General features: G+C 44.2%; 1 long non-coding RNA gene across 1 annotated transcript; it reads left to right on the top strand.

The window, feature by feature from the left end:
* Positions 1-15,274: 15,274 nt before the first annotated feature.
* Positions 15,275-90,428, top strand: LOC135298236 (uncharacterized). The gene is made up of 6 exons (XR_010360253.1): positions 15,275-15,433; positions 84,645-84,765; positions 84,881-84,983; positions 87,007-87,131; positions 87,447-87,557; positions 88,606-90,428. It is a non-coding gene; the product is annotated as an uncharacterized LOC135298236 (long non-coding RNA).
* The last annotated feature ends 20,034 nt before the right edge of the window (positions 90,429-110,462 follow it).

Genomic DNA, 110,462 nt, shown 5'->3' with positions numbered 1-110,462 from the left:
CTGTGACAGAATGGAGCTCTGCATGGGCTGTGAAATCTGCTGGGTGAGCTGAGCAAACGCTCCTGCGCTCTGCCTGATGCTCTAGGCAAAAACCCAACCAGACTGCTCATGTCCTGACACAGCAAGTTCTGTCACCGTGTGGGCACATCCATGCTTCAGCATCCCAGACTGCAGCCTGGACCGTGCTGGGAGAGGCAGCTCTTTGCTCCACTTATCTCTACTTACCTGTCACTCTTTGCAGCCATGCAAGAGAACACCTAGCACTGCAGCCATGCTTACAACCTCCGAATACTCCTCTCCAAATCATGGAGATTCTCATGCCAGTAGTAGCGAATGGCTCATTCATTCCCTCATTCATTCATGCCCACCCACAGCTCTCTCCGACAGCAGCCTGCATCTCTCTGCAGTTGCTGGAGGAGGTTTCTGGGTATTGTCTGCATTTGCAGAGCACAAAGGCAATTCCTCCTGGCAAAGAATGGGGTTAGTGGGCTGTGGAACCTTGAGCACAGGACAGAATGGTGCAGGCCAGTTCTCTGCACTGTGCCTTGTGAAAAACAGACATCTGAACTGCTGCACAGTTTAGAGGAGGGGGACACAAAGCCTCAGGCACTTTTTTGCTTGAAAAATTTCTGCCTTGTATTCCCTGTAAGAGACAAGAGGTCAGGACAATGCTCAGCCCAGCCAAAGCATGTTCATCTCCGAGGAGCTGTCCTACCACCCTTTCTTGTCCCTCTTTGGAACATCTCCTCCATGGAATGCTTTGCTCTCAGATGGTGCTGGGGGATAACCAGTGAGTCTGCTTTGGCTGGTTATCTCTAGTCACGGTTTTCCTCGAGTCCCTCAGGAGATGCCAGAGAGGTCCTGCAGAAGCAGATGGGTTGTCACCTCTGCTTGCCATCCATCTGTCTTTGCTCCTTGCTGCAGCAGACTTGAGCATGCGCTCCCTGAACATTCTCTGGCTCTCCAATGCATGTTCTTGGCAGAGACCTGGAGATCTCTGGAGAGTGGTGTTTCTAAAAAAGATGCTTAGAAACATCATTTCCAGCAATTTGAGCACTTCCTTTCACTGACACCTTCAAACCAGCCTTTGCTGTTAGGAGGATAAATCAGGCATTTAGAAATGTGGCAGATGGAGTGGGACACAGCAGTGAGTAGGAAGGCCAATTTTGTGTGCTGGACATCAATATATTTCTCTTTGAGCTCTCTAGGCAGTGCCTCTGTAGCTGTTTCCAAGTACCTGGTGCAGTCTCAGTCCCGATGATCCCGTGGAGGTCTGATTGCATCACAGTTGTCCATCAGCCAGCCGGGGGGCTTGGATGTGAAAGGTATCTTCTCCCCTGGAAAACTGAGAGTACAGAGTGCACCCTGGGGAGGAGGCAGTGTTTGATGGAATGTTTTGGCACACCTGTGAAAAATGGGTAGTGTGTGATTTGCTGTCACTCCCCTGCTTTGAGAGCCTGCAGAGGTAAATGGAGAAACCAAGCTTGTGCCACTTTAGAGCTTCCCCCTGGATATTTGCTCTGTGCTGTGTTTTATGCATGTTTAAACAATAAATCCAGAACACTAATTTGTGAGCATAGCATTTAACAGCTTGGGAGAGAGCTTTCCTGGAAGAAGTATTGACTGGCCAAATTTTGCAGAGCACTGGTTATGTGTAGCAAACACAAAACTATATTTGCACTGGAAACCACCTGCTACATGGGGACTGAAAGTAGTTAGAGGGGCTCGACTTGAATTTAGGAAGCTTGGAAATTGGGAGAGTTGCACATATTTTGCAAACATCTAAGCTGAAAAACAAGTGGCATGTTCTTCTCTTCAAATTCTGCTTCATAGTTGTACTTTTCTTTGTGGAAAATACTCGTTTTCTGGTCACCAGGAATGTACAGGAAAACTTCAATATGTGCACAGAATGACTTCAGCAGCTGGGCTTATTGTGAGAGATGTACAAGGTGCAAACTGTCTCCTCATTCTTCTCAAAGAGGTGCAAACAAAGAAGCCTTCTGGCAGCTGTCAGTTGTCTCACCAGCAGTGCATGCTAATACCAGCATCTCACTTACACTTCTCAGGCAAAAACCAGCTCCTAGCTAGAGTCACTGGAAAATGAAGGACCAGATGTCCCCTGCTGAACTGGCTGTCCCTTAGCATCTTTCCTAGCAAAACCATGACACCAATGAAGCTTTGTTTTGCTGTTACAAGAGTTCACAAGGCAGAGACTCAAAATGCAGATGCAAGGTTGACTGAAATTTGTTTCCCAGTGAAAGCCATGGCCCAGTGACTCTGCTGCTTCCCTGCAAAGGGCCATGGAAGGGCAGTGTGCCAGCCCTGGGGCAGCACTGCCATCAGATAGGCATTAGCACTCTCCAGCTGACACTCCAGCCCCCTTCACCACCATTCCAAGGCCTGGAAAAATTTTGGTTGAAAAGAAAAATAATCCCCCATAAGTACAGAATTATAAAGTGAAAAATAACATGTTCTCTGGATTTGTCTTCTGCTCTTGAGCCCTAGAGTTTGGTGCTTTCCAATTTACTTGGCAACCAGAAGCAAGTTAAAAAACCATAAGAGTGTTGAAAGAGTAATCACATGACTCCAGGAGCTGGGACTTCCAGAAAAACAGAAGTGCAAGTACCATGTGGCACTGTCTGAGAGCCGTGTCCTGCAAACTGGGGATTGTGAGGCTTCCCCAACAGATCTGGCCCTATTCCTCCTTTGATCCATGAGCAGGGTTCCCATAGTTACCAGTGGGAGCACAAGGCAAATCAGATGTAGTGCATGGTTCTGGCTGTGGCCCCTGGTTGTGAAAGTAATTTGGCCTCCTCTGTATCATCTGTTTGCCAGCCTTCAGCAAGGCTGGGTATTCCAGAGAAAATGGCCTTTTTCATTAAAAGTGAGATGTGACTGGCCTCAGCTGCACAAAGCACCATATTTATATTTTATTTATGTCTTCCAGATCAAGAAAGCTGGTGGAACACCTTGCAAAAGCCAGGCCCATTAGGTGAGAGGTTGTGCAATGATTTCTCCTAAAGAAAAATTTTCTTCTCTGTAGGGGGCTCTAAGCTGCTGTCCTTGAGGGTGGTCAGAAATGTTCCCTGACTTCTTGCTGCTTTGACTTTACCAAGCTCTGCTTTGTTTCACCTCCAAGTGGCCTTGCCTGGCGAGGTGTCCCTCCAGCACAGAAGAGCTCTGCCAGAGATGAGTCCTCGAGTCCTGGGGACAGAGGAACATGTTGTCTGCTGTTATCAGTCAATTCTAGGCCACAAGGAGCGATGTGTCTGGAATTTCTACGCTCCTTGGCCTTCCCAAGGCACCTTGCAGAAATCCTGTGTCCTTGCTCCTGGCTGACTTCCCCCCTGGGGCAGCAAAGACAGCAGCAGGGTTCTTTTCCCAGTTTCCTTCCCCACAGTTTGGTCTGCTGTCCAGGGACTCACACTGGTGCACACACAGGTCTTGCTGTTTGGGCACAGACTGCTCCAGTTCTTCTGTTTTTGTCTGAAGATGTATAAACCAAAAATGCTTATCCTCTCTGTGCTGCCTGCTTGAGCAGTACTGAGGCAGAAACCACTGCTGCATGCCCTAAATCTAGGAATTGAAGCCCTGCATGTAAAGAGAATTTACCAAAATAAAAAAAAAAAAAAAAAGGGAAAAGAAACAAGAAACAAGAGAACCAGATGTAACTTCCTGATTGCTTAGTGGTTATGGGGTTGGGGGTTTTGCTGGACACTTTGGAGATATGAAACTCCACCATACGTAAGACTGGATTCTCCCTTCAAATTGCCATGCTCTCACATGCTAATCTGTTTCCATCCTTGAAATTTCAAACATGGCCTGTTTAAAAGCTGTCCTGAGCTGAATGTTTTTATCATGTCTTTCTGGGTTGTGATGATTCTTTAAAATGATTGAAGATGCTTCTTTTCCACCTGCCTCATGGTAAGAAATCCCCAAGTCCCTTAAGGAAATCTGCTCTTATGGGAAGCTGTACCCAGCTTCTCTGAAATCTGTTTTGGTTCTGAGGCTGCCGAAGCAGTTTGCTGGTGTGCAGGCAGCTGTGTGTTTGGTAGGGCAGTATCTTACAGGCCTGATGGGAATACAGGCTTTCCCTTTTCATTCAGCTCCCTTCCACTGCACCTCAGTTGCTCAGAAACTTTCTGTCCCCTGCACCTCAAGATACCAGCGTGGTATTTTGGTAATTGTGCCAGGACTGCTAACAGTACCCGGATTTTATTTGCCATCAGTGGATTCCAGAATTAACAGCCGTATTTGTATGACCAGTGGCATCAGGGAAGCAGGCAACAGCTGAGAAAGAAATAAGAGGGGTGAGAGGTCTCGAAGACATGATTCAAGAGGAAACATTGCAGGAATGCAAACTGACAAGTCAAGAGGAGACGTATATCCTTGCACATCTGAAAGAGTGGATGCTTTCCATTCTTCCTGTTGACATGATAAGAAGTCAGGGGGTTAAACTGTAGGCAGGGACACCGAAGTTTGGCACAAGGAAGAACTTTCTATAGCTTTTTAGGCTTTGGACAAAAATTTGGTGTTGTTGAAGAGTCAGAACTTTGGAAATTAGGCCATGCTGGGAGACCATTGCAAAGTCTAGGTGGTAATACTATCCAATTTCACACAACCTGGGAGCAGACCAACCTTCATTCCAGGCTGGCAGCCAATTGCCTGGGTGGATGAGCCACTTAGCTCATAGGGCACCAGGGAAGAGAGCTGATTGCTGCTCTGAAGCCCATGGTATATCCCACTTGTGTTTTGTCCTGCCAAGGTTTGTTCCAGGCTGTAGTGGTTTAGTAATGGTATTCCCCAATTTAATACTCCCACTAAAGCCACGTGCTGCTCCTACTCCAATTGAAGGCACAAATGGCAAGGATCATGGGCTGAGATGAGAACAATTTACTGGAAACAGCGGAGAGATAACAAAATTAACAGTAACAGCAACAGTATTCACTTTAAAAGTGTACAAAAGAGAGAGAATGATTCACATGCCAATATGTTCATGAGAGAGCCATTTTTTGCACAGGGAGATAGTGATAGAACAATGCTAGTTGTTTTAAACTAAAAGAGAAGATATTTAGATTAGGTGTTAATAAGAAAATCTTTACTGTGAGGGCAATGAGGCACTGGCACAGGTTGCCCACAGAAGCTGTGAATGCCCCATCCTTGGAAGTGTTCCTGGCCATGTTGGATGGGGCTTGGAGCCAGCTGGTCTTGTGGAAGGTGTCCCTACCCATAGCAGGGGGGCTGGAACTGGATGATCTTTAAACTCCCTTCTAACCCAAACCATGCTGTGATTCTATGATTCTATGAAAATAGTATCTTTGGTTAACCCTTACTTTTGGCTGTCTAACAATGTGAAATAAAGGTATGAGAAGCCACCAGAACCTGCAGATTGTAAGAAGAGGGGTGATGTGCATGCAGCTGACCGTGTCTGATCAGTAGCTGCACTGAGTAGACAGCAGCAGGAAAAATGGCAGGAAAGAGAAACATTGCTGATAACAAAGGCAGGGAACCAGCTTAATCACTGGCTTGTCTGGGGGAGAGGGACTGGATAAAGGAGCAGAGCCCAGGAAGAAAAAAAGAGGCAAAACCAAAATATGAGGTAAAGGAAGTGACACAGCCAGGACTGATCTGGGGCCTTTGGTCAGCTGCGTGCTTAATTATGGCAATGTGACAAATGAGAAAATGTGGCGGGTTTAGTGTTTGCCGATCACTACTGCACTTACTAGAATGTACTTACTCACTTCTTATTGTGGGATAGGACTGGGAGAAAGGTAAAAGGTTTAAATTTTTAAAAGGGTATAAAGAAAAAATTATTACTAGTTACTAAGAGAAAGAGTAATAAGAATTAGAACAAAACTTTTAGGACACTTTTCTTCTCCTTACAACTTTTTTTTTTTTTTTTACTAATGACAATGTAAAGAAATGATGCCTAAAATTTCAGTTCGTTTACTACTTTTAGAATAATCTTTCTTCAGTTTGCTTAGGGACAGAAGTCTCTTTTGTTAATGTTATGGAGACTCTTCCACAATAAAACAGGTTTTTTGTGGCTTTTAACTTTCATGAATAGCAGCCACCCAGGAAGATTTGTAATAGTGAAATCCCTCCCATTTTCTATAAGTTTTTCTTACAGCTGTGGGGCTGTGTCAACGTATGGGGTATTGTTTAGTGTTTAAATGTAAAACTTCTCATTATCTATCTCTGAAATAATTTTCATCTTTAGGAACAGAGATTCCTTCTTCTCTTTCTTGGGGTTACAGGACCTTCATTACTCTTCTCTCTTTCTTTGTTCAAACTTCTCATAGGATTACATTTAGTTACATTTAGTTTAATATTTCCTTTCTTTAGCTTGAAGGCATTTGTTTGATATCTATAATTTGAACACTTTTATTTCCTTATAACTTCATGCATTATAGGGAAAAAGAGTCTTCTTCCTATTTTTTACAAGAGGATTTTAACTTAAAACTAAAGGCATTTCTTCATCCTTCTTATCTGGGACTTCTTCTTTACTGACTTCAGTGTTTTTATGTTGTTCTTCTACATGCCTAGATTCTATTATTTTCTCTCACTCAAAACAAGATTGAAGCATGAAAAAATTTAATGTCTTACCCAGGGCTTACAAATAGTCACTTAACCCTAGCCAGGCTCAGTACCTTACAGATCAAAGTTACAACGAAAGAAAAGTAAAAAAGATCTTAGTAACTAAACTAAAACTCAGCAGTAACACACTAAGGAAAGAAACTAATGACTTCTCCTCTCCCTTTACTCAGTGACTAATAAGAAAAATCCAGCAAGTGCCCACAGCAGGGTCTGCCCAGCCTAACCTAACCAAAATGAGGGCTGGGCCAGCCATGTTACTTCTTTACCATCCAGAAAAAAAAAAAAAAGAAAAAAAAAATCACAGGTTTCTTCCATCTTTAGCATGTATTTTTCACAAAAGCATATACAAGTTTTTAGTAGTTCAAACACAAAAACCACAAAAATTTTACATCACTTCCATAAATACCTCCTATACAAAACCAACACAGCAATGTAGGTGTGAGGCTGTACCTGAAGTCAGCCAGGTCACAACCATCTGCCACATCCAGCACACCCCCAGCTCCTCAAAGAGCCTGACTCAGCACAGGGCTTTCCTGCAGATGGCTTTGGGTGGCCAAGACCCTGCTGAAGTGTCTGCACTAGACACTGCCACAAAAGAAGGGACATGCATCGAATGACATCCATGCCAAAGGCAAAAAATGAAGTTACAACTCGGGATGGAGGCAGGGAGCCTGTGCTGGCAAAACTTCAACTTTATTAAGGTTAGAGCCTTCAAACTTGTCTTGCTGTGTGATTTTCTGTAATCTGCGTACATCAAGGCACGTTTCAAGATAACCAGAATGTTTTTCAAAGAGAAGGATGTTAAAATTGCCATGTTCTTATCAACAGGGACAGAAAATGTCTAGAAAACATTGGTAGTGGCACAGCTTGTAATGCCTACAAACTTGTCTTATTTTGTAGCAATCTTCTAGGTCCGTGCCTCAAGGCATGCTCAAAGTAGTCTGCCTGGTTAGTTTTAAGGTAAGAACATTGAAATTAAGGGTAAAAGGCCAAATACTTTTTTAGTTCGTTATTGTAGAGGTACATCTTCAGGCATTTTAACTCCTTAAGGCCGTTTCCAGGTACACTTGAAGATGGTGCACATATAGACAGACTTGTCCTGGCCTCTAAAAATGCAATGACTCTCACCAAATTATGGATCCTCAGGTGGGTCTTTGGTGATTTATTTTGGAGGTTTTAAGAATCTAGAAAGGGTCTGAGTAATTTTTCTAAAATCGTCATTATTTGTCTTGAATCTTAATTAATGACTGATAACTTAACAGACAAACCATTGCCCACTAAGCAGATTTTCAGTGCCAAGCAGCACAAAGATTTCTTTTCTCTTCACGTCCTGCACACACCATTCTCCTTCACATGATCCCCATACACATCTCCATGGTCCTCGTACACACTCACAGCAGAGAACCTTCAATATTAACTATTTTGTCAAGATTAATTTGGACACATGTCACACTTCAGGCGAAGGGTGAGGTTATCAGCAAGGCTCTAAAAACCTCTAAGTGTTGGTTACTCTTGCTCTCAAAACTTCATTTCTGATAACATCAACTCAAGCCAAAGGGCAAGTTATCAAGAAAGATGCTTTGTGGAACATCCTTTTTCTTCAACCAGTGGCTAAGAAAGTAGGATCACAAAATGTTTAAGGTTGAAAAGGCTTCTAGGATCATAACTCCAGTTGTTAACCTAACACACCAAAGTCCACCACTAAGCCATGTCCCTCAGCTGCCACGTCTACAAGTCTTTTCACCTTCTGGAATGGTGATTCCACCATTTCCTAAGTAAATAAACAGGACTCATCCTGATACTGAGGCCTGGGGAACACCCCTAGTGACAAGAGAAACTTTTTAATGTGTTTGCTTTCCAAGCAGTGCTGTGGGCTAAGCCCAGGAGAGAACACGGCAGGAACACAAGGACACTGTGGTGCTGGACCTTGTTGTGTTAAACCTTTGTGTTAAATGCAGCCAGAGAGCAAAGCGAGGACACCTCTCGCAGCTGCATGTCTCTCTTTTTGCAGTATTTTTCTCATGAATTAAGGCTACCAAGGAGATTTGGAAAACATACCAGGATTCCACAAATAATTGGTTCATCAGTAACTTGGAAAAACATGCATAAGAGGTAAATGCTAGAAGTTAAACTTATCTCCTTGGTCAGGATACAGTTTCTGCTCTGTGCATGTGGCTTACATCTGAAAGTTGTCATAGCAGGCATCAGAGCAGCAGTAAACATCACTATTGTGGCCACTCCATAAAAGAGGGGACCTGCTTATCCAGATAAAGACAGGGCAATCCACAACATCTGTCTTGCTGCTGAACTGGGCGTTTTTCCTGGACAGAGAATGCTTTCAGAGCCTTGTTTCAAGTAGCTATGTTCTAGATCTGTGAGTTCATCTTGAAATAATAGTTGGCAGCCCAAAGCGATGTAACGTTTAGCATGCTTTAAAGGACCATATGGAATAAGTTACACTGGAGTAAAACAAACACCAGTCTCTCACATCCAGTATTATTGTTAACAACTTTCTGGGCTGTGTGTATTTTTCAGCAGCAAGGATGACTCACTAAATAACAGGATAATACCATGGATCACTAGCATGTTGTGGTCTGTGGCCACAGGAAGGCTTTACTTTTATTGTGTACATGTTGGCAGTCTCAGCACACCAGCAGCAAATCCAGAAGTTTATTGCTGTGTCTAGGGCAGAAGCATAAGATCTCTGCTTGGAGCCTTTTCCGTAAGCCAAAAAATAACATGGGATCATTCTCCTATCCTGCTTGCCAGGCTGCAGCAAAGCAGCGAGCTGGGAATTAGAGGCTGGGAAAGCAGTTGTCACCTTGGATTTGCTTCCTTGCTCCAGCGTGTGGATGTGGCAAACGCTGGTGCTGGGAGGGGCTCTTTCAAGGAGAGGGGATCCCTGTTCCCACACTAAAGCCTGGATGGGTGGTTGCCTCTTTTGGAAACAGGTGTTAAACCAAGTGGGCTTGGAAAGGCGAAGGGATTGTAGGGCAGGAGATGCCTTCATCCACAAAACCCTAGGCCCCTGCAGAAGCCCTGAGGGTGGTGAGGGATGCCTTAGGTGGACACGCACAACCCATCAGCTGCTTCATGACTCCTCAGGCTTCTCTGCCTGAGGCTGAAACCATGCCCAAGCCACTGTGGGCCTTCATACCTCCACTGAGCTCATGTGCTGGCCCTTGCTTCCTAAGGCTTGTTGAGACAGGAGATCTCCCTGTAGCCTGGGAGACCTCAGTATCTGCAGGGGTTAGTAGCCAGAAGGGGACATGGTTGGGACCCCCTCACATCATTGCCAGGAGCAGGGGGAAGGGAAACTGTCCTGGGCAGAAGGGGTTCCTCCTGATGGAGAAAATGTGGCTGGGGGAGCCATCAGATACTAATGTTATCAAGGGGGTGGTTCTGTGTGAATTTTTTATTTTCTTTATCTCCTCTGACATTCAGTATTATTGCTGTTACTGTTAATTTTCTTATCCCACTGCTGTTTCCAGTAAATTGTTCTTATCTTGACCCGTGATCTTTGCCAACCCGTGCCTCCAGTTGGAGGGGAGAGGGAGCAGCACAGAGTGATTTTAATGGCTGTATTAAACTGGGGAATACCATTCCTAAACCACAACAAGGGAGCATTTCCTGTGCCGTTTCCAAGAGGGACTCAAGGAAACCTTTGCCTGGGGGGACATAGAAAGGCAGCAGTAGTTTTGCAGGCCCCGTTCCTGCACTTTCCATGTTTTGTTATTTTTACAATTTCCTCTGTTTTCCTGCTTTTCTTATATAAGAAGGTAAAAAACTCCAAATTGATGTTCCAGTGAAAGAAGGAACATTTCTCTGGAAGAGCAGGAAATTTTGTGTGGTGGTGTCATGCAGGATTAGTCTGCAACCTCCAGGGCACACTGTGGTCTGTGGGATAACCTGGGAAATACCACAAGGACAAAATTTCTGGTAAAACTCATCTTAAGCAGAGCTTGAGAGCCCTGGGGGACTGATGGCAAGAAAATGATTTTATATACCATTCAGTGCACTTTATTCCCATGGGGAGCAGAGCAACCCAAGTGCTGAATCTCCTGCCTGGCAGAGGAAAATCTATACCTTAACAGCTCCCTGTAGCAGAAGTTGTTCCTGAGCATTCACCCTTTTTGGTTATTTAGAGATAAGCCATTAATCATTGTTAAGCTGAGTGGAATCCAAACTGGTCTTCCCATTGTACCTTTACCTAATACATTTTGCAGAATACCAATTATGTTAGCACTTTCCTTCTCCTATGCCCACCTTTCTCCATAAATAAACTGATGTGGAATTCTCCAGAGTGAAATCTTCTCTTCTCTTCTCTTCTCTTCTCTTCTCTTCTCTTCTCTTCTCTTCTCTTCTCTTCTCTTCTCTTCTCTTCTCTTCTCTTCTCTTCTCTTCTCTTCTCTTCTCTTCTCTTCTCTTCTCTTCTCTTCTCTTCTCTTCTCTTCTCTTCTCTTCTCTTCTCTTCTCTTCTCTCTCTCTCCTTTTCCCTCTCCCTCTCCCTCTCCCTCTCCCTCTCCCTCTCCCTCTCCCTCTCCCTCTCCCTCTCCCTCTCCCTCTCCCTCTCCTCTCGCTCATCTCTGGAAAAGACTCAGCTAGAGACATTACAAATGGAAACCTGCATTTTATGATAGCAAAGTCAGAGTTCAACATTCCAAGGATTTGAGAAAGATCCTAAAAACAAACATCCCAAACTCAGGAGGAAGTTCAGCATTAAATATAAGAGAAATCCAAATATATTGAAGAATGGAAATCAAAATAACTTAAGCTTTGCCCTGCAGTGACCCCATGCAATAAGAATACATTTATGATTAGATAACAGTGATGGCTGAGCCCTAAATAGGAATAAACTGAGTTTTGAAGACCTCCAGGTTTACTGCATTGTTGCTGTTTTTCCCCTATATGCTGCCAGGATAATAGTGAGTTCCCCAAAGGATCAACTCCAGAATGAATGTCCACTCGTAAATTCCCTGCTTTACTTGTAAATTGTCAGAAAACACCACCACTACTTAAAGCTGTCATGTTGTTTCCTCTTCCTGTAAGAATAGGAAGATTATGTTTTTACAAGAAAACCAAAGAAGAGGGCTGGACATTTTCAGATTTTTTTTAAAGAGGCCTCAAATCCTGGGCCAAATCAGATTTCAATTGGCAAATGGATCTGCAGGTTTCTAGGCTGGGAGCAGGCAGAGCCATTGCAAAAAGCCCATTTTGCTAGGACATGGGCAGTAATGTGTATCTGGCCAGAGAAGTGGATCAGTCTGTCAGCGTGTCCTCAGAATGTGCTCCAATCTTCCTAGAGAAAAGACAGAGATGGTGTCCAAACACCATCCTTCCCTAAAAACATTGAGGTGACTGGAGGAGGAGAATGTGCAGTGGGCTTACTTTGAGTCAGAGCCAGTTTGTAAAATCCTTACTGAGTGAATTCAGGGTGTAGCTCTCCTTGCTGATTTCTTTTTGGGGATGCTCTCTTCTTGGGCACACTGTAAACCACAAAGGTGATTTTGCCTTCTCACATGAAAGTCTGAATTCAGGGACTAACTGTGGATGCCTGTTGCAAAGACTTTCTCCAGATGTGTTGTCTGACACCCAGGTGTGTTTGGCTTTTTTTTTTTAAAAGTCACTAAGGTTCGGGAGCACAAGCCACCAGTGCATCTAGAAATCCTGTGTGCTTTGGCTCCTTTCATGAGGCACAGGACATATTTCTGCTCCCTCCAGCTGCCACCGGGGCGAGGACAGCTTTACCCTTGCCAGAGGCCGGCAGGAATAGGCACAGAGCTCAGCTTTGCCCTTCATCCTTCACTCCCGGTGTGTGTGCTGCCCCGAGTGAGCTCGGCAGCCTTGCTGAGGCTGATGGTGAGAAAGAGCAGAGCTCCCCCTTCCCCCTCTCCTGCCTGCACTCTGGCAGAGAATGGAGCGTGGGAGGACCTCGCGGCGGATGCTCGGAGACTGCAGCGCTCATAATGACTAGTCACTTATAAAAGATGTTAGTGATACTATCACTGATGCTTCGTGGGGCTCTTTGTATTCACGGCTGGGGTCTCTCAGCCAGATCCCATCCGCTGCACACGAGGGGCTGAACAAATCCCAGCGGGCCCCCTGGTTAATCAATATTAGTAAATCAGTAAATATTAACAACAGCCAGCACACCGATAGTAGCAATAAATATTAGTGATAATGCTAATGCCTGAAAATGCTCCTGATAGAGGAGTGGGGCACAAAGGGCAGCCTGCCTTGGGGCTAGCAACCAAGAGATGACTCACGCCACCAGGGCTTTGTCTATCAGGCCTCACTGCCCCGGGCCCTGGACCAAATGGAAAGAGCAAATCAAATAAGTCCCAGCTCTTCCAGCTCCATCCTGCCATCCTCTTCCTGGCCTGCCCAGCACAGCTGTGGGTAACGCCCTGCTCAGGGGGCACACACCAATCAGCTGGTCTTTGTGTCTCTTGGGGAAAGGAAAGCTCACAACCTGGGGAAGGGGAGGGTGGGGAGAAAAAGGAAAAATGGAGGAAGAATTGTTATATATCAGCAGGTTCACAACAAGCTATGAACCAGAACCATATTCAGTAGGAAATGGAAGCAATCTGAGTAAGAGCGAAATGCAGAAATGTTATTTCATAACATTAGCAGCTAAAAGGTTTATTGGTTAGTGACGCACTAGCAATTTAAAAGCTATCTATTGACCCCAATTATTTAAAGATTGATTTCTGTGTTAGCATTCCTGTAGGCAGGTGGCATGTGTTTAAAAGGTACCTCTCAAAGGAATCAAAGTTTGCCTAGCACAAAGGAAACCAGACAAAGACAAGATGTGTATTTTCACAGTGAGGGTGAAAGCTGAGAAAAGTGGGAATATCTGTGGAGATGCTGGCCAAATAAGGGAAGATGAGGGCATTGGCCCTTTCAACTGCAAACTCTACTATGGGGTTACAAGCAAACACTTCCATTATGTTCTTCTTATGTAAGGACAAGGGAAGACATTTTCATTCATGAATGGAAATGTTTATGACATTTGTGGTCGAGTGATTTCCCTTTGCGATCATCCTTCATATTTCTGGAAATCTCCTACAATTTCAATCATACTCCTGATATTATTTTCAGTTCTTTCTGTATAATTTCACTTCACCTGCTCTGATGTTTTTTTCCCAGTCTATTAACCACCTGAAAAATGACAATGCTTTAACTAGGACTTTGCAGTGGGACTATGAATACAATATTATAACACCTGGAAACACATGAAACAACCCAAAGCTACTCAGTAGCATTTAAAGAAAAACCTCACATTTAACTGTACCACCATATAGCAACCAGATTTTAAGCCAAGGCTATAAAAAGCTTTTTTGTGTTCTTTTTAACAAAACACTTGGTGAAGAAAGCCTCTCTGCCAAGGCTATACTCTGTTTTTGTGACAGTGCCCAATTCCCAGAGCTGACACATTTCTCTGCTAGTTTGAAGGAGACCTATTACTTCAGTACTTTGGAAATATTCACAACAGCACACAGCTGTTTTCGCTGGAGCTGACTTTCACAACACTGTAATGGCAGTTAAAACTGTACCAAAAATCCTTGCACAGGATGTAATCAACCTCAAATCCACAGAGAAACATTGGGAAACTGCCTTTAAGTGCCAAGAAAAACAACAGTCGTTTACAACAAGCTCTTCCTAATGTCCAGTCAGCTCAACCCAAGTGAAACATGTTTCTCAAAACGAAAGTAGTGCAGGGAAGAAAAAGCCCTTGACATTTGAAATGAATTTTTCTGAATAGAAACACAGAGAGACTCTGACACTGGCAACCACCACTGATCCTTCCTGCCCACTGAAGCTCTCTCATCACCCAGTCTGTGAATCCACTTCTTGAGTGATAAAACTCTTGTTTTCCAACATTTTTTCTCTTTCCTCCTTCAGACACTTGGAAAGTTCCTGTCGCTCCAGCGGCAAAGCTGTTTTATGTCAAGTTTCCTACTCAGAGAGCTTAACCATTATCCAGCTCTTGGAGCCATCCCATTGCCCCTGATTTACGGCTTTTCCCAGGATGTCAGTCCAACCGAATCCCCAGGTGTTCCCAAGAAATGCCTGAGTCGTTCTTCACTTACCCCAGCCAAGGCTCAGCAGTTGTGGGTCATGCAGAATGGAAAAAAGCCCTCATATGATAGTGTCTCTATATTTACCAGAAAGAAAGGAGCCGGGGTGCTTGTCCTTTAAGTGTCTCTAAAGATGGTTTGCATAGCTGGATCTCAGCTTATCTATGCTTTTCTGCTTTCGCTTCCATACATGGATCTGTTCCCAACAGTAACTCCAAGCTGTCGAAAAGAAGCTATCTGGCAGCTTTCAGCTTCATCTGACACGTAAATGAGCGCGAATAAATAATTACATTTTCTGCCGTCTCTCCTTTTTTTTTTTATTTGCACCTCAGGACACCTTTTCTTTTTTTCCTTTTCCCTAGATTAACATTTTGCTATTTTTCCCAAAGTTATTCCTAGGGGAAAGCAAACAGAAATGACCCAGGCAGATTTTTCTCTCCCCTTCCCGCAGGCTCACATAATTTTATTCTCATAAATATCTTTTTTTTTTTTTTTTTTTTCCATTTGCTTTGCTTATAGGTCAGAGTTTTGCATGTTTGCTACTTGGAATCATGTCAAAGCAATATACATCATGTCTGTAGCAAAGGAAGGTTAAAAGTCAAATTTTTGGAGAGAGAGAATACAGCTGAGCCACGTGACTGCTCCCAGATTAGCAGCAGTAGCAGGAGTAAGCATTCCTCTGATATTACAGTAGCCACCGTGGGACATGCCTGAAACTCTGAAGAGAGAAGCTGCAGTTTGGAAGCTTCCTGCAGGTCTATTTATGAATAAATCACTCCTTGCTCTTTTCCCTATCTTTCTAGGTACTTTTCTGCTTCCTCGATTTCAGTTTCAGAAAGGGCTGATAAAGAACAAAAATGGGAGGGAGCCTTGTGGTACAGGTCAGGAAAGAAGTCATATAATTATTACCCTTAACTCTGCCCTTTGTAATCTTTGCTGTGCAAATGAAAACGTTAAGGGCTCCAGTGAAAGGGAAACACTAAATAGATGTCTTTATTATTGTTTGTTATAGTGGCAGCTGGGAGTAGAAGAGATATTAGTGAGCTAATCAATTGCTTCATACTGGGCTCTCTGAATGAAAGAAAACTGGTAAAAGTCATATTCAGACAGACTTAAGATATCTAAGGCTGAATGCAAGTGTGCCTATTCAGGCACTTGCATGGAAAATGGCATCCTCAAATATGGTGGCTTTGATTTGTTGCAGAAGATAGAAATTCCTTCTATATTCCCACACACCAATGACCTTGACTGTCTGAGATTTTTCCTAAACATCTGTTGAACACCAGGCAGAAGAAAAGTTTTCAAAAGAGCTCACCAGCTCCACCTTTACAATTAATGATAAACTACATTTTCTACGTTAACAAATTGCCCAATTAGAAATGCCTCTTCAAGTGGCACATTTGACTCCTGCTGCTTGCTGTCTAAGAGACCGGAGGGAATGTGCACGGGAGTGTGTGCATGAATGGGGATCTGGGGAGATCCCCAGCATCCAGAGCAGGCAGCCTCCCTGGGAGCACATCCCAGAGCAAGCTGAAGGCCTATGGAAGCATGCAAGAGGCAGCAAAAGGATTATTTTGGGAAAGATAAGTAGTTACAAAGGGGACCCTCCAGTTTTCAGTACATTTTCCAAGTGGCTGTATTGTGTACAGTCCCCTGTTGTCTGGGGTTGTGCAGGGATGAGAATGAGAATGGGATGAGAAAAAATCCTTCTGGAAATTTGCCCTAGAGTTTCTCCAGCCTTTCAAGAGTAGGAGCCAAGCTCATCCTAGGAAGGTGCTTGAACAGGAATATCACCATTTCATGTTAGACACACCTGGTGACTCAGGAGGTCTATGCTCTAATGCAAATGAGAACATGATTCAGCAAAGTGTTTAAATTCCTGCTTAATTTTAAATATTGAGTAATGCATCTGATTCCTCTGGGGTTATTCATGTAATTTTCATTCTATGCTTTGCTATGTTGCCCACATATGGACATGAAGCTGCCATGAAGCAGCACAAAAAATAAACAAGATTTGGCACTCACACATGAGTGTATTTGCATCTCACAAATGTCTTGAATTTAGGTATTGCTCTGAGGAGGTCTAAGGGCCAGTAAAAATGGGCTAAGATGAGAAAAACCCCAGTTCATTGCATGTGTCCTCCTTTCCATGAGGGAAATGTTGAAAACCACTGGTGTCTGTGGTTTTCAGTGCCAAAGAAAAACCTAGGTGGCTTTGAGAATAACATGACAAAGCTGCACTCAGAATTTCAGTCGCTACAAGAACAAGGGAGTAGGCTGTTTTCTGGCTTTGATCTGCCTTTTGGCACAGTGGCCATGTCACCCTCTAGATGGGTGACACCACCCCCTTTAAACCCTGCTCCCCACAGAGAGTGGCCAAAGAGCTTCTCAGATTTTCCGTCGAGAGGTTTTTCCATTCTTCCCTGCTGGGAGAGGTGAGGTTTGTATCAGGGCGGTGATAAGGTGAAAGGCATTTTCCTAAAGCAAAAGAAAGAGCAGGCAGCAGTGTTGCCAAGCACCGAGAGGGCCTCAGGGAGATGGAAATAAAGCACCTTTGACCTTTGTGCCCACTGACTTCTCTCTTCCTCCCCGAAACAAGCAGAGCAGGAGGATAAAGTCCACCTTTGGTAGTGAGCATGCAGGGGACATCAGCAGCTCTGCCAGGCTTGGCACCAGCTGGACTTGCAGGAGTGCTGGTGGATGCAGAGCTGGCTCAGGACCTGTGTCTGTGCCAGGGGAGGGTGGTGGGGCTTCATCTGCTGAAGCCTGGCCCCCCTGGAGATCTCCCCAACATCCGAGTCCCATCCCAAAGCCATACACCTTCCTGGGGAAAATCCTCCCCAGGCTCTCCCACGGCATTTAGATGCCAATTCTCCAGGATTGTGCTCCAGGAGGCTGAGCTTTTTTGTGCTATTTGTCCTCTCTGCCTGCTGCTATCAACACTGCAGCCACAAAATGGAACCAGGCCTTGGTCTCCAGAAACACGTGTGCTCTTCCCCATGCTGTGTGCTGCAGTTTCGAGCCACCAAAGAGGTGCTGAAGTGTCTTTTATGAATATCAATGTGGATTTCGTAAGAGTGGTTTAAATATAGCTGCCTGCTTTCCTGGGAGACCCTGTAGCTGTATTCTCACTGCAGCAAAAGCTGCACCATCTGCCCAGCATTCGCAGCCGCTTCCCAAAGACCGCCAGGGACTTGTCACTCTGCATTTGGCTTGCACAGGGTTCCAAAATGAAGGCTTTCTGGGGGAAAAGGATGGATGGGCAGGATTCAGCACATTCAGATGTGTAGCTCAGGTGTGTTTATGTAGAATTATGCGCTGGGAAATCTGGACACAGCTCTGAGCAACCTGATCTAACGTGGAAGCCAGCCCAGCTCTGAGCAGGGGCTGGACCTCCAGAGGTCCCTCACAACCTTAAGTATCCTGGGGTTCAGTGAGAAATTCAGTTTAGGATATAACCATAGGGTAGAGGAATAGCAAGGAAACCTGAACTCCTAAGGCACCTGTGACATTTTCTGTCTTCCTCTTGTTTCTTGTGGCTACCTTCAAGCTCTCTGAGTGTGGTTCAGCTCTTGTTCCACATCCATGGCTTGTCTCCAGTGTTGCTTGAACCTTACTGCTCTGCAAGTGAAAATCCACTACTTCCCTTTTTTTTTTTTTTTTTTTAAGCAAAGTGATTAAAATGCAGTTGGGCCTGTGCCCAGGTAAAGCACAAGAAAGTCAGGCAGTCGTTCTTTCCTTGTGTTAAGTATGTAAAGTTTTGCAAGCCAATAAGACTTTTTCTGTTTAGGGTAAGCAAATATGCCTTGAACCTGGGGAGTGTCCAATTCTTAGTGATTGTTTATTTCACCAAGGCATAAATTACTGTGCCTTCAGGACAAAGCTAATAGAAAAAATGCTAATTAGTGCTGGTCAAAAATTTTCCAGTGGAACATTTTTCTGTCAGAAACTCTCCTGATTAGTCAAAGTTGAAATGTTCCAGAAGAACATGTTGATTTTGCTGAGCCTCAAATGCCACGGGGTGAGCTGAGGTGGGGTGGGAGTAAGGAAAGAGGGAATCCATCAAAAGCCTCTTGCTGATTCCCTGACAATTCATCTGCTTGGCTGCCAGCCTTGTGGCACTGCTAAGGATCAGAGTTTGGGGCAATCTGCCATGCAGAAAATGTGCTGATGAACAAGTTGTGAAAATTCCTGTTTCCTGGATGGGAGTTGTAAATACAGAAGTCAGGGAGTCTGTCTCATCTCCCCAGCTCCCTTCCACTGGACACCAGCCTGGGAACGTGCAAGCAGAATGGCATATCAGCATTCCCAGATGAGATACTTCAGGCAGCTGAGTCAGACCTTCTCCTCAGCTTATAAAAAAGAAAACGTTAATATTGTTCAGGGGTTTCTGCTGGGAGAAAAGGACGAGCTGCTCTGATAGTATCTGTGTTCATTTGAACTCAGGCTTCTGCAGGTGCAGCTTTTCCAACTGTGACATGCCAAATCCGTGTGCAGTGCTTTTTTGTATCTCACACTGCCTTGCCTTCTGACAGAGCTGCCTCTGCAGGGGGAGAGATGAGGATCACAGCGCTGTGATATTCGTGAATTCAGAGACAGCCACGTGGGCTTCAATTGGCATGTAACTTTGGGAGCTCTATGGCCAAACAAGGACTGAAAAGCCCACGAGCATGGCTCTGGTGGTACCAGCTCACTCCAGACCCGCACTGCTGGCCTTGGGGACCAGACATGCCACCAGCAGCATGTTTGGATGGTGCCTGCACCAGTCTATGTTTGCTCCTGGCTCTGCTTGTGCCTGCTCACTCCTTGGCTTCAGTCCTGCTGAAACCAGCCCAGATCTTTGGCCTTCCCCATTTCCCTCTTCCAAAGAACACCCCTGGGGCTGGGCAGCTCCTGAGGGTGGTGGGCATGACCCTTCCATTGGGTAGGACCACCTCTTCACAGCCCAGAGCTGGCAGAGCCTGGCTCGAATGCTGATCAGAATATTGCAGGAACCAGGACTTAGGATACTCTGAATTGCTAAGCATTAATATTTGATGCATTTCAATATTTAAAGAGCTAAGATAATTTAAGAAACACTGTCACTTTTAAAAATTATTTGTAGGCAACTTATAATGGAGCAAATCCACTTGGAATGAGCAATATTTTGGCTAGGGGAGATGTATGGCTCAGACAGCTGCCTACATTTATTTAAAACATCAGAGAAATGACAATTTTGAAATTCTCTGTTAGAAACCTCAGGTCTCAACAGGCCAGAATCCCAGCCAGCAGAAGCAAGCAGAGGATCCAGACAATGTTTTAACACTGAATGTGCTCAACAATTTTGTTGAAAGTTTTGCCTTTGGAAAAAAAAGTAAAGGAGACAGAGGGTTTCCCTGAGAGTTTTATTTCAGCGAAAATATTTGGGTTGTCATCTGAAGCTTGAAAACCGCAGCTGGAAAAAAAATGAACTGCTGGTTACCAAGCAAGGAGAAAAAAATCCTCCTGTCTTTTTCCTTTATTTTTATTGCAATTTTATTTTTAATCTGTTTGCCTAGAACAGCCTGTCATGAGGGGTTGCAACCATTTACACCTGATCAGGTGCTGATAGCCCCGTGCTCTGCCTGATAAAAGCCCTCTGAGGCTGCAGGGAGCTGCCGGTGACAGGCGCATCATCTCTCTTCCATATCACATAGCTGAGCACAGGGCAGGGGACGGTGGCACCATTCATACGCCATTGAACCGAGCTGCTTTATGTAACACAATCTGCTTCAAAAGAGCCCAACGCACCACGGAAACTATGCGAGGCAAGCCAAGAAACCCTGGTACAATAGCACAAACAGAGACAAACAGTCTGTAAAGGGCAGCACACTTGGTTACCAGCGAGGGAACATTCTGCATTAAACAGTCCCTTTGTTTCTCATTTTCTCATCGTGATCATCAAGGGAGATCTGCAAACATGACATCAAAAGATGAGCCTAGGAGCAAAAATTCATACCTGCAGTGGGTCTTGGCAAACAGGAGTTGCTTGTTGTAGGGTGCACAGGAATTTTGTCCAGCTGCCCCTGAGGGACCTGGGGAGAAGCACCACACTTTTATATTCTTCCCTAACCACCACTGTGGTCTAAGTCACTTCTTCACCTTTCTCCTCTCTGATGCTCCTGTGTGCTGCCAAACACCACCCTGTTCTCTTAAATTCATAGAACCATGGAGTCATAGAATATGTGCAGTTGGAAGGGACCCATCAGGGTCACCGAGTCCAGCTCCTGACTCTGTGCAGGACACTCCAGGAGTCACATCCTGTGCCTGAGATTGTTGTCCAAATGCTTCTTGAACTCTGTCAGGCTTGGTGCTGTGAGCATTGCCCTGCGAGAGCCTGTTCCAGTGCCCAACCACCCTCCAGGTGAAAAAACTTTTCCTGACATCCAACACAAACCTCCCGCGACTCAGCTGCATGCCTTTTCCTCAAGTCCTGTCACCAGTCACCAGAGAGAAGAAATTGGTACCCGTCCCTCCACTTGCTCCAGTGAGGATGTTGAAGACCCCACTGAGGTTTCCACTCAGTCTCCTCTCCTTCAGGATGAACAGACCAAGTGACCTCAGCCACTCCTCACACAGCTTCCTTGACCATCCTTGTGGCCTCTTTTGGACACTCTTTAACAGCTTTATATCTTTTTTATATCACGGGACCCAAAGCTGTCCCCAGCACTGGAGGTGAGGCTGCCCCAGTGCAGAGCAGAGCAGGACAATCCCCTCCCTTGCCAGGCTGGGGATGCTGTCCCTGACGCCCCCCAGGACAGGTTGTCCCTCCTGGCTGCCAGGGCACTGCTGGCTCAGGTTCAACTTGCCATGGACCAGGATCCCCAGGTCCCTTTCCATGGCACTGCTCTCCAGCCTCTGGTTCCCCAGTCTGTACATCCAGGGCTGCACCACCCCAGGTGCAAAATCCATCACTTGCCCTTACTCAACTTCACATGGTTGGTAATTGCCCATCTCTCTAATATGTCTAATTTGCATGAGTCTGGGTAATTAATGAAAATCATTCTCAACCTGCAAAAAGTGGAAAGATCAAGGTTCTGCTCTGCATGGCTTTCCTGCTGAATTGTTGGCTTGGCCCAACTCACGGCCTCTGCCTACAAACCCTGTCCAGCTTATAGCCTCAGGCCTTGGCTGATCCTGCAGTCCAGTTGTTTATACAGCCAGCACACGAGGACAGTGCAGGGAAAGACTTTCCTATGGAAATCACCTCATATCTTCACAGCTGCCTGGTGCATTAGCATCTGGAACCTCAGTCTGCAAGCAGAAACTGGATTTGATCTTGTTCTGTTCTTGTTCATTCCTGGTCAAAGCAGAAATGTGAGTTTGTTTTCTGCGGCTGTGTCTCTTTGGATTGATGGGACAATTTCTGTCTGTCAGTGGAGGTATGGAGGCACTTATGATAGAAGTGTCTGATTCTGCTGGGTTCTGGGTACAACTATAACGCAGTGAGGGAAAGCAGTTCTTTTTCTCACTAGTGATGCACATGACAAAACTGCTATGGCAAAAAAGAAACGGCACCTGTCCCAGAAAACAGAAGCAAACATGACAGAAGCGTAGTAACACAACAGTCGAAGGTTTCAAAATGTTCACACTCTTATGATGGATGAAGGCAAGAGAAAGGCAGGCAGAATAAAGATTCACACTTCTAATCACAGCAAACCACCCAGAGGAAGGTCTGGTTCAGCCACAACTGAACGTCACTAGCATAGCTGTGCCAATTGTCCTTGCAGCCAGAGGGGATTTGGGAACCCTGAATGGTTGAATATTGTGGATTTCAGAAATTTCTCATCTTTAAGTTTGCTTATGGCCTGATACTCCTTTGTCCTGAATAGAAAGGAGATCCCATATTCTGATTTCTTCCCCTGCTGTGAAACCATGACCAGATTCACCCAGGCCACTGGAGCTGCCAGGATAAAATCAGTGCTTTATCTGAAGAAAGCTTGGTCACAGAATTTTGCCTGAAGGTATCTGTCATGCAGGGAATCACAGAGATCCTTTTTAGCCCTCTGGGATTAGGAAGGAGTTCCCATCCTGTAGCTCAGGGGTTCCCTTGCATCTGCAGTCATGTTGAGGTGATGGGATTTTGACAACTTTTCTCCAGAGTGTTTTCGTTTCTGAAACCTTGTTGGTGTGATAACATTAATCAGCACTTCTGTGGAAATAGTGCTTTTGGAGATGAACATTGTAATCAGGATGAAGAGCCTCTGATGAGTATTGCTGAAATTAAAGAGTCTAAATTCAGCAAAATTGCTTTCACTGGGAAAATGCATTTTGATCCAAAGCCACCATTATCCACTAGCTCCATGCTAGCTTGAGAAAGCCAGGGATGTTCACAGTCAGAGGGGCTGGCACCTCTGGGGAGCCCCAGCAGAGATGGTCCTCATCCCTCACCTTTTCCATCAGTGGAACTTTCCTCAGTGTGCCAGGGCTGTCTCTCCTATGCTGTCCCCTGGCCAGACTCTCTCACACCTTTGGCTCCTGGAAGGCAGTGCAGAAGCAGAAAACCTGGCCCATGCCTGTGCTGGAGAAACTGCAAGCTGCCCATGTCTTGCTGTAGGACCCTCATTCCAGATCTTGTTGCCCTGCTGAAGAGATTCAGATTTTCTCCCTGGTGCTGTGAGCTTTGTGTGGTCCATAGATGTTCCAGGGCTCTCAGGGACCTGCAGGGTCAGGAGAGGGGTCCAGGGGTGACAATGTTGATGTCCCTTATTGGTCTCCCTGTGGAAGGGATTGTCTCCAGACTCTCCTGGATATGTTGAAGCCTTGTTGAAAGCAGCAGCTTCTCTCATGGGGACTGGGGAAAGGCAGTTCTTTGCACCTCCCTGTTGCAACAGTATAAAATGGAGGAGATAAATATTCGAACCCAGAGAGCAAAGCAAGGGTGTAATGTCAGTGTTGGTATGACTGGAATTAGGTAATTTGTGCATGAACATGATTAAATACGAAAGAAAGATATCAGGTCCATAAACCTGTCAAGGATGAAACATTTCAGAAAGTCTGGCCTATAAAACAGAAATACAAAGACTAAAAGTATCACTTCCCTTCAAAAAGCATGAAATTACTTACACTGCCAGTGCTGGCATCATAAAGCTGCAAGTGCACAGCTCTGGAGCAACCCAAAATTCTCTTTTCCTACCTTCAGCCTCCATGAGTAGCTTCCTTCTTTACCACCTCCCTGGAAAGAGAGAGGAAAGCAGAGGAGAAAGCAAAATTTCTTACTGCTGGCTATTGCTGCTTATACTTCACAAGCTGCTACTTAATGCTGTTAATGCATTTCATACAATGCAGGACAGATTTAATATGCAATTAAAATAATTACTAGGTAATCATTAATAATTTCCTGCATGTTCTCAGGGGTCTGAAAGCGAGCTCCAGGCTGGCAGAGCAGCAATCCTGCACGGCATGTCCCATCATTGATTAAGTGTCCTCATTTTTTATCCCTTCCTCAAGATTATCTGCCTGGAATAATAGAATCACAGAAGCACAGAATGGTTTGGGTTAGAAGGGACCTTAAAGATCATCCAGTTCCAAACCCTCTGCTGTGAGTATGACACCTCCACTAGACCACCTTGCTCAAAGCTCCATCCAGCCTGTCCTTGAACACTTCCAGGGATGGTATATCCACAACTTCCCTCTAAAATGTCTTCCTTATACCTGATCTAAATCCGCCCCCTGTTTGGGGGTAGTTCGAGGGCAGAAAGAAGAAGAAGGGAGCTGATTCTGCCTGGTGCTTCCTTTTGTACTGTGAGAAACATCCCCATTCTTCTTGAGGCATAGAAAAGGGGACATGTCAGCAGCCAGAGGAAGATAGGAAGATTTGCCAGGAAATCTTCTTTCTCTGTGGTGTTCAAACATGGGCATGGAAGCCCAGAGAGGCTGTAGGATGTCCCTGCTTGGAACCCTCAAACCTCAGCCAGACATGGTCCTGAGCAACTTCATCTGAGCCTGGCCACAGTCCCTTCCCACCTTGATTATCCTTTAATTCCCTGTATTTCCAAGATCCAGAAGTTCAACAGAGGAACTTTTCTGGCACTGATCACTGCTGTTTACCCAGAAGGAGGCCCAGAGCAGAGAGCCAGGTGCTTCTTTCATGGGTGTGGGCTGGCTCCAGATTTACCTCCCCATCAGACACCCTAACCTTCACACTGTGTTTAATCTTCTGCTAATTAAATATTCAGAACTGGAAGGCAGTGGAGACAGAGATTGATCACTTGATATTCCAGCTGTGATTACTATGAATTCATTCATTAAAACCAATTTGGAATTTATTTTTCTTCCTTTTGAAGGCTGCCTTTGGATAGTTTAATAACATTACTTCTATTGACTGCAAAAATAAATATCTGACAGCTCTAGTTTAGCCATGTCTCATTTGTATGGATGCTTTCTGATGTATAATAATAAATACATCCTTGTTAGGAATAGATGATCTATAAATCAAAGTTTCCAAGGTCTTTGATTAATCTGTGTGAGTGGTGTGAGGAAGATTGCTTTCAGCCTGTCACAAGCAATCCCTGCTCTGGGCTCTAGTAGCAACCGCTGGCACTGAGGTCACAAGTCAGATTCCATTCAATCCCGTTTGTTTTCTTTCCCCATAACCTTCCGCGACATTCATCTCTGGGGCTAAAATTTTCTGTGCTGTGCCTCTGCCCGAGGAGGGTTTTAGACAGCTGTATTTTGGGAGGAAGGGCAGTAAGAGGCATTATTTTACCCTCCCTCCTATGGCAAGGACAGTGGGATAACCTTTGCAAAGTGGCAGGAAAGTTCTTCTTTTCTCCAAAGAGATGGATTTTCTTCCAGCCGCAGCCAGAAGTGGCACATTTACAAGCACATGAAAAATATTGCATCAAGTATGAACTCCAAGGAGCCACATGGGAAATAGTTTGGTACAGCCCCAGACTATCCCATTCCTGCACATGCAATGCCTGTTCTCAATTTTGGTGTTCTCCATTGCCCAGGCATCACTCTCATGACTGGGAGAGGGCAGGGAACTGGGATATCTCAGTGTAAAATTTTCAGAAAAATGCCTGGGTCTCCCTGATACCAGCAGTGTTTCTGTTTTATTGTAGGCCATGGGTACCGATGCCTTGTTCATAGCACTTGAAAAACCTTTTAACTGAGACTTTCGCATCAGTGAGTTCTTGTGTAAGTGTCCTGGCCTCCCTTTCCCTGGGTATGTTGTTTCCACTAATGAAAGTGATGTTAGTTAACAAAACCTCTTTATAAAAGTTAGCCCTAGGTTTGGAAATGGCCCACCTTTCCTGCCTGTCCACTCCCCACAATCAGCCCTGGTCAACAATCCTGCAGGTTTGTGGCCATGGGATAATCCTCCTGGAGACCTGAGTGACCACATAACATGTTTCTTCCTACAGCAGCAGGTTTGCCTGTCCACAGTAGGAGATGTGGTATCTTGTGACGTGGATTTAGTAATACAATTGTAAAATTCACATAAACCCCAACAGGATATTTTTGCAACAAGATTATGGTTTTACTTAACTCTAGCCTTAACTTAAACTCTAGCTATGTCTTCTAGATTAAACTTGTTCTTTTCAAGCCCATACAGTTATTCTTAATGGTCTAAGCTCTTGAGGTTGCCAGAAGTGCAAGCATTCTGCTTTTAGAATATCCAAGCATTTTTAAGCCTGTGCTTCCAGTGTACCTGAAAGCAGTGAGAGATTCTTAATAATTCCAAGCCCACTGCAGAGTGAAACTGCAGTGTGATCGTGCTAAGGTTCCCTCTCTGCCTGGAACTGAGTCAACAGGAGCTAAGATAAGCCTGGGAGCAGCCGGTGCTCTGTTGGCGTCAGCTGGGGTGTCTCTGCAGAAGGAACATATGTTCTCCAGAGCAGCCCCTTCATTTGCTCTTCCCTCATAAACTTTTATGGTATGATTTCCTTCCCCCCATCTCTGTCTAAATTAAGAATTTCAGCTTTTTTTTTTTTTTTTTTTTTTTTTTGAGGGTTTTTAAAATTTCCCCTTCCCTGTGGGGGGCAAGGAAGGGCAGATGCTGCGTGACAGAAGCTTTCATTGATGAAACTGATGAGATCTTTCATGTCCTACCTAAGAAGAAAACTTCAATAACTGGTAACTTGAGCAGTGCTATGAAAGATCTTAATGATTGTCAGGTTGTTAAATTGGCATCCATGCTGCATGGTAAAGAGGGAGAAAAATTAGATGGAGCTACATTAGGCTGGTGAAGAAATCTCCAAAGGCTGCAGAGTCCTCAGAAATGTTCTGCAAACTTGATGGTGGTGCAGGAGGTTAGATCTGCCAAGCACAGTCATAAGAAATCATGAGAAAGAAAAGAATTAGAGAGGACATAGAAATAAGAAATGGAGCTGTGTAGGAAGGCATATTAACAAAAGGTTCAAAAGGTAAAGGAGGAATTAATGCTTGTTTTCTCCATGGAGAGAACTTGCCTGTGGAATCTCCTACATGAGATTCAGGAGATTATGGCCAAGCTTGCTGCTGATACAGACCTGTTCTGGATTCTCTAAACTAACTTAGGAGCTTCAGAAAAAATGAACTTGCCAATAAAATTCATTTTGTTAAACTGCAAAATTGTATCTGTGCATGCGGGGGAGCTTTCAATATGCATATATGCTGTTTTTCTCTAAATTATCATGTACCAATTACAAAGAGAACCTGATGATTTGTGAGACTCTGTAAATCACTGTGAAAATGTCAATTTGCAGCTCAGCATGGTCAAAATTGAAAATGGGATGTGAGAAACTGTTAGGAAAGATATCCAGGGACAACCAGATGACATGGTTATCCTGCTGCATAAACCCCACATGTGCCTCAGACTTGCACATGGCATGAAGCTTTGTGCACTCAGAGAATTCCTTGGAAGCAGTGGAGAGACAGGAAGAAGCAGTCTCATAACCAAGGTATGGGTGAACGCTCTTTAAGAAGAGTTTAAATATAAGTGGAAAGAAAACAACTGAAAGGGCTGTGATCAGGTCCATGAACAAGGGTGAGAGCAGAGAAACAGCAGCTGCTGCTTTTCATCAATGAAAAACCTTCAAAGATTTTTTAAAGAGATATATAGAGACTGAAGCGAAGACCCTCTTCCATGAATCCTGTGTTGCATAGTGAAGCTTTGGTGCTCCCTGCCAGAGAGTGCTGCACAAGCTAAAGCTATAAATGAGAGAAAGCTTAAGAAAATAATTAGAAAACTCTTCCAGAGATGATCTGTCAAAGGCTGTCTAACAGGATAATAACTCCTATGGCCTGCACTCTGACCAATATGCTGGGCAAATATGGCAAGGAAGAAGTGTTTGTGTGTCTCCCCTAGAATTTGTCCCCAGCATGTGACCACACAAGGTGAGACAGAGATATAATAACTGTGTCTGGTCTATGCATCTGCTGGAATAATAACTTTTTGCCCTGTGTATTTTCCTCCCTGCCACTGAGTTTTCAGGCTGTGCTACTTTATGAATTTACAGCAATAAGTATGGGGAACCCTGTTTGGATTGGATTCCTCCAAAGGATAACAACAGTGTAGAGTACAAGGACAGGTGACAGTCAGATTCTGCAGTATATTTGAGACTATAAATCTATTCTGTTCTACATAATCTCCAGAGCCCAAGTACAAGGTGCCTTGCAGTCAGCATTTTCCACGTGCCCCTGAATAACTTGGAACAAGAATGTGAAACGTGTTTTAACAGTTTCAATGCTTGTTCTCAGAAGTGGTAGCATTTTGGTGGCATGGGATCCCATCCCATATATTTTTTTTCCTCAGTCTTGGTATCTTTTATAGTGAAAGCACTTTGCACATTTTGAGTTACTCTAGCAGTGACTGCTTTCACTGCTAGAGTGAAAGTGTGAAAATTTCTTTTTATTTCTACCACTTGCTAATCCTGTTTTGGCTGGTGCAGCCCCTGCAAAGAGCTCTCTCCATGGGATGTGTTACTCAGAAATGATCCGTACTATTGCTGAGATTTGGGGAGTGCTTTGATCTGTTTTATGATCTGCTTCACTTGCAAAGCAAACTTGTTTGCTGTTTGCCCATTTGGTGGAAAGGGGAAAAAACTTTGCATTCTTTATTTTATCCCTTTGCCTTAACATATTCACCAGATTTTTGAAAGGTGGTGTTTCTGGGTACAAGCCAGCTGAGGGGGCAGGTAGCACATCCTTTCACTGGTCATGAGTGTGGGTATTGGGAGGTGGGGAAAACAAATTCCCTGCAGACCCCCAGGGAAAGGGAGACTGTTTTACCAAAGGTGGATGGTGGAGATGAGAGGATAGGCTGGGAATGGATGGGAAGAGGATTTTGGTGGGAAGCAAAGGAAGGGTCTGGCTTTGAGGTGAAGGTGAGGAGAGAGAGCTGGGAAAAGGGTGTATGGGTAGAGGAGGAGACTGGCATACCCCAGCTAGTTGGGAGGGAGGTTAGCATGGTTTGAGAAAAGAGAATGAATCAAAGTATCACAGACAGAGATCAAATAAGAGGAGACAAGGCATGTGAGCCCATGCCACTTCAAATGTGTTTTTTCTCTGTTAGCCTGAGAGGAAATCCCTAATCCCTGTTTCATTGTCTGGAGCCAAATGCCTATTACAGCTTTCATTTGATAATTTGGGAATAGTATCACCTCAGTGGTGTGGTGAAAACATGTGTATTCATGTGACAAAATAAATATTTCATTAAAAAAAGAAAAGTAATACACAAAGGAGGTGGTGAATTAGTGATAGACAGACTTGCAAATTCATTTCTGGGGCCTTTTTATGTGTACGTTGAACAGGGGGAGACACCAAGGACCTGTTTCCACAAGATGTGTTAGAAATTTATCTTAAAAGATGCTCTAGATGTAAGAAAGGTTAAACACTTTAGAATATCTAAATACCTCTTATCTTCATGGTACAGTAATTTACTAACTGTGCCTGAAGACAGAAGAACAAATTGTGTTGTTTCTGCTTTTCTTTTGATGGACTGATTTCTGCCTGGTAACTCTTCCATATGGCTTCTTACTTTTACTACTTTTTCCATATTAATAACATCCTTGCCTTTCTGACATGTATTTCTTATGAGAGCTATCAATTCCTCTTACCCTCATCAGTGAAGAAGTCTGGCAAACATATTTATGCACTGGATCAGATGCCAGTTCTCCAGAGCAAAATGAAACTAAAGTTACCACAGCTGGTGTCTGAATCTGCTGACGCTGCATTCCCTTGGGAACAAACTGATTTACTCAGTCCCTACTGAGCAAGTGAAGCAGAGAGGTGAGCCCAGGCCAGGAAATGGGCAGGGCAGGACCAAAGCATGATGCTGTGTGGTAAGTAGAAAAAAAGGCTTTAAATAAGAGCACAATCTCACTGGCACGAGGGAAAGGATTCTTCACTTCCCCTTTGGAGGTAGCAGGTGAAATGTGCCCAAGGGCAAAGACAATCACTCCAAGACACATTTGGATTTTAGACCACTCTTACACTTTGTTAATAGTCCAGGCTCTTCCTAGCACTGAATTGTGAAATCTTTGCAGACATAATTCTAATAGACTTCCTTTACAGTACAGCAATTATGGTGATTGATACGGACAAATGTGATCTTGAAACAGCAATAACGAGACAATATAGCTCAATACTGCAGCAAATGCATTTTGAAAATCAATTTTTGAGATCAAAATTGCAAGAAAAATCATGCAAGTGTGTGCTTGACTCTCTCAGACTTGTCTGGCTTTTGTCCTGCAAAACTTTTAGCAGTGACCTCAACCACATTGATGTGGATTATTACTCCCTCAGAAGGCTGTGCTGTGACAAATGAGCTTACCTGCTTATACCAAAAGGCTGGAAGTTAAGGTATATTTTGCTGCATAGTATCTTTTTAGAGGAAGAGAAAATATTCTGGAACACGCTTAGCAGTATTGAAGAGGAAAATGTGAATCCATTACAGCTCACACATAAAAACTCACTAAAAATGTGTCCAAGTGCAAGAGTAGAGAGCAGATACTTGATGGAAAAGTAAAATGGGCAGAATCAGCTTGAACTGCGGGTCTGACCCAGCAAACAAGCTTAGAAATGCACTTCAGCATTCACTTGGCACTGTAACCAAAATATGTGACCGGTGGTTTGAAAATCCTTGTGCTCAGGGAACTGGTCTGTAGCAATATTCTCATTTATCACCAGCTTCCTTCCAAACCTGACTACTTCTGAAAGCAGGCTAACCTCAGCCTGCTCTTCCTGCAGCTCTGAGTTACACAAGAAGGAGGAACACGGTGCTTTTTGCTGCTATTTGCGCAAGATGAAGTCATCGCTCCAGGCTTGGTGGAAATGCCACGCTCTTCCCTTCTCCTGGAGCTCCTGACAGCTCGTGCAGTACAGGCTGCACTCCCCTCTGCTGGAGGGATGCTCGGTGGGCGACATCCCTTAGGCTGCCCGTGGAAGACAGAAGCCATGCTCTTTCTCCAGCCAGGGAGGTTTTCCTTCCACTGACGGGTGGAAGGTTCAGTGGGAGGTGAGAGATGCTGTGGCCTGTCCCTGGCAGCGCAGGGGGATGGTTTAATGGCTGTATTTCCTTTGTCGTGTCACTGTAAGGTTTTTCTCTCTCAAATACCACGTTTAACCTGATGCTTTGTCATGCTGCTGTCTCTGAGCACAAGCATGCATCTTCCGTGAGCTAGCTGGAGTATTTCCCAGATCTATGCCTTTTGGTAAACTTGCTAGATTTCTCTTGCTAGTATGGATGATTATAACAATTTTATCCAAATGACAGAACAAAGATTTTATCTGATTTCCATCTCCTCATGTGTATGGAGCTGCAGTGCTTCAGGATTTGAGCTAGCACGGGTCAGTGATAGAGGAGACAGAGGTGTACTCAGGAAATAGCATTTTTTAAAATTCTAAATTCTCAAGAAACTCCTGTGTACATCAGAAAAAAAGCAATGCAATGTAGGCCACCAAAATCTAGCCTTTTACCAAATACTGGCCTCGCAACAGCTCTGTGTGACTCCAGCAAGACATACCAGGTAGTTTTGAAGATGCCAGGCACTGTAGATTTATCTGTTACTCTGACATTACCATCTGCTGGGGTGGGGAAAAAAGAAAACCCAAACCCCAAAAAGACAGCATCAGCTTCTGTTTCTATTTTCCATTTCACTTCTGTTTCCATTTCCCAGTGGAAGAAAGAGCACATTAATACCCACTGTCTTCTGGTGAGAGTCACACCTCTAACCAGTGGGGGTGGGGACCACTTTCACAGCTTGTCTTCCCTGGGGCATCCAGGTTTCCAGGAGCTGCAAGTGCTGATTCATCACTCACTGTGCCCCCAGTTTCCTTTTCTGTGATTACAGCTGATCAGTGACCACCAGAGCACGGCCAAATTCCCGAGCAGGGGTTAATGCTAAAAGTACCCACTTGTGCTGAAGGCAAAGGACTGTAGGGCAAGGGGGAATGGCTTTAGCTGGAAGGGGACAGGTTCAGATTAAATGATAGGAAGAGAATTCTTCACTGTGAGGGTGGTGAGGCACTGGCACAGCTTGCCCAGAGCAGCTGTGGATGCCCCATCCCTGGAGGTGTTCCTGGAGAGCTTTGAGCAAGCAGGTCTAGACAAGATGCCCCTGCCCACAGCAGAAGGGTTGGAGCCTGATCATCTTTAAGGTAATTTCCAACTCAAAGCATTGTATGGTTTTGTGCTTCTATAAAGCTGCACTTCCTTTTGATTCAGACCACAATAAAAAGGATAAAAAGGGAAAGTCACTGTAGGACCAGTGTATTTGGGATTTGTCACTGGAAACTGAGTCAGGTGAATGTGGCCTTAATGATCAGATTTCTTGCTGTTGTGTGAACAGCTCTAATAATTGATTTGATTTGAATGCTGATGTTTCTCATTAATGTTGTGCCAAGCTCAGCAAAGCAAACTGTGCTGGAATCTGTTGTCCTTGGATCACTCCTCTGAGTTCAGGTGTTAGAAAGGACAGACACAACAAATAGGAAAATGATGTTTTTTCACCAAAGTGTTGAGTTGTAGCCTGGCAGTGAGAATTCCTGGAACTTTCCTTAGTGCACAGTAAAAGCTGTGGCATTGCAATAATTAATGTGGAATTTCTTTAACCCCCTGTTTTTCTTCCAGTGTTGGAAACTCACCTGACACATATAGAATCATCTTGGAATATTGCCATTACTTACTGAAAACTGAATTGGACACTTTTCCCTTAATATCCATTTTGATTATCGTAAATAATCCTAGAAATTGAGAAATGGGAGCATTATATGACTAATTACAAATGAATCAGCACATTTTACAGGGTCAGTGATTTACAGGCTGGGATTGAGCTGCCTGTTCTGCTTAGTTACACCACATTAGTGAGAAATCGCCTGAGAAATTCCTGCATTCAAAGAAAACAAGGGGGAAAAGCAGAAGAGAACAGTAAGCATTGGATCTTTTCAAAATTTAACTGGACAAGGACATGATCCATCAATCTAGTTTGAAGTTCCCCTGCTTTGAGCAGAGAGCTGGACTTGGTACTCTTGAGGTTGAGTTACTCAATGATTCTGCAAATTTTCATAAATTACTTCCCAGGTTGGGTCAAAGCTGTGCAGGATCCATGGTTGGCATGAAGACAGCAGTGCTCCTGCTTCCAAATGATCCACAGACCTTGCAAATAAAGAACAGCCCAACCTGAACAGCAAACCTTATTCACCTGATATCATCAGAACTACATTGATAATGGAGTTGTCAAAGCTAAGCTAAAGTAGGCCTAGCTAAAGCCTAAAGTAGGCTAAGCTAAAGAAAAAAGTAACTTTTGGAATTTCTGGCATTGGAAATGAAATGTACCCATAAACATCCACATGAAGTTTGACTTGGGCATCAAAAGTGCTCCTTTGTGAGCAGCCCACAATACATGTTAATGATTCTTAATATCAGTTGGAGGTTGCACAGGGAATCTGTAAAATGCCTGGGAGCAGATCTCAGGGAATATGGGCCATACAACATGTGCCTTTACAATTCTTTCAGTCTTTTTCTTTCTAAATCCTCCCAAAGCCCACACTGTTTTGAAGACTGTCTACAGGAAGGAAAGTCTGAGCTAAATTGTAATTTTTTGGTGGCACTGAACTCTTCAGGAACTTTGATGGATTTACCCAAGCAGGTATGATAGCTCTTCAGCACACTCAAGCACCTTTGCTTGTCTAATTTACTTCTTAGGATATTTTATAATATTTTTACAGGGAAGATATAAGATTATGATCTCTAAATACAATGCAATTTTCAAAGGGCCACATGGCACCAAAAGACAAAGGATGTGCTCCAAGGATTTGGAGCAGTGATTATTGACTATCCACAGGGCTGTGCAGAAAGTGTAAGAGGCCACTTGCCCCTCAGAAGAGCATTTGGAGGTAGAGGGCAAAGGCATGAACACAGCCTGGCTGAATAAATTTTCAAGCCTAAGAATATATTTATACCAGTTTAATAATCAAGATGTGTAAATTCATTTTAAGGCAAAGCATACCCAGGAACTCCAGCAGTTCTTTCTGAATGTGCTCAGGAAAGGCCTCTGGTGCCTTTGGGGTGGGTCATGTTTTTCAAACAGCTCCAGCCCAGTCAAAGTGTGACGTCTGGGTGACTAATAGAGGTATGGCCTGGTCAGCTGTGCAAGGCTGGAAATGCTCTGTTTGGGATGTGGAAGTGAAAGAAGAACCATGCCAAGGACACCAGGCTATGCAGAGAGTGAGAAAGCAGCAGCCTCCAAACATTAGGGAACAATTCCTCCTGCCACGTCCTCAAAACCTTCACACTTTGTTTCCTCCACTGAATACCAGCCACCCCAATTTTCCTGTGTTGCTTCTCTGCTCATTTCAGGAAGTTGAAGAGAAGTCTCTAAATGAACAAAAGAACAACTTTTTCGAAACAGTTAATCCCAAATGAAGTCAGATTTTAAGACTTTTTCTATGAAATGGAGCACTTCTTCATTCTCTTGAAAATTTGGGCTTGTTCCTCATAAAGAAAAAGACACTTTCAACTTACTGAATAATCTGAATTGGTTTATTTAATTCCTCTTATAATTTCAAAGGCTCAAAGTAGGCTTGGGTTGTGGATTTATTTTTTTTTTCACACTTGAGAAGTATTCGGAAACACTTTACCTACTAAGTGTCAGTCTTGCCTTTTTAATGGCATTTTACACATACCCTTTTCCATCTCTGAAGTACACCTTTTCCCAGAGTAGGAATATGGGATGCTTTCCTGCCCTTCCTATGCTGTCTTCTTCAAGGGGTTCTGCTGGGACTTGAAAACTTAACACAATGGTGTGTCCTGTCCTCAAATTTCTGGTTTCCTGCAGACGATATAATTCCCTTGAATTTTGCCTAGGATCACTCAAGCGGTTCCTAAAATAAAAATCTTGAAGGATGTTTGAAAGCCTTCCCTCCTATGCCAGAGGCTGCCTGCATCAAGTCATCAGGTCTAGAAGAGAGCCTCAGATGTTGTGCCAAGACATGAAAATGTGTCACCATCTGCAATATCTGCACTTCAAACTCAGTATCTGTACCCAGAAAGAACTGGTGCTGGTATGGCAATAAGTTATCTGGTGGTGCCTGCACGGTCCTTTGCTCCTGAGCCTTGCTCTGATGCTGCCTTGCAAAGGGTTACTTTGGAAAAGGTGGCAAATTGAATTAATCCTGTGAGGAAACCACATTTTGAGTGATCATTCACTTATTAAAGCAGAGTCAGTGTTTAATGTTTCTTCAACACAGTATTAGAGGGAAGTGAATGAATTATTGAATGAACTATCTTCAAAAGTTCCCTAAGGCTTATATCATCTTGCACTTACCAAAAGCATGATGCCTGCTGTGCTCAGATAATCCATTTACAAAGCTTTTAAATATATTTAAGGGTGAGCTTTGTAGGTTTCCTATTTCCAATTAAACAAAGCATCGACTTCTTTTAGAGAAGCCTTTAAGAAGCACAAAATCTCATTGTTTAAAATAATTTTGCAAACTCGTTCCCAATTCCCAAGAGGCCTCTCTAATCTTTGAACTAATGTGTTTTTTTTTTTCCTATAGTGTCATTTTGAATTAAGTAGGTTTATCTTGAGTTTGCCATCTCTGATTTCCTCATGGTATTCAGGATGTAGTAGTCTCCTCTGTCTCTTTCCTGATTGCTAAAATGCAGCTTGCAATGTTTTTCTGCTTGGCCACCACGATGGATGGGGTTGTGAGTGTTGCCTTCCCCAGGAAGTTTTATTATTTTTCTGCAGCTGTTTAATTTCACACTTGTTTTGAGAAAGGTCAGTCCCAAAAACTGGCAATAAGGTTTAGCTCAAAGTCCCCAGTTATGTAACCAAACACTCTGTGCAGTTTTAGGGTCTGATGCTCGAGACAAGATGTTGTTCCTTGGTGAAATTTGGAGTGAATTCTGTAGCAGTGAATGAAAAATATTAGTGGTTTCATTCATGTTGGTGCAAAACACACAGGAAACTTACTTCTCAATCCTGGATTTTTGTTTAAATGGATACGTTTCAAAAACAAAACCTTTTTTGATCGATTCAGGCCTCCCCTCCCTTTTTGCCTTGTTCTCACAGAATGAGGTGTAAGCACTTGAAAGTACAAAGTTTGAACTGCTTTGCCAGAAAGGTTGAAAATGTGGTCCTGGAAGCAGCAATCTACAGCAGCTGTGGTGCTGTGCAATGGGAACTTTTGCCTCAATGATAGTTCCAGGAAGAACTTTTTCCCTGTGCAGTGCCCGAGCACTGGGACAGATTGTCCAGAGGTGGTGGAGTCTCCCTCTCTGGGGATATTCAAGAACCATCTGGACACCCTCGTGTGCCATGTGCTCTGGGATGGCCCTGCCTGAGCAGGGAGGTTGCAGCAGATGACCCACGGTGGTCCCTTCCAGCCTGACCCATCCTGGGGTTTTGTTACTCTGTAATGACCCAGGGTTTTTTTCCAGGAGGAGCAGCAGGACAACAAAAATGTCCTCTTATAGCACAGAGATCAGCACTGATATTGGAGCACGTAAAATTGCACTTACAAAGGGTAGTTGTGACTCCTAAGATGCTCAAAATTATCTCAGTTCCTAAGGGCTGTGACTAAATGACTGCATAACTAACAAATAATTTTTCAACCTAAATTAAGTAATAAATCCCACCACATGAAAGCTTATTTTTTGTTCTAGATATATTTTGCAGTCACTCCAGTTCCTGCTATGGTCCATCAAGTCGCAAAGACATCCAATACAAAAAGCTAAGAGTAATTTGCCTTGATTTAGGGTTTTCATCTGCTGCACAAGCTGGGAAATTAATTGGAATGGGTGTTCACACTTCAGGGAAAGCAGATCTGAGCTGACTGAGACACATAATGACAACTTCTAATTTGTACAGGGCAGCCTTCAGATGACTATGGCTTTTGGTTCCTTGAGTGAGCAGCCCAATCTCATTTTCATAGCCTCTGTTTAATATTTTGCTTCTGGGATCAGTGGAGAAATAGGGGGGAAAAAGTTCTTTATACACATTCATTTTCAGTGCTTTTGGGTACTGTTGTAATTTAATTCCTAAAGGAATAGAATTAATGAGTCCTGAAGGTGAACAGGATCAGAAACATCTATGGGAAAGGCTCCAACAGCCAGGATGTTAATTCTAGAAACATCCACGGTAGTGTGATGGATCCTCAGCTCTCCTCAGGTTCTGCTTGTGGACACACAGGTTTGCCAGTCTTGCAGATGATGTCAGTGAGCTCTTCTTGAAACTTTGGGAGTGCTGCCATGACAGTCACCAAAGATCCTGAGGTAAAAGCTCAAGGAGAAGGGATCTCCACAAGGCTGTTGCTAAAGCTGATTTTCTCATGAGGAAAAGATGAGCCTTCATGATGACTGGGTGTCTGTACCTTCAGAGGAAGCAGGTGGAAAGCAGTGCAGGGTAGATCATGTGGATGCCTTTGAATATGTGAAAAACCCCATCAATGCTTTCTCACATAAGGTTCCTGAGTGGGTACAGCTGGAACTGGAAGCCCTGTTCAAGCAGAAAAACCTGCTGAGGGAGGTATAAAACATCCCAATTTGTAATACTCTGAGTGGATAAGCCACTCAAATTGCCTTCCTCTTGGGATTCAGGAGGTCTTGGTTTAAAATGAAGTCATAGTACAATCTGTCCAAAACAAGTCTCAATGTTTTATTACCAACTTTTGGCTCCCATTTAGCTTTCAGAAATTAGACTTTGGCTTTGGTTGAAAACTCAATGCGTTTAGCTGAAAACCAGATTTTTTTTTTAAAAAACACTCCTTAACTGAAACCCCAATTTTTCAGTGCAAATCAATTAATGCTTGACTGTGCCAAGGCAGGCACTTCTGATGTCCCACTCTGCCTCTTTCATTTGTGACCCACGGGGTTCCTCAGAGGGATGAATATTTTCTGAGTCATCCACATCTACTCCCTGAGCTCTGCAAATCCAACCAGAAGCATCCACAGATACTTTGCAAATAAAACACACGGACTCATTCCAAAGACCAAAGGCTTTCTGCAGACTCCCTGCCAGCTTTGGGTAGTGAGGAATGTTAGCTGAAAGCTGAACCACCTCTGTTCCTCAAGACGTGTTCATATCATTTTTGAGGAAGATTTTTGAGCTGTAATTTGGAAGTGTAAGGAAGGCAGTGCTAACGGAGAAGCAGGGAAGGCAAAACTCCCGTGGCAAACAACTCCAAAAGTGCCAATTGATCTGAGCATTGGGGGGGTGAGATAGAAATCTTGAGTGTTTACAAAGCTGGTAACTCAGCAGCTTAATGGCACTGGGGAATGGAGCATCCACACCCCCAGAGGAGCAATGAGAGCAGGGAGGGTGCTTTGATCCACAGGCTTTTCTCAGGCTCATCATCATGTGCATTGTCTGGAAGATGAGGGTGACTTGTGGTTGTAGGTCCTCTGTTAAAGCTGTCCCCCAGGGGTTGTCAGAGGGTGAGGCACAGCAAGGTGAATGTGAAACCAGGCATCAGGCTCCATGAGTTTTTCCAGTCCAGCAGCACTTTCCCCCTCCATCATGTTTTGGATCTGCTCTTGTCCATCTACATGTGCATCTCTGTGGTCTTTCTTGTTACTGCTCTGACTAAGGTCCTGTCTTGCTAGTTTGATCTGTCCTTGATATGCCCAATGATGTGCAAAATCCTGCCTTTCTTGAAGGCAAATTGCTCTTCCCTTGGCCTGAGTGTTGTTAGAGTTTAACCTAAAGGCCTGTGCTTATCTCTGAGGGGAATTTCCCATCCAGTGGTGGGACCCAAGTAATGCTGGTCTCAGGTGGGAGCTGGGCTGCAGACCTGCATCCATCCGTCCGTCCTCACCTTGGGCTGCACCTTGCTGCTGTGATAGCAAAGTCCACCACAGGAGAAGCAAATCTCTCTCTCTCCAGACAGAAACACTCAGGTGATCTGCTCCTAACAGCTACTGCAGCAAGGCTGGAGCCATACATCACAAACGAGATCCTGTGATGACTCTGTTTGCTCTGATGGAGAACTTTGCCAGACCTGTCAATGCTAAAGGAAGCAGGGAAATGAACATATCTCTGCTGACTGAGGCTGTTTTGAATTAACTTTCTGTTTCTTTTTCTTTCCCTGAGGCAAGGTCACATGAAGGTATTGGAAAATTTCAAGGCAAAGAAACTCAACACCTTAAACTTTGTATAAAATAGAGTTTTAGATATATGAAACCCTGGGATATTTGGCAGTCTAAGGTTTTAAGTGTTTTCTCAGAAAATCTAAAGGTTTTAATTCTGGCAAAATTATGTCAACACGCTGTCAGTTGCCTCTTGGTAAGTAATTACAGAGAGCAATAAATGTTTTTGAACTCTGAAACGTGGGCTACATCAAGGGGAGAAGGATGAAGCACTGAAGTTGTTAAAGGCAATCCATCTCCTGGCTTGGAAAGACATGAACCTGGAAGGCATTTCAGCTGCCAGGTCACACATTAGCCTTGGAGCAGCTCTAAGCTTTGTGCAAATGGCTTGTCCCCGTATTGTGAAGCTCAGGTGGTTTGGCCAAAGTCTTGGAAGGGACACAACATTTGTGACACCGAGATCTGTCCTCTTGAAGCTCCTCTGCACCTCTCCTGGCAGGGCGAGTGGGTTGCAAACTTACAGATGAGAGAAGACAGAGTGGACCTTTTAACTAAAACATCTACATAAATGTGGTAAAAATATAGCGCTGTGGTCACGAGTATTAATTTTGAATTAGCTGGAAGTCAATGCACTCCATGAGGTGTGATGGAGAAGACAGCACTGTGCAGAGAATAGATTTTGAGAAGTACTCTAGTCACATTTAAGTTATAGTTTTTACTTTTATATATTATTAAACAATTTTTTTTCATGACATACAGAAAGTTCAAGAAACTCAAATGGGGATGATTGGTCTTTCTAAATACTATCTAACATTTTTAGTACAGCTTTTGGTGGGTGGAAGCAAGAGGACATAATGACTTTTTTCTTCCTGTTCACCTGCAAGTTCATAGCTCTTGAATCCATTTGCCAAATTCAATGAGATCTGACCAAAGGGAAGAGATTTCAAAGCTGTCAGCTTGAATTATATCCCAGTTACCTCATAGCTGCTACACTACTTTCTGTTTGCTTAATGAAAATTGGCATTTACATAGAGGTAATAGCTCCTTTTGGGCTCATACTCAGTCAAAAAAAGGCTCAGAGCAGTGCTTACCCCTCCCACTTAATCTGAGTTGTCTGTCCTACAGAAGCTATTCAGAACATTTTTTTAATGAATATAAATTCTTTTCAGCATTGAAAATTTCTAAATTAGCTTTTGTAATTGACTGCTCTTAATCATAGATGGGACTGTTCCACCCTGGTGATGTGAGAAGGAAGAAAGGCCTTTTTTTGGCTGAATGCTGATTTCCTTCCCAGAGCTGCATTTATTGTGTGTACTGTCAGAAATGTGAGCTAGAGAAACAGGCACACAAGAAAACAGTGAGCACAGGAGGAACAGAAAACAATGTTGCCAAGGCAACTTTCTCTTGGTTTCCAGAGATACTTAAAAAAAAATCTGAAAACATTAGTCATACTTTTTTTTTTTTTTTATGCATTATTTTTATCTATTAATTTGGAGTTTGCAGTGCCAGAGCATGGAAGGCATGGAGGTAGAAGACAAACTCTCCAGAAGAAGAGTTGGTTTCTTGGTGAGGTGTCAGGGCTGAGCTTGCAGCCAGCCAGGACTGCAGCATCCCGATGTGCCCACAAGGAATGTGCACATTGCTATGCTCCAGGAGGTGCATTCATTATGACCCCAGTCAGAAAGGCACTTGGGTGTAATTGAGGTATAATTTACATTTTTAACTGTAAAGGAGGGGATGCTGTGTCCCTTCAGGCACTGGGAGCCCCCACCTGTGTGGCACTGAGCCGGTCTCTGACGAGGGCACAGCATGTCAGGCAGACCCCATCCACAGAGAGCTCCCATTAGCTCGGCCATTGGAGCTGTAACACAATTTCCTTGCAGGAGAACAACTCCATTCATCACCTACTCTCCAACAGAACTCATGTTGCCATGAAAATTCTCTTGGGTAAGGGCAGGTTCACCCAGCAGCAGAGCAGCAAGCTTTTCCATTGTCCTGGGGCTGAGAGCCATCACTGCATGTCCAGGGCATGTGGGAATGCCATCTGGGAAGGGCCCTTCCATCACAGAGTCTCCAGGGAGGCTCTACAAACCAGAAATGTCAGCTTTTCATGCTGAAAGCAGTCCAGAATGTGCCATTCACAGAGATCTTTGCACTCTGGCATTGCAAAAGGAGCTGTGATACTTTCTGCAGCAGCACAGTGGCTGCAATAAAGCTTTACCAGTTATTTATTTATTGTTCTCCAAGATACTTAATCTAAAACAGAGTAACTCCAGCCTACCTCACAAGCAGTGCAATTTTTGTGATGAAAATTTTCATCTTACCCTAGCATGGTTAAGTGCAGTTAGGAAATCACCAGCGTTCCTTCTAGTGCTGTGTGAAATGATTTTTCCCCCCCAAAATGGAAGATTTTAAATCCATAAAAGGAGGAAAATTGGAAAATAGAAAATTGGAATTATACTTTCATCGGTAAAATAAAAAGTTTTTTGCTTTGATAGCAAGTGATTTCTTTACTTGAAACAATTAGCTTGAAGGAAAAATAGAGAAAAAATTGTTGTGACTGAACAGACACATTTAATCCTGAAAATGCAGAGAAGGGAGCTTGGCATTTATCTGAATTATGTAACCAATCCCCCAGTGGAACTGACAAGATTTTCAGGAGCACGTCAATCCCCAAATTCCTTGTAAATCCTCGTACCACATGTAGGGCCCCAGAAATTTTCTGAGCCACTGAAGGTGATGTGAGCACCCAGTGTCTCTGCTCTGACCTGGAGATGTTTTGAGGAGTTTGCAGTGACAGAGACCCACGCTGTGGCTGATGGGAGCAAATGCCCTGCTGCAGTCAGGATATGGCAGCAGGAGCTGTGCTCCCTCCTCTTCCTGGCTCCCTCCACCTGGAATGCAGAGCTGGTTATTTCCCCAGCCCACCGGGACCACAGGAGTGTGGAGCCAAACCAGCTGTGAGCTCACAGGAGAAGAGAGACTTGACCACTTTGCTCTGAGGTTTTGTGTCCAAATTTTGTCCATCCGCTCCCTAAAAACAGCCTGGCACAGTCAGGAAGAAATGCTGGCAACAGGGAGATTTGCTTTAAGTGATGGAGACCATCCCCAGCCTAAATTGTGTGTCTGTGAGAGCAATTCCAGCTGAAGGCAAACACTGCAAGAGGTTTCAGAGTGGAAAAGGCAGACAAGATTGGTGCACAGAATAGCAATAGGAATTATTTGTGAAATGAAAGGAAGAATAGATCACAAATTGGCCTCTTGCTCACAGCATTTCTGAAATAAAAATTGAAGTAGCTCTTGCAAAGCCCTGTGATTCAGGGTTGCCAGCTGCCCAAAGCTCTGTGTGCTTGCTTTGGAGAGGTGGTGGGCTTAGGTTTTGTTCCCTGCTAGGAAGAAGTGTGGATGTGTCACCCAAACAGTGAAAGGCTGAATTTCCTGCTCTGTGATGGGTGCTGTGAATTCAGGACCTCCATGTGGCCTCAGTAGCTGCTCTTAATGGTGTTAGCACAGAAAACACTTGCAAAAACCAGATCTTTCAGCTTTTTTTTTTTGCAATGCTTTGGAAGCACACGCGATGTTGACACCACAGTAGGAATAAAATGTTCAACCTGCCTTGAACCAGGAGCAGACTGTGCATTTATCTGTAGGTTTCAGAGTGGTGGGCTTTAGAAATAATGTTGCTGGCCAATTAGTCCCTTCCAGAGCAGACAGATTCCTTCTGCAGGAGTGAATCTGCCTTGTTTGTTTGCTGGACTAATTTATTTGCTAAATGATCTGGATAAGTCACTTGTGAGTGGGTGTTCAGGCAGCAGCTTGAATCCTGGCTGTTGGTTACCTGAGATGTGTGACATTATCCTTGCTTATTGCCTGGAGGGTGGCAAAGAGGATAAGCAGAGAGGTGTGTCACAGGTAAACAACTCTGACCAGAAGTCAGGAGCTCCTGCTAGGCACACAGATATTTATCGTGGTCCACAGGATAGACTGTGGCTTATGTGAGCTCAGACCAAGTATTCTTATCCATAAAAGTCATGCAGGAGCAAGTATTACAGTTCATGTCTTTATTTATGCATTGAAGTTTGATCTCCTGAAGTCCAGGGTAGCAACTCCAATGGCTTTTCTTTTTTCTCATCACAGTGAGAATTTTCAGCTTAATAATTTCTTGATCATTATGGCCAAGCCAGCCACCTGCCACCACATCCCCCATTATGGCCCCCGGGGCAGAAGCCCAGCGGGGAGGCCGGTTGTCCAGGATAGCTCACGGAGGGTCCAGGATCGCCCAGCGGGGGTTCAGGCAGCCCAGGCAGCTATAGTGATTTGCAGCTCAGCTCTTTAGTGATTTCAGCTCTTTCAGCATGCCTGGGGCCGTCACCCTGGGTATCGCCGCAGCAGACGCAGAGAGAGAGGAGCAGCGCTGTATGGGTTCCGCAGGGTTCTTTTATTGGGGTCTCCGCGAAGGGTCCAGGGACAGCTCTCCTCTGCCGAACCGGGCAGAGCTAGGGGTTTTTATACCTTACAGGGGGATTGAAAACTGTCCAATAGTAAGGGTCAGGGGAAAAAGTGGCCTATGGATTTACAGGGAGATAACAGGGTCCCAAAGGCGGAAGAGAGGGTCTTCTAAATCCTTAGTCATGCTGACTTGGTATTTCCTAGCTCAGGCTTCTGACCTCCAGGGCCTTGCAGGCCTTGTGCCTGCTACACCCCATGAGTCCTTCTCTATTCACAAGAAGCAAGTCCAGGGGTCATCTTTCCTAGCTTGCTCACTGAGTGCTTGTGACAAGAAATTATCCTCTACAAACTCCAAGGCTTTCCAAGACCTGTTCATCACAGCAGCATGGTATTCCCAGTTGGTGCCTGGCAAGCTGAAAGCTACTGATCCAGGAATTTCTCCTAATTGCCTGTGGAATAACTCATCAGTGAGTTATAAAGTACCTGTCTTGGCTGGGGTATTGGTGGTAGACACCCACTACATCTCCTTTGTTTTCACACCCCCCTAATCCTCTTTATCACATCATCACTGATTTTAAGAGCTGTGCAATGAAACCTCTCACTTATACAGTGCTGCCTCCAGCTTGCCTGCCCTGCCTGTCCCTGCTGAACAGCCCTTAGCCCTGCACCCAGCACTCCAGCTGTGGCACTCATCCCACCCAGTCTCACTAACAGCAACCATACTCTGAGGAATAACACCATATTTACTCTGGGAACTGACCAATGCCTTCCGTCCACCCTGGTTTTGATCACACTGTATATGTTGGGGTACCAGAATTTCATACCCCTGAGACGACTGTGCTCCTGTGAGCAGTGCAAATGTGCTCACTGCCATTTCCCCTCTCTGGTAATGCCATGCCAGCTCTTGGTTTGCCTGCTGTTGTCATTCCCTTCCCTCGTGGATTCTAGTTTCAAGCTCTCTCAATCAGGCCCATCAGCTTATGCCCCTAATGTGTTTTTCCCATCAGTTCAGACTAATCCAGTCAGGCCTCAGCACACCTTGTGTCTCCAAGGCTCTTCCATTATTCAAAAGCTCACAGTTTTGGCAGACTCACCAGTCCCAAAATCAAATATTGATATCCTGAGCTCACCTGTTTCTTCCAAAGTCTCCCCCCATTACCGTGAAGATTGAGGTAAACACAATGTGATTTTGGGATAAATTCAGTGCCTAAGTGTCCCAACACACCTTCTCAGTTCTGTTCCTTTGACAAAGCCTCTTGGGTTAGTCAGGACACTTGCTGAGCCAAGGTTTGTCCAAGCAGGAGGTTTGTCCACACGGGAAGAGGAGCAGGTTTTTCCTCAGTGGAGGAGCACTGGGTTAGCTTGTAGGGGTCTTCAGGAGAGAAGGTCTGAGGACACTGCAGGCTGAACAGAGGTGAACTGGAGGAAAAGTGAGGAATCCATGGGGCCCAAGTGCTGAGCAAAGCCTGGAGAATAGCTCTCCAAAGTCTGACTTTTAACACCAAAGTTGCTGCTTCCTCAGCTGGCTCAGGGGATGCAGTATGGGGAGCTTTGCCCTCTGCTTCCACATCTTCTCCACCCTCCACTCTGGTGCTGCTTCTGTTTGTGCTGTGCCAGGAATGCAAAATTTATCCTAGAGCAGCAAGTCTTGTCCAGGTCAGCTTTGGCAGTTTATGTTCCTGTTGCCCTGGGATACTATAGGATGCTTTCAAAAAATGCTGTGAAGTAGAAAACTGCTAGACAAGAAGCAAGAAAGTAAACTTTTCCTGTGCAGTTTCAGGGCTCAGATAGTTTTGCTCTTATAACTCTTGGTGCAAAATTCCCTACTGTAATACTTTAGGAATATAAAATCAGACTATTCTCAGACTCAGGGACATCTTCCTTAAATACAGAGCAAATCCCAGATCAGCTTTGGTCCCAGCAGTGGAAGTCTGGGGTGGTGAGAGGAGTGGTCCTGCATGGTCAGACAGGAAAACTTCCTGAACAAGAGTGATACTGATTTAGTTAAATTGGCAAGGTATAGCCAAGTCCCAGCTCTGAGCTGTTTTATGCAGGGTTTTATTCAGCATATCTAAAAGTCTGAAGGGATCCTGTGTTATCTCATTTCTCTCTGGGAGATTGATGCTGAGTTTAAATTTAACTTAAGATGAAAACATCTGTTACTCTTCAGAGTAAATATGTTCTGATATTCTCCAATTGATTGAGAGGCAGACAGTTCAGGAGACAGAAACTGAAGGCATTTTGAATCGTCACTGTTTATACTTGGAGCAGGAGTAATTTGTTTCCCACTCTTATGAGTCATGGCTAGAGGTAATAAAAAATCCTTCAGAAAGTGATGATGATTGAAAATGATGTGTAGATATTCGTACCTTTTCATAAAAAAAAGTGAAGAAAGGATATTATAGACTGCTGGGATTGTAATGTTCTTATGAAAAATTCACATTTGCTCTATTAGCTGCCTGGAGCCTAAAGCACTGTCTGCAATCTGCATTGTTATGTTAATCCATTATTTACATTGCAGTGTGCTTGGAGATCTCAGGCACAAACCTGGGTCTCACTGGGCTGGGTGCAGGCACATGGAAATGACAAAAGGGGAATATCACCTCACAGTTTGTTTCACTTTCCCTGCTCCCCAGGTGAGAAGGGAGGGCCAAGGCTGGGCTGCCCCTGACAGTCACGTTGGGTGCTCCCAGGCTTGGCTTTTTGGGAGTAAATAGTGGGTTTCAGGGACTCCTCTGAGAGACTGGGTGCCATGGACATCTTTTCTGCCTAAGGCAGCTTTGTTTGAGCTTCGGTGAGGTGCTAACAACCCTGACTGGGCTGATTCCCTAACCCCAGGGCTGGTGTGAATCACAGTCAGGGTACTGTCTGCTTAAGCCAGCTCAAAGCCTATCCTTCAATGCAAAGAGAAGTGCTCTTTAATATAAAATTCAAAGCGTTTTTCCTATTGCCTTGATTTATTACATTCATTATGTCCTGTTGCCTTATCTTTATTATTATTTGCAGACACTGTATTTCCATCTCCCTCTGTTTGTTTTTGGTCATGATCAGGTAGTTTTTGACCTTTGGAAAATCTGTGAGAGCAGAGAGGAAACCTGAATACAGCACTGTTCAGCGTGGTAGGGCTGACCTTTGCCATTGTGTTTTTTACCTTCCTAAAATCTTCCTCTCTTCCTTCTGCCAGTTCCCCCATTTAGTGACATCTTGGACCAGAAAAATTTGTTGGCACTTTGTTACACTGGCAAATTTTATTCAAATAAATATTAGTAATACTTTGGATTTTTAATGTGGCTATTATGAATAAGCCTTACATAAATGGCTTTCCTGTAACTGTGCTCATTCACACAAGGGGTGAATCCAAACCCCCTTGGCAGTGAGTGGACTCAGACTTCATCAACCAAAAGGAAGTCACAGTAAGAATTAAGCTGAAACAGGGTGAGATTATTTTCCACACTGCCCCTTATGAAGGCTGGTGTCTCAACTGTCCCTCCAGACCATTACTGCACTTAACCAAAATGCTCCCAAATATAACTTGGTTTGGTTTCAGTTCCAGTTTCCCCTCACAGTTTGCAAACTCGAATATTGCATGTGGGTACCAGCTCAGCACAGTGCTTAGCAGGCCTGGGAAGATTTTCAAGTGCGGAGCTGTAAATCCGTAACTAAAAGTGCCTATCCCTTCAAATGTGCATCAGAATTCACAACACGCCCCCCCCCCCCCCCATCTCCAAAATGTGCAGAGCCAGTTTCAGGACACTGGGGGTTTAGCCTTAGAAAGAGCCTGGGGCAATCTCATTCTCCCCTGCTCTGCTGGAAGAGGTGACCAGAGGCCTAAGGATGCTCCACCTTGGCAGCTCCCAGGATGCTGCAGACAAGGACATGGCTTGCCTGGGGAAGTTGGGAAATTTGGGGAAATTGCTGCTTCCAGAAGGAGCTGGGATGAAGGATTTTGGATGTCTGTTCCCTGTGCCCTGGCCAGAGCAGAGCACCTTTCATGCCTGCTAAGGTGGAAGGAGCTGCCTTCTCAATACCTGGAGCAAGAGCTGTGCCTGCTACTGCCCCACAGCTACGTGGAGCAGGGATGTGAGTAAACCTTTGGGCTGTTCAGCATCATCCCCCAGGATCTCCTTGTGTACCAGCATCTCCTTGTCTCTGGCTGCAGGTTCCTCCTGCAGTTCTCTGGGTTCTTTGTCCTGTGCCAAAGCCAGACACTGTCCAGGTTCCTTCACATCTTCCCTGTGGATCACTGGGCTGTTCAGGCTGTTCAGAGGCTGTCCAGGTCCCTTCCCTGTGGATCACTGGGCTGTTCAGGTTTTCCAGAGGCTGTCCAGGTCCCTTCACATCCTTCCTGTGGATCACTGGGCTGCACCCCTGAGCCCTCTGCACTCCACTGAGAGCTCTGCTCACACCGCGGCTCTGGCACCCAGCTGGCATCCATCTCCTCTGCCTCCTTTCTGGCTCCCTGCCTCCTCCCTGGTTTGTGTGCAGCTCATGAATCTTCCCTGTGTGTTTTGAGTTCACCATCTCTTTTGACCTGGTGCAGTATTAGGCTGTTGGTGAGTTATTTTTTTAATGCCTTTGTGATTTAATGAGCCCCCCTGCCGTGCCTCACTGAAGGAGCTGCTGACAGATGGCTGGCATTTGCATTTCCATTCCAAAGGTTCCAAGCAGTTGTGCACCCAAGGCTTGGTGAGGTGCCCAGGTGGCTCTGCTGCCGAGGGGCTGCTCGGTTGAGCTGCTTTGGGCATCCTTGCTGTGCTGTGCCTGTCAGAGACTGCTCTGCCTTCCAGCAGTGCCTGATTCTGCGTGGCACAGCGAGGACTGCATGGGATAATCCTTCTAACTGGAGCCTTCCCTCAGCCCCTCAGGAGTTTCATTCCACTCCTTCGTCTGTTGGCCTTGTAATCTGCTGGGCATCAGCCCTACCTGGTTGTCAGGGCAGTAGTGTTTGTTCCTCAGCAATGGTTGTGGGGCACTGTGGTTTATTAAACCATTATTTGCTTGCTGGACCTGCATGGGCAAAGGTCAAAAGCTTCTCTGTGTGACAGTGGATGCACCTTTCTTCCCAAGAGGGACCAAGGTGGTGTTACTTACCATGGGCAAAATGAATGTTCTGGCACACACAGGGGAAAAAACCACAAAACAATAGGCAAGTGAAGCAAGGGAGGTTATTTTCAATTACTTAAAGATATAATATCTCTGGCTCATCCATGAAAAGAAACAGATAATGAGTGCATCCCTCCCACACTGGACCTACACATTTTGGATTTCCACAGAGGAGAAAAAGAAAAGCCAAACACACAACTTTTTTTTGTTTGATGCTATGTGGAATAAGTGGTGGAGTTGTGATTGGTGCTTGCTCACTCTGATGGCCTCCTGAATTTATAAAGAGATCCTCACTAGAAGAAATTCTGCCCTGGGTTATGACACAGTGACACATACTGGTAAAGGGTTCCCTGCTACCCCAGAAGTCAGTTTGGATTCAGCCATCCCATTGAGGGGAAAACTATTTCATGATCAGAATGCAAGAGCTTCAACCAGGCTCCAGGGCCAAGGCACATCTGATTCACAGGCTGAGGAGTAACTTTGTCCATTTGCTTCTGGAGATACAGCATGGAATCACAGGGGAGGAAATCTCTGGCTGAGGATGCTTTAAAGAGAGAAGGAACATAAGGCACATGGCATCCTTTTAAATCAAATGGGGGAGTGATCCTAACTAAACACAGCTAGTTTTTCTGATCACTCACACCAAAGCTTTTGTTAGAAAGCATTTCTCTGAGTCAAAAATATTTTTAATATGATCTCTGCTTGCACAGAAAAAAAAATTCACTGCTGAGTATTTCACATGTTATTGAATCCCTCCTGTGAATTTACTCTAGCCCCCATTTTGACCCATAGCTGGCACATTTATAGGTTGATTACTTATTATGGTATTTTTTTCCCAGTTTTGCCACTGAGACTATGGACAAATGAATTGTGAAATGCCTGTAAGGGCAATTATGCTGCTATGAGACTCCTCCAATCTGTTCCATTCCAGGCAAGCATCAAAATTCCTCCCCATGAAAATGTCTGGTCATCGGGGCTCTCATGACAATAAATAAGCCATTAAAAAGTCACATCCTAATCACATCACTCAAAGGAAAAAAAAAAAACAAGCAAATAAAACCTGTTCTCTGTACAGTCCTCATTCAAATGATACACTTTAATTCTTTCAAGGAAAACCAGTGCTTTGGAAAACAAACAGGTGTTAGCTCTGTCCTTATTTCCTCAGCAATGGGCCAACTCCCACCCTTCAGGACCTGGCCAGTAGAGCTGGGCATCACAAATTCACATTTACACTCCCTCTCTCTTACCATTTTGCTTGTTCCTTTTTTTTTCTGACTGCTGCTGCCTGAGGAGGCAGGACACACCACAAGGATGTCAATGTCCTATAGAACAAGGTGTTGAATAAGCAGAAGAACTAATTAAAACTCGTTTCCTCCATAAATCCGGTTCCTGTCCTGTTTCCTTTACGGACAGTTTCTGTTCTGTCACGGATGATGCCTGTAGGTAGTGACAAATGACATCCCTGCTCCTTAGCCAGCCAGCTGACAGGCTGCCAGCTGCTGCCAAGCACAGTTGTAGCAGAGAGCAGGAACATTTTCTGGACTGCATTCCTCTAGCCAGATGCCAGTTTTCACAAAAACTGTAGGGATATAAAATCCTGGAAGCATCAGCTGCTCACTGGGGTTGATTAGTGAGTTAATATTTATTAGTGGAGGATTGAAAGATACATGAACAATGTAATCTCTTAAACATCATGGATGTAAGGAATCAAGCCAAAAGGGAAGAGAAGCATGTGCAATCAGAAGTGATTAATTGTGTCTTTATCCCCTTCCTCTCTCTACAGGAGATTTGATGTAACATAGTTTAAATTCCATAATCCTTTGATCACAAATCAGAACCTAACTTAACGTTTTCACTTAGTGTTCCTGCTGCAGAAAATATCTTAAATGCACATTTTGCAAGGATGTTGTCACTTTTTTACCTTCCTCTCAGCTTCTCTAAAATGCAAGTTGCACTTGTGAGTGACCTGCAGCAGGTGTTACAAAAGTTGCCTTTCATTATAGATCAGCAAAATACAGGTTCTCTGGAGGATTATAGAGTACTCTTAGTTAACCAAAATCTAGATGAAGACTTACATCAGTACTGCTGTGATTTAGTGTGTCATAATTGCAGTGAAATTTAAAACTAATTATATAGAACATGACTGCTTCTTTTAAAGGGTTGGATGGCAAATCCCTTGCCTTGCACTGTGTTGCAATTGATGTGATTTTTTTTTTGTCTAAAGACTTTTCCTCTGTGTGAGGCACTCATAGCCACATCTGATGTCTGTTCATGGGCACATCACATACCCTAACTCATCCACTGGATGTTCAGATGCTTCATGTGGTTCACACCCAAACCCCAGAGTCTTTCTTGAATTTAATTTTAAATTTATTTTGCAAATTTCTGCAAAATATGCATGAAATTTGCTTGTGGTCAAGTCCAAGATCTTCAGAGAGCTTCATGCCAGTAGGATATGTTTATAAATACCATGTCTTGGAGTTAGGCAAAACATTGAGTCCTGAGTTAGAGTACATGATGTAGCAAGAAAGAAGCCAGCAAAGCTAAACCATGAGCATTTCCATTTCTGGTGCCCATTATCATGGGCTTCAGAACACATGTTGGGTTTTGTTTTCCACTGCAGAGTGTAATCTAATAGCTAGGGATGTATTGAAAGTCCTGGATAAGAACAAAGAATGTAGTTCTTCAAATCACAAGTTTTCGCGCCTGTCTTCACAAAATCAGCTGACAACCAGGTAGGTTTGTGCAAAGATGGGAAAAAAAAATTTTAGTTAGATTCCATTTTCCTGAATAATGTCAGAACCCTCTCTCTTTCAATGAAACTATTGCAAATATCTGCTGAACTTTGGTAATTTCAAGCTTTTCTTGAAGTTCCTGAAGTGTCTTCAGCTTCTTAGCTTTTGCTTGTGGGGTCCAGCACGCACAAAATAATTTGTCTTGTTTTATTACAAAGACAAACAAAGCATCCTCCTTTCTCTGAGCAGAATCATGTTTGAAATATGTACTTTTTCAGTCTTATTTTGTAAACCAATTGCACAAATAAGTACACTTGGTTGTCTAAGGAGTGCCTTTGGGATGAAAGGGAAGAGTACAGCTGTAATAGAGGTTAAATGAGTCTAACTAACTGTGTCAGTCCCTGAAGTGTTATTAGTGTCTAATTGTAACACATTAGGTCAAAACCACATAATTCTGGCAAATGTAGAAGGGTGGTGTGAGAGCTCTCCCTGTGTATGTAATGAGGAGTGCATTATCTCTCTTCAGCCTGACTGCAGAACAACTGATGTCCCAGCTGAGTTGTTTCCAATGGCAAAGCTAAATCCCATTTGTGCTGTAAACAGCTGGAATTGCCAACCAGTGCCAGCCACTGTCATAATTCCAGCCTTGGTAAGAATCAAGAAGCACATGAGCTTTGCATGATGCAGAGCACTGAGAGGGGTGAAAAATCTCTTGCCAGCCTGAATCACTGTTTTGGGACCTTTAGCAGAACTGGGAAGCTCTCAGTTCAGGGTGTCCATCTCACCTCAAGAGAGGAAAGAAAGGCATGTTTCAGTGTTGTCACTCAGATTTGCTTTAGAACAAAAATTTCACAGAGCTGGGGGATTCCCTTCTGTGCTGATAAACATATTATTGACTGAAAGATTTATAACAGTTTGTCTTATAAATATACAACAAAAAATTTTAAAATATGGCAGTTTGACTTACTCAAGACAAATGCCTCAGTGCTCACTGAAAATATTTCAATGTGAATTTTGAAAAGACAAAAAAAAAAAAAAACCAAAAAACCTAAAGTATCCCTTTGAACAAAATTAGACATATGCAGATTTCTACATTTGTTCTGCTAAGGCAATAGATTGCTCTTTAAAGGAAAAAAAAAAGTGATCCCTGAAAGACAGTGTGACTGCTCTGCCTGTTTTAGATAGACTTGACATGCCCTCTAAGGATTAGACAACTATATATATTATACATAATTATATAAGCAATCATAGATAGAATAAATAGGAGGATTAAAATCCTCTGAGAGTGGGTGTCTTGTCACAGCATCCCTGCACTTGAAGTGGCAGAGGAAAGGATACAGCTGAACCTTTTTGCTTTCTTCATTTTGATGATCCAGCAAGGTCTGAGATTGCTCCCTTGACTTGGAGGGGGGTGGGATCAAGCCTTTCCTTCCTGGCAATGGCAAGGTCATGTATTTTCAGTGCAGCACTTAAAATACATCCCTTATCTCCAGCCTGTGCCCTGTGGCTGCTCTCAGCTGTCTCTGCTGCAGCTCTGTCTCTCATCCAGGAAAATCTATGGCACAGCTCCTTGTAAGGCCAGCCTTTCCTGGGTACTTCACTCTGGGGAGTCCTTGCAGGCTGCTGTGCTCAAACTTATCTGTCCCTTTTGTGTCTCCAGGCAAAAAATGGACTCAAACCAGCTGAAGCCAACTGGTAGCAGGTTGGCTTCTGCCTGATGGCTTTGGCTGATCATGGCGGTGCCTGGATTTTTGGAATAGCAGGATATTTCTTGTGCTGGCACTGACTGTTGTGGTGCTCAGAGAGTGACTCTCCTGGTTTTGCTGCTGGTGGATGGAGCTTTTGGGATCTACCAGGGTGCACGTGCCAACTAAGCCACCACCCACCCCTCATGGCCAAGACCAGCCTCCTGCAAGGCTGTCACGATGCTGCTGAGGGAATGGGGGAGCACTTGGGATGAACTTTCATCAGGAGCAAGTTTGAAGACCTCCAGTGTTTGTCTTTGGCTAGGAGATAAGACACTTCCAGGAAATACATCTTCTTCCTCGTGCTCTGATGAAGGCCAGAGCAGAGGAAAAAGAAACTGCTACACTTCCTCTCTCTGGCAGTCCACTGCCAAGCACAATAAACCTTGTTTTGGTATAGACTGAAATATCACAGACAAAATTTGATTTCATTATTACATTTCATTTGTTTTCTTGGCATTGCCTTATTCCTGTCAGGCTGCCTGATAATCCATTTTTCTTTTCATTTTGCTGGGGTTTTTTCCATCCACTTATGTTTACTTAGTGCCCAAACCAATCTCCTGTTAGCAGCCATTCATCTCAAATCTTTCCACTTTATAGAGAGTGCAAATGACTTGGAAAAGTCACTTGTGTTTTATTTTTAAAGGTCATTTGCCAATAACAATGCAAAGTCAAACCTGCTTTCATACTTGAAGGAAATCAGCAAAATGGGTCATTTTTTCCTGCAGTAGATAAACTCTGCACTTGATTATATGGACTTCAGCTTTCTCTTTGGTCTCAAGCTCTTTCCAAGTGCTCCAATGACACTTGAAGCAGCAAACTGAAAGGGGAGCCTGACTTTGAGCTGTGTTTCTTCATCTGCTTTGCCTTGGTTATGATAGTGGATGCATTCTGACAGGATTGCTTTAAATCAGAATAATCCTACCAGGAGTAACCAATGATTTAATTGATGTCTTGGCTTTCCTCTTGGTTGTTTTTGGCAGCAGCCCACTTTCTACTGCAGGATATCTTATCCAGCACTATTAATATACTAAGTTTGGGAGCACATGCCTGCTATCCATTTCATTTTTAAAAAACATACAAATGACCAAGCATTGGGATTTCTTTGTGCTGTGGCCCTTGGTTATTTGTACAGTCAAAAAATGTCTTGGTTGAAAGACTGCCAGTAAGTCACTGAAAAGAAGGGGACAGTTATTATACTACCATTTGACATCTTAATGATAAATTTGAAAGGCTGATAATTTCAGCCCTCCCAAAGGCTTTTTAGGGAAATCTTGCAGATTTTTTCCTAAGTAAGAAAGGCCAAAACTTTGATACTTGACCCATCTCAGTGAAATTTGATTCTGGAGCAGCAGGTGAAGAAATAACATAGCCCTACATACCTGATAGAAATAGATGACTAAGTGGAAAGGTAAAATCCTGCTAATGTTCCTCCTGGAGACTGGAGAACAGATTCATCCTTTATTAGACATCAGGGAATGCATGTAAAGACTCCTTTCATGTCTCTGCTCCCAGAACCACTGATTTTCTCAGACAGACTCTTTCCTTTAAAAGACAGGAAATTAGCTGCACTGAAATATGAAATGAATACATTTGCAGTATGATGTCTTGATTTGTGTATATTTTAGTTAGGTTTTCAAACATTTTTAAATAGTTCTTCTGTAAATCTTTCTCAGAAATTTGTTGGGTTTTGTTTCTTGGTCTTTGGAAGGAGTTGGTTATTGCCTGTACTAATTTCTTTCTGGTTCTTTTCCCCTTGCCTCTCACATTTAATTTGCAATAGATACCTCAGCTCCCTTGAAAAGTGTTTGTCTTGGTTTTTATTATACACCAAATTCAGCAGCAGCTCTGTTTTTTTTCCAGATGATTTAATCATGTTGTTCCTGACATTTCCTTGCATTTGTAGCACCTATTTATGTTTGAGATAAATGTCTATGGCTGACAAAAGAATGTTACAGACAGAGTTTGTAGTTTTTAGTCTGCTTGGTAATTCATCTTCTATCCAGTGGCCATCAAGTGAAACCTCAGAGATGGTGAACACCAGGGAAAGAGATTTTACAGTGGCTGCTGCTTCCTCATTGTCCTGTCTCACTGCATTTCACGTGTGAGGCAAAACAATCCAAAATCTAGAGTGTCTCATCTCATGAGCCGTCTCAGCTAGGGATAGAGGATTAGGTTTTTTTCTTGGAAATTAAAAAATCAGATACTCCTGGAAGAAGCCAGAGGTTGTGCCAGGCCTGCTGACACTGTGTGCTGAGGTCTCCAGAGGGCTTCTCACTGTGAGTCCTGCTTTTTGAAATTTTTGAATTGAATTCTTTTGTTTTTTCCACAAAGACATGAGAAAGAACACGACCAGAACATGCAGAAAGAACTGGGGATCTCTGCTTTTTTGTGCACCAGGGAATCAAGAGCATGGAATCATGACAGCTTTTAGGTCCTATCTCCAAGGAGACAGCTGTGGTGCTAGAGCTGGCCCTGGATGACAGGTTCAAAATGCTCTGTGTGTGCTGCTCCTGCTGGGCACACTGTGTTTGCACATCCCAGGGGCTCAGGAGCCAGATCCTGCTGGCTCTCCCCCAGTCCTGGAAAAGCTGGGCCGCAAACACAGGGAGCAGCATTGGAAATCCTGGGCACAGGGAAGAGTTATGGATGGACATAGTGGTGTCAGCCCACAGTCTGCCCAGGCTGCTGTCATCCAGAAGGGTTAGGAGAGAGACAGAAATTACATTAGTGTCAGTTGTGCTGGAAGTTTTTCTTCCCAACATATTCCTGGCCTGGCTGAGGAGTGGTGCAATAAAGACTTGACTTTGAATTCACCTGTATCAGTCCCCTTTTCCATTGAATTCTTTGCTGATTTTGTTCTGCTTGAGGACTGGGGCAAATTTTGTTATGAACAATCTCATACAAGATTTACCTTCCTGTCTGGCTGCAGTTTTGCATAGAAAATAGAAATCTACTTTACAATGTGAAGTCAAGATGATAGTTTATGTTTTAATGTCCTTTCCTTCCAGTTTTTTTGGAGAGAAAAACTCACCTGTACTATTAAAAAATATATTTGGATAGAAATCAGTAATATTTTGTTTAGGAAATGTAAAAGAAGGACCAACAGACTTTCAGGCTGCCATCACTGTCCCTCTCTTCACTGAAACATCCTGCTGTATTTGTTTCTTATTCCTCCTGCTGGCAATATGGCAAAAATTCTTGGAAAAGATCAAACTGTTCCCCAGAGCCAGCTCTTACTCCACTTGTCTTTCTAGCTCTGTTTTTTTCAGGTAGCTTTCTGGCAGGTCCAACACTGATTGCCAGTTTCCCTCCCTCCAGAGAGAATTTGCAGAGACAGGTTTGAACTCCAGCTCCTTCCTTCTTTCTGCTGCCTGAGGGGCAGTTTGGGATATCTGAGCAGAGAAACTTTGATCAGTGGTAAACTGGTCAAAAGGAAAGGGACTTCAAGCAGCTGGAAAATGTTTGTGAGTTGAATTTAGCAAGTGGTCTTGTCTGAGAAAATAGTTTCCACAAGTGCTGAAACACTTCCCTTCAGACAGAACCTCCAGCAGGTTTCCTTTATCATGCCATGAAAAATCAGAGTGTGCAGTGATTAGCTGTAGACAGGCTGTGGGAGGGGTGATGAGTTTCACTACAACACAATCAAACACCTCCTTTTGTGCCTCAGAGTGAAGTTTAAAATGGATTTAAGCACTTAGCAGGTTAGGATATTTTTAAAGTCAGGTGTGCCTTTGCACAACTGATCCCCAGTGTGCGAGTTCCTCCTTGTGATGCATCCTGCTTTATGCCATCTGCCAAGGCTAAGCAGCACCAGACTGTGAGAATTAAGAAATTGAGAAAATGCACTGAAGTTCCTTTCCCCATTCTGCATTTCCAGTTTTACAATTTTTTTTAAATCCCACAACAGCAAACACAGAGTAGCTCAGAGCTCAGTATGTGAAGACTTGTCTGATTTGGCCAGTTTTGGACATCAGATATGTAAATGCCATGACCACGTGGTACCCTCTCATTCATTGAGTTCCTGAGCTTTGTTAGTTTGCATATGTAGCTTCCTCAGCTGTTCCCCTTAGTCAAAGTCTATTTGCTTTAATATACAGACTGTTTTTAAAAAGCTAAAACAATTTTTAAATCCTTATCAAGAATTTGATAAGGATTGAAAAAATTTTATTTTTGAGCGTTTCATTTGTAGCTTGTGTTTTGCTAGTGCAAAGAAAGACACATCCATCACAAGGTGGGAGGGTGTCATCAGTAAGAGTAAAACCATAATTTCTAATTTACAAGTTGGCTAAGTTGTAGTGGAGCTGTGTGCCACAAACAAGTCTGCAAGGTAGATGTCCTAGAAAGCATTATTGCAATTTGCCATCCCACATGGCACTGACAGCTGAAATATTTCATTTGAGGCCACTGGTGCCGGAAGAAAAAGTGCATTTGATGCCTCAGGTTTTGGCTTTTCTGTTTTTCAGATTCTGTGCTGCTTTAATGTGTGAGTCTGGGTTTAATATTAGGGGACAGCAAGCTCTCTTCACAGAGCAGGTAGGCAAAACAATTCCTTCTCTAGCTGGGGACCCAAGGACAGCTGATTCAGATCTCAGGCCCAAGAGCACAAACAACGGTGGAATGAAGAGAGAAAACAAGGCTGGGACTTCATGGGCTAAAGCTGTAATTGGACAATTAGCTCCAATATGCTAATGGACCAAAACTTACAAAAGTGTGAGACCCCATGACCGGTCAGGCATTTTGTGACCATTTTGGGTTTGTCTGCTGTGTAGCCCTGGCTGGGCTCTTGTACTGCACAAGGTGTATCCATTGAGGTCTTCTAATAAATCCCTGCTTTATTCTTTAGCTCTATCTAGTCTCTGTTCTAGGTCAGCCTTCACAAGGCATCACATTCACTTCTTGGGAGCTGCTGATTCTCTTTTTTTGCAGAACTGAAGTGTCTCTGCTGAGCACAGAGGGGAGGAGGAGGCAGGGACCCCTTGGTGCAGCTCCTGTGCCAGTCCATGACAGTGTCCTGTGCAGGAACAAGGGGCCACAGGGCTGGCTGCAGAGGAGAGGTTGCCCCTCCTTGGAGCTGGGAGAGCTACAGCTCCATGTCTGGGAACAGGAGATGCAGCAGTGCCATTTGCAGCTGCCAAGCCAAGGTCTCGGGCACCAGGAGCACCACTGTACCTCGCTGCATGTTGCTGCTCTAAATTTAGCCCTGTCAGTGCCTCCTGGGGTAGCTCTGGTCTCTGTCTGTAGCTGGGAGAGAGCCAAGGGCTGGGGGAGAGGAGGGGATGCTGTGGGCCATAACACACCCTCCTGTTCAGTGCCAGGGCCAAGGACCACTTCTCTCCTTGTGTGGAAGAGGGAGGGAACCGTGCCCAGAATTAGAAAGAAGTGTAGTTTGGTGCATGTGGCAGGGTGAGTGAATTCTCCCATTCCTCACTGGAAGGAGCACAACAAAATCAGGGCTTCACTAGAAGGACTCAAGTATTTCACTCTTACACTTTTACTATCTTCCAGCACATTCCAAGTAACAAAATGGCTATAAATAAAACTATCCTGCCAGCAAGTAGCTTTGGCTGGTGTTAGGAAGAAGATTGATGCATTTCTATTCACAGCTGGAAACAAGCCTCAGTTCCCCTAGATGATGAGCTTCTCTGCAGACAGCATCACCATATCACTTAACATTTCTCTGAGTGTTAATTAGGAAGCAGGTTTGTGAATGTGAGGATATGAGTCTGGAAAATCCAGTGTTCTGTGGTGGAAGGACCAGGGTACAGTGATAAGGAATAGAAGGGATTTCCTTTTTTTTTGTTTTTCAATGTATTTTATAGGCATTTGAAACAGACCAACACCTCTCCAAATTGTCCCTGTGTTCTCATTATACTGAAAAAATGACATTTATCAGCATGGCTGGGTGTTAGGGAAGTCTATTAATGGAAGCAGTATGCAACTGTACAGAGATGGTATTTAGTAACAAGCACATAAAGCTTTTCTTCCATTAAAATGCTGCTTCGGGCAAGAATGCATTGCTTGATTAGTTTTTTGGAGAGCAGTTTTTCATTCATAATGAGAACACATATCTCAGCCGCTGTTATTAGTGAGAACATGCTCAAAAATGAAAATAGAGAGAAGGCAAAGCCAGGAGCTGTCAGGGCAACGTTAAACAGCATCACATCTTGACAAGGTGGGCTGTCAAGAGCATTTAGGCACCATAGGAAGCACGTGCTGTGCAAGAGTCACTGATAACAGCAGAGCAGCCATCCACATAGCGCTCAGGTTGGATCACTCTTGGTGGTCTTGGTGCTTGCTCCTCCCCAGCATTTCTCCACCCTCCTCGGCTTTCAGGATGCATGGATAGAATTGCATGTAGCAGGTTTCTGGGGGCTGGATGCCTGGTTCTCATCTGTTGACTGAAGAGGTGAGTGATTTTTCCAGAGCTTGTACAAAAAAAGGGCTCCTCACTGCAGTCCCTTGGCGACGCCAACTTTTGCACCACAGAAGTCAAGTGGCTTTTGTGGTCGAGTGAAAGGTGAAATACAAAAGTGAGGCAGAGTCCTACAAGCAGTCATTTTGACTGGAAAAGGACAAACTCCATTTAGTTGCCATTCTTTTGATCCTCTCTGTTGGAGTGTGTGAGGCAGAGACAGCGGCTCTTGCTGTTCAGCATTGTCACAGCTCAGTACAACGTGTGGCCATCTGCAGCCAGGCACAGGCACCACGCAGACAGAGGAGGTTTGTGCTGCTCTGTTTGCCTTGGTCACACGAATGCATCATCTGTGAGAGATGAATAACACAACAGAAACTGGCAGTGCAGTGAAATGGCAGCATCATCCAGTTTGCTGTGGAGGGAGAGTTAGAGACAATGCAGGTAAAGCACAGATGGCAGCGAGTAAAGGGAGTTTCCAGCAATGGAGGATAAAAACCTCTGCCTCATGGGCTCTGCAGAGGCTGAAGTGGCTTCTTTTGCAGCTGAGGGGTGAGCTTGTGTCCTTCACAATCTTCTCTTTGGTTCCATTTCTCCCTCCTCAGAGAGCTCAGCCCTGAACAGCCAAACAAGTGCTTTGCAGCCCCACACTGGAAGTAAATCCTTTGAGTGCAGGAGTTTTGAGGTACAGGGCTGAAATTCAGATCAGCCAGACTGGGGCTTACCTGACAAGGGGGTTCCCAAATGAGAACAGCCAGCATGTCTGTGCACACCAGCAGAGCCCCTGGGCCCTCTGCCCTACAGGGAAATATGTGTTTGCTAATTAGAGGAACAAACTCTTGAATTGCTCTGCTGTTCTGCAATCTGTCATTGGGGGTTCTCCCTTGAGATCTGAGCTCAGAGCTCTGAATGTTTGCATGGGGGAACCCTGACTGCTCCGAAAGTTTATCTTCTGATCCCCTCTCAACTTGGCTGGGGAAGAAAGAAGTCACACACATCCTAGCTCCCCTCCCCAGGTAACAATGCAACTGTGGCCAGGCTGACAGAACACAGTACTTGAACAGTTCTTCCTTTAAAACCATTCATTTTTTGCTTTCTTCCCCCTCTGAGATTATAGTATTTATGCTGCCAAATGAGTTTTGAGATCAGATAAACTGGAAATAGTTAAAATTGTTACCAAAAAAAAAAAACAGGTAAGAATGAACTTATGAACTTAAAAATGAACTTGTGAATTATTGTTCTTTCCCCCTGTTTGCATATTTCGCTACTATTCTGTTTCCTTCTGACATGGAAATTTCTATTATGATTGCAGCCTTGCCAGAAAAGCTAAAAGCAGGAAATACTACTGGATAACATTCACAGGAGTTTTGTAGGCAAAGAGGTAAACCTGCATAAATCTTTTCAGGCTCAGGCACTTCTTGAATTTAGCTGCAATCACTCTGTCCAGCTTTATTCATTCAGTCCTTTCCTGTGTTTAGCGTGGTTCACCAAGCTGAACAGATTTCATGGAAGCTGCAGGATAATTGAAGTTCCTACTGCATGTGTTTGCTGTTTCTCCCAAAGTACTGAGGTAGTTGCTCCTGTGCCTGATGTTTTCTCCCTGCTGTTAACATGAGTTGCTTGACAGATTAATGCACCCATTTTCTTATCTGTCAGTTTTTACAGTGTGCCGTGAGCTTTGGGAATATTTTTATTGCCTATCATTTTCTCCAGAAAATGAGTGATTATTTATGCTTTTTTTTTTTTTTTTTTTTTTAACTACTATAAGAGTTCACACTGGAATTGACATTTCCTGGGACCATCTCTAAGTGTAAGCAACCTTCACAGAAATATTTACTTGCTCTGCTACAATCCTGGGACTTTGTCATGTACTGAATACTTTGATTCATAGACAGAGATGAGCCTGATACTTCCAGGCTGAGGAGGGAAAGGCAGTGCAGTGTCCTTCATCCGTCTTCCAGGCTTGGATTTTCATCCAGCTCTACAAATGGAGCCTTGAGTCTGTCTTGCCCTCTGATTTACTCTGTGCCTGTGCATCACCCAAAATCCTGTCTACGTGTCTGCATGAGAAAATGGAGTAATTAGGTAGGAGGTCTGGGAGTGCTTAAACACACAAGGTTGTCACCTCAAAAGGGCAGGAGTCACAGGGATCTTCCCCTGAGCTTTCCCCAGCACTTATCTCCATTTTAAAGTTTTGTGGCAGCTCACGTTCCCCATGGCTTTGTGGAAGAGGATCCTGGAATTCATCCGGTAAAAAGATGTGCTGCTGGAGGGGGAAGAGAAGATCTGTGCCACAGGGAAAACCAGCTTTGGAAGAGGACTCAATGCCCTAGAGGAGCATTAGCTGTTTAAACAACATCCTTAGAGGACATCTGACTGCTTAAGGATTGTCTGTTTTGTGTCTTCCCAACCATCTGGAGTGATTTTCATCCCATTCTTCTCATTTCCAGCTCCACAAGGCCTGTTTGAGTCTGAGACTAAAAGTGGTAGTTGTATCCAGGAAAGGAGATCCTTCAGTCAGGATCTGGAGTGTTTAGGCTCTGTTAGATGGATAGGAACCCTGAAATGGGGATTACAGGGCATGGAATAAACACAAAGAGAAACACTTTCTTCCAGAGACCTCTTGCATTTAGTACAGAACTGGAAATTGGTGAGGAACACTCAGTGAAATTGTGGGGAAGTATCTAGGTGTATTTAGTGTCTTACAGAACTTAGAGATCTGTGCAAGAATTCAACAGGGAGGGTACAGTTTCAAAAAGAAAAGACTGGAGAGGGTTGGTAAGAGCCTTACACTCATGAAACAGCTTCTCTTTTCCCATGGAAGGGCCATTAATTGTTCTCTGCCAATGATACTTTTTTCCTCCTACTCCTGTCTCAGTCTTTATCAGCTATTTGTACTGCTAAGACATCTCCTGTGTGAGGAGCTGACTCAGAGCTCAGACCTGCAGTGTTCTTAGGGTCTTGATCTTTGGGACAGAAATAAACACATCAAATTGAATTCTGCTCGTAAAACTGACACTATCCAGACCACCAGGCCTAAAATATCGCCTTGTGGGTTTTTATGAGTGGAACAGGAAAGTCAAATGTCTTCATTCTCATTCCTCCCCACTCAAAAAAAAAAGATAAAAAATAATATATTTATGCATCTGTACCTACAGATGTCCCTCTATATATAGACACTATCATACATTTCACTACACACTCAAATAGCACCCAGATATTTAAGCTTAATCCACCCACATGAGTATATGAGATAAGGGAAATGCCACAATAAAGAGACCTGTGCTGCCTTCATAATTCCAGACATATTTCTAGGCTTAAAGCAATGCCACAATGTTTGTCTTTCAACAAAAACACAAAGTTGTATCCAGTGGTTTCCACTCCTGGAAGCCCCCTGTTAGAGTCTGAGGAAAGTTTTCATTTCAACAGAAAAAAGAATGGGCTATTGCTGCCACAAAATCTGGGAAATCCATCCTCTGCATTCTTTGTGCTGCTTCCAACCTGCCACTCAGAGCTCTACAGACAGGTAGGGCTCTGCTTCTCCACCTTTTTACTGAGGGATGTGAGAAGGACAGCAGCACAGGACACAGAAAAATGAGCCAAGGAATTAGCACAGCAACAACTTCAGGCATTTGGGAAACATTCAGCCCATTTAGAAAAAAAATCACATAAACGTGTGCTGGATAACAACACTGAAAATAAATTACAGAGAAAAGAGAAGCTGATATAATTGTTGTAAACAAAGCCAAGTATACAATTAGAGCTACTCAAGGCTTTTATTGTGATAAAGCCAGTTAATCCAACAAAATCCTTGCTCAGTTCTTTTAGAAAACAAACACAAAAAAATTCTGTGCCAGAGAAGCAAACTCCGCAGAGGAACTAAGTTTTATCTCCAACAAAATTTAGTAAGAGGGTAAGAGCAAGATTAGTATTTTCTGGAGAGCTTTTGTTGAGAAAAAAAAAAAAAAAAACCAAAACAAACCCTGGACATTAAATCTTGACATCAAAACTAAGAATAAGGAATAGCAGGGATGGAACAGCCACACTTTGAAAACAAAGCCTGCACATTTCTGGCTTTTAGGCCATCTAATCAGCTTTGCTCTGTCCCTGTGGCTGCACCATTGCTCTTTAGTGTTGTGTCCCAAAAGGGCACTGAAGCACTCAGTGCCTGAAAAGAACCTTTATTATTCTGCAGCCAGAGAAATACCAACGTGGCTGCCACAGAAACCCCACTGGTGGGTCTCCTTCCTGCAGGCAAGGCAGGAGCACCCCAAGTCCCTGGGGTAAAACCAGCATGGACTAGGATATGGCTGCTTGACAAGCAGGGGAGCTGCCTGGGGGGCTCTGCAGAGGGGAGCAGTGCAGTCACATCTAGTGGCACTCACAATTTAGGGTGTAGGGAGATGGCAGTGCTAAAAAGCTGCTTGAGTCTGGTTTTTCCAGCACCTGGCTCCAAGCAGGACTAACACATCCATCTTCCACATTATCCTAAATAGCATCAAATTCAGCATCAAATTTGATGCCAGCTTCACCAAATTCATTGGCCAGGAGAGATGGGCTAATGCTGGCAGTGCTACTGGGGGCCCTGTTGTGCAAGCTGGAGATGGATGAGGGGCTGTGGGGAGAGAGGCAGCAAGGCTGTGGAACCTTTTCCCATTGCAGCACAAGGGAAAAGCCTGGGGAGCACCAGAGATGCACTGTTCCAAACAGATGGTTGGTCCCAAATGCATTGCAGGATGCCAGGAAGCCTCCAAGGCCTGAAGGGTGTTTGCCATCAGTCCCAGTGTCCAGAGGTGGAACCCAGCAGCTCTCCAGATCACCTCCCACTCCAAGAGGGCAGCCACACTATGGGATGCAAAGCAAGAAGGGTTTTGGAATTGCACAGGGCTTGTGGGATGCTTTGGTGGCATCCAAAGGGAGGAAGAGGCAGGAGCAGGGTGGTGGTTACAGGATTTAAGGAGGAGCAGGAATGGGGGAGTAGAGGGGTATAAAAGGGAATAAAAGGGGCAATCATGGAAACAGTTTGTTGCTCAGTGCACTGCTCTGGGTGTGCTCTGCACCCAGCCAGCACAGCCTGTCTCTACCCCTGGTAAATGGCTTTCTAGCCCTTCCCTAGGCAGGAGAGTGCTCCTGTGGGCTCTTGCACATGTGGGGGTGTGAGTGCAGCAGCTGGAGCTGGCCATGGCTCAGGCTGTGACTGCAGTGAGTGTGGGTGATACTGAGCTCAGACCCAGCCAAAACAGGCTGGGAGCTGGGCACACAGACTGGGAGCAAGGGGTTTGTGTGTGTGTTTGTGTGTCCCTGGGGTCAGCTCTGGCTGTGACAGCACCTCTGTGTCCCCAGGAGCAAGGACAGGGACCAGGGACCAGGGGTCACTGAAGAGCTGGGCTCTGAGATCCTTGGGGGTCCCTTTCAGATCAGAAGATTCTGTGATTCTGTGATACAGAAATGTGGTCTGTGGGCATGTGCCTACTGCAAAAAATGTTTTTAGCCTTGCTGCAGTTTGGAGCTGAGGGTGTGGAGCTGCAGCAGCCTCACATCTCTCAGGCAATTGAAGCCAGCTTGCTGTGTTTTATTGCACAGCACCAAGATTTGACCTTGGCTTGGGAATCTCTAAACACGATGTAGTCCCTGTTGAAGTTGCTTGAGCTGTTTCTTAAAGTCAGCCCTGCTTCTTGAGCTGGTTAACAAAGAAGACACTTTTCAGATGTTTCTTCTCAGTCTGCATATTCAAGATACAAGACAATCCAGGAGGGTGTTGGCTTACTTGAGTTTGAGAACTAAAATAAAATAAAATTAGGCATAAACATATCCTGTGGCATACTGAGGTGCAGCACAATTTCTTACCCTTCTTGTCATTTGGATAATGAGGACATTTATAGTCACAGCAGGAACACTGTCACAGGGTAAGTTTCCTTAATGCTCTGTCTGAAAAACACCAGGTGACTAAAGAAAAGAAAGCTTATTACAATTAGTGCTGCTTGAGAACTTCTGGATGCTGTGCTTGCTGCCTGCAAATCCATTGTTCATCAAGACTGAATTTGGTGTGAACATGTTTCAGTGGCTCTTTCTCAAAGATGAATATGCCCTGAACATCCCAGACCAGCTCAGGCTGTTGGAGCTTTCAGCTCCCTGCCAGACTTTACTGGCATCTGCATTGTCAGGTTATAATTCTGCCACTGGCAACACAGAGCTGCTGCTTTCCTGAAGGCCTCAGAGAAAATGTAACAAATGCTTTGCCTTCTCCAACATCAGCTCCCTGTCCTGATGACCAGATCTAGCCCTAAATCCAGATTTTCTTAAGCTTTTTCACTCCTGAGAGCAGCAGAGATGGAAAAAAAAAAGGAGAAGCAAAAGCTCCAAGTAGGATAATAGAGAAGAGCAATAGTGAAAAAAGAACCAAACAGATTTCCCAATCTCTCCTGGCAGAGAGCAGATATCCTGATAAACAGATGGGATAACCCTCAACCATTGTGTGCTTCACTCCTAGGTTATCTCTGACACTTGACTTACCATTAAATTCCTGCCACCTGTCCTTGGAGGGGCCTCTAGATTTCCGAGGGGACAAGAACACCCTGCTGAGGCCCACTGGACTGTGTCCCTGAGGAGCTTTGGTGGCATTGATGGGCTTGTGTTAGCTGTGGGCCACTCCGTGCTCTGCACTGCTGCCTGCCTTGGTACCTCCTGAGGAGGAAGATGATGATGATGAGCTGCTTCTGAGAAAGGTGTCTTTTTTTGAGGTCCTAGCACTGTGTTTTCTCTTCACTGTTTGTACACAAACTCTGTCCTAGCAGCTCTGAGAGATTTTAGGGCTTAAAAGCTTGCTTTCTCTTGGGAAACACCTCTGGAAAGTTCCAGGGGACATTCAGTTCTAAGCCTTTGTCTGAGCAGCAGGCTGAGTGTAACTTTGGTACATTGCTATTGCTTCTTTCACACATCTGAAAGGAAAATTTATGTGTCTGAAGGAAGGGATGTGTCTAATCTGCAACCTGTGTAGAAGCTCTGCTATACTGATAAATAAATGTCACCTCTTCAGAGATGTCTGAACAGCCCCATAACACTATCCCAGGTGCCACATAAATGCTGTATTACAACATGTGGCCTTGCTCTGATCTCACCAATGTTTAACTTGGTCTCGTCCACCTTATTTGCTTTGATTAATTTATGGATAAGGTTTTTCATTTTCACAAAGTTTCACTTGCAATGACTTTCAGTAACCAGGAAAAGTTGCCTTCCCTGTACAGCCCATGTACCCATCGAGAGTCTTCCACCCTTTACTGGCCCAAAGTCCTTTGAAAATCTGGTTTATCCTCAACTTTTTCCTTGAATACTGAGAATTTTCTTCTAAACTTTCTCCCAGATCTCCCTTGCTTGCAGCCATCTGTGAAGGACTCCTGAATAATTCAACAGTACAAAGCTGCTGTCAGTACCCTGGGCTCAGCACTGTCCAAAGTGAGCCACGCAGTGCCTGTGGCTCCAGCACATCCTCACCTGCCTCTCCTGGGACACATAAAACTCCCGGACCATTTCTTCCTCTACAAAAATACATTCAACTTCTATTAATTGTAGCTGTGTTCTGTATCAAGCAAGCACTTACCTCCCAAAAATCTCAGGCAGCAGCCACATTCCCAAAGTTGTGAAGGTGATGCTGGAACTTTTAGACAGCAGAGGCAGTCCTGTGTATTGACATTAGGTACACATCCCTCTCTGTCTTGAACACATGTTTAGAGGTGCACATGCATGCTGTTGATGTGCAGGTTTCTCTCTAAAACTCACTTTTCTTATTCAAAGAAAGGCTCAGAGGACATGTCTTTCTTGTGAAGCCTGTCTGGAGCCTTGTACTGGTCCTTGCTCAGTCTTTTGGAGGACAGCAGTTGATAACAGCACACACACACAGACATATCTAGATCTACTAAATCTTATCCTTCCTCTAAGAGTGACAAAACGATGCTCTGCAGAACAGGAAGGCAAATTCACACATCTATCTCTCCTGAATTTATGAGCTGAATTTTGATCTTTGATTTGTCAGCCCTACAAATGTGGACTTCACTGTGCTGCAATTCAGACTTCTGGCTTTTCTTTCTGCCCTGAAATTCATAATGCCTGTCTAATGAGCTTAGGCATGGATGTCAGGAGAGTAGCTGTAGTGCAAAAGAGAGAAAAAGCTTCAGTTTGCTTCTGGAACAGACTTTTCTGCCTATGGTAAGAGAAAAAGATGCTTTGATTCATAGCAAATGAACCTTTCCAAATAAACTTGGCTGGGCATGCAATGGCATCTTCCTGTCACTGCAAAATAAATTCCTCCTGAGAAAAAATCCCTTTTGATAAACAACTCCCAAAGTGATTTTGTCAGGTCAGAATTTAAACAAGAAATTTCCTGCCTGCAGCCGGCCAAAAATCAGGGAAAAAGTAGGGATGGATCCTCTCAGCTATAGTCAGGGTTTTTCCATCCTGGGTGCCCTTTCTTCACAGTGTGTTGTGCTCCCAAAGCCACCCTGAGCAGGCTTCATGCTCTGCTCTGGTTAACCCTGAGCAGGAGGCAGGGAAAAGCTGTGCTGGGAGTGAATCCTTGGAGCTGGGGCTCTGCACCAGCTGAGTGTGGCCCCTGGAAGAGCCACTCCCTCAGAGCCAGGGCAGATATCCTTTGCAAAGACACTGGAGTTTCACTTGGCTGGGTCCCAGCCTGTGTGCTCCCTGGGGAGGGGTCAGCCCCTCTCTGCACTGAGCAGCCTGGGTGAAATGCCACGCTCTGTTTGATACAGATGACAGGGCTTGGCTAGGCAGGACAGCACCTTTGGGCTGTCAGCTGAGAAGTCCCAGAGCTGGAAACAGGGCAGGCCCCTCCCTGAGGTGCAGGAGCTGCTCAGACTAGTGCAGAGAACCATGAATTTTTTCTGTGCCCATGGGGGATGCAACCTGGCCAAGCAGGGATAACATTTGCCTTGCTGTGGTGTGTAGAGCTGCACAGATATGAGCAGTGTCTGTGAAGCTCAAGCTGGCAGGCAAGTTTAAACCTCCTTGCCACTATCAGGGGTTTTTATTTTGGCATCTTGATGTCTCTTTTAATCTGGCATCCAACAGCCCTTGGGTGTGCAAGTGTTGCTCCTGAGTGGCTGGTGCAGGATGTGAGCCAAGTCCGGCTTTCCCACTGGACAGTGCTGACATCCTTGCTACCATTCCTTGTGTCACGGCCTGCCGAGGGTTTGCTAAGCTCCCTGCACACACCCAGATATGTAAATTGCCATGGCAAGTTTATTCTCAGCCCAGAATTTATACCTTTCCAAAATTCCTTCCCTTGGAATAAGCAGATTGTTTCCCTTTTGGACAAATCTGTGCAAGTTCAGCAGGGTCAGGAGACAGTGAGGACAGCCTATCTGTCTACTCCTATAACTTCTAGACGAAAAGGACACCAACATAATCAAAGAGCAAAGAGATTCTTCCCGGAGCCCCAAACTCTGGTTAAGGCCCCCTAGGCTTTGAATTGGAACCTACTGAAAGCTCACCTGCCTCAAATGTTTGACATGACCCTGGTCCCCTAACCCAGCTATCATTTCCCACCATTTTCCAGTAATCTCACTAAGTCTATCTTCCCAAAGTCTTGTTTGCTACCAACTCCTCTAAAACAAATGCTCAATTTCCCTTTGGAATGAAGGCTCATTCCCACCCTGTGGCATTGCTGAAAGGTTTTCCAAAGCAGATGATACCATTGCCGTCTTTTTCCAGTCTCTTTGCAAACTGTAGCTCTGCAAGTCTTATTTGGCCCAGACCTCTTTGCTTCCAGTATTTCTTCTTTCAGTCCCATTCATCCATTAAAAAGCTCCGTTTGGCTGTGCAAGTCTTCCTCTGCTTGGCAAATTAAAGCTATTTTGGCAGAGATTATTTATGGGTCTTGTAGTTCTCTGTCTTTCCCTCTGAATCCCCTTTGTTCCACCCCAATCAATATTTTAACCATCCTGCTGCATTTTTATGTGCTCTACTCAAGTTGCTGTGCTGTTGTTCTCTCTCTGTCTCTGCCTAAATGTGCATGAGTGAGATGAAGTGCCTCCAAACAAATTTCAGAAATCAAGCTCAATTGTCATCCTTCTGACTAACAGTCAGTGATACTTCCTGACTGTTTATGGAGAGCAACAGAGCCAACCATGAGAAATAAAATTCAAGGAGACGGACAGGAGAAGGAAAGAAAAAAAAGGAGGGAAGAAATAAATGAATGAAGAGTTGGGGAGAGAGAAGAAAAGAGTCTGCAATCCCTCAGTGAGACAGAGAATCAGAGTTTATGAAAACTGGATGAATTATTGATGAAATAAAACTTTTAAGGGATTTATATGCTAATTAATAACTGAGTTAATTCTTATTAAATTCTGATTATGCCACCCAGTGCAGTCATGACAAAAGCAGCTCTTTCTGCAGCTCCCAGCTGTTCTAAAGGCTGCCAGGATTTGTCCCCAGAAGTCACTCAGAAAAAGGACCTTTCAGATTCCCTTCACACCTCTTTTGTTATCTGTGCATTGATCTCAGCAGACAAGGGAAGTGTCTGATGTGGAAAGTCCCAGCCACATGGCTACATGAGGTTCAAAAGAACAACAGTTGACAGACTTCAGTTTACCTAATGAAAAATTGGGTTTTCTTTCACTTTTAAAAATGGGTCTGTATAAATTTACAGATGTGGGAAGTATCTGGCAGTATGAGTCTGCTCAACTCACAGGGGAGAGTGCAAGAAATGAGCATTTTTTGATTTTGAAGTGGATAACAAGATATTGCATTGACCTTCTTAGGCAAAGGGGAAGATCTGCACCACTTGAAATCTTGGATCTGACCTTTTCTGAAGTGACATGCTTCAATTCAGTATGAAGTTGTCAGATTCAATCATACAGCCTTTAGATGGAAGGAAAAAACTAATTCTGCTTATTCTTTGATCAGCCTGGAAGGTCATTGCAACCCCACACTTTTTTTTTTTGTCTCTGAACAACACCCCTGTGAGGTTAACATGTTGAAGATATTCCAGCGTGGATGAGCCTTTAGAGTCTCAGCAAGTGATTGCTGAAGAGTTGTACTGGGTTGACCCTGGCTGGGTGCCAGGTGCCCACCTTGGTTTGACAAGACAGGTGTCTGATAAGGAAAGCAGGAGCCTCCCCTGAAATGGAAAATGTAAACCCCCTCTCTCCAAATTATTATAATTTTGTAATTAAAAGGCTCTCAGGCAAAGATATGAGACTAGGAATAACAGTTATTTACTAGGAAAACTAAAAATACAAATGCAATAGTACAAACAACAACAACCAAAAAAACACCAACAAAACAAAACAAAAACACCCACCCAAAACAAAAAAAACCCCAAACACTGACAGAGTCAGAATACAACCTGACACCCTGTGTGTCAGGGTGATGGTGACAGTCCTATTCAGCAGCAGTGGCTGCAGCCCTCCTGCAGTGCCAGGTGTGGCTCTGTTGGAGCAGTGATCCTATAGAAGGGTGCAGTTTCCCCCTGAATGTCCAGTGGTGGGATCGATGGGCCTGATCTTCCCCTGGGAATACAGTGGAGAAGAAAGCTGCTCCTCTGGGAACACAGTGGGAAAAAGCTGCCTGTGGTGTTCCAAATCTCAGATTATATCCAGGTAGGAATGCTTGGCTCCTCCCTCTGGGTGGAGCAACTCCCAGTGGGAGGATGTAATTTTATCAGTCATGCAGTGACACTCAGTGGCCCATTCACAGAAAATATCTCCCTGGAGGGAGGATTGGTTGTGGAAGAAATAAAGGGAACAGCCCAATTAACAGAAGATAACTGCTCCACAGATAAGAATAGAATACACACACCCATTTCCAGCCTAAGACACCACCAAGCTGCTCCATCCCTCCCTTTCCCAGTGGAACAGGAGAGAGAATAAGATGGAGAACAACTAGCAGGATGAGATAGGGCAGTTTTATTACAGTGAAAGAAAGGAACAAGTGAGAGTTTGGGCATCCATAAGTGAGGGGAAAAGTCAAGCTCTGCTTCCCATCAGCAGCGATGTTCACAAAATTCCTGGGAAGCAGGGCCTCAGCAGGTGTAATATTCCTCTTCCAATGTTCCTCTGGAAGGAAAACATTGAAGAATCACAAATGTCCCCCCTTCGTCCTCTCTCCCTTAGCTTATATATCTGAGCTGATGCCATATTCACAGAATTCACAGAATTCACAGAATCACAGAATGACTAGGTTGGAAGAGACCTTCAAGATCATTGAAGGGGGTCTCATGATCAGGATCATCATCATGGAGTCCAACCCATGCCCCAACACCTCAACTGAACCATGGCACCCACTGCCACATCCAGGCTTTTTTTAAACACATCCAGGGATGGTGACTCCACCACCTCCCCGGGCTGGCCATTCCAGAACCTTATCACTTTCTGCAAAACACTTTTTTCCTAATATCCAGCCTATATTTCCCCTGATACAGCTTGAGACAGTGTCCTCTGGTTCTGTCAGTGCTACCTAAGAAAAAGACCAACCCCCACCTGGGTACAGCCACCTTCCAGGGAGCTGTAGAGAGTGATAAGGTCACCCTGAGTCTCCTTTCCTCCAGGCTAAACATCCCCAGCTCCCTCAGCTGTTCCTCACAGGGTTTGTGTTCCCAGCCCCTCATCAGCCTCGTTGCCTCCTCTGAACATGCTCAAGCATTACCAGAAACAGTACAGTGTCACCTCAGGACAGAATATCTCTTTGGTTCATTTGGATCAGCTGGCCTGGTTGTGCCCCCTCCCAGGATCCTGCCCACTCCCAGCCCCTTGATGGGGAAGGAATGTCAGAGGGACAGCACTGCTCAGCCAAAAACTGGTCTGTTATCAACACCCTTCCAGCTACCAACGCAAAGAAGAGCCCTGGGAGGGCTGTGGACCATGCCTCAGTCAGGCCCAAGGCAAGCTCCACCCCTTGTTCCACGCCATTTGTGTCATACTCAGATCCCACATCATCCTTGTACCTTCCAACTCTTCCATTGTATTTATTTTTCATTACTGGAATCCTTTCTTATCCACACAGCTAAAAATACACTCTTAATCCCTCTCTACACCAAACATACATTAACTACTCCCAGGGCTCTCAGCAGATCCCGAAGTGTTGGCCAGCTAAGAGGCTTCTGCTAAGTTTGCATCCCAGTGCTTCCATGTCCCATTACCTGATGCCCTTAACATAGCTTTCAGCAGCCCATTATATCTTTCAGTCCTCCCAGAGGCCTGTGGATGACAGAGAATGTGATATATCTACTCAAGGCCATGTTTCTTTGTCCAGGAGTTTATAAGCCACCAGAGCCATTCCACTCCTCGCTGCTGTGAATCACATATTTAAGAATTATCATTAAAATCAACATTCAGCATGCAATCTTCACTTAGAACAACCAAAAAACAACCGAACTAAACAGAAGATAAGGTGCCCACACCTAATCCAAGAATAACATAATCACAATACAGAACAAAACCAGACAATTTACACAAAATCTGCTGCTGGACTCATCACTACAATTACAGCACAAATTCTCTACTATCATTCCACTTGGTAACATGGTTTAATACTTGTTTTGCCTGTATTTCTCCCAATTAATACCTTATCTCAAAGTCCTCATGACTCACCAGTATCTCCACCAAAAACTGTCATGGTTTAACACTGGCCAAACTCCAGGCATCCTGAAAAGCTGCTCACTCACCCTCCCCTGCCACAGCTGGACACAGGAGAGAGAAATTTAATGAAAGGTTGGTAAGTCGAGAGAAGGATGGGGAGAAAAACACTCCAAGGGCAAAACAAGCTCAACTTAGAGACACAAAGGGAATTTATTACTAACAAAATCAGAGCAGGATACTGAGATGGGAAATAAGCTCTTAAAAACACCTTTCTTCCCCAACCCCTCCCTCCTTCCCACCAACAGTGCAGGGAGACAGAGCTTGGGAATCTGGGGGTCAGTTCATCACCCGAGGTTTTCTTCCACTTGGAAGATGAGTCCTTCCCCTGCTGCATGGTGGGGTCCCTCCCATGTGAGACAGTTCTCTGTGAATTTCTGCAGCGTGGTTCCAATCCCATGAGCAGTAGTCCTCCCAAAACTGCTGCATCATGAATCCCTCCCATGGGGTGCAGTCCTTCAAGGACAGGCTGCTCCACCCTGGAAGCAGGGCTCTCTCCCTCCACTGGATCTTCCACTGGATCACAGCCTCCTCCAGGCACCTGCCTGCCCTGGCATGGGCACCTCCTCCATGGGCTGTGAGTGGATCTCTGCATCCCCCTGTGGATCCCCAGGGGCTGTGGGTGGATCTCTGCATTCCCGTGGATCCCCAGGGGCTGTGGGTGGATCTCTGCATCCCCTGTGGATCCCCAGGGGCTGTGGGTGGATCTCTGCATCCCCCTGTGGATCTCCATGGGCTGTGGGTGGATCTCTGCATCCCCTGTGGATCCCAGGGGCTGTGGGTGGATCTCTGCATCCCCTGTGGATCCTCAGGGGCTGTGGGTGGATCTCTGCATTCCCATGGATCCCCAGAGGCTGCAGGAGCACAGCTGCTTCACCATGGGCATCACCATGGCCTACAGAGGAATCCTGGCTCTGGCCCCTGGAGCACCTCCTGCCCCTTCTTCTCCACTGACCTTGGTGTCTCCAGGTTGTTTTCCTCACACGTTCTCACCTCTTCCTCTTCTCTGGCTGGAATTAACCTTGTTTTGATTTTCTTCGTAAACATGTCATCACAGAGGCGTTGCCATCATCTTTATTTGGCCCAGCCTTGGCCAGAAGCATATCCATCTTAAGAGCCATCAGGGATTGTCTCTCCTGGATGTGTGGGAAGCTTCCAGCAGCTTCTCACAGAAGTCACCTCTGTCCTCCCCAAGCTACCAAAAAACCAGGCCCTGCAAAGCCAACACATGAGTGAATAAAACTTTTACAGTGAGAGCAAATATGTCCTATCAGACTAGCAAGTGTTCTCAGAGGAAACAGACCCAATTTGGGGTGCACAAGCTCTTCTTCAGAACTGAAAGCAAAGCTGCCACCAAGCCATTCTATCACTCACCTCTTCAGCAGGGCAGGGGGACAATATAGCACAGGGATCACATGGGTCAAGATAAGGACAGAGAAAGATCATTTACCAAGGATCTTAAAAGGCTAAACAGGCTCAGCTTGGGCAAAATTGATTTAATTTATTGCAAATTAAGCAGAATAAGATAATGAGAAATAAGAATAAATATAAGCATATCTTCTCCCAACTCCTCCCTTCTTCCTGGGCTCAGTTTCACTCTCAGCTTCTCACCTCCTCCCCCCAAACCCTGCAGTGTGATGGGGAATGGGAGTTATGGCCTGTTTGTAATACTTTGTCTCTGCTGCTTCCTCTCCTGCTTTCCCCCTGCTCCAGCATGACATCCCCTGCTCCAGAGTGTAACACATGAGATGGAATCCTTCACAACGTTCTCTTACGTGCGTTCTTCCCACGGACTGCAGCTCTTCCTGGACTGCTGCAGTGTGGGTTATTTCCACAGAGCACAGTCCTCCAGAATCTGCAGTGTGGGTCACAGGTCCTGCCAGGGGCCTGCTCCAGCCTGGGCTTCCCATGGGCTCACAGCCTCCTCCATCAGGGCATGCTCTGTGGGCTGCAGGTGGATATCTGTTCCACCACGGAAAAAGAAACAGCTATTCACAGACTCACAGAGATGCTGGTCAGAGGGGATGGGCTTGGAGCAGGATTCTCACAGGGCAGCCTTGGTTTTGCTAATGTGAGTTTTGAAACACTCCAGGAGGATGATACCTCATCTTACAAGTGTCTGTGCATACACCACCATCCTGGGAAGAAGTTTTTCCAAAGCCCAACATGAACATCCCAAACTGCATCTGTGGCCTTTGCCTTTGTTCCACCACCTGGACCTGCCAAGCACAGCTTGGCTTTGTTGTTTTGGTACTTCCACCCAAACTGCAGCTGTCCACTCAAGCTACATGTCCCTTTGGCTCCTGCTTTTCCAGATTAATCCTGTCCACTGCCCTGCACTGATCCTTGTATTTCATGTATTCCATGGCTGGATCATTTTGGTAGGGCAAAAATGGACTGGCAATCTGGAGTCTGATGAGACTGTGGAGATGGTGTATGTCATAAACCAATTACCACATTTGCAAAAACCTGATTTTGCAGGTTCAGTAACCAGCAGAAAATTTCCAAGGTCCACAGCAGATGTGGAGCAGTCCTTCAACCCACATGTGTGCCAAGGGAGTCATTGTGCTGTGGGAAACAGCATTCCTTGCTGTGAGCTCAGATATAAAACCTGGGCAGAGCAGAACTGGAAGCTGTGCAAGTGGCATCAGGCTTTATAATAAAGGCAACTGGGATTTAAATTTTGCTTTTCCAGAATGAAATTATTTTGCTTTCTGATATTCCTTGTCAAGCAACCGACTAGTGCTGGTGGGCATCCTGATCTCACAGTAATCCTGAAATGAGGGCAGCATTTTTGCTGAAGTGGTGAATCTGCCATACCTCTGATTTCTTCTTTATCCACCCTGGAGTAAAGTCGGCAGCAGCAGAGAAAGCTGCCTGCCTGCATCTTCTCCCCAACTTTTTGAAAGGATAACCTGTGTTAGACAGTTTTGAGTTAGCAACAAAGCTTTTGTTTCCTGGGACAAGAATGTGTAGAAAACTGCTCTTGAAATCCATGGCCTCCTAATCCTTTTAACGCTTCATAATCAGAGTGCACAGGAGGTAGCAGGAGAATCTGGAATAAAAAAATTAGCAAGAAACAATAATGAAGATTTTAAAAATGGAGCTCTGGTAAGCAGCTTCGAGAAGGACATTTAAATCTTCTTTTTGAAGTTGCACATTCACAGATTTATACACTATTACAAAACTAATCAGGGTTCTGCAATGTTTAATATCACCTTTTGTCATTACTCATGGCTGCCTAGCCTTTCACATGTTATATTCTGTTATTTATTCTTTTATCAAGAGCTTCACATCTTTTTTATTTATTTTATGCAGTGCTTTTCTTTCCCTCATGAGCATTTTAAATTTATTCCATGTTTTATTCACTGAGTAGTGAACTTATTTTCTCTGAGCATCCACTGCATTAAAAAAAAAGCCTTTATTCATTTAAGAGTGAGAGCCCAGATGTCTCCAGCTAAACTGATGCTGTGTTTTGCACAAACCTATAAAATCAGGGTATTAAAAGACTCTAATCCCCTCCCCCCTAAGGAATTATATTAGTGTCACAACAACGTAACTAGATTTGGATTCTATCTTGTTGTCTTCACTCAGGTTTTAAGTTCCAAGTCAGATCAGTGGGCCTGGGAAAATATTAGTGGTTAAGGTATTTGAGCGGGGATATAAGAGCAGCTGAAAGGGGTTAGGCACACAGCTCCCATTACACTCATATTCTGCACTGCAGGAAAAGAGATGTAGGATAGAATTCTCTAGAAATGAGAAATATCTGGAATATTTTTACTATCCTCCACCATCTCTCTCCTTCATGTTTTGGGTTAAAATACATTGGTTATATTTTTTGAGTTGACAGAACTCCATGTTAATGTTGCTATATTCTAGAACAAGCAACTTGTCTCTGTCTTTCTGCTTTAAAACTTCTCAGACCTTAATACATTTGGAAGTCAGAATTTGGAATTTGCTATACCACTCTGGCAATAAGCCTAACATGTTCATTAAGATACATTTATACATCAGATTTTCCATCTGCAGCATGAAAATTGACTTCCTGCTGCCTCACAATGATTTCACCCTAGATCCCCCTACTTACTTTCCATCTTTTTTTATGCAAACCTTCGCTTCTAGGAAGATGCCAGTGAGCAAGATACAATCTATCTGTGTAAAGATAGATATTTATATATATCCATGGTCCTTGGCTGAGTGCAGTGGCTCAATTTATACATGTAGCTGTAGAACTGCTGTATTTGTGTGATTATGTAATCAGCAGTAAGTTAAATTACCCCTGTTTGTGTCCATACCTGACCCTCAGCTTCGACAGCTCAAAACCCCTTACAGAAGAATCCTTACAGAATGTTCCTAAAACCAGTATCTGCTCACGTATTTCCAAGAGCCTGCAGCCACATCCCCTTGGCTTGGAGTAAATCCTGTTTGCAGCATCAGACTGAAAAACCTTCATTTTCTCCTTGGTGCATACTGAAGTACAGCAAGAGTGTTGCTCCAGGAATATCTGGATTGCTCCTGCTGCCACCTATCCATTTTGGAGCCTTGGCTTTGGCACATGGGATCCTGCTGCCTGTCAGGCACTCAACTCTCTTGACCCGTCTTACCCAAATTCGACAGTGGCCTCCGTGCATCTTGGAATTTTGTGAAACGGCTTGGGCAGGGAATGAGCAGTCTTTACCATGCCACCAGAAGGTCAGGCCCTGAGAGACATCAGGGGAGACACAGGCCTCACCCCAGGCATGCTGCTAGACAGGGCAGGCATCTTCAGAAGGGAAAAGTCTTTGGGAACCACGTCATTTGTGACACGTCACTAGGCTGTGCCTTCCCCATATCTATTTCTATTTCTTTAGTCAGCAGCATATGCTACCCCTGACAGTGTCATTAGGTGCCTTTTCTCACCAACAGTGAGCACTCTTCCTCCCCCAGGTCCAGACTTGACAAACAGAACAAGCCCTTTGGTTATCGTGGGGCAGCTCCAGAGCCCAGGTGGGAACAGCCCCAGGGGAACAGCACCACGGGCTCCGTTGTGTGCAGCTACAGCACCAGCCCTGCAGCTGGCCACAGCAAAGTGCTGCTCCTCTGGGCTGTGCAGGCCAACCACACCAGCCAGACACCCACAACAGGGATGGAGTACCTCTGGAATTTCTGTCAGACTGGGGCAAATCCAATGGCTTTGTTGTGAGAAGGCTTTAGGCGTTCCTTTATTGGCTGTGGGTCATCCCTGTCCCGCTGCCTCTCGCTCAGGCAGTGACTCCACCACAGGGATCCTGGTGTTTTCCTTCCCCTGGCAGCTTTGCAGATGTTGAGAAGGTTTTCTGTACAGCCACTTCCCAGTGAATTATGGACCAGCCCCAACTGCTCATTCTACTGCAGCTTAGATGAAAAGATGGAAAAAAGCAGAGACCATTTTTCTTCCTTCTGTCTCCTGGGGGCTAAGCCATAAACACACACTCAGCACACACCTATAATTTATCTCTCTTTATAAGCTAAATGCTCCTTGTAGGAACTCATTTTAGAAAACCAACTCTGCTTCCCAGTTTTTTCTCTAGGTTTTTGTTGTTGTTGTTGTTGTTGTTTTGTTGTTGTTTTTGGTTTTGTTTTGTTTTGTTTCTTATTACAATATAGATGATCTAACTGCTGTTCTCACTGCTCTGCTTGATTATGTGACTAAAATGCAGCAATACTCATCTCCTGTAGTTTCATCTGATGCCAGTTAATGCTAAAATAATGATTTAGGGTATGTTTTACATCTTACAGTTGCTACATTCTGTAAAACATACTCCTGAGATGAGTCCCTAATCCACTTTTCTCTCTCAGTTTTGCCAGTGGGGGCAACACAGGAAGCCCCATTTTGCATGGGTTTGGAGAGCATTTCTTTGGACACTCAATTAATGCGGATTGAAACACCTCATCATCTGGACTTTGCAGGACTGAATAGAAGGGAAAATGTGCTTTTACAAGATACATTCTGGGGTGATTTTTGCAAAACCCAACTGCTTTGAAAATGGAAATACTTGAAAACACAACCTCTGTGACTCATTGGTTTTCCAGTCTGGATACCTTCATAGGTTCATTCTGCAGACAAGGCTCCAGGATGAAGTGATGTGTCCTCCTGTCTGATGGGTGCCTGGGAGAGCCCCAAAAAGGGGAATAGTCACAAGAAATAACTGTGCTGAAGTTCTCACTGAAGTTTCCATGAGCCATTCTACACAGACAGGCTTAGGTTGGAGATGTTTCACTAAAAAATAATTTTTTCCGCAGAGAAAAGCATTGGAAAGAAGTGAGTGAAACCAAAATGTCAGAAGAAATGCAGGAGTTAGGAGAACAGGGAGTAGACCAGAACTAATACTGCTATCCCCTCCAGCTTACCACACCAAAAATGTCACAGCTTTGATTGACACATAAAATTTTGCTGTACTTCACAGCAATTTTGTACTGTAACCAGTAAAGTGCAAAAATACTGCTGATAAGCAGGCTGGAGGGACAGCAAGGAGAAACAGAGACTGAAGAAAACTTTGGACAGATCATTGAAAACTATTTCAAGGACAACTGGTGAAAGAGACAGTCTCTATTTAGCCAACTAAGCAATATATTCATGTAAGAAATTTGAAATTTTTGTTTATTTATGACAAACATTTGTGCAATTTATCTTCTTTTCTTTCTAATGGGGAGGTGCAAAAGGATACTTTTTAAACGTAAGGTTTCCAAATATTTTAGGAGGCTTTAAAAAGAGATGTATAGAGCAAACCACACATACAAATATATGTCCATAATAAATACTCCTCTGTGTGACTGTTCATATGGAAACATATGAAGAGGGGAGAAGAGTGATTTGATGTCTACCTGATTTGATCTGTCTGGTGCTAATTCATGTGACAAACCCTGCAATGTGGTAGCTGTTCTGGGAAGTGCCACAATGATACCAGATACAACATCTCGTTCTGGTTCCAGCCAGGACAAGGGTTAATTTTTGCAGTGGCCAGGAGGAGCATGGTCTGAACCATTCTGAACCACCTCACATCATGCCCAGCTGGAGGAGGAAGGGGTCCACTCTGGTGGGGTAGTGGGCAGTGAGAAGCTGGGGTAACATCATGTTCTGTGGGGTGAGCACTCGAGGATCATTTGCCTCTCTTGTACACTGTTATTAATATTGCTGCTGTTTGCATTTGTTTCTTATTTCACTGCTGTTTCCAGCAGATTGTTCTGATCTCAGCCCCTGACCTTTACCTTTTGTGCATCCACTTCTCCTTTTGTGCATCCACTTCTCCTCTCCAGCCCGTGGGGGGAAGGGTGGGAGTGGGAGAGGGAGTGAGTGAGTTGGTTTGGGCTGTTTCAGTGGAGTTTTGGGTCTGGCTGAGCTGGAGCTCATTTCCCACAGCAGCCCTCCCAGTGCTGTGCTCTGCACTGGCAGCAAGGAAGGTTCTGATATCATCCCAGTGTTTTGGCTGCTGCTGGGCAGTGCTGGCACAGCACCCAGCTCTGCCTTTCCAACATTCCCCTCCTCAGCAGGCAGGGGGTCAGCAGGATCCTGGGGAGGGATACAGCCAGGCCAGCTGACCCAAGTGAACCAAGGGATGTTCTGTACCATATGGCATCAGCTCAGACACAAAAGCCAAGGAAAGAGGAGGAAGGGAGGGCCATTTGTTATTTACAATGTTTGCCTGCCAGAGCAGCCACTACAGGGGCTGAAGCCCTGTTTCCTGGGAAGTGTCTGAACATTGCTCGCTGATGGCAAGTAGAGAATAAACTTTTTTTTTCTCCTTGCTTGTGCATGTGCAAACCTTTTCTTTTTCTTTATTAAACTGCCTTATCTCAACCTATAAGTAATTTTCCACCTTATTTTCCCTGCCCTGTCCAAGCTGGGAAGGGGAGTGGTAACGTGGTTAGGTGGGCACCTGGTGTCCAGACAAGGTCAACCCACCACAAAAGAGAACATCAACTGGGGAGTACCATTCCTAAACCACAACACCTCTCATTTTAATTCCTGAATATCCAATGAATTCCAAGAGCTAAGTTATGATGTTTGAGGGTTTTTCCCTCAGGAAATTCCTGAGTCAGCTGGAACCAAAGAAAGAGAGCTCACTCTTGATGCTGGTTTTGTTCACGATGACAAACTGGCATGTGGGTCCATCTGTACTTGGTTTTAACTTCAGCAGGAGCTTTCTATCCTATTCCTATATGATTCCTATACCTGGGCTCATAAAGCTATACACTCCTTCCTGCTCACAACACCAAGATCCTAGAGGCAAAAATAGATAGATAGCAGAAGATGTTGATTTATTACTGGAGAAGCAGTTAGGCTGAAGAAAGACAAAAGAGGTAACTGCATCCTCAAGTGCAGGCTGGAGAGGTAGAAAAATGTGCTCCATTAGCAGATATTCTCATTTACAGGCCCTTGTCTTTGTGACAGCTTCCAAGCTGAAAATCTTATTCATATGATCACAGGGAAAATGTATCTAACAGAGTTAGCAAGAACTGAAACTGTCTGTACTTTCAAACACTCTACATTCCAGTAGCATTGCACTTCCCTGGTATATGACATACAGGTCCTCTCTTCCCAGCAACAAGCAACACACCCGGTAGATTTGTGTTTCTCTGAAAAAATGACACACAAATGAAGTTACTTTAGATAAAGTCCTGCATTTAAAATTTAAAAATTAAAAAAAGTCTGGATTAAAATATTACTGATGCGCAGTGTGAATAGCCCCCATGGATGAGGAGCCTGGCTAGGAGTTATGAGACTTTGTAGTTGTTAATGTGAACAAAACATTGTCCAGTTCTCTCTAGCAACTTCCTGCTCCTCTTTCTCCCTGCTTGCTATATTTAGGTCACACCATTTTCAGAGCTACAGATGCCTGTTACCAAACCTGTGCTGCAGCAAGGCCCTGAAGTGATCAGATGATTGCTAAAAAGAAATAAACCCTTAGAAGTATGACGCCTTGGAAACATACATTAGCTGAAACATTTTCCATCTGGATCATTGTGGCAGCTAACCTCCCTTTGTTCCTCATCTCCAGTCTGGACTGACTGGCAGGTGACCTTCATCCATCCCTGTGGGTGTTTGGCACCCATCATGGCAATCCAGAGTAGGTCTGTGAGGTTGTGTACGAGGAGCAGATCAGCTGAGTGAATGCTGACACGTGCCAGGTTATTCCTCAGAAAGCCAGGGACTGGCTCTGGGAGTCCTGCTGGATGACCCCGTGCCAGCGCCGAGGTGCCCGGGGGGTTCAGGGATTGTGCCAGGCAAAGCAGAGCAGAGCAGAGCACAGCTCTGCGGGGCAGGCTTCAGAAGAAAAGCATCTGCAGGGGGAGAAACTGTCAGCAGGAGGATCTCTGGGGTTTTGCAGAGTTTGAGCTGATCCAAGGGGGAATTTCAGTGTTTCCCTTACCTCATTTCCCAAGAAACCTCTAAAAAAGAGAGCAAATGAGAGAGACAGAGACAGAAGAAACCAAAGGGTTTGACTGGCACCTCCTCCCTCTGCTTTGGACCTTGTAAAACATCTGAAGGCCCTGACACATCTGGGCTCTTATATTTTCCATCAAGATGAGTGCATTTCATTTATGTCACACTTTTGAACATGCTTGCATGCACAATGAACTGTGCTGTCTGCCAGTGGAGGAAATGGAATAAAGCAGAGCTGGCCAGGACATCATAAGGGCTGTTCCAAGACCTAGCAAAACCTGGCTGCATTTTCAGGTTATTTAATGTCCCCACTGTTTTGTATTAAAGGGATAATGGTCACAGACAAGAACTGCTGACACTTGTCAGGTAGTGATCAACTGGATTGTCTTGCAGGTCTGGCTGTAAATCAAGATATGACACCGAGGAGAAAAAGCCCCCAGATGCCACCCCCACTCCCTTTGTGGGGCTCCAGTATGCTCCAGCCATGCCTTTGATAGAGCTTCTGCCCCCTGTCAGTCAGAGGAGAGTTCAGGGCATTGCAGACTGCTCTTGAAAAATGCTCATCACTGGGCATGAGCATGAAAAACCCTTTGTGTCCCTGTTGTGCCTATGTGGGCAATGCACAGCTCCTTTGGATGGCTGGGGTGATGTGACAGAAGCCCCTGCTTTGTCCCAGGCTGGGCTTTGGTTCAGGAACAATAGGCCTCATGCCCTGCAACCTGGAGAGCTCCTGGCTAGCAGAGAGGGGAGCAAAGGTGCAAAATGAAGACACATCACTCTTGTCTGTGCTGTTGATTAGCAGCCAATTACTTCACTCTGTAAATATTCCCATCAGGATGGGCCCAGTGTGAGTTTTCCCCTTGAGCAGGTACATCTCACAAAGGTCCCTGCTGCCAGAGAGGAGTGGCTGCAGTTGGGATGGGGAGCTGCTCCTGGAATGAGGACATGGCTGGCAGGACCTGCATGCCCAGCAGGTCCTGAACTGTGCAATATTTATCTTTTTAGGCTGCCATTGTTCCCTGTTTACTGGCACACCATGCTCTTGGGCTGGCTACCCAGGGGTGGTTACAGACTGAAAGGTACAGGCAGATTTACTGGGGTCGCTGAAAAAAATTCCGTTCTTTGTAGTTAATTTCCCTGCTGGCACCCCGTGTAATGATTGAATTCTGCTCCATGGCTTCCCCTCACAGACTGTGATTGTGCTTCTCTCACCAAGACAGGCACATTATTCATCAAAACGCAACATTCAACTAAATAAATTACTCAGAACTTTTTCAAGTAAGTGAAGTGAGTTTCACCCTCTCTTTTTTCCCTGCATTTACTGCAGAGCTAAGCAAAGGCACCCAGTAGCCTAAAGGGATATTCCAGATATTAATTTCCTAGCTTTGTAGTTGCACAGTTTCAATTTTGCAGTGACTCTGAGCTGCTTTCGTAGCAGAATGCAGAAGGGAGCTCAGGCTGGATTTTGAGCACAGTAATGGAGTGCAGGATTGAAAGGCTGCAATATTGTTCCCACCAGCAAAGTGCCTGACCCTGCCTGAGACGTGCCCCTGATACCTTGGAAATTGGCCCCCCTAGGGGGGTGATTTAACACTCACACTGATTTAGAGTCTAGGTTGGCATGGGCCATCCTGCCTCTGCTGCTCTACAGTGAAATCCTGAGGTCCACAGCTTCAAATGGATCCTTAAATGCCTTTTATACCAAAGACCCACTACCAAGATCACTTCTAAGAGTGATGGTGAAACATCAGAGCAATGGAGCAATCTGAAAGGCTTCAAGAGTTGAAGTGTACTCCAGATGCTGTGATGATGAAAGAGTACAGTGGGAAAAGTGAGAAAACCTAGGTTAGTTTTCTAATCTCTTTATTTGCTTTGGTCCAGGTAAACCCAAGCATACTGCTTCTCAAGCTTTGGTGACACTCTGCTTTTTCACAGGAGGAAATTCTGCTTGAAAGGGCAGCCCTAACTCCCTATGGAGCCAAAATAGGGACTCTCAAAACCATGCTTGTTGATGACATCCAGAATGATCTGCTCCATCACCTTTCCAAGGATGGAGGTGAGGCTGACTGGCCAGTAATTTCCTATGTCCTTCTTCTTGCCCTGTTTGAGAATGGAAGTAACATTGGCTTTTCTCCACTTATTGAGCAGCTTTTCTCTTCATGACTTTTCAGAGTTGACAGGAACAAGAAGGAAGCCTTGCAATAAAACTCTACAACCTTCTGCACAACAGCAAAGGAAAACTGAAGCTTGTCTTTGTCAGCTCCTCAGCTGATGGTCAGTGCTATGCCTCATGAGCCCTGCAAGACAAAGCCCTGCTGTCTCTTTGGTCATGAAAGCTCTCCATGATGTCCCCTTTAGGCAGTACAATCACAATCCAGTCACCTTCTCAGTATCTCAGTACAGCTCTGGAGGGTTTCTAGAGCAAAGACAGCTTCCACCAGCTAATGCAGGTGGTTGAGTAATCATCAGTGAATCTTGGATGAGGAAGGTTTGGTGAGGAAGATCTGAGAGATAGGATCCTGCTGGTTCCATCCAAAACTGTACAGAATAAGAAAAAAAAGCCAATTTTTGTTCATCTCTGTCTTTAAAAAGATTATATGGTGTAAGGCAAAAGCGTTGTTGTTGTTGTTGTTGTTAAAATCAGAGGAGCTGCCCACAACCAACTAGGGAGGTTTAAAAAGCGTGATCAGAAGTGTCTGTGCCTCTGTGGGCAGCACACTGTGTAAGGAAATTTTATTTTTCTCCTCCCTGAGGTGGTTTCTTTGGGAAGAAAGCAGTCAGCAATTGTGGCATTAAAGAGATCGGCTTTAGATCTCTGAGTAGAGATGAAAGGGGAGCATTTATTGTCTGCAAGCCACTGCTTCTGGTTTTCTTCAGAATCAGCCAAGTAGCACTGCACCAGTTACACTTATTTCAATGTCTGCAAGATGTGCTTCTTATGCAATAGGGTTGCACAGTTCCTATTTTCAAAGAAGAGTTAAAGTTTCAGGAAGAGCAGCAGAAAACATCAAACATATTAGCAGAGGATCTGATGCCTTCTTTTTGTGCTATTCTCATTTCAGAAGTTAAAAATATACTACAAATTTGAAAATTTCCTAAGGAGAATGTTTATAATATCAAGCCTCACCCCCATCCCATCCTCAAAACAAGCAGTAGCTGCTTCTGCTCAGACAATGCCTCCTAAGCTGTAAGATCAGCCTCCTGTGGTTCAGGGGTGCTTGCAAGGTGGAACACTGCAAAGCATCAGGAAAATGTGGGTGTGTCTGTTCCATACACTTTAGTTCTGCCTACAAATACAAAGGATGAAAATTAGGAACTTTGATTATTCATTTTGTAAGAGAAAATTGGTGTGCTGTGTCCAATGCTCCTGCTGCAAGAATTTCACAGGACAAAAGAATAATTAAAATGGAACATAAGGGGATGACACTGTGCTCTCACATACAAAACAACTCAAAAGAACAAAACAACGAAAGAAAGGCATCTTTTGTATTTCAGGCTCTATCACAGGTGACTTCTCAGTGGGACACCTTCCTTGGACCAATTAATATCTGGACTGGCTATAGAGGGGAGCCAGGGCAGTGCTGTCTCACCACAGGTGGGAACTAAAAATGCCCACAAGTTTCAGAGAAGCAGGGGAACAGCTATCAACCCCTTTAACTGCAAGGAGAGAGGGAATTTGTGTGGTTGTATATGGCACAGACATAACTCAACCTAATGTGCTGAAAGGTAGTGTCTCTGGCTATTTCTACCCATGGGATGAGTTCTCTGTGCCCAAAGGAGAAATACGAGGTTCAGGGCTTTTTATTTTGGTGGGTTTGGGGTTGTGTTTGTTTGTTTGTTTTTGATTTGGGGGTTTTTGGTGGGTTTTTTATTTGGTTGATTGGTTTGTTTTTTGGGGTGGTTTTTTGTTGTTGTTGTTTTTGTTTTTGTTTTTTGGGGGGTTTTTTTGCTTGGTTTGTTTTGCGTTGGGTTTTTTGTTGGTTTTTTTGTTTAGTTCGTTTGGTTTGGTTTTTTGGTTTTTTGGTGTGGTTTGGGCTGGGTTTTTTGTTGTTTTTTGTTTGGTTGGTTTGGTTTGGTTTGGTTTGGTTTGGTTTGGTTTGGTTTGGTTTGGTTTTGGTTTGGTTTGGTTTTGGTTTGGTTTTGGTTTGGTTTTGGTTTTCTTTTTTTGGTGTGTTTCTGTGTGGTTTCCCCCACAGCCCACCAATTAGCATCTACATTGTACTCTAGGCTGTGCAAAACCCAGATGCTAAGTTTGTATTCAGTTCTACACTGAAAGCAGCTCCACTTTAACTTTCAGAACATGTCAAGACCTATAGTGAGGTCCTGGTGCACGATACCAAGAGGGATGGCTCAGTCCCTGGCAGCATCCTGTCTTAAGAGTCAAGGTGAAAAAGGAGCAAGGACTCCAGGCTGCCATTGCAGGTAATAAGTAATTAGGGGAAGTAGTTGGCAAGGCACGGAAATTTTCCCAGCTCACACCTTTCAGCTGTCGTCAGAACAAAGTCCTAAATCAATATTATTGGTCCCTGAAGAAATCCAGTAGACATAAATTAGCACACCCTCCTAAATGACAGGCTTTTCCATTTCTGTCAGTCCCTAGATAGAAACTATCCATTGCTGCTTCACTGCAGCAGTCCCCAGGAGCCATCCCAGTGATTCGGGTGCTCCCACATGCCATGTAACACAAACCAGCCTTTGCTCAAAATCAAAACCATTTTCATGTCTTTATGTTTTCAGAAAGGACAAAACATGCATGAACAGAACCCTCTCTGCCAGAGCCTTACTCATGTCACCACCTTCAAGGGCATCCCTCTTCAGCCATGGAGATCCCTGTTGGCAGAGCTGAAGGTGAGGATGGGCAAGAGTGGATTGCCATGAAATTCCCTGGCAGCAATGATGGGTGTTGTTCTTTCCAACCTCATGCAATATGATTTATATCACCTCTGCTGCTGCATGCTGTCTTTCTTGTCAAATACATTGCAAAGAGTAGAGGATTTAAACAATCTGCAGAGAAAGAGTGAGCTGGGAAAAGTATTTCCCTCATTTAGAGAAGGAAAAGGAGATTTTTGTTTTCTCAATAAGTTTATTTAGGGAAAGATCTGGAGAAGAAAGGGAGGAGAACAGAAGCATCTCAAGATAGGGAAGAAAAATACTCTAGATGTGACCTACTTTGTGATGATAAGAAATGTTCTTTGCTACTTATCTGTTGCTCTCACTTTTTAGTATGCCTAGTAGACACTTTGTTAATTTTGAACAAAGCCCCTCTTGAAAAAGAAGTGATTCCTATGTGCATAGAGCTTTTCAGACTTGAAGGTCTCAGGTGTTTTCATTGTCTTTTAAAATATCTCAAGGTCATGGGGATATGATGAATAAGCAGGACTGAGCTGCATTTTATTGTTTGTGGGAGTTCACTCTCTGTGCAGCAATTTTCTCCGCTGGGGCTGGACTATTGTGTTGTATAAGGGGGAATTAAAGATAGGCCACAGAATGAAAGCAAGGTGCTTCTAGCCTGTACTGTCAGGATTTTATAACCGCAAACAGCCTGCTGAACTGCTCTGATGGGCTCCTTTTTCTGCTCTCCCATCTTGCTCCTTGTTTTCAGGAGGGTTTGATTTGCTTAGCCTGGAGTTTGGAGTGTGTTTGTATGAAAGGGGCACAGAGGAATACCCCAATTAATAATTTTACAAGTTATAAACCGTAACCTGCTTGGCCTGCACAGGCAAGGGAGGATGGCTGCATGCTGCCAATGGCTTCCCAAGTGTCACTGTCCCTTTGATCTGTGCTGCCAGGCGGGGTTCTGTGTCCCAGGGCTCTCCTGACACAGCCAAAACACCAGCCACAGTGGTGTTTGTTCTTTCAACACTGTTCCACCACTGTTCCTTGGTCTGTTCCACAGGTTTCTTCATTTGCCCAGTCCAGCCTGAGAACCCAGAGACCAGGCACAGAACAGAGAAGGGTTTGGAGGGGGAAGTAGAACAGCCAACAAAAAAACACCACCCTACCCTCATCTCAAGAAGCTCTAAATTGTAGAAGAGGCAGCTGGAGACTGTCATGGACCTTTGTTGGACAAAACCAGCCACAGTTGATTTTTCCATGTCTTTGTTCTAAAAACTGATTTAATTTGTGCAGTACAAAAATACTTTATAAGGATCTTTAAAAGTGCCAAGAAGGAACACAGAGCTCAACTGGAAGAAAAATGAAACTCTGGTACAAAACAAGGAACCCAGAAAATAAATGGGTCCAAAGGAATCAGCCTCGAATGACTGCATAGCACTCCTTTGGTGGAAAAATGGTGACTGGTTTATTGTTAAACAGTCCATATTTCTTGTGGGAAGTAATCATGCAGAGTAGTAACACTAATGTAAATAGAAATTCTCTCCAGAAATTGTTTCTGAGAATGCCAGCAGTCTTAAAATAGTTGCTTGCTCCCTCCAAATAGACACCACTGAACTCACAAATTGATGTAATTCCAGCAATGGGTCTGTAGCTTTCCTCTGCAGTCACGCTGTTGAATTAACAAGTAAGAGGCAAATGGAATGCAGAGAAGGCAGTTACTGAACACCTTCTTTGCATCAGTCTTCCCTGACAAGATCAGCCCTCAGGGATCTCTGATACAGGAGACCAGGGTAGAGGATTGGTGGAAGGAATACTTCCCCTTGGCCAAGGAGGATTGGGTTAGAGATCACACAGGCAAATCCATGGGCCTTGATGGGATCTTGGAGAGGCTGTGGTGATCAGGAGAGGTGCCTGAGGACTGGCAGGAAGCAAATGTCACCCCAGCCTTCAAAATGGACAAGAAGGACTACACAGGGAATCATCAGCCAGTCAGTCTCACCTCAATCCCTGGAAAAGTGATGGAACATCTCATTTTGAGGCCATCTCTATCCACATAGAGGAGGACAAGATCAGTGTAGTCAGCGTGGATTCACTAAAGTTATCTTAGGCTTGACCAACATGGTTGCTTTCTACAATGAAAGCCCATCTGGATGGATGAGGGGAGAGCAGTGGGTATTGTTTATCTCTACTTCAGATGTGCTTTTGGCACTCCTATACAGGCAAGCTCAGGAATTCCTGTCTGGATGAGTGGATGGAAAGGTGGATTAAGAACTGGCTGAACAGCAGATCCTGGAGGGTCATTATCAATGGCACAGGGGCCAGTTATCATTAGTGGTGTCCCCAGGGCTCTACACTGGGCCCAGTATTGTTTAACTTATTCATCAATGACTTGGATGAAGGGACAGATGCCTGCCCAGCAAGTTCACTGGTGCCAGGAAGGGGGGAGCAGTGCCTGATACCCCAGAGGGCTCTGAGCCCTTCAGAGGGACCTCGACAGCCTGGAGAGATGGGCAGGGAAAAACCTCCTGGAACTCAACAGGGGCCAGTGCAGGGCCCTGCCCCTGGGGAGGAACAACCCCAGGCACCAGCACAGGCTGGGGTGAGCTGCTGGGCAGCAGCTCTGCACAGAGGGACCTGGGGGTGCTGCTGGACAAGGAGCTGTCCATGGGCCAGCCGTGCCCTGGGGGACAAGGAGGCCAAGGGGAGCCTGGGCTGCATTGGGAGCTGCACTGCCAGCAGGTCAGGGAGGAGATCCTGCCCCTCTGCCCAGCCCTGGGGAGGCCAGTCTGGAGTGCTGTGCCCACTCCTGGGATCCTCAGGACACGTGGAGCTCCTGGAGAGGGTCCAGCAGAGGGGGACAAAGATGATGAAGGGACTGGAGCACCTCAGGTCTGAGGAGAGGCTGGGGGAGCTGGGCCTGCTCAGCCTGGAGAAGAGACACTGAGAGGAGCCTGCAGGAGGGGCCAGAGCCTGGACCAGGCTCTGCTCAGCAGGGCTGGGCAATGGGACAAGAGGCAGTGGGACAATGGGGCAGGAGCTGAGGCTCAGGAAGCTCCACCTGAGCATGAGGAAGAACTTCCCTGTGCAGTGCCCAAGCACTGGGACAGATTGCCCAGAGAGGTGGTGGAGTCTCCCTCTCTGGGGATATTCAAGAACCATCTGGACACCCTCGTGTGCCATGTGCTCTGGGATGGCCCTGCCTGAGCAGGGAGGTTGGAGCAGATGACCCACAGTGGTCCCTTCCAGCCTGGCCCATCCTGGGATTCTGGGATTCTAACACAGTAAGGCAAGTAGGGTTGAATTTTTGCTTTCACAAAGATAAGATAAAATGGCCAGGCATTACTGCTCCCAGAGAAGAGTCAGGAAGATGGAAGAAAGAAGGAGTAAAGATAGAATTTGGGCAGAGATCCCAGCTTGCTGCCACTACAAGATGTTTGGGATATTATCAGAAGCTCATGTATGTTTTGAATACTTTTTTTTCCTCTAAATCTTTGTGTAACCTTTACTTCTACTGTAAGGAAATTACATTTAAGCTTTCTGAGTTGAGTTCATTTCCTCCTTTTCAATACAGATTTTTGTTTTCCTTTTTTTGTGTGTCCTTCCCCCAATTTGCATCTCTCTAACTCAAAAGCCAAGGCACCTTTACAACACAACTCACAACTTAGTTTATATCCCTAAAATTAATTATTTTGGTAAAATCTTTCATATAATCTTTTTTACATTCATTAAGACAGAGTAGTCTTAAAATGAGACATGGTTATTCGCCTGCTTATCTCAAACCTACAAAGAATTCCAGCATTTATTAGCAGTAGTGCTAATGAATACTCTCCTTGTATTTCAGTCACAATTTCCATCTCTTCCTTCTCTTCCACTAAACCCCAGAGTTGAACAGTTACTTATTTTTCTCTGTGATTCCCCAGAGTGATTGCAGGAAGCTGCCAGGAGCCAGAATGGAACCCCACTGATCCCTCCCTAGGGATCTGGCTGTTTCCAGGTGGCTCCCAGCTGAGGGACAGCAAAGGTGAGCACCAGTGGCCATCACTCAGTTCTGCTGAGATCAGGGTCTGGGCTGGACTTTCAGCACAGAAGATTTCCCAAGTGTTTCATGACAATTAATACAAGTAAATTGTTCTCCGCAGGGGAGGTGGTGTGGCTCAGAACAAACTGATCTATAAATAAATCACACCTACTTATTCCCCAACTGATATGACTTTTTAGACTCAGCTGGTCAGAGCGTGGTGCTAACAACACCAAGGTCACAGGTTTGATCCCTGTACAGGCATTCACTTCAGGCTTGGACTGAATGATCCTTGTGGGTCCCTTCCAACTTGGAATATTCTGTTATTCTCCACTTTATACCAACAACTCCGTGATGAAGCACTGCATCTGAATTGTTTCATTTCACACCTGGCTTCCTCTTTATATTAACGTTTTTTTATGCATTTAAATTTCAGAGCAAGCTAAACAGAAGGTAGCGTAGCAAAGCAAACCTCTCAGCCTCGTTTATCAGTGTCACTTAAGGTGATGCTGTCTTTGCTGAGTCAGAAAGCTGCCCCTTGATTTATGACTGCCTGCTTTTTGGAAGAAGCTTTTCTCAATCACAGGGCCTAAGGCCTAAAGAAACTTTCCAGTCACCTGTCCTGACAATCCACACGCTGCAGGCTGTCACATGTTCGTGCAGTGCTGTGGTGTTGGTGGATGTCTGCAGCAAGCCAAAAACATGGCATTTGAGGGGCTCAGCTCTGTTGTGCCTGCTAATAAGTTTTGTACAGTGTGTGTAGGCAGCTTTAATTGCTTCTATCAAAGCTGGGCAAAGCAAAACTATTTCCTTTCAAGGTCATCTCTAGGATGCTGCTGAGTTTCAGGCCTGATGCTTGCTAAGATTTGTTCAAAGAAAAAATCTGTTTAACTTCATCCAGCCTTTTTTTGGCAGGCAATAGGCTTTGATAGAAAAGAGAGAACCAGAAAATAGTGTTGTTGAAAGATACCTCTGCTCTTAGTCATGCTGGGAACAAGAGACTGGCTTTTCTGGGAAGACAGCAGCCTGGGTTAGTAAAATCAAGAACACTTTTCTGAGATTTAAGTCTCTTCCCACCAAAGGTCATTTCTACACAGTTATTCACTTAGATGTATCAATTAGGCGAAATCGAGGTGGATTTGAGCCAGATGCTAAGAACTAACCCCTGCTCATGTGGTTTATTGACTGCAGCAGAGAGCCTGTTGATTTACAGGAGTGTAGTTAAAAGGAGATCCAGGACTTAATGAGGTGCTTTAAAGCTAGGAGATATATATTAGATTTTCATGAGTTGAAGGTGAGGGTGCAGCCTCCAGGCAACTCAGAGTAGGTGAATAGTTGAAACAAGCTCTGGAATCAGTGGCTTAATAAGGCTCATGCTAGGCTGGTCTGGCTCTGCTGGGACTGGGACCAGTAGGTCCAAGATGGAGCATTTTACTGGAAACCAGCCCCTTTGGATAGTCAAGGAAGCCACAGCATCTGGCCCCCACCACACCTTTTCTTGCTTTGATGCAGTTTTGACAATCCAGGTAATATCAACAGACAGCTATTCCCACTCTGACTTTCAGGGGAATGGAAGGATGCTGTCAGCATAAAAGTTCTGTGGGAAAGGGTGGCAGTTGTTGCTTACTTGGTCTGGTAAACTGCTAAATGCTGAATTTGGACTGGGCATCTGAATGTGGGACTGTTTATTTAAAATGGAAATCGGCAAAGAAACTATATGTATGATTTCCAACCAGACATTGTGAGTCCAGCAACATTATTCATGTTTGCTTCTGTTCTGTTGCTTTACAGTCAATAAAATGCCATGTGGTACATTTTCAGTGTAAACTATAGTCATTGCTCCTAATAGTTTTCCCTTTAGACAGGTGATTTTTCAAATAATCCAAATTGCTGGAATGCTAAATGTGTCTCAGAAGAGGGCCAGACCACTCAGGAATATTGGGAATCATGTATACACTTTGTAGGTTCTTTATTAGTTACCACTTGCAATCGCTCAGAAACCCATGGATCCTTGGGATTGGATGGAAAACCACTGCCCCAGATAGAGAAGATGAGGGAAGCTGTTTGTGTAACCCAGCTGGGGAGAAGCAAAGTTGTTGGAATAATATTGTCTATTAAGAAAACTGAACTTTATGCAATTTGTCAAATGGTCACCTTCTGTTATGGTGATTTCTAAACAAGCTTGCTTCATAGGTCAGGATTTTATGCTGAACTTTCAGATGTGGTTATTTTTGCTCATTTACATGAGATTAAATTATTTCCTAGCTCCCTTCTGTCATGTTATGGATGGGCACTGTAAACAGCACTAATGAGGCTGTATCTGTTATCTTGTAATACGTTCAATTAATCACTAAGTAAAATTAAGATAGGCTGAATTTCAATGTTTGAAACAGTGGATGGGATTTAATCAAAAATTACATGGGATAGATGCAAAAATTCCACCTTTTTTCATACATTCAGATTTGGAAACAGGCTGTAGGTAAACCTTTTAGATAGAGCCACTGAATTTTTTAAGAAAGGGTGTTCTTTGATGTTTGATCTTTGCATGCTCTCAAGCCTAATCAACAAGGAGATTTAATCAGTGAAACAGATAGCAGCTAACAAGCTCTGAGAGATGTTCATGTGTTAGAAAAACAAATTACTTGTGAGTAGAATTGCCTCGTTAAGTTTTAGGGCTGGACTTGCTTCAATGATCTCAGACCCAGGGGGAGGTTAACCAGGCTTGGGGAGAAGGATGCACCACTGATAGTGGACACAAAGAATGCAGAATTTATGGGCCCCAAGGACACTGAGCAGAACTCCCAAGATAAGGAAGAAACCGATAAAGCAACTGTGCTGAATCAGCTCTGCCTGGGCAGGAGGTATTTCTTGCAGGGGCAGATCACAACCACCAGCTCACTGACCTGAGAAACCCAGCTCAGAGCAAGAGAAAGCCTGAGCATGGGGACTAATTAGCATGAGAAACAAGAGAGTCATTAAGCAAAGACAGAACACTAATTAATAAGAGAACTTGTAACTTGTAGCCTATCCCCTCTGTTTGCTGAAATGTATAAATAGTAAGAAATTTTGATAGCTGGTGTGCTTGATTTGTGGAATACCACAGAGCATCCAGGCCTGCACAACTCTGAAATAAATAATCTATGTCTCTCTCAAGTGTGTAATAATTGGCTTATTGCACACCAGGTAGTGAATCTTATTTTTGTGGACAACACACAAGGACAGACTGTGGGGGCACTTTATTTTCCTTGTTTTATTTCATAATGACTGATGGGCCAAACTCAGGTTTGTTAGAGAAACTATTTCTTCTTTATTTGGATCCTAAATTTACTCCTACAGTGCTTTAGAAAGACATTGTGCAGAGAAAAACCAATGGAAATACCTTGGCAACACGTTTATTATAAAGAAATAGGTCGCTGTTATATTTTTTACCAATCTTCCTGTGGAATGAATGTCATATTTCCTGAAAACTAAATATAGAAATGTGTATTGAATGCTAATGTGTAGATTTTTCCAAGTAAAAGTGTTATAGACACATCTTCAGAGAGTCTCCAGGGGTTCTGTAAGGATTTTAAAGATAGGTTGTTGATTACATGTAAAATACTGCAGACCAGTTAAGGAAAGTGGTCAGAATTAGTCAGTGTGTCTTGTATTTCTGTAAATGTTTTAAAGGATAAGGAGTCAGAAATGTTTAAATTGGAAGTGTCCTGCTTGGGCTAGTGTGGAATATGCCACTCAAGGTAGAATTAATGACTTAATTATCCCTGTTTTTCCAAAGATGCTCTCATTGATGACTTGCTTTGATGCTTCCTGCTCCATGGGTTTGCAGGAATGACCAAGATATTATTAGTTCAGACCCAGAATGAGGATGCTGAGGGAAGGCAATTCTGCCACAGCTTGAAATATAGCGGCGTGAAGCCTAACACTGAAATATTGCAGGCTTTGCCTGATTTTGCACCCTCTGATGTGTGCTATAATTTGCAGGAAGGCAGAACCCAGGCACCTGCTAGATCTACTTGTAGCTGACTAGAAACAAGTTGGAAGATCTTTCATGAGCCTGATCACACTGTAGAGACAGTGCTGTCAACAATGTACTCCCATGTGTGTGACAGGTTTGTTACCTTGTGCTGGTGAGGAAAGTCAGATCCACAGTCTTTCCAAAAACTTGTTGTGTATCACCCAGCCAGGCCTGACTAAAATGTCTCTTCTCTGCCTGCCCCCAGATGGGTATAAATAAAAGTAAATTTGGACATGTTCCTTGCTTCAGGACATGTCCTTGAGAAGATCTAGAATTCTTTTTTTCCCCCCCTTGAAGTCCACCCATGGAATTCTTCAGTGTCAACATTTTTTTTCATTTTGGGGAAGAGGGAGGATGGGTAAAAAACTGGTCCTGTTATATTGGCAGCACAAAGATGGAGAGGGAAATTCCTGTCCCTTGGCAGTGCCTGGGTGTCCCAGAGAGCTGCAGAGCTTTCTGCCAGCAGGACCTGGACAGCCCTTGCCCTGACCTCTAGGAAACAGAGCAATGTAGAGCTGTGGGAAGGACAGGCCAGTGACAGGGCTTTGGGACATCTAGGAAACTGCAAATTACCCAGAACTGATCTACCAAAGAGTGTGGCTGATCAGCTGCTTCTACAGGCAGAAAAGCCAAAACCTGACATTCCCCATACTCCTTGTTTTGTTGTTGTTTTACTTTTGTTGGCTTGGTTTTGGGGTTGTTTTGTTTTGGTTTTTTTTTTCCTCGCATCACTGAGATTCATCTGGTGCCCAGATGTTTGCTGTCAGAGACACACATTTTACTGAGAACATGCTTTTTGAGAACCACTCAGTAAACAGGCTCAGGAATGGCCAAGGTGCAAGACAAAATGTGTGGATCAAGGCAAAAGCTGTGCAGAGCTGCCCCTGTGGAATGAGCACAGGAGCAGCCAGGGCAGGCTGCAGGCAAGGCAGGGCAGTGGTGCATGGGGAGCTCTGGCTGCTCAGCTGGACTAATGAGCTGGTCCTGTTAGTTCCCTCTTCAGAAAGCTCACACTGGCAGAATTAGCTCTGGAGGAAAAGGGGGACAGCGATTTTTAGTGTCCTAAGAGACTTTTAAAAGCACAAGTCGTGTTTGAGCACAGAAAGCTGCAAATGTTTTGATGTTAATTGAAGGATGTTTCAGCCTGATTTAATTTGTTCATTGCCCTGCTGACAAATTATGTAGCTCTGTGATATGGTGGGTGCCTTTATGCACTTTATCCTAATTATTGATAACTAAGTGTGAGCAGTAACAGTGCCTAGCCCTTAATGGGGGGAGGGAGGGGGTGAGAGGAGGAAAGCAAGCAGTTTGAATCATCAGGACATCTTTGACTGGGACTGGTGGTGAGAAGATCATGCCATTTTAGGGCTGGGAAAGCAGGCATCTGCTTTTCCCCTGCAAGAATTACCTTCTACCCAGGCAGAGCTGATTCAGCACAGTTGCTTGGTAGTTTTTTTTCTTCTGATTTATCCTGTTGAAGGCCTGAGACTAAAACCCCCTCCTATCTATAATCTTCATTGCCAGCTCATCAGTTCTGTGGAAAACAACCCCAGAGCTCTCAAGAAGTCAGGTCATTTGGGGGGATTTTGAGTGTGGAGCAGGCATTTTTGTATGACTCTTATCTGATTGTGGTGGTTTGATATGGGCTCTATGCCATGTGCCCACCAAAGCCACTCTATCCCTCCCTTCCTCAGCTGAACAGGGGAGAGAAAAGACAATGAAAGGCTCATGAGTTGAGATAAGGGCAGGGAGAGATAATTCACCAGTTACTGTCATGGGCAAAACAGTCTCAACTTGGGGAAATTAGTTTAATTTACTACCAATCAAAATCAGAGTCAGATAATGAGAAGTAAAACAAATCCTAAAAATATCATCCTCCCAACCCTCCCTCTTCCCAGGCTTAACTTAATTTCTGACTCTCTGCCTCCTCCCTGCCAGCAGCACAGGAAGATGGGGAATGAACAGTCAGTTCATGAAATGTTTCTGCCACTGCTTCCTCCTCAGGGAGAGGTGTCCTTCTCCTGCTGCAGCATGGAGTCACTCCCATGAGAGACAGTCTTCCACCAATTTCTCCAACAGGAGTCCTTCCCATGGGCTATGGTCATCCTACAGTGAGGTTCCCTTCCACAGGGGCATTCCTTCAGGTTTTAGAAAACAAATATGAATATTTTTGGTGGTAGCAGAGCAGGGAGAAGAAGACAATATGGGCTTAGGTCCAGGTCTTCAGTTAGAGCCTTCGAAATCATGTTGTGAAATTTAGGAGCAGCCAAGACTTCTTCTCTGAGGAATGCTTGTCCCTGTCTCAGCTCTCTGCTGACTTCTGTGCAGGTGTTTCGTCTGGGAAGGATTTGGTGTTGTGGTGTGGTACTTCTGATCAGAATGTGGCACAAAATCTGTGTTGTAATTTGGTTTCCATTTCTGGCTGCTCCTTTCTTGAGTCAGTTTTTTGGCAAGTGGAGCAGTTGCACGTTCTGTTTCCGGAGTGATTTAGTATGAGCAGAGTTTTAAAAAACCCCAAAGGTGCTAATGTTAGGCAGTTGCGTATTCTTCATACAAAACTATCCTTCTGGGCAGTCTTCCAGGATCCAGATAATTTCTCAAGGAGAATTTTGGTGCTTTGCAGTGCACTGTGTGAGCCTAGATTGTAGCAGAACATGTAATAACCATTCCAGCCACTGGACACTATCGTGATAAGGAATACTAAGGATTTAATATTTTTTAAAATATATCCTTGATTAATAAAAACATAACACTTATTGCAAGATCAAGTGCTGGAAGTAGATCAAATCTTGTCCTTTGCTGAATTAGGAAATTAAGCTACTGCTGTAACAATCTCCCAATTTTTTGGATGGGATGGAAAATGTTTTGCAAACTGGAAGGGTTATGAAAGTGAAAACAGTGGGATTTGCAATTTAATTCTGTAAATAATGAAGCAGAAGAAGAAATGGATCCTGTTGAATTTGTGCATAAGTGTTAGCAAGGCTTGGCCCCTTTCTCAAATATGCTGCAATTGCATGAAATAGTTGAAGATGAAAAATAAGGTCTTCAGCCAGGACCCAAGTACCCTGTCACATTGTGACAGTTAAAATGGGTAAATAAACTTCTTATGAAATGTGAAAGGGCAATTTAACAAAAAAACAGGATAACTCTGTAAAATGGCCTGAAGCTTCTGATGAAGGAATGACTAGGTTTTTATTTTAATTGCATTGTTATTATTCACCACAGTAGATTGTACATGTAGGTTTCTGAAGCTTCCCCAGGATCCACTTGAGCAGGTCTGTGCCTTTTTTTGTGCTGGGGCTTCCAGAGCTGGATGCAGCATTCCAGGTGGGATCTCACCAGGGCAGAGCAGCGGGGCAGGGTCACCCCAGTAGCCAGGGGTGTGTGTCTGTCATCTCAGCAGGCAACCCAAGCCAGACCTGTTGGAGAGGGTGCTTGGTAACCTCTCTACAGCTCCACCTTAGGGTTTTTTCCACGTTTTAGATCTGCCTCTGGAAGCTAAGAATGACACAGCAGTTCTTGTTTTGTGTCATGCCTGCACAGCTGTCACTTGGAGCGTGCTCGGCAGGGTGATGGGATGGATGGTGAGGAGAGGTGTGAGCGAGTCTTTCACTGCTCTACCAGCCTGAGTGAATGCACTGAGCCTGCTGGAGCTGGCTCTCTGCAGCAGGACTGCTGAATCAGGCACCCAGGGTACCCCTGCCAGCACATTGCTAGAAGCAAGCCTTGTATTTTCCTGCAGTGGTGCAGAGGGACTTCGAGGTTTAATGGGATAACATTAATTAGCAGAGCTCCCCAGCTTTAGCAGTACTGTAGTTTCCTATTGGAATAAGGTTTGCATGATCATTACCTCTGTCTGATTTTTCTTCCACTCCCAGTAATTCCTGACCCTGGCTGACAAACTTGATCAATCTATTGAATGAGCGGTGTTCCCAGAGTTATTGAATTTTCTGCAAATACTGGGAAAATTGTTGGTCAAAGGAACAGTCCTGACTGACTCAGAAGTTTGGTGCCTCAGCTTGCATCTGACCCAAATAAGCATCAAGGCAAGCTGAAAGGAGAGATTAGCAGCAAATATCTTGTGAAACATAGAGAGAATTTGTGAGTATTGCAGTGGGGAAAAGTAGAACGGAAAAAGTTCAAGAGTACAAACATGCTGGGAGAAATTCCACTAATTGGCAAACTGGCTTGTTAAGGAACCAGAACTGGGAGGAGAATTCCCTACAAAAATGTGCACCTTTCCTGTTCATTGTCCAAGTACTTTCTAGTCCTATGTGGAAGAGTGTAGTCAGCCTCTGTCTTGTGGGACTTGTCCTCTCTTGACATGTCCAGTGCCACCAGAGATGATACAAACACAACAGAAACTGGGACTTACAGCAGAGTGACCCTGTGCTCTCTCTCGTTGCGGCTGTCCTTGTTTCACAGCACATCCAAATTCTGCTAAAAGGGAACTGGTGCTGGGGAGCATTCCCTGGGAGAAGGATCTGAAGAGGTGGTTTGGCACCTCTCAAAATTGGTGAAGACCTGCTAGGGCAAAGGTGAAACAACACACGTGTGAGGAGGCTGAAAAGGGATGTCTGTGAGAATCTGCCAGGCACTGATTATCAGCAGTGAGACAGAGCTTGGATCCACATGGTTTAAGTGGCCACAGGGTCACTACAAGCTCCAGAGAAGACACCTCCCCCCTTTTCTGGGGGTTCCTTCCCAGTGGGAGAGATCCTTTTTGGAATACACAGCAGGGCTTATGGAGATGTGTCTGGGTGACCATAGAATGAAAAGCCACACAGCAAGTGGGAGGTTTGTGGCTGGAAATGCAAAATTATGCAGGAGCTGTGCAAACCCTGGTCACTTCTGTTGCTTTGTTGTTGTGAGATGCATCAGGATTTTGCCAGCCTTTGGCCACAGTAGGGTAGAAGGATGACTCATGCCTAAAACATGATCAGGTTTTGAATTAAAAATTTAAGTCACCAATGGACCTTTGGATGTTTTTTTTAAATAAATCTGTTTCAAAACTATCTTTGAAGGAAGACTAGTTGAGAGTTACCCCAAGCTACTCTGTGACTATTAATATTAATTGTGAGAATCTGTCAATCCTCCAAGTTAGAAGACTAGGGAGAGAAAAGAAGTATCTCTCCTGCTTTAATTAGACCTGTGTCTAAAATCTCCTGGACAGCTTCTAGGAACTTCAATCTTAGCCTCTCATCTCAGAGTATCAGTGTTGATGGAGTACATCAACATTTGTGTTCTGATTTGGTGATGTCTTGGGTGTTTCATGAAGAAATATCAAGAGCTGAGTAAGTCAGCTCTTTTTCTGACCAAACATTGTTAAAATTTGGTTATTGTATTGGATATGTATTACAGGCAGAAAATGCAGAGAAATTATGATACTTCAAATTAGTAGGCAAGACTAACATCAAAGCTATGCAAATTCAGGTTGGGTGCTGAACACATATCTTCTGTACTGAGTAAGTGTTGTAGGAAAGCCTCCTCCAAGCTCCTTCAGCTCTTGATGCCTTTAAATTATTACAGCTGTATAGCTTCCTTCTGGCAAGTTATTTTAGCACAGGCAGAGTTGGGTGATGACCTGGGGTTGGTTATAGAAAAGGGCAAACTTGATGATCTCCTGGTCTGTGCTGAAATTAAATCCTGTGCGTAAATGAGACTTTTTCTTCAAGTTTTGTTTGCAAGTAAAAAAGCTTTAGCGTTAATTAGCATTAGTCTCTTCCCTTTTAGTACTTTCCTTCTAATATTTTCATGAAAGATTCATCTCTGCTTTTATGAACAATATTAAAATAGGCCTGTTAGCATCTACCATGAATAACCATCTTTTAAAATTGAATCTAGAGAGTACTAAAATCTTCCATCCACTTCCTTGGGAGACAGAAGGAACAAACAAAGAGCTGCAGCCACACTGGAAGTATTGAACTGCAAGATTCACCCTTCAGATGTTGTCCTGCTTTCTGCCCAGGGGATAGTTATGGTGTGAGTGTGCATGTTGCAGTGCTGCTGTGCATCCTGCAGGCACAAAACTTTGCAGCAGGTAACAAGGAAAGCAAACCAGGAGAGAGCATCTTCCTGCATTGAAAACCACAGGTAGTGAGGCCCATTAGTATTGCAATTTTGATGAAGGTTGCTGTGCAATGTACATGATATGGGACATGATGGAACTTACTGGAAAGCTGTCAAAAATATTTGAATTCTGTCTGATGATTTGAACCAGTCTGAGTCCTGAGAGCTTGCAGGGATGAGTGTAAGTGCTTGTTTGGGGTCTGTTACACACATACTCCATTTGAATTGCAAACCCCAAAGCACTGCTGATTATTCACCCTCCCAGCACGGGTGCTTGTGCTTTGGGGGATTAAATGAAATGCCATTTCGAGAAATTGAGGGGAGGGGAGTATTAAATGTCTCTCTAAGACATCAATCACTTGGGGCCTATTGCTGCCAGAGTATGTGGGTGTGGTGTATGACTATTGACTGGGGTTTCTAAACGCATTTGTCCCCAGGTAATCATCACTCTATGCTTGCTCTTAAGGCTATTTTTGCATAAGGCTCATAATGCTTAGACTGATTTTTAAACAAAACAGCTCTGAATGACGGTGGTTTTCTACCAAAGCACTGGAACGTAATTTGGAAGTTGTAATTGTTGCTTTCCTGCTCTTTCTTTCTTGGGGTGGGCTGGGAGAGGAGGTCATGCTGTGTAAGGCAGGACACTTTTTTGTGTGTGTGAGCTGCTCACTCTGGATGATTTCCTAGTGACCCTTCTGTGGCTCAGAGCTATTTCTTTGGATAACTAAATTTATATTGGTGAATCAATGCAGTGAACTTGGGCTGACTCCTTCAACCACTCTGCATTTTTGATAGGGAGAATTACATGCACTGCTTAGGAGTGAGGTGTTGATCTCAAAATAGGGCTAAGATTGTGCTGTCAGGGGTGCAGGACACTTTCTGATTCACACAGTGGCAGTGCAGCAATAAGGCTTATTCCTTATTTTGCACAGAGGATAGCAGTAGTTATCCACTGCTTACTAATTCTCTTGGGTTAGCCTGCTCATAGCTCATCTATTGGAGGTGGAATGCTTGGAGAGGAAGCTAATATCTCCCTAAAAATTCATATAGCCATTGGTAGCCTAGACGACACCTCTTGCCACTCAGAAAAAAAACAAAAAGAGTGATGTTTTGTAAAGTATTTGTTGTGAAGGAGAGAGAAATCCCAAAGCTTCTGGCAACCTTCTGCTGCAGGGAAGTACCTTGGCACTGTCTGAGCACATCCCATGTGCTGCTCTCTCTTCAGGTGCTGTCTCCCATGTACCTCAATTCTTTGCTCTTTGTGTGATAAAAGATAAGATCATCTTCTAAGATGCCCTTAGAACTCTTGGTTTCCTTGCTTGCTGCCCTGCTGCTTGTCATTCTGCTCTCGTTGCTCCTTTGGTATCCAGTATGGAGAATACTTTTGTTTCTTCTTTTCCATTTCTTTTAACTGCTTCTCTTTTACTCTCCTTGTTGCACTTCTGTCTGAGTCTGTTGGTGAAGATCCATCTAGACCTCTCCTGTATACCTCTTAAAAAAAAAATTACTTTGGTCCGTGGTTATTTTGCTTGCCCCTGTTGAAGAAGAAATCAACAGTTTGCAGGACTGTGTGTTTTGCTCCATGCCAGGTACTAATGAACCATTTAGTGAGTGTTGAGAGACTTGAGATGAGGTTCAGCAATTTCTCTGAGGCTGCTTGGGCTCTCTGAATCACACACAATGTATGAATAAAAATGCTGTCTGTAGGCTGCTTTGACCCTAAAAATTCCAAAGGTGTACATGTGAGCCCAAAGCAGAGAGGGGTAGGGTGGAGTTACAAGCCAAACACACCATGAAGGCAGGCAGTAAATGCATTTCAGAGAACTGGGGCGTATGCTTCAGGGAGCTGCCAGCCCATCAGCTGGTGGTGGCTGATGACCATCCACAGGACAGATATCAGCTTAGTACAGTTTATTCTGCAATGTGCTGCTGCTTCCTATGTTTCCCAAATAGAGAGGAACATGCAGGACATCCCTACAACCTCACAGGCTCTAAATTCTCTGGATTTGGAACTGCTTCTCTGGACTGGTTAGAGATCAGCACGATGGAGCTCTGTGTTCCCCCTTGCCTGGTTAAATTTGGCTCCTAAGTCTTTGCCACTCAGTTCTTGGTTGAGATGAGATCTTTCACACTTCCTCAGCTGGATACAACTCTTCTCTCCTCCTCATGGACATTTTAGCATTGCAAATAACCCATCTTATTATGGGCTACAGAATGCAAAAGCTTTTAGAGAAACCTCACCAAACAAATTAGTGGCAATTGTAAATTAGGGTAATTACACAGTTCATGGCTGGACAGACCAACTGAACTCTTGGCATAGTCTGTGTGAAAATATTAAGCTACCTAAAATCCTGAGCAGCTGCAGAATGATGTGAAAACACACTTTAATCACCCTGTTGATGTGTCAGTTCTGGTATTAACTAGGACAGTGAGATGCAGTATTTTGCCACTTCCTGCTGCTGTTATTCATCTTTACTATGAAAGCTCAGTATTTTCGTCTGAGAAATGCTGCAACTCACCACCTAGGTAACCTTTTTTCTGCTGCGTGGTACTACAGTCCTCTCAAGAGAAATCGCATTTAAGAGAAGAGTTGAAACTAGTGCATCTACAGGAGACCATATTACTGGAGTTTTATTTTAGCTATTGATTTTTCAGTTTCTTTTAACCCAGAAATGAATATGCCAAAAAACTCAAAAAAAAACCAAAACCCACAAAGCAACAACAAAACACAAAAAAACCAAACCAAACCAAACCAAAACCAAAAATGTGAGAGTTTTGCAGGGAGAACTTCTAGCTCTGTTTGTTTCCTCAGAGGAAAGAAGAAGCATTTTTCTTTCAGACCCATATTGTGTTTGTCTTTGGTACCAAAATAAAGAATAGCTTTAAGAAGGGTGAACATACTGCTGTTGGGGGTGAGGTTGGTCTTTTTGATTGGTTGTTTTGTTTTTAATTGCTGTTGTTCCTTCATTGAAAGGACAACATGCACAGTGAAATACATATTTGGTAGTATATACTTGTCCATCTAAAATAAGGTCATCTGTCTGGTGGGTGACAAGAATCATAAGTAAAACTTGTGGGTTGGGATAAGAACAGTTTAATAATTTAAGGCTAATTGGAATATCATAATACATGATGATGATGATGATGATGATGATGATGATGATGATGATGATGATGATGATGATGATGAATGATTGTGATGCTCAGTACAATGGCTCCCCATATGCTGACTGATGACAGACCCCATCCTTCAAACCAAATTGGCCCCTTCTGGGTGACTTCCCCGTATTATATACTGGGCATGATGTTCTCAGGTGTGGAATATCCCTCTGGGTCACCTTTTTTTGGTTATGCTCCCTCCCAGCTTTACTTTTGCATACCTCCTCACTGACAGAGCATGAGATGCCAAAAAAAAAAAAAAAGGAAAAAAAAAAAGAAAGCTCCTTGACCCAGGCTAAACATGATTTAGCAAAACCCAAAACATCAGTATGTTATCAATTCTTTATTCTCATACTGAATCCAAAACACAGCTCTGTACCAGCTACTGAAATGAAATTAATTCTATCCCAACTAAAACCAGGACATCATTGCAGGTCCCTTCTACTGAAATTTTCTATTCTATTCTATATTGTCCTGTTCTATTCTAGCCTGTTCTTCTGTTTCTGCCATGCCTTCTTTGCTCCTCTCCCCACCCTTTTACTGAGCAGTGCTTTTGGTCCTGTCTCTGCTGGAGAAGGTGGTTGTTAAAAGCTCAAGGGGGCTTAATGTAGAGCTCACTGTGGTTAATGTCATTTATCACAGCCAGTGGCCATTGGAAGACCAGTGAACCTGGAGCAGGTGAAATATATTTGGTCTCCTTGTGCCTCAGAGCAAGACAAAGACTTTGATCTTTTCCTTGACAGACAAAAAAACATGTGGGATAGGTGGGCAAAATAAGGCATGTGGCAAACCTTAAAATATTACAATATATTCTCAGTCCTTCTCCAGCAAGCTCCTGAGATGTCCTTTGAGAGAATATGGCCTTAATTCTCACCTTCTAGCCACTCACTCACTCACTCACTCACTCACTCACTCACTCACTCACTCACTCACTCACTCCCCTACCAAAACTCCCCACCCCTGCCCCAGGTGGGGAGGAGAATTGGAAAAAACCAAAAAAAGGTAAACCTTGTGGGCTGAGATAAAAACAGTTCAGTAACTGAAACAAGATAAAAGACAGTGCCAGTAGTAGTAGTAACAATAATAATCATCATAATGAAAAGGAGGGGGAAAGAGAGAGGAACAAACCCCAGGAGGAGCAAGTGATGCATAATACAATTGCTCAGCTCTCACTGGCTGATGCCCAAACCATCCCTGAGCAGTGATCAGCAGCTCCCAGCCAACCAGTTTATATACTGGGCATGGTGTGGAATATCCCTTTGGAATGTCCCAGCTGTGCTAACTCATGGATTCTGGCTCAGATCCTCACTGGCAGAGCAGGGAACACCGAAAAATCCTTGACTCAGGGTAAGCACTACTTAGCAACAACTAAAACATCAGGATGTTACCAGCATTATTCTCATCCTAAATCCAAAACACAGCACTGTACCTGCTACTGCTGATTCTAGGATATTCCAGGAGGTATTCACCTCTTATTCCATACTATTTACATCACGCCAGGTCCCAGTACCCCATCACCTTTCCTATTTTTTGATAGATAAATACACAGAAATCAGAAATTCTGGGTCTGCCCATCTATAAATAGTTCACCCTTATGCTGAACAATCCAAATCCACCTGAGCTGTGTTTCCCCTTCCTAAAAATATATTTAGAACTCTACCCTTTTTCTTAAATCTGTCTTGATCTTTTGATCCCAGTCAGGCAATTTGATTTTTAAGGAAGTTTATTTTATAACTGAGAATGTGTTCCACTCTTGATTTTGTGTTTGTGATAATGTCTGTAGGAGAAGGAGAATCATTTAGAGAGTGAAAGTGACTGAGGAAGAGAGAGGATGTGAGACAGAACAGGGTTAGTGCCTGATGCAAATCCACTGGGACTACTGGGACACTGTGTCTGGAGAAACTGGGAACAGACAAGCCCTGAATTAGGGAAAGTAAGGAATGCAAAGACTGCCAAGCAGCAGAGAGATTTTCTGGGAGGGTATTAATGTAGGAAATCAATCCAGGAGACAAACACAGATAAGACAGACTATTTGCTTAAAAGGTAATTTGGAAGGAGAGTTCCTCCTCATCTGGGACAGCTCCTTCCATCATGACTCCCTTCAGAGCTGAGGTTGCTCTGGCCCAATTCTTGTGATCATCCTGTTTACAGTGAGAGGTTGGAGTGGAGATAATCTGAGTTTCTTGAAGTGGTGCTTGTGTGAGTTTTATCTGTCAGACTTATCAGAGGAAAGTATTTATGGGATTTTGTTCCTGCCCTTGGGGTGTTAAAGTGAATGAGACTCCCTGCTGGTGAAAAAAGGTGGGATGTGCTGGCAGAAACCCCTATCCTGACCTTGGGCAGAAGTGGAAACCCCAGCTCTCCACTTAGCTGGTGATGTTAGGCCGAGATTTTGGGGTTTTTGGATCTTCTCCAAGACCTGCTTAATATCCCCTGGGCAGAGCATGGGAGTGAGAGCAAAGCTGGCCTATGCCTGAAGAGTCAGGAAAGTAAGGAAAGACAGAAGGACATAAACTGGCATCTCTTCCAGATGTCATCCAAGAATCCCTGAACTGGGTGCCTCAGCTGTGAAACTTGCCTCTGTTTTCTGCTCTTGTCTTGCCCTTGGTCAGAGCAACACTGACTGTTTTTACTGTGACAATTTCTTCTATAAATTTCACACAGTCATACTTTGTTGTCTGTCAGAAATGGAGGACTCTTGTCTGAACTTCTAGATGCTATGGAACAGAAGGTATTCTATGGAAAACTGTGTGCAGCTGCTTTCTCCCTCACCCCCACTCTTTTCCCACTCACTTTTAAGCTTCCTTGAAGTCTTCCATTGTCCCTTTTCCTTGTCCTTGTCTGTTTAGACAAGCATCACTTGCACCCTCTCCAGTACGGAAATTTTCCATGTGCTGCTGTTCCACTTTTCCTGAGGGCAGTTGCTTATCTGGGTGCCCTGGTGGCCCTGGCTTCCCTTTGATCCCTAATGCAGCCTGTCACCATTTGGAATAAGCAGAGGCCTTTTAGAGTGTTGGGTATGGCTATCAGATGCAATTGTGCTGTCATTATTAGGAGCTGGTCTCCAGTGGAGAGACATTTCTCAGCTAATCCTTGGCAACACTGCAAGATTTCCCAGTATTATCTTTTAAAAACAGCGTATTTAGTCTTCCAGTACTTGAAACATTGGGGTGGGGTGTTCTTTGCCATTTTCTTGGGGAAGCTGTAGCCTGTTTGCCATTTCTTGTAGAGTCCCATGAGGTTTTCAGATCAGTCTGGGAAAGGTTCATCCTGCAGCGTGTAAATCCTTCACGTTGGGAAGCCCACAAGGAAGGCACAACTGTGTGATAGAACTCAGGAGCAGTGACCCACTCAAGGAACTCATGCTGGAGGAGAAAACACTCTCACCTGTCACAGGTGGTCCTGCAAAGTCTGGCAGCCAAAGCATGGCACACAGACACCAACAACAGGGCAAACATGCTGGCCTCAAATCTGGGAAGGTGCCCCAAAACTCCCAAATCCCATCCAACACAGGCATGTTTGTAGAGGCAACCTATTAACCTATTTCTGCCTTTGAATTTGGATGCTCAGCCACCTCAAGTTGTGAAGACTCTTTCAGGGCAGATATGGTGCAGCTTTTTTTTTTAGCTTAACAGTCTCTTCCTTTGCATATGGAAACTGCCAAAAGCAATCTAGGGAAAAGGAGCAATTTTTAATTAAGCCACATGTCTCTGCAGACCTTCTTGTTCCACATCCAAACTCTGCCTTCAGTATGTTTTATCTCCACTATCAGTATGTTTTATCTCTGTCTCTGGGCAGCAGCTACTGATGATCTGCTGTCCATGGGGTGGCAGGCAGGGATGGGCACTGATGGCTGCATGTTGAAAAGTTTCTTCAAGCACTTCTGTGTCTCCATCCTCACGGGTCAGATTCTTTGTTTATTTAACAATAAAAAAGCCATCAATGACCTGAGTTCTGGTGGTGCCAGTGCCTGACTAGCCTGAGGACATGCTCATGGGTGGATTTACCAGCTACCCAGAGAAATGTCAAGTCACTTTTGGGATGTGCTTGATCAAGGCAACCAAATCAGAACATCTATTATGGAGCAGATGGGTCTCATCACCTTTCATGCGGGGTTTCAACATCTGTGCACATCAGCTGTGTCTTTTCTTCACCAAAGCACAATATGAGATATTTTTTAGGGCAGAAAATTCTGTTCAATGTGTTTCACAATGTATTTGAAGTCCAGCACAGAAGCATTTTCCTTATGCTCAGCTCTGACTAAATCTGCCTTGGTTTCTCAGGAGAAATGCTTGCAAGGAAGGAGAGCACTCTGCAATCTCCTTTCATATACTGATGAAAACATTGCTCTACTTTGTCTTCCAGCAGGCATTCCATTGTGCTTTATTTATATTTTTAATGCAAAGCCATTTTTATGCATCAAAACTGGCAGTTAAATTAATATACAGTATATAAATGCATTATATAAAAAGAAGAACTCTGGCAGCTGCTTTAGAAAAGTGATTAAAATTTAAAAGGCGGTTTTCCAGTAGAAGAAAACAAAATAAACTAATCATTTGCCATGGCTACACCACTAATGGAGTGTGGAAATTATTTTATTAATGTTTTGGTATTTCAGAGGGTGGGATTTTTTTTTTCATGATAGCTACAAAAGATCTGCTTCTTTACAGAAAAGATGATTACTCTGGAAGTTAACAGCACTTTCTATGGTAAACCTAGTTGCTCTGGCAACTGCTTTCCATCCACAGGATCATAGTCAAGAAATAATTCTCTCCCTCCACTTTTGGGGCTACAACCTTGTAAGTCAACTCTGTTTACTCCTCTAGATGCTCCCGGTATTTCTTCTTGAAAGAAACTGTACAGAGCTGTTGGTCCACCAGACAAGCTTTCCAAGAAGAGCTCAGCAAAAGCTTTATCTAACTTCCAAAAAAATGTACCTGGATCCTTCAAAGTCTGGGAGGTACCAATATCATAAACAGCAGAAAAGAGAAAGATCTTTTCCAAAATCCTGGTGAGGAAGGTGCAGGGTTGGGGCACAAAACTGCTCACAAAACTGAATCTCTGACCTGGCCCTCCTCAGACTTTTATGTCCCTCACTCTTTTTCTCATCAGGAGTTCCCTGTGCAGCTCTTGTGAGGCCACTGACTGTAAATCCCACTCTCTAAACGCAGGAATTTTGCTGAAACCATTGATTGCATTGACACATCAGAAATGTATTGAAACTTCTTGATCTTTCTTTGCAATATACATTATAAAATAGAATATATAATATATAGCTTCCCCAGTTCAAGCTTAGTTCAACTAATCTTACCCTCTTAAATAAACTGGGCTGCCCAGCTATAAATAGCTCAGACCAGGCCATGCTCTGGGCTGTTGACCTGATAAAGATCACCTGGCTCTTCAAACAGCAGGGAGAAACTGCACCCCGGGACTGTGACCACCTATTTATTTTTTTTTAATTGACTTAGCACCAAGGAAACAGCAATTTTCTTCTGACAGAGAAAGAGGCTTTAGGTTTTGTTAACTGGATAGCAAGGAAATAAATACTTGAGATGTGCTAATTGGTTGCACTGAGATGTCTATTGACTGAACAATTAGGATGTTATTTCAAGAGGATGCTTGTGTGAGATGGCTGTGGGCTGGATTTGGTCTGTCC

Source organism: Passer domesticus, chromosome 3 (genome assembly GCF_036417665.1).
Source record: "Passer domesticus isolate bPasDom1 chromosome 3, bPasDom1.hap1, whole genome shotgun sequence".
NCBI classification, from domain to species: Eukaryota; Metazoa; Chordata; class Aves; order Passeriformes; family Passeridae; genus Passer; species Passer domesticus.
Note: the sequence above shows the minus strand (reverse complement) of the source record. Positions and strands in the feature narration are given on the sequence as shown.